At 43.6% G+C, this 144,179-nt stretch overlaps 1 protein-coding gene across 5 annotated transcripts; it reads left to right on the top strand.

Annotated features, from left to right (window-relative positions):
- The first annotated feature begins 30,740 nt into the window (after positions 1 to 30,740).
- TSC22D2 (TSC22 domain family member 2) lies at positions 30,741 to 99,645 on the top strand. Of its 5 annotated transcripts, none has more exons than XR_008891068.1 (4): positions 30,741 to 32,783; positions 55,148 to 55,216; positions 69,078 to 69,238; positions 93,295 to 93,347. XR_008891068.1 is itself a non-coding variant. In XM_056564760.1 (4 exons), the coding sequence occupies exons 1-4, from the start codon at positions 31,201 to 31,203 to the stop codon at positions 97,411 to 97,413; spliced, it is 1,971 nt and encodes a 656-aa protein (XP_056420735.1). In that variant the 5' UTR covers positions 30,741 to 31,200; the 3' UTR covers positions 97,414 to 99,645. The 5 variants fall into 5 exon arrangements, 3 of the variants coding, with proteins under 3 accessions (XP_056420735.1, XP_056420737.1, XP_056420736.1); XM_056564760.1 differs by lacking the exon at positions 69,078 to 69,238 and adding an exon at positions 97,147 to 99,645 and having other exon boundaries at positions 93,295 to 93,346; XR_008891069.1 differs by lacking the exon at positions 55,148 to 55,216.
- Positions 99,646 to 144,179: the final 44,534 nt, after the last annotated feature.

Here is a 144,179-nt window from a genome sequence, read left to right as displayed (position 1 = left end):
CTTTGAAAGGACCAAGATAGCGTGGACCCAGTTTGTAACTGGGGACACGAAAGCGGACATATTTAGCGGAGAGCCATACCTTGTCTCCGGGAGCAAAAATGGGGGGAGCTCTTCTTTTCTTATCGGCAAACTTTTTCATGCGAGATGAAGCCTGTAAAAGAGAATCTTGGGTCTCTTTCCATATGGTGGAAAGATCACGAGTCACTTCATCTACAGCGGGCAAACCAGAGGGCAAGGGAGTAGGGAGGGGGGGAAGAGGGTGACGGCCGTACACCACGAAAAATGGGGATTTGGAGGAAGATTCAGAGACTCTAAAGTTATACGAGAATTCGGCCCATGGTAGAAGATCTGCCCAATCATCCTGGCGGGAGGAAACAAAATGTCGTAAATAATCACCCAAGACCTGGTTAATTCTTTCTACTTGTCCATTGGATTGAGGATGATATGCAGAAGAAAAGTTTAATTTAATCTTGAGTTGTTTACAGAGAGCCCTCCAGAATTTTGACACAAATTGGACGCCTCTATCCGAGACTATCTGTGTGGGCAACCCGTGAAGACGAAAAATGTGTGCAAAAAATTGTTTAGCCAACTGAGGCGCAGAAGGAAGACCAGGAAGAGGGATGAAATGTGCCATCTTGGAGAATCGATCAACGACCACCCAAACAACAGTGTTGCCACGGGATGGGGGTAGGTCTGTAATAAAATCCATACCAATCAGAGACCAAGGCTGTTCGGGGACAGGCAGAGGATGAAGAAAACCAGCGGGCTTCTGGCGAGGAGTCTTATCCCGGGCACAGACAGTGCAGGCTCGCACAAAGTCCACGACATCCGTCTCCAGAGTCGGCCACCAATAGAAGCGAGAGATGAGTTGCACAGATTTCTTGATGCCCGCATGGCCTGCGAGATGGGAGGAGTGACCCCATTTGAGGATTCCGAGGCGTTGGCGTGGAGTGACGAAGGTCTTCCCTGGAGGAGTTTGCCTGATGGAGGCTGGAGAAGTGGAAATCAGGCAGTCAGGAGGAATGATGTGTTGCGGAGAGAGTTCAACTTCCGAGGCATCCGAGGAACGAGAGAGAGCATCGGCCCTAATGTTCTTATCGGCAGGCCGAAAGTGAATTTCAAAATTAAATCGGGCAAAGAACAGAGACCACCTGGCCTGGCGAGGATTCAGCCGTTGGGCAGACTGGAGATAGGAGAGGTTCTTGTGATCGGTGTAAATAATAACTGGAAATTTTGATCCCTCCAGCAGATGCCTCCATTCCTCAAGTGCTAATTTAATGGCTAGAAGCTCTCGATCCCCGATGGAGTAGTTCCTCTCCGCCGGAGAGAAGGTCCTAGAAAAAAAACCACAAGTAACAGCATGCCCGGAAGAATTTTTTTGTAGAAGGACCGCTCCAGCTCCTACAGAGGAGGCATCAACCTCCAATAGGAAGGGTTTAGATGGGTCAGGTCTGGAGAGCACAGGAGCCGAAGAAAAGGCAGACTTGAGCCGTTTAAAGGCGTCTTCCGCTTGAGGAGGCCAAGACTTGGGATTGGCATTTTTTTTGGTTAAAGCCACGATAGGGGCCACAACGGTAGAAAAATGTGGAATAAATTGCCTGTAATAATTGGCGAACCCCAAAAAACGTTGGATAGCACGGAGTCCGGAGGGGCGTGGCCAATCTAAGACGGCAGAGAGTTTGTCTGGATCCATTTGTAGTCCTTGGCCAGAGACCAAGTATCCTAGGAAAGGAAGAGATTGGCATTCAAACAGACATTTCTCTATCTTGGCATAAAGTTGATTGTCACGAAGTCTCTGAAGAACCATACGGACATGCTGGCGGTGTTCTTCTAGATTGGCAGAAAAAATCAGGATATCGTCCAGATATACAACAACACAGGAGTATAAGAGATCACGAAAAATTTCATTAACAAAGTCTTGGAAGACGGCAGGGGCGTTGCACAGGCCAAAGGGCATGACCAGATACTCAAAGTGTCCATCTCTAGTGTTAAATGCCGTTTTCCATTCATCCCCCTCTCTGATGCGGATGAGATTATAAGCACCTCTTAAGTCCAGTTTGGTAAAGATGTGGGCACCTTGGAGGCGATCAAAGAGTTCAGAGATGAGGGGTAGGGGGTAGCGGTTCTTTACCGTGATTTTATTAAGACCGCGGTAGTCAATGCAAGGACGTAGAGAGCCATCTTTTTTGGACACAAAGAAAAATCCGGCTCCGGCAGGAGAGGAGGATTTACGGATAAAGCCTTTTTTTAAATTTTCCTGGATGTACTCCGACATAGCAAGAGTCTCTGGGACGGACAGAGGATAGATTCTGCCCCGGGGTGGAGTAGTGCCCGGGAGGAGGTCAATAGGACAATCATAAGGCCTGTGAGGAGGTAGAGTCTCAGCTTGTTTTTTGCAAAAAACATCCGCAAAGTCCATATAGGCCTTAGGGAGACCGGTTACAGGGGGAACCACAGAGTCACGGCAAGGGGTACTGGGAACCGGTTTTAGGCAGTCCTTGAAACAAGAGGGCCCCCAACTCTTGATCTCCCCAGTGGACCAATCCAGGGTTGGGGAATGGAGTTGAAGCCAGGGTAGTCCAAGGAGGATTTCGGAAGTGCAATTGGGGAGGACCAAAAATTCAATCCTCTCGTGATGAGGTCCGATGCACATTAGAAGGGGCTCCGTGCGGAGACGTATGGTACAGTCCAATCTTTCATTGTTTACACAATTGATGTAGAGGGGTCTGGCGAGACTGGTCACTGGGATGTTGAACCTGTTGACGAGAGAGGCCAAAATAAAATTTCCTGCAGATCCGGAATCCAAGAAGGCCATAGTAGAGAAGGAGGAGGCAGAGGCAGATATCCGCACAGGCACAGTAAGACGTGGAGAAGCAGAGTAGACATCAAGGACTGTCTCACCTTTGAGTCAGCGTACGTCTTTCCAGGCGGGGAGGACGGATAGGACAATCCTTCAGGAAGTGTTCGGTACTGGCACAGTACAGGCAGAGATTCTCCATGCGGCGTCGTGTCCTCTCTTGAAGTGTCAGGCGAGACCGGTCGACCTGCATAGCCTCCACGGCGGGAGGCACAGGAACGGATTGCAGGGGACCAGAGGAGAGAGGAGCCGGGGAGAAAAAACGCCTTGTGCGAACAAAGTCCATATCCTGGCGGAGCTCCTGACGCCTTTCGGAAAAACGCATGTCAATGCGAGTGGCAAGATGGATGAGTTCATGTAGGTTAGCAGGGATTTCTCGTGCGGCCAGAACATCTTTAATGTTGCTGGATAGGCCTTTTTTAAAGGTCGCGCAGAGGGCCTCATTATTCCAGGATAATTCTGAAGCAAGAGTACGGAATTGTACGGCGTACTCGCCAACGGAAGAATTACCCTGGACCAGGTTCAACAGGGCAGTCTCAGCAGAAGAGGCTCGGGCAGGTTCCTCAAAGACACTTCGAATTTCCGAGAAGAAGGAGTGTATAGAGGCAGTGACGGGGTCATTGCGGTCCCAGAGCGGTGTGGCCCATGACAGAGCTTTTCCAGACAAAAGGCTGACTACGAAAGCCACCTTAGACCTTTCAGTAGGAAACTGGTCCGACATCATCTCCAAGTGCAGGGAACATTGGGAAAGAAAGCCACGGCAGAATTTAGAGTCCCCATCAAATTTATCCGGCAAGGATAGTCGTAGACCAGAAGCTGCCACTCGCTGCGGAGGAGGTGCAGGAGCTGGCGGAGGAGATGATTGCTGAAGCTGTGGTAGTAGCTGCTGTAGCATCACGGTCAGTTGAGACAGCTGTTGGCCTTGTTGCGCTATCTGTTGTGACTGCTGGGCGACCACCGTGGTGAGGTCGGCGACAACTGGCAGAGGAACTTCAGCGGGATCCATGGCCGGATCTACTGTCACGATGCCGGCTGGCAGGTAGTGGATCCTCTGTGCCAGAGAGGGATTGGCGTGGACCGTGCTAGTGGATCGGTTCTAAGTCACTACTGGTTTTCACCAGAGCCCGCCGCAAAGCGGGATGGTCTTGCTGCGGCGGTAGTGACCAGGTCGTATCCACTAGCAACGGCTCAACCTCTCTGGCTGCTGAAGATAGGCGCGGTACAAGGGAGTAGACAGAAGCAAGGTCGGACGTAGCAGAAGGTCGGGGCAGGCAGCAAGGATCGTAGTCAGGGGCAACGGCAGGAGGTCTGGAACACAGGCTAGGAACACACAAGGAAACGCTTTCACTGGCACAATGGCAACAAGATCCGTCGAGGGAGTGAAGGGGAAGTGAGGTACAAATAGGGAGTGCACAGGTGAACACACTAATTGGAACCACTGCGCCAATCAGCGGCGCAGTGGCCCTTTAAATCGCAGAGACCCGGCGCGCGCGCGCCCTAGGGAGCGGGGCCGCGCGCGCCGGGACAGGACAGACGGAGAGCGAGTCAGGTACGGGAGCCGGGATGCGCATCGCGAGCGGGCGCTACCCGCATCGCGAATCGCATCCCGGCTGGAGACGGTATCGCAGCGCACCGGGTCAGTGGAGCAGCCCGGAGCGCTGCGGTAGCGAGAGAGAAGCGAGCGCTCCGGGGAGGAGCGGGGACCCGGAGCGCTCGGCGTAACACATACTAACTATGTAACTATGTGTTATATAAGAAAAACAATAAAGATTATATAAGCTAAAAAAAAAATCTCTGAAATCTTGTAGGAAGTCTTCAGTGAAAAGTAGAAGATGTTTTCACTGCAAACCAGGATCAACTTTATATTAATGCTTAAAGGGGTACTCCCCTGGAAAACATTTTTTTTTATCAATTGATGCCAGAAAGTTGGTAATGTATTGTTTAAAAAAAAATCAACAAATTATTGCAAAGTGTGTGAAAAGTTGTGTTAAGCAAAACTGCAATCAATACTTTTTTCTTTTAAGTCAAAATGCTAAAAAGCTGTATATCAAGACAGCAACGAAATTAATGAGCATCCACTAAACTGAGGAGTCAGCAGGACTGGATAAATAGATGAAACCCTTCCTTTTAACTATTAGAAGCACAATAGTCAATCAACGTAGATGCCCAATGATAATGTAATTTGCTTGTCAACCTCCGTAACCCCTTAAGGACTCAGCATTTTATATGGAATTTTTTTCACATTTTTTGTACCTGTTTTTTTTTGCTAGCATTGCATGACATGAAACACTACACACAGAGCATTGTTTGGAAGAAAACAAAGTGACCAAAGTGAAAAAACACCTCTGTTTCAATTTTCCTTTTGGCTCAAGCTTTGGCCATGTTTTACTGATGAAAAAAGCATGTTCTTAAAATATCATAACATTTTTATTTGCAAATTTGCACTGGAAAATACAGGGGAATACAGTGCAAGGCAAGTGAATGAGTAAGAGTGTGGATTTCTTTGTGCACTGGGGCACAGTCATGCTGGAACAGAAAAGAGCATTCTACAAAATGTTCCCACAGACCTGGAAGCCTACAATTTTCCACAGTGTATTAGTATGTTGGAGCATTAAGATTTCCCTTCAGGGAAACGGGGAAAAAATTAAAATAAACCAAAATGAATCATAGGGAACTGGTGCCCAGAAGTGAACTGCTTATTAAATATGGGGCACCTCTAGAGCCTTGTAATGCAGCAAAATTATATGTCACTCTAATGAGTATATATCCATTGAAGAACTTATCCATAATTCCTGAAAGTGTGGGGAATTTAGATTTTTAGATTGTAGATACATAACTTTACAAGAAATTAATCTAATGTACCCAGTGGATACTCAAACACTGAATATGACTCAGTCGTAGGTCGCATTTAGACGCCAGTAATATAGATGAGTCCCTGTCACATCCGAGTACAGATCAGTGCAAACCTATATCTAGCCCAAACTACTGTCCCTACCTACTTGGACAATACGCCCTAACTGGGTGATGGTTCCTATGATGGTATAAGTGTAGGGGTATTAATAGGTGTTAAACAGTCCAGGTCAGTAACAGTAGTAGCAGTCAGCAGACAAAGAATTAACAGGAACATCCAAATAGTCAGAACCAAGGGGGGCAGTGAAGTACAAAATTTGAGACAAAACTAAGTCAGGACAGGCAAGGGTCAAACTTAAAGAGTAGAGAAGTACAAAGTCTGCAGACAGAAGCAAAGTCAGGTAACAGACAAAAGGTCAGGTTAAAGGAGGTCAGAACAAATACGGGAAAATAGTGACTGGTTATACCTCAATCACAGGCATAGTACTGAGATGGAGATCTGAAGAGTGCTGGCATCGCAGCTAATTTGCCCAGTGCTCTCACCTTCTGATAGACCAGCCAGCACTTCATTTACTGACAAACAGCCCTGCAGTTTTCAAGGCCATTTTCAAGTTCACAAGGGAAGCTGTTGGGGTGCGCCGAGAAGAGGACAGAACCGTTGCTGGAGCTGGGCAAGGTAGGTATGTAACAGTCCCAGCCTGGTGGTGGCTCTAATGACCCTAAATGATAACATCATAGGTCACCTTAATGCTTATAGTTCCGGTGACCTCCGGTTGGGCTAGATCTTGCATCTGTAATACTGATATAAATATGTATTCGTATTATGGACTTGCCGCCTTAGGCTAGGTTCACATGTAGTTGCAGTGTAAATGCAATTATTGTCCACACATTTTTACTGGTAAAACACTTTTTTACAGGTGAAACACACTTTGGAATAATTTGTTGAGTTTTTTTTTGTTGTTTTTGGTTTTTTTCTAAACAACCAATAACCACATTGCAAATCCATAGCAGATTACTGTATAAACTCTGGAACAGCACACTACCACTTTATAATTTCCTTGCTTCCTTATTGAACACAGCCACTCTGCTTGATGTACCACAAAAATTGAACTTAGCTTTTGGATACATGGGTGTCCTCCAGACCCACTGCTTTCCCACAATGCTGTAATACATGCCCCTTCGTTTCATTTTGACAGGTCTCATTATATATATATATATATATATATATATATATATATATATATATATATATATGGCTTCGCGGTTAACAAATGCCTAAATGACTTATTTCTTAAAGGGGTATTCCGGTGAAAAAAAAATTTTTTCATATCAACTTGCTCCAGAAAGTTAAACAGATTTGTAAATTACTTCTATTAAAAAATCTTTAATCCTACCGGTACTTATCAGCTTCTGAAGTTGAGTTGCTCTTTTCTGTCTGACAACAGTGCTCTCTGCTGACACCTCTGTCTGTCTCAGGAACTGTTCAGAGCAGGAGAGGTTTGCTATGGGGATTTGCTCCTACTCTGGACAGTTCCTTAGACAGACAGAGGTGTCAGCAAAAAGGAACAACTCAACTTCAGCAGCTGATAAGTACTGGTAGGTTTAAGATTTTTTTTTAATAGAAGTCATTTACAAATCTGTTTAACTTTCTGGAGCCAGTTGATATGAAAAAAAAATTGTTTTTCACCGGGAAACCCCTTTTAAAGGAGTACTCTGGTGCAGAGTATTCCTGCTCCGTCCTGTCCGGGCTGCAAAAAAAATGAAAGTAAACCATCTCTTACCTTCCTGGGTTCCCGCAGAGCACCACTACACCTGATCGGTCCTCCGGTCCATCTTCTTCATACTTCCGTGGGAACGAAGCGTCACATGGCGCTCAGCCTATTATGGGCCGAGGCTGAACATCGCGGCGGCCGACGATAGGCTGAGCGCCACGTGATGCTTCGTTACACACGGAAGTATGAAGAGGATGGACCGGAGGACCGATCAGCTGTAGTGCCCACGGGAACCCAGGAAGGTGAGAGATGGTTCATTTTCTTTTTTTTTTTTTTGCAGCCCGGGCAGGATGGAGCAGGAATACTCTGCACCAGAGTACACTGATGTTTGCAGAAAGTTGAGACATTTTGAAAAGGTATTGGTATTAAGTCACATCCTTTATAATTTTACAGTGCACAGCTTTATTGATAGTTCTGGATGCTATTGGAGCTCCCTCCGAAAGCACATATAATAAAATTGGAAACCGTCAACAAGCTTGGCCTACTTTTAGATTACTCAGCGTGAACACTGTACACAGTACCTCTGCATATATATTGAGTTAGCAGGTAAACTGGCTGTTTTTATTTCTGAAGAATTGCAGCTCTGGATTATCTTGCATGGGACCAGTGCAAGATAAGTAATGGATTTTTTTTTTTGTTTTTTGTTTTTTTTTACTTTTCTGACTAAGTGTAGAGCAGTGTTTCCTAACCATTAAGGCTGCAGCTGTTGCAACACTATATCTACCAGTGTGCCCGGACAGCCTTTGGCTGTCCGGGCACACTGGTAGTTGTAGTCTTGCAACAGCTGGAGGTACACTGGTTGGGAACCACTGTTGCGCAGCATTATTTTAATAACAAAGCACAGTGTTTTCTATCACATTTCAGTACCATTCTGTTATAATATTGTCCTTTTTATCCATCTGTACTGCAGTAAATGTGTTAAAATAATGATGATTTCCCGAGCCTCCCTTACGGTCATCCTTGTAGATTGTATGCAAGAGACCTTGAAAAGAATAATGCAAAACATTTGTAGTTTGTTTGCTCAACAGCTGTGATATTCTTCATAGTTCTCACAAGTCCCTCTATAGCAGGGGTCCTCAAACTTTTTAAACGGGGGGCCAGTTCACGGTCCCTCAGACCGTTGGAGGGCCGGACTATAGATAACAAAACATGAATAAATTCCTATGCACACTTATATATCTTATTAGTGGACTACCACTTTAAGTACACAGCACAGTTACCCCCACATTAGGTTGGCAGTATAGATCCCCCACATTAGGTTGTAGTTCCCCCACATTAGGGTTGGCAGTACAGTTCCCCCACATTAGGGTTGGCAGTACAGTTCCCCCACATTAGGGTTGGCAGTACAGTTCCCCCACATTAGGGTTGGCAGTACAGTTCCCCCACATTAGGGTTGGCAGTACAATTTCCCCACATTAGGTGCAGTACAATTCCCCCACATTAGGTACAGTACAATTCCCCCATATTAGGTACAGTACAATTCCCCCACATTAGGTGCAGTACAATGCCCCCACATTAGGTGCAGTATACTTCCCCCATATTAGGTTGGCAGTATAGTTCCCCCAAATTAGTTAGTAGTTCCCCTACATTAGTTTGTAGTCCCCCCCCCCCACAAAAGGTGCAGTATAGTTCACCCACATTAGGTTGTAGTTCCCCCCCCCCCACATTAGGTGGAGTATAGTTCACCCACATTAGGTTGTAGTTCCCCCACATTAGGTGCAGTATAGTTCCCCCACATTAGGTGCAATATAGTCCCCCACATTAGGTGCAGTATAGTCCCCCATATTAGGCTGGCAGTATAGTTCCCCCACATTAGGTGCAATATAGTCCCCCACATTAGGCTGGCAGTATAGTTCCCCCACATTAGGTGCAATATAGTCCCCCACATTAGGCTGGCAGTACAGTTCCCCCACATTAGGTGCAATATAGTCCCCCACATTAGGCTGGCAGTATAGTCCCCCACATTAGATGCAGTATAGTTCCCCCACATTAGGTGCAATATAGTCCCCCACATTAGGCTGGCAGTATAGTTCCCCCACCTTAGGCTGGCAGTATAGTCCCCCAAATTACGTTGGCAGTATAGTTCCCCCACATTAGGTGCAGTATGTTCGCCCACATTAGGTGCGTACAGTCCCCCACATTAGGCTGGCAGTATGTTCCCCCATATTAGGTGCAGTATAGTCCCCCACATTAGGCTGGCAGCATGTTCCCCCACATTAGGCTGGCAGTATAGTCCCCCAAATTACGTTGGCAGTATGTTCCCCCACAGGCATACAGCCTCCAGCCATACAGTATGGCTGGAGGCTGTATGCCTGTGTACTGCCCCATTTCAATGTTCCGACCACTGCTCCGGCCATAGCAGGACTGGAGGATCGGTGGTCAGAACACCGAAGGGACACACCACTGGTAAACACTTACCTACTATGAGCGCGCGCGTCCTTGCTTCTTCGCTTCTTCTCCACTGCTCCGCGCTCGGTTGCCATGGGCGCACGCATAGGACGTCAGTGACGTCGCTGCATGCGCCTGCTCCCGGCGGTCCCCGCGTTTTTAAAGTAAACGCGAGCCGCAGGGACTTCACAGAGCATTTTTCGGAAGACAGGGATGTCCTAAGGCAAAAACACCCGGCGGGCCTGGTAAATGTGCTTCGCGTTCCGCATGTGGCCCGCGGGCCGTAGTTTGAGGACCCCTGCTCTATAGCTTCTACCCTAAATGCCAAGTCTTTTCTATATGATAGAATGTAAGGTATGGAAATCTAAGAGCACAGAATGACTTCATTCACAGGCTGCTGTAATGCAGTAGAGGGTACAGGATAGGGTTTACTATATTGTCTTTTTGTGACATCATCTGAGAACATTTGCTATATGCTAATGTGCCGAATAAGTCACAAATCTCTATATTTGGAAACTCTTATCTTTTTCAAGCCTTCCTATGGCTCCTTAGTTATGTTTTCAAATAATCCCAAGGATGTCAATGTGTCACTCACACTTGGCACTAAAACCATAACATTGTCAGATGACACCAGGTTTAGAATCATAGCACTGGCGTTTGCCATCTATCATGATCATATAACAGGCAACTGTTTTGCTTGGCTGCTTTACTTGCAGCTGATTTCAAAGGGTTAATATAATACTCATTTACGTTATGTTATCTTTGATAGACATATTGGGGGAGATTTATCAAAACCTGTCCAGAGGAAAAGTTGCTGATCAATCAGATTGCTTCTTTCATTTTTTGCAAAGGCCGCTGAAAAATGAAAGAAGAGATCTGATTGGTTGCTATAGGCAACTCAGCAACTCAGGTTTTGATAAATCTCCCAAATTTTGTTCTTCAAATGAGACCTGTGTTTTTTAAAACCGACCTATCAGGAGTATTGACTCCTGATAGGTCGGTTTAAATAAATACAGTACTTTTATCCCCTGTGAAATAGTTATGCTGAACCACTTTTTCTTAGGATCCGGCATGGTGTGATTCCTACTGGAAATACTTGAATAAATTGACAATAATAACAGCCAGTTGTCAGTGTATTAATTAATTTACAAGAAGAATAAATAGGAACAAAAAAATTCAAATTACAAAAATTGTTACTTTTAGCAAGATGCAAGTATTTACTAATTGGACATGAAATGAGAGCTATAAGACTAACTTAATATCACTTAAAATAGTCTCATAGAGGTCCCTCAAGTTACAATATTAATTGGGTACAGTTGGAAAACCATTGTGTGTTAAGACCAGAAATATATAGAAAACACCAAATGACATCCAAAATAGGAAAAAGTGAGGATTTAATAAAAAATTAAAATAAAAAAACAACAACAGTAGATGCTGCTGGAAGCTGTAAATCATTGTCTATGTAGAGGGCAGGAGTAGAGGGCAGTCCTGTAGGGAGGCGCTACCAGACAGACAGCCAGGGGTGGATCCAGAGTCTAGTCTCGGGAGGGGCATCATCACAATATTTGGTGTTGGCTGACAGAAAATAAGGTGTTGCTTAACAAACTTTCAGGTACGTAATGCCGCAAGGTAGGTAGTGTCCCCAAGGTAGGTAGTACATCATGTAGGTAATGCCCCATGTAGGTAGTGGCCCCTGGTAGGTCATGTTGCCCAGGTTGGTATTCATCCCCCAGATAGCTGTCCCCTGCATGAAAACCCCCATATCAGCTATGTAGATAGTAGGTAGTCCCCCTATTAGCTTCTTAGTCCCAAAATTAACTAGGAAGATATGTAGTAGATAGTCCCTCACATTAGCTAGGCCGCAGAAGTCCCCCACATTGGGTTATGCAGCAGATGCTCCCCCACAATTGGTTAGGCAGCAGATGTTCCCTCACAATTAGGTTAGGCGGCAGATGTTCCCCCACAGTTAGGTTAGGCAGATGTTCCCCCACAATTAAGTTAGGTGGCAGATGTTCCCCCACAATAGGTTGGGCGGCAGATGTTCCCCTACAATTGGTTAGACGGCAGATGTTCCCCCACAATTGGTTAGGCATAGATGTTCCCCCACAATTGGTTAGGCGGTAGATGTTTCCCCACAATTAGGTTAGGCAGATATTTCCCCAAAATTAGTTTAGGTGGCAGCTGTTCCCCCACAATAGGTTAGGCAGCAGATGTTCCCCCACAACAATTGGTTAGGCGGCAGATGTTCCACCACAATTGGTTAGACGTAGGTGTCCCCCTACCCCCCCCCCCCCCCACCACCATAATTGGTTAGATGGCAGATGTTCCCCCATAATCGGTTAGGCAGCAGATGCTCCCCCACAATTGGTTAGATGTTTCCCCACAATTAAGTTAGGCAGATGTTCCCCACAATAGGTTAGGCGGCAGATGTTCCCCCACAATTGATTAGGAGGCAGATGTTCCCGCACAATTTGTTAGCCGTAGATGTCCCCCACAATTGGTTAGGTGGCAGATCTTCCCCCATAATAGGTTAGGAAGCAGATGTTCCCCCACAATTGGTTAGACATCAGATGTTTCCCCACAATTAGGTTAGGCAGGTGTTCCCCCACAATTAGGTTAGGTGGCAGATGTTCCCCCACAATAGGTTAGGTGGCAGATGTTCCCACAATTGGTTAGGTGCAGATGTTATCCCACAATTGGTTAGGCATAGATGTTCCCCCACAATTGGTTAGGCAACAGATGTTCCCCCACAATTGGTTAGGCGGTAGATGCTTCACCACAATTGGTTAGGCGGCAGATTTCCCCCCACAATTGGTTAGGCGGCAGATGTTCCCCCACAATTGGTTAGGTGGCAGATGTTCCACCACAATTGGTTAGGCGGCAGATTTTCCCCCACAATTGGTTAGGCGGCAGATGTTTCCCCACAATTGGGTTAAGCAGCCGATGTTCCCCCACAACTGGGTTAGGCGGCAGATGTTCCCCCACAATTGGGTTAGGCAGCAGATGTTTCCCCACAATTGGGTTAGGCAGCAGATGTTCCCCCACAATTAGGTAGGAAGCAGTAAACATCCCTGCCCGATCAACATACTTACTTTCTGCAGCTCTTCTTTTTTCTTCCCCGTCAGCTCTGTTCAGGTCTCTTCTTTCCTCTTCCTCTGTGCTCCAGTGATGACGTTACTTGTGCGTCGGAGCACAGAGGAAGTTTCGGCCTCTGGTAAGTGATTGACAGGGTGAGTCAACCACTCACCGGAGATATGCAGAAGACCGCTGGTTAAACAGCGGTCTTCTGCTTCTGTGCTGTGGCTGCAGGGAGTCTGGCTAATGATTAGCCAGACTCCCTTGATAAAGTCAGTGTAGCCTGATGAAACGTCGTGGGACAGATGGCTAGCACTTCATTTTTAACAGCAGCCGTAAATGCGAGCTTAAACAAAATGTGCACGTCCACAGCAAATTGCTAATGACTACAGAGTTACTCAATACTCATTTGGACGTACACAGTAATCCACTTGAGCATAGGCTATGTTTTTAAACCGCACTTTACACAATTTTTTGTATTCATATAATTTTAGTGAACGAAATAAAGCATTAAAGTTTTTATTAAAAGGGGGATTTCTAGTTTTAGGGTTAACCCCTTTTGTGGGGGGGACCCCTAAAAGTTGTTGTTAATACAATTGCCCTGGAATCTTTGGGGGTATTTGTTGTTTAGTAGTTTAATAATGTTTAAGTATCTGACTAAGGGTACGTTCACACATACAGGATCCTGCGCAGATTTTATGCGCAGGATTTGTAACTGCTGATTAGAAGCTGTGCCCAGTAATTTAATCCTGCGCATCAAATCTGCGTATGTGTGAACGTGCCCTAACAGTAAAAAAAATGTAGGCAATACATTCATTAAAGGTTTTACAGGCAAATCTAAAAGTTAGGTATATGCGTCCCCATGCAGTTAAATAATAAAAGCAGGCATACTTACCTTCACCACTCCCCTGCAGCTCCCATTGTCTGATCTTTCGGTCTCGCTCCTGATGGCATCCTCCTGCCGTTCAGCCAATCACTGGTATTTGCCCTGAAAACCCCTTTAACAGTGAACAATAGCTTCAGCCGACCACTGGCAGGCAGTCATTGTCTGGAAAGTTGGCCATCTTTGAAATGTGTTTCCGATTGTAGAACAAAGATCTTTCATTCAGAAAAATTGTTTGTCTAAGAATGTTCCCAGAAAGATCACTCATTCTTCAGTGTCAATGAATATGTAGGTCGCTTTGAATATGGACTAAATGTATATAGCTGCATTGGCAAAATGTCTTTTCCCAGACCGTCATTTGTTCACCAGTTGTTATCCCATCAAATTATCCCAAAAGTATAGTTTACTAGTGGGGCCTGTGAAATGGAAAACACTGTTCTCTTGTATTTATACAGTCAATTTGTAATATGGGCATGCTTTAGTTACATAAAAATGAATTTGGAAATTTTCCAGCCTCCAGTTTACAGAAGGAAAATTGAAAGAAAAAAGAAAAAAGGAACAAGAAATGAAGCAATTGGAAGCCTCCAAAAAGTGGTATGAGCTGTTCACTGGAGCTTAGCGTGAATTGTTAACATTCTGGGTCAGTTACAGCTTTAGAAATGAAATCAAAACTGGGCATTTTACTTGTACATTTGTGCTGAAATAGAAAAATTATTTTATCACAGAAACCCTCCTTGTTTGCATTGAAATTCTTTACATTTAATACTGATATTGTCAGCCCTATTTATTATGCCAGGGTAGAGAAGGATTAGCTAGTTGAATTTACTTCATCCATTTGGGCCCTCTTCCTTGGGTCCAATGATCCTGAGGAAGAGGACTGCAATGCCTTCAAAATGTGTCATTCTTGTATGCATATACTAGTTACAGTAATTCCTTCAAGTTACGATACTGTTTCAAAAAAACTATTTAGTTCTCTATCCAGACATCTCAGCAAATGTTGTTCTGAAGCATCGCTGCTCTGCAGGCTTCATATATATTTTGCCGTTCTCTCACAGTTGGTGGACACAGGACAAAGCTAAGCTAGGTTTTTAGGAAAGAAGATTTGAGCAGCCGGGAAGGGGAGAGGAAAAAAGTTTCATAACAGGAGAAAGGAGCATTTTTGTCTACTAAGATATATTATAAAGTTTCTTATTTTCGCTTGTTCTATTGATCCGTGCAAGGATTGTTTTAATGACAGTGCCTATTTAAATTTTTAATTTTATATTTAAGAGTTTCATTCGGTCCCATTGCCATAGGTGTATAAAGTCCAGCACCTAGCAATACAGTCTGCTATTGAAAACATTTGTGAAAGAATGGGTCATTCTCTGGCAGTCTGATAAACTGATGGGTTTGGTGAATGCCAGAAGAACGCAACCTGTCTGCATTCTGCCAACTGCACAGCTTGGTAGAGGGGGGGGGGGGATAATGCTATGGGGCTGTTTTCTGGGATTGGCCTAGGTCACTTAGTTCCAATGAAGGGTAATCTTAAAGGGGTACTCCGGTGAAAACCTTTTTTCTTTTAAATCAACTGGTGCCAGAAAGTTAAACATATTTGTAAATTACTTCTATTAAAAAATCTTAATCCTTCCAGTACTTATTAGCTTCTGAATGCTACAGAGGAAATTCCTTTCTTTTTGGAACACTGATGACATCACGAGCACAGTGCTCTCTGCTGACATCTCTGTCCATTTTAGCAAGCGTGCATAGCAGATGTATGCTAAGGGCAGCATGGTGGCTCAGTGGTTTGCACTGCTGCCTTGCAGTGCTGGGGCCTTGGGTTCAAATCCCACTAAGGACAACAATAAATAAAAAGTTATTATTATTATAATGACGTCAGCAAAAAGCACTGTGCTCGTAATGTCATCAGAGAGAATTCCAAAAAGAAAAGAATTTCCTCTGTAGTATTCAGCAGCTAATAAGTACAGGAACGATTAAGATTTTAATAGAAGTAATTTACAAATCTGTTTAACTTTCTGGCACCAGTTGATTTAAAAGAAGCTTTTCACCAGAGTACCCCTTTAAAGGGGTTATCCACAATAAGGTGATTTTAGTACTTACCTGCCAGACAGTAATGGACATGCTTAGGAAGGATCCTTGTTTTTCTTGGAGCTAAAAGGCTATGTTCTGCGTCAACAATAACGCTGGTTATTTCCTGTTGGAGTCAGCTTCTTCGAACTACATGTCTCATAATCCTTGTTTGTAAGTGTGAGGTCATTTTTCTTCTTCTCACATATCAGCCACCCCACCCATTGAAACACACCTGTGCTTCTGCCAATGCAATAGTCCATTGTTTTCTAATCAAGGTGCCTATAGCTGTTGCAAACCTACAGTTCACTGCAGAATGATCTATCTTCCAACCAGTGGTCACTCCACCCATTGAAGCAAAGACAGGCTCCCTCTGAACACCTGACTAGTGATGTAATATTTCGGACCGCACTACAACCTGGGAAAACCTAATATGACAGTCATTTTGTATGCTGTTAATAATAAACATTGGGCCAAAAATCACAGATGAATTGCGAGATCACCATAAAAAACAAGTACAGACACTATATTATACCGCTTTAATGATTTAGCATATCAAGACATTTTGTACAATTGTAAACTTCCACTTTGCTAGAATAGTTTGGGTTCTGACCTTTTCTGTTCCAGTATGAAAATGTGCCCCAATGGACAAAGCAAGGCCTCTAAAGGTGTAGTTGAGTGAGTTTATTGTGCAAGAACTTGATTGGCCCGCATAGAGCCCTGACCTCAATCAGGCTGTCTCGTCCAACATTTATGTCTTATCTCACAAATGCTCTTGTGTATGACAAAGAATTCCAACAGACTGTATACCATATAAATTCCATATGTATATTAATCTGTAGAGGATGAACACTGTAGTGATTTGCCAATAACAACCATTCACAGCTCAGCTTTCCTATCTTAATAAACTCTGGTAAAATGAAGGCTGATCTGTAATTGGTTGCTATGGGCAAATCACTTCAGTTTTTGCCTCCATGGTATTTATCAGCAGTGTTGGGGCTCTATTCTCAAGGGTTATACCAGCTTATCAAATTGTTATTTCAATAAGGACTTAAAGGGGTTACCTGCCCCTAGACATCTTATCCCCTATCCAAAGGATAGGGGATAAGATGTCAGATCGCCGGGGTCCCGCCGGTGGGGACCCCCGGGATCTCGGCTGCGGCACCGCGCTATCATTACTGCACAGAGCAGACTCGCTCCATGCGTAATGACCAGCGATACAGGGGCCGGAGCATCTTGATGTCATGGCTCCGTCCCTTGAGACTTCACGGCCCACCCCCTCAATGCAAGTCTATGGGAGGGGGTGGCCGCCACGCCCCCTCCCATAGACTTGTATTGAGGGGACGGGTCGTTACGTTATGAGGGGGCAGAGCCGTGACGTAACGATGCTCCGGCCCCTGTATTGTCCGTCATTACGCACGGAGCGAGTCTGCTCTGTGAAGTAATGATAGCGGGGTGCCGCAGCCGAGATCCCGGGGGTCCCCAGCAGCGGGACCCTGGCGATCTGACATCTTATCCCTTATGCTTTGGATAGGGGATAAGATGTCTAAGGGCGGAGTACCCCTTTAAAGGGGTATTCTATTGAAAAAACTTTTTTTTTTCATATCAACTGGCTCCAGAAAGTGAAACAGATTTTTAAATGACTTCTATTTAAAAAAAAATCTTAATCCTCCCAGTACTTATCAGCTGCTAAAGTTGAGTTGTTCTTTTCTGTCTGACAACAGTGCTCTCTGCTGACACCTCTGTCTGTCTCAGGAACTGTCCAGAGTAGGAGCAAATCCCCATAGCAAACCTCTCCTGCTCTTTTCCTGAGACAAACAGAGGTGTCAACAGAGAGCACTGTTGTCAGAAAGAAAAGAACAACTCAACTTCAGTAGCTGATAAGTACTGGTAGGATTAGGATTTTTTTAATAGAAGTAATTCACACATCTGTTTAACTTTCTGTAGCCAGTTGATATGAAAAAAATTGTTGTTGTTTTTTTTTCCATGAGATATGCACCAATTCCTGATATTTTTATATGTTGTATATGAATCTCAAACATTTCATTTCATGGTGCAAAACTTTGGATTTTGCTCATGCATATAAAATATAACTATACACTCTCTGAATTAGAATTTGTTCACATTTATCAATGTGCTTTTATTAAATCTTTAAAAAGAGCTGTAAAATTACAGAACCACTGGCTCCATTCCATGCAACATTAGCTTCAAAATGATCAGTGACTGTAACAAACCTAATAGTCACAATCATATCTTTATCTTGCAAAAGCTCTTTGTCTGCCTTTTTATTCCTGTAACTATAAAAAAGCACCTATTGTTTTCTGTGAAAAAGAAAAAAAAAGAGTAAACCTATGCTTTCATTGTGAGCATGCTAAAAATCCAGCACTTGCTCCACAAGATTTTCTTACATCAAAAAGTCTACCAACCTCCCAACGTATTTCTGTCAATAGTATTAGTGCCGTCTTCAGGGGAGAAATGTTTGGTAAGTGGGAGTTTACCACATGCAACAGAACTACCCAGATAAATAGGTCTAAGTGACCCAAAAAAAAAAACAACAGTTCATATATTTACAATATCAATGTATATCAAGAATTGATCATGATATGATTGGTGTTTAACTCATTTAACATGAATAAAGACCAAGAGTTCCAGTCAGTCCTATAGTCAAGGAGGTAAGAAATAAAGGGGGAAAAAAGGGGAACGCACCCCTAGTGAAGTAGAGTAAAACAATGGTATAAAAGAAAATGGTGTGAATCTCACTCACCATGTAATGTTGCACTCAGAGCACATCACTTTTATTCGCATATAGAGTGGGCCTTTGGGTCCTGCAGCTCACAATCCCTCCGAACACTCCCTGGAGTCATCGGTAGTATTAGTTGCAAATAGGAAAAAGGATTTTTTCTTGCAGCGCTGGACCAAGTTGAGTTTAAAAAGACCAGGTTTATGAAGGGTATAATCGTGTAGCGTTTATTACAAGCACATCAACGCGTTTCCGGCCCAGAGTGGGCCCATCATCATGTTGCATACAATGCGGTATCTATTGCTACTGAATTTTTAATTGGATTCACGTTTGTTTTTGTTTAGTTTTTTTGTTTTTTGTTTTTTGCTAGAAACACCATAAAGTTACATTTTATGGCACTTCCTTTTAAAATAATTTTAATACCTTGAAAAATTGTTTGAAAAATTGGCACTTGATAGTCTTGACCATTTCATGTGTTATTTACAAGTGAATAATTCTGGGGAAAAAAACACAGGGACCTAACTTTACAAATAAATAATTTATTCCAATGCAAATCCCTACTGTGTGTGTAAGACTGCGGTTGTTATTATAGTGCATTAAAGGGGTACTCCGCCCCTAGACATCTTATCCCCTATCCAAAGGATAGGAAATAAGATGTCAGCGGCGGGACCCCCGGGATCTCGGCTGCAGCACCCACCTGTTGCATCTTCCGGCAGCGCTGGAGGCTCTCATCTTAACGGCTCCCGAGCACGGTGACGTGAGATTGTGATGTCACGACTCCACCCGCGTGTGACATCATGCCCCGCCCCTCAATGCAAGTCTATGGGATGGGGCATGACAGGGAGTACCCCTTTAATGCACTATAAGGTCCTGTGCGGGCAGGGACCTAAAAATGTAGCCGACAATAATAAAAATGTAGTGTGTGTATGTTTTTCACTTTTTTTCTTTATTTTTAAATTTTTTTTAGTTAGTACTACTACTCCCAGCATGGAACACACTGTTCCATGATGGGAGTAGTAGTACCTGTACTAATTGACAGGTCACCCATTGCAATCCTCCTGTATAATTTATAGATGTGGCCAGCCACTCTTCTATGGTCCCCCTATTCATATTTCCCGCAGAGAGCTGTGATTGGCCAGATGGTTCCAGCCAATCACATCTCTCTGTGGGAAATAGGAATATATGTATATATACGTCAGTGCAGGGGACAATAGAAGAGCGCCACATCTATACATTATACATGAGGATCACAGTGGGTGTCAGGAGTGACATCCACTGTGATCTTTCCTTAACTGCAGGTACTACTTCTCCCAACATGGAGCACACTCTGCTCCATGCTGGGAACTATAGTACCTGCATTCATCGACAGATAGCAACAGGTGTCAGAAGTTACACTCACTGCAATTTGTCTATTAATGCAGGTACTACAGCTCCCACCATGGAGCAGAGTGTGCTCCATGTTGGGAGTAGTAGTACCTGCAGGTAAGAACAGATCACAGCGGGTATCACTACTGACATCCGCTCCGATCATCCTGTCTATTTCAGAGATGGAGCGGCTTTCCCCTGCGCTCGCATCTCTGCACTATACTCCGGCCAGTGATATGAAGAGAACATCACTCATTCATATTTCCCTCTGAGAGCTGTGCAACCATCCGGCCAATCCCCACCCTGGGCGGAAAATATTAATGAGTGATGTTCTATTCACATCACTGGCCGGAGTATAATGCAGAGATGTGAGCGCTGTATAGAGCCGTTCCGCATCTCTGCTATATTATGGACGATCGCATTGGGTGTCACGACTGACACCCGGGGCGATATGTCTGTTCCATGCTGGGAGTAGTAGTACTACCTAAAAAATATAAAAAATAGAGAAAAAAAAGTGAAACACACACTTTATTAAAAATTAATTAAAATTTTGTTATAAAATATATAAATTTCGTTAAATACATCTTTTTCCATCACAACTGCATCCTTTCATTTTTTTTGGTACACAACAAATTTTGGGTACCGAAAAAAACTGCCAAGGTGCAACTTCCACACAAATGAAAAAACGACAGAAAAAGCGGCAGAAATAATGCCAAGACGCAGGAAATTGCACTGGAGTTTTTTCAGGCGTTTTTTTTTTTTCAAACCAAAAAACACAGGACAAAAAACAAAGCAGAAACTTAGCCTTAGATGTATAAAGTTCATGAGGATCACATTGTATTATTTAACCAATGGCTCATGAGGCACACGTGGCTCCAGGCCTCCCTGCAGGCAACTGTAGATACTGTTTTGCACTAGTGCGATAAGGAAGGTGATAGCAATGACTAGACCTTGGAAATTGGGTCAAAATCATAGATCACCAACATTCTAAAAATATTTCCCTTAGCGATACTGTGCTGAATGTGCCATGTGATGTGCGGGAAATGACTTATATAAGTAATCCGAATGTTAGCACATGTTTTGCCATAATTATAAAGATTTTCTGACTGAAAGAATTTCACTGTGCCAAAATCTACTGTGGGTTCTTACTACACGGTTATTAAGTCTTCTAATTGAGTATTATGCTGTAATTATACAATGATATATTATTAAATCAAATACTTCTGAGGTAATTAAATGTTTTATGGGAATTGGCATCCAGTCTGGATATGTTGATACAAAAATGATCCACCTTTCAGTTAGAATAGGTCTACTTAAAAAAACTAGAATAATAAAAATCTTGCATAGACATGGCGGGGGTGCCCTAAACTTTCCCTGTTTTGGGATGTGGAGGGAGATTTATCAAAACGTGTGGAGAGGCAAAATTGATCAGTTGCCCACAGCAACCAATCAGATCACTTCTTTCATTCTTCAGAGGTGTTGTTAAGAATGTAAAAAGCAATGTGGTTGGTTGCTATGGGCAACTGGTCAACTTTACCTTTCCACAGGTTTTGATAAATCTCCCTGTGGTGCTTAACCTCTTAAGGACCAAGGACGTATGAGTACGTCCTTGGTCCCGCTCCCGTGATCTAACGCGGGGTCCCACGGTGACCCCGCATCATATCACGTCGGGCCCGGCGTCATAGTGAAGCCGGGCCCCTGCCGCTAATAGCGCGCGGCACTGATCGCGGTGCCGCGCGCTATTAACCCTTTAGCCGCACGCTCAAAGCTGAGCCACGCGGTTAAAAGTGAAAGTAAAAAGTGCCGGTTAGCTCAATGGGCTGTTTGGGATAGCCGCGGCGAAATCGCAAACAGCTTACAGGACAGCCGGAGGGTCCCTACCTGCCTCCTCGCTGTCCGATCGCCGAATGACTGCTCAGTGCCTGAGATCCAGGCATCAGCAGTCAAGCGGCAGAATCATCGATCACTGGTTTCCTATGAGAAACAAGTGATCAATGTGAAAGATCAGTGTGTGCAGTGTTATAGGTCCCTATGGGAGCTATAACACTGCAAAAAACAAGTGGGAAAAAAAAGTTAATAAAGATCATTTAACCCCTCCCCTATTAAAAGTTTGAATCACCCCCCTTTTCCCATTAAAAAAAAAAAACCACAGTGTAAATAAAAATAAACATATGTGGTATCGCCGGGTGCGGAAATGTCCGAATTATAAAAATATATCGTTAATTAAACCACACGGTCAATGGCGTGCGCGCAAAAAAATTCCAAAGTCCAAAATAGTGCATCAATAAGTGCGATCAATAAGTCCTATCAAAGCAAAAATGGTACCGTTAAAAATTTCAGATCACGGCGCAAAAAATGAGCCCTCATACCACCCCATACACGGAAAAATAAAAAAGTTATAGGGGTCAGAAAATGACAATTTTAAACGTATTAATTTTCCTGCATGAAGTTATGATTTTTTCCAGAAGTACAACAAAATGAAACCTATAAAAATAGGGTATCATTTTAATCGTATGAACCTACAGAATAAAGATAAGGTGTCATTTTTACCGAAAAATGTACTACATAGAAAGGGAAGCCCCCAAAATTTACAAAACGTTGTTTTTTTTTAATTTTGTCTCCCAATGATTTTTTTTCCCATTTCACCGTAGATTTTTGGGCAAAATGAGTGACGTCATTACAAAGTAGAATTGGTGGCGCAAAAAATAAGCCATCATATGGATTTTTAGGTACAAAATTGAAAGAGTGAAATGATTTTTTAAAGGCAAGGAGCAAAAAACGAAAGTGCAAACACGGAAAAAAAAACCCGGTCCTTAAGGGGTTAAAGTTATGTTGGATATTTTGGGGATCTCAATTCCTCCTACACCTATAGCTGCCTTTCTCTACATGCTCTCTATGGCCCAATCACATTAGAAGCATTCGCTGGCCAAGCATCTCCTCCAAGCTGGAGGACTGGTTTGCTGAGGTTTCACATATTCAGTGCATGAAGGACCTGTTGACGTGGTTCGGTATGGCGTCCCTGACTGGACTTTTGCTTCTCTCAGATTTATCGGACTTTATCATGCCCTTCTATGGGTCAGGTGTAATAGCAATGATGCCCCTTCCCCTCTCTCAGGCACCTTGCGGTTTGCCTTGGGCCACCTGTTTGTTGTTTTCAGCTCTCTAGCCTCTCGTTGTGATGGGGCTTCCTCACTCTCTCCCTTCTGTGTTTGTCCTTTTCTTCCCTTCCCCCCCTCCTGTTTATATGCACATAGTATTGGCTTGGCCTTTTGCTTCTCTAGGTATTTTATGCTTTTATATAGTGAGTTGGCCTTAGCTTTTTCAACTTTGTAGCTCCATTGCTCTATGTTTGGCCTCCTTCCTCTTTGTTTCCCCTTTCCCTTTGTCATTCCATTGCATTATTCTTATTTCCTGGTTATACTATGTTTGAGCAATGTATGGACACCATTGAAGAGCATTTATTGTGTTATTCTTGCTTTGACTCATGGTGCACCAAACATTTTCTCCACAGGTCTGAAGTGACGGCCTACTCAACTAATCACCAGCTACAGCAGTGTCCTGCCTCAGTTGTGATAGGCTAAGCGGGTAACCTCTGCTGAAATTAGTATGTTTCAGAAGTTGGGGGCCAGAGTGATCAACGGAGGAGTGTCGGGCCCAGTTCTGAAGATCCCCAGATGACCCCTCGCAATCAGACACTTATCCCCTATCCTGTGGGCACCTTATACTATATGGGGGCAAAGTGTGGGGGCCCTATATTATATGGGGGGCTTAATACTACGTAGGGGAAGAACTCAGCCTCATACTATATAGGGCACAGTGTGGGGGGCTTAATAATACATTGGGTCTTATACTATAAGGGTGTACAGTCTGGGGAGCCTAATACTACAGTCATGGACGTAAATGTTTCTCACAGAAAAGGATTGCAGTACAGTTTTGCTATACACATGTTTATTCCCTTTGTGTGTATTGGAACAAAACCAAAAAAGGGAGGGGAAAAAAGCAAATTGGACATAATGTCACACCAAACTCCAAAGATGTGGAAGTGACAAAGAAAACCCTTGGAATATGGCGCTGCAGACTCTTATGGATGAATGAGGCGGATGCAGGAAGTAGTTTGAAGTAGTCCTCAGCAGGACCGTTTATTAAACAAAAATAATAAAAGACAGGATTAGGCGTTTTGGAGAAGCCCTCCCTTCCTCTCATGAGGAAGGGAGGGCTCCTCCCAAAGCGCCTAATCCTGTCTTTTATTATTTTTATTTAATAATCGGTCCTGCTGAGGACTACTTCACACTACCTCTGGCATACGCCTCATTCATCCATAAGAGTCTGCAGCGCAATATTACAAGGGTTTTCTTAGTCACTTCCGCATACCTCTCCAGGACGACTGTTGTCTTCTCCAGCAACCCATTGACTGAGCAGCGACTCGCACCATTTGTACCGCGATATTCTCTGGAGTGATATGCGCATTGAGATCTTTTCTAAGGTCAGCGGCCACCTATAAGCTCTTTGGGGCTGCCCCCCACCAATCTTCTGCTCGTTAAGGGTATTACACTATACAATATAAAAATCACACCTGACAGCAGATAAAAAGGAAAGAAGTTCACTTACTCTTTGCATTGTGTGTCTGTGTGTGCCACACTAAGCGTGGAGAACAGAAAGAGGAGAAGAGAACTTGAGAACCAAAATTGTTGCAAAATATCATCAATCTCAAGATTACAAGTCCATCTCCAGAGATCTAGATTTGCCTTTGTCCACAGTGAGCAACATTATCAAGAAGTTTGCAACCCATGGCACTGTAGCTAATCTCCCTGGGCATGGACCGAAGAGAATAATTTATGAAAGGTGTCAACGCAGGATAGTCTGGATGGTGGATAAGCAGCCCCAAACAAGTTCCAAAGATATTCAAGCTGTCCTGCAGGCTCAGGGAGCATCAGTGTCAGCACGAACTATCAGTCGACATTTAAATGAAATGAAACGCTACGGCAGGAGACCCAGGAGGATCCCACTGCTGACACAGAGACATAGAAAAGCAAGACTACATTTTGGCAAAATGAACTTGAGTTAGCCAAAATCCTTCTGGGAAAATGTCTTGTGGATAGATGAGACATAGATAGAGCTTTTTGGTAAAGCACATCATTCAACTGTTTACCGAAAACAGAATGAGGCCTACAAAGAAAAGAACACAGTACCTACAGTGAAATATGATGGAGGTACAATGATGTTTTGGGGTTGTTTTGCTGCCTCTGGCACTCGGTGCCTTGAATGTGGGCAAGGCATCATGAAATCTGTCACGGCTCCACTGCCTTGTGACGTCATGCCCCCTCAATGCAAGCTTATGGGAGGGGTGTGAGGGCCGCCACGCCTCCTACCATAGGCTTGCATTGAGGGGGCGGAGCATGATGTCACAAGGGGCCGAGTCGTGACGTCACAATACTCCGGCCCCTGTATCGTGAGTCATCAGACACAAAGCAATCTTCTCTCCGTGCAGCTAATGACAAGTGGGTGCTGCAGGACAGATTGCGGGGGTCCCCAGCGGCGGGACCCCCGCGATCAGACATCTTATCCCCTATCCTTTGGATAGGGGATAAGATCTCTAGGGCGGAGTACACCTTTAAGGACACAGCCCATTTTGGCCTCGAGGACGCAGCCAATTTTCATTTTTGGATTTTGTTTTTTTTCCTCCTCACATTTTAAAATCCCTAACTCTTTGTATTTTTCACCTACAGACACCTATTAGGGCTAGTTTTATGCGCGACCAATAGTACTTTGTAATAAAATTGTTTACAAAATCCACAGAGAGGCCAAAATGAAATTATTTGTGGCACGAAATTGTAAAAAGCAACTTTGCTAATTTTGGTTGGGTTTCAATCCTATAATACCGCTGCTGCTGTGCAGCCAGGAGGGAACCTGCCATCATCATGTGGCTACTCTGACAACCACTCCATTTCAAGGACCGTGCCATTGGGTCTGAGTGAGTGGTCCTTATCAGACCTTATATCTAATTGTAGCTGGCAGCCATTATTGACCAGCTGTATCATTTTTGGTTATTACTTCCTATATCCCCTGATGAACCCCGTATTGCTCCACTGTATCTGTTTTGGAGGGGGGAAACGCATCAGGATTATTTACTTCTTCCTAGTGTTTAATTGCACAGTTTGCATATTGTAGGATAATACTGTTGCGACAGGTGATGGTATTGGAGCCCCATTTATTTGTTTGAGCACTTCATCCATCTTACCTATACCTGATTTCATTTGTATTTGTTATTGGAGGACTACTTATCTTATCACTACTTATTATTAAAGGTTAAGTTTTAACTGAGCTAACTATTCTACTTGTGTGGACCATTTCAATTCTATGCAGTGTATATTAAGGTTGAAATTACATGTTATATTTGTAGATCAATACGTATACAAATGAAGCTTAAGGGTCTATTCACATGTACAGTATTCTTCGCAGATTTGATGCGCAGGATTTCAAGCTTTGTTCAGTCATTCAGTTTACATTGAAATCTGCAGAATAAAATCCCGCGCATCAAATCTGCATAGAATACTGGACATGTGAATAGACCATAATGTGGATAAATGTAAGTTTATGCACTTGGGCAATTAGGTAAAACTACCGAAAAGGTCTTGAGGGTACTAGTGGACAGTACGCTCATCTTTAGTGATCAGTGCCAGGCAGCTGCTGCCAAGGCTAATAAAGTCATGGGATGTATCAGGCGGGGGATGTGACAAGGACATAGTTTTACCACTGTAAAAAAAATCAATAGTCAGACCACATATAGGCCCTCATTTACTATTGCAAACCCGACATGTTTTGGCGGGTTGTGCGCCAGATTCTGTCGCATTGCGCCAGAAATTCTGTCTGCGCCAGAATTGAAAAAACCCCGACTAACTCTCCATTTTGCTAAGAAAACCCGAAAAGGGGGCGTGCCACCAGGGAAAGGGGGCATGGTCTCCAAAAAGGGGCGTGTTCTCGAAATTTTCACAAAAAAACAACATATTTACTAAGGCTTCAACATAAAATGTGGTGGATTTGAGCAGAGGAAAACCAGACAGATCAGAGCAGGTGTAAAAAAAAGCAAAGTGTAGGGAAAGTGGAAAATGTAGGGAAACCTTAGTAAATACTGTGGAAAATAAATTGTAGGGAATTAAAACCCACAAAGAAACCTACACTCCACTCTTAGTAAATAAGGGCCATAGAGTATTGTATCCAAATTTGGGCACCTGTATGTAAGAAGGACATGGCAGAAGTTGAGAGGGTGCAGAAGAGAGCAACAAAGAGGATTACAGGACCAAGACAGGTTGGGGTTATTTAGTTTGGAGAAAAGACATCTAAGGGGCGATCTGATCACAATGTACAAATATATGAATGGACAGAACAGAGATGTTGCTAGTGATCTTTTTATACCTAGGCCGGGAACCATGACAAGGGGGCATCCTCTACGTAGAGGAAAGAAGGTTTCACCACAATCACAGACAGAGATTCTTTACTGTAAGAGCAGTGAGACTATGGAACTCTTTGCCCCATGATGTTGTGATGTCTGACTCAATAAACAAGTTCATGGAGGGGCCTGGATATTTTTCTGGGAAAATATGATATTGCAGGTTATGAATACTAGATTTATATGGATAGAACCTTAATCCAGGGATTTATTCTGATTGCCATATTGGAGTCAGGATGGGTTTTTTCCTCTGTTAGGCTAAGTTCACATGGCAGAATTTTACGTCATGGGTAGGGAAGGGGTTAAAGAAAAAAATGTAATACATGTAAATAAGCATTCCCCCAAAAATTTTAAATTACCCTCCTTTCCCATTGTTCAAACAAAAAAATTCACAGAACAATAAATATGTGGTATCGCTACATGCGCTTATCAGTACGTCATGGGTCAAGTGAGGGGAATATGGCACGGGCCTGCAGGTCAGAAGCTGACATCTGCCGGTAATAATGGGGCTGGCTCCAATGTCCACCATTCAAATGGTTAAATGCCGGTGCATTGCAGTGGATTGCTATTTGCCACAGAATGTAATGTGTGACTCAGCACTTTTCTCGGCTTGAGCGCTCCGCCTCCATTACATTCTATAGGCTGACACTCGCACACCAGCCCCCAACCATTGGTTACTGCGGGGGCTGGGGGGGGGGGGGGTGGTGGTGCAAGTGTCACGTGACATATTTAATAGTCACCGCATCGCTCCTCACTGCAGTCTCACTTGGGTTATCACAGGGAGAGAGGATTTCCTCTCCCTGTGATAACCCGATATGTCACGTGACACTCGCACCCCCCCCCCCCCAGTAACCAATGGTTGGGGGCTGATGTGCGAGTGTCAGCCTATAGAATGTAATGGAGGCGGAGCGCTCAAGCCGAGAAAAGTGCTGAGTCACACATTACATTCTATGGCAAATTGAAATCCACTGCAATGCACCGATATTCCTTGCTGTCTAGGGGACCCATCTGCAGCTCCTCGATGTAATCACGGACTGCAGATGGGTTACTGGGGAAGAACGGGGACTAACCCATCCTTCCCAGTGCTCCCTGGATTGGCAGGTGCTTAAAGGGGTACTCCGGCGCATAAGATGCCTGATCGCGGGGATCCCGCCGCTGGAGACCACTGTGATCTTCCACGCCACACCCCATTAGAATTAGCCCCCGGAGCGAGCTTGCTCCGGGTCTGATTACTGGCGATCACAGGGACGGAGCATAGTGACGTCACGCTCCGCCCCCTCAATACAAGACTATGGGAGGGGGCGTGACAGCTGTCACGCCCCCTCCATAGGCTTGCGTTGAGGGGGCGGAGCGTGACGTCACACGGGGGCGGAGCCGTGACATCACTATGCTCCGTCCCCGTGATCTACAGCAATCAGACCCGGAGCGTTCTTATAGAACTCCGGATGTAGCGCCGGAGGCTCCTGACGTCAGTCTACTACATTGTTGTTACAGATATCCATAACGTGGGTGTAACCATAACTTCATCGCTTTTCCTGCTTCTTTTATAACTTATAAAATACATTTATCCAGCGGTCAGGCACACTTCGATAGGCGTAACTTGGGGTTAGCAAATCCATGCCGCCGCCACGCCTATCCTCTCCTTTCAGTGCTAGGACCGCTGTGTAGTAAGACGTATGTGCCCCTCCTTTCCTCTAATACTGCACCTGCGCAGTGAGTGCATAAGCAGCTGGAGCGAGCAATGCTGGGCGGTGGGGCGCGCATGTCAGGAGAGGTGGATGCGCTGTGTCTTACTACACAGAGATCCCAGCGCTGAAAGGAGTAGTTAAGCGTGGTTTGCAAACCCCAAGCCACGCCTATCCGACTGAGCCTGACCGCTGGATAAATGTACTTTATAAGTTATAAAAGAAGGAGGGAAAGCGATAAAGGTATGGTCACACTCACGTTATGGATATCTGTAACAACATTGTAGTAGTCTGGGGGGCTAAAAACTCATGACAGCTGCGCTTTAAAAAATGTTCTTAAAAAAATCCCATCCCCCCCCCCCCCCCCCCCAATTTCCCATTTTTCAAATAAAACACTGTAATAAAATTAATAATAATAACGGCGTAAACGCAAAAAAAAGTTCCCAACGTTAAATTGCTGATTTTGCTGAGGCTGCCTGTTTTCCTGGAGTGCCTATCCAATGGCATGGAGGCAGGTAGAGACTTTCAGTCCGTCATCCCACAATTACCATATGGCGATCACCCTCCCCCTTTGAACCTACTAGAAATGTATACTTTGAGGAATCTATGGGGTTAATGCCAGGCATTCTCTCCGTGTCACATGACCGAGACGGTCTCATAATGGAAGCCTACGGGACAGTGTCGCTCACATAGAGAGATCAGGGAGAGAAGCACGTGACCATGCGCTTCTCTCCTTGCCCATTTATGTAATAGGAACACCGTTTTGCCTAGGACTGTGTTCCCCAACCAGTGTGCCTCCAGCTGTTGTAAAGCTACAAATCCCAGCATGCCCGGACACCCATAGGCTGCATGGGCATGCTGGGTGTTGTAGTTTTGCAGCAGCTGGAGAGCCACAGTTTGGAGTACCCTAATGCAGTGTTTCCCAACCGGGGTGCCTCCAGCTGTTGCAAAACTACAACTTCCAGCATGCCCGGACAGCCTTCGGCTGTCCGGGCATGCTGGGAGTTGTAGTTTTGCAACAGCTGGAGGCACCCCGGTTGGGAAACACTGCCCTAGTGTAATACACTGTAGGCGGTGCAGCAGTACACTGGGTTAGTCACTCACAGCTGACACTACTTTCTGGGCAGTTTTCACCCTCGGGCATTAGGATGCGGGTAGAGTAATCACATGACGTCACATGAATGCGTCACTTCGCCGCCACTTGTCGCAGTCACTTTCTATGAGTATGGTATGACGCATACTTAAACAGAGGTGACAATTCCCACTTATCAATGGCAGGTTACTAAGGCAACCAGCTACACCTGGCACCTCCATGCCAACCCTCACTACAACATGAGCCGTCAAGGAGTTAAAAGTTAGCTGACAGAAGCCGCACACAGACAAAGCAGCAGAAAGCTGGGCCGTACCACCAGCACCGCCCCCTCCCGAGGGGAATGGTTTCTTCCGCCTCTCAGCCCCCCCACCTCCCGATGACGTAACAGAGGCCCAACCAATGGCACGGATTTATGAATGACTGTGCACAGTGCCCCTGGCGGCCATCTTGTGTACGGTGATGACAGCGGTTTGAATTTGAGTGGTGTGTGAGGCAGCGGTGAGGGGGCGGGGCTTTGGCTGAGGTCAGCTCGAGGAGGGGGCGTGGCCTCCGGAGCCACCGTCACTAACAGACATTTCTCCCTTGTAGTTCGGAGCCTGCTGATCGTTCCTCACTTCCTCTCAGTGATCCGGGGACAGCGCCACCTCTTATTCCGTGACATGTCCGCCGCCCCGGAGTGCAGGTAGGGGCGAGCGGGGGCGCCGCGGCCTGTCCCCCACCCCTTCCTCATAGACAGAAGCCGGTAGATCCGTCTGTGAGGTGAGCGAGCGGCCTGTACATCCCCGGACTGTGGTGACACAGGAGGCCGGGCCTAGCAGGGCCCTCAGCGTTACCGGCCGAGCCGCCGCAGACATGTGTACGCTGCGCTAGACGGTGACACCGGGACTCTTCACCCTCCCCGCCCCCCTGGACTCTAGCGGGCCCGCCGCTTCCTCCCTCCCTGCCTCCCCGGGGGGACGTGTCTCGGCTCTGCCCCTCATCATGTCTAAGATGCCGGCTAAGAAGAAGAGCTGCTTCCAGATCACCAGTGTGACCACGGCGCAGGCGGCCAGCAGCATTACCGAGGACACCGAGAGCCTGGACGACCCCGACGAGTCCCGTACCGAGGACGTCTCCTCCGAGATCTTCGATGTGTCCCGGGCCACGGACTACGGGCCCGAGGATGTGGTGGAGCGGAGCTGGTCCGAAGAGACGCTCAACAACGTGGGGGACCCCGACACCCCGGCCGCAGTGTCCCCTAACGTGCAGCAGGAGGCGCCGCTTATTCCCGGCGGAAGAAACAGCATCGGCCAGAGCGCTGCCCAGAACCCGAGCACCCAGCAGGCAGCTACACCCACCAGCGTGGCCCCGCTCACCACCTCCCCCGCTACCACCAGCACGGCCGCCTGCAGCTCCCGCTTCCGAGTCATCAAACTAGACCACGGCTCCGGAGAGCCTTACCGGCGGGGCCGCTGGACATGCACCGAGTACTATGACCGGGAATCTGACAGCAGCAGCACGGTGATCACCCGGGCCACGGACTCCCTGCGGCACCATGAGCACACGGGGGAGCGGGACAGCGGCCTGGGGGCCACGGTGGGCTCGGTGCACATAGGGCCCGGGCCGGACTCTCTGGCTGACGCCTCCCTGACTGCTGTGTCACCGCTGCCCCCTCAGCACTTTGCCATCGGGCAGCCTGTAGGAGGCGCTACGTCCCAGGGGGCAGCACAGTATCCTGGTGCCCCGCAGATGATGGGCCAGTCCTATATCCATGCACAGAGTGGGCACAATGGCAAAGCCCCCACGAATGTAGCTGCTCCTGCCCAGGCTGGCATGTCTATGAGTCAGCAGCAGACCAATGCCCAGCAGTTCACTTACTCCCAGGCCCACATGCAGTCTGGGCATATAATGGGCACCCAACATGTATCTGGTCTACAATCCCAAGGATCTAGTCAAATAGCAGCGGCTTCCGGAGCACCATCCAGTCTTCCAGGCCAGCATCTGCAAGCCATGGGTCTACAAGCGAAGCCTGGCGACTCTGTGAGTCAAGGATCAGGACTATCTACTCCCCAAAGCCATCCAGTTCATATGCAACAAGCGGGAGGTGTGACGTCTATTGGTGGGGGGCAACCGAAAGCGACTGCAAGTAGTCAGCTCTCAAACATTCCTGGTGGACACCTTGCTATGACCCCCGGGCTGCACAGTGTGCCTACTTCAGGGGTCTCTGGAATAACGAGTAGTGTGCCGAGTGTGTCGGCTGCCCCCCCTGTTACTATGCCAATCGCTCCTTCGACTTTTGTACAGTCTCCATTGAGTAGCCATACGTCTGTCAGTAGGAGTAACAGCTTGATCCCGACAGCCGGGCTTCCTTCTGTGCAAGGTACAGGCGGTGTACATAGTAGTCTGCCGCAGTCCACCATTAGTCAGATTGAGGACCGGAGAAAGTCGGAACCCCTACCTCAGCCGCCAATCCCCTTGATTTCTGAGAAGTCTTTTGTGAAAGTTCCTCTCACGGACTCTCTATCAAACCCTCTTCATTTACCCGTATTTGGTTTACCTATCCCTGTTGATGGTGAGGATGACAGGTATGGAGCATTTCACATTTCTTACTGCTATACTTGCATTTCTTTCCAGGAACTCTCCTGCATTGTCTGGGGCACCTCTGAGTGACGCTGTCAACCAACAGGTTTCTAAAGTGATGAGAAATGGTTTTACCCCTTCAGCTCCAGCGCAGACTTTGTAGTAGGATAAACGACTCTTGTCCATTCTAGCCGATCTGGTTCGTAGAGGGGACGTTCGTCTTGTACATTGTGTTATGTGGATAATCCATGTAATCTTTTCCTAGTACATAGCTCAGGAAGTGTATGACGGCCTGTGGGTGGCACCTGGCGCTGAGCTGTAGACGGTGTACGTAGTGAAGCAGCTACCGTTACAGGTCTCTAACGTGGCTGAGTTATAGTCGCCTATAATACTCAGTCCTTAACCAGATGCTTGAGTGGAATCACCTAAAATTCCTAGGTGATATGGGAACGTAATCCAATGGGGGGGGGGGGACGGGAATTTACTCTGTAGTAGCTGTAAAGTCTGACATCTGGACTCGCTATTGTTTCCAGCAGGCTGTCATCTTCTCTCTGTAGCAGTGGACTGGCTGAGGAGTGTCTGTATGTAGAACGTCTTGTGCATTAAAGTGGTACTGTCATTTATGATCTCTAGATATAGCTGGGACGAAGTGTGTGGCTGCGAGCTTTACTCCCTGGCTCAGTCTGTGTGACAGCACAAGTCTAGGTCCATTGTAAGTCTTAGACGTCCGTGTCCTGTAATCAGATGGACTGATCGACCTGGGAACTGAATCTAGAGCAGTGTATCGCAACCACTGTGCCTCCAGCTGTTGCAAAACTACAACTCCCAACCAAAGTTTGTATTTTTGCAACAGCTGCAGACACTCTGGTTGAGAAACACTGATCTAGAGATTGGTGGGGATCTTAGTACTAACTAGTACCCTACTCGATCTAAACCAGTGTTTCCCAACCAGGGTGCCTCCAGACATTGCAAAACTACAACTAGGCTGTCCGGGCATGCTGGGAGTTGTAGTTTTGCAACGGCTGGAGGCACCCTGGTTTGGAAACACTGGTCTAAACTTTTGACATTTCCGTGTTAGGCTGCATTCACATCTCGTTTTTGCAATACGGTTGCCGTATCCCGTTTGTGTACAAAAAACATATGTCTCCAAACCGGACCGAAACTTATGCAACCGTATATGCCTCCTCACGTTTTTAAACCGTATACGGTTTGAAAATGGATGTCCGTTTGCATACGTTTTCCTTGAAAAAAAACTGATACGGTTTTATGTTTGTCAACATTTTAAATAGTTATTTTTTTTATTGAATTCCCCCCCCCAAAAAAAAAAATGAACAATATTGTGCAAACCGGATGTAACAGTGAGCACATACGGTTCAATACGGTTACCATAGAACTCTATTTTAAAATAACCGTATACAGGTTGGATACGGTTTTTGACCGGGACGCACAACCGTAGTAGACTACGGTTTGGTGTACCGTTAAAAACCGTATAAACCCGTAAATGATGCAAAACGTACACAACCTGATGCTACGGTTGGCATACGGTTTACAATGAAATGTCTATATATATATATATATATGGTTCGATACGGTTTTTTTCAATGAAATCGGATACGGCAACCGTATTGCAAAAACGAGATGTGAATACAGCCTTACATATATTTTTAAATGACACTCTAAGGCTTGGTTCACACTACCACTATGCTCTGTCCCGTTAGGCTCTTTTTAAAATGTATTTATTGTGCTTAAAGGGGTACTCCGCCCCTAGACATCTTATCCCCTATCCAAAGGATAGGGGATAAGATGTCAGATCGCCGGGGTCCCGCTGCTGCGGCACCCCGCTATCATTACTGCGCAGAGAGAGATCGCTCTGCACGTAATGACGGGCAATACAGGGGCCGGAGCATCGTTACGTCACGGCTCCACTCCTCCTGACGTCACGGCCCGTCAATACAAGTCTATGGGAGGGGGTGTGGCGGTCGTCACGCCTACTGCCATAGACTTGCATTAAGGGGACGGGCCGTGATGTCATGAGGGGCGGAGCCATGACGTCACGCTGCTCTGGCCACTGTATCGCCCGTCATTACGCACAGAGCGAACTCGCTCTGTGCAGTAATGATGGCGGGGTGCCGCAGCGGCGATCCCCGGGGTCCCCAGCAGCGGGACCGTGGCGATCTAACATCTTATCCCCTATCCTTTGGATAGGGGATAAGATGCCAGGGGCGGAGTACCCCTTTAATGGACCCTGAACACATCGGATCCCGATGGCTCCCATTGACTTTGTGTGGGGTCCGTCGGGTGTCCCGATATTTTGGAGGTAGCAGGAGAATAATACCGGACATGCAGTAATTTTTCTCCTGCTACACTCCTGTCATTTTATAATGTAAATTCCGCTAGCGGTGATCAGCGGTAATGTGGAAGAGCACTTACTTTTCATGAAGTGTATATTTAGTGTCAGAAATGAGGGTCAGTTTCATCATTGGCTCTAAATATATGGCCATGTGCATGAGCCCTAAAGGTGTTCTGTCACATTACACATAGTCTCATCCGTCACCACCACATTATAAAGCTGGTGGAGCGGAGCAGATTGACTTATAGATTTGTGGGAAACATTCACTTGTCTGAGGACAGCCCATTGGACTACTAAGCGCAGAATGAGAAGATATCAAAATAAGCAGTTATACTGATGGTTTTACCATAGCTTCACATGAATCTGCCTTGCTCCTGTATAAAAGATGCTGGAAGATCAGACTGGTTACCTATAGAGATCACTATACAGTGCTCCCTCGAGTTACAATATAAATTGGTTCCAGGATGACCATTGTATGTTGAAACCATCGTATCATGAGACCATAACTCTACGGAAACCGGAAAAAGTAAGTAAAGAAAAATAAGTAGATAATTAATAAAGAGAAAACAAGTTCTTTAATGTAAAAGTAATAAAGATCTGCTGGAAGCTGTAGATCACTGTCTGTGTAGAGACAGGAGCTTCTTCAGGGTCCTGTACAGTACACACAATGGGGGAGATTTATCAAAACCCGTCCAGAGGAAAAGTTGCTGAGTTGCCCGTAGCAACCAATCAGATCGCTTCTTTCAATTTTAGAGACCTGTGAAAAATGAAAGAAGCAATCTGATTGGTTGCTATGGGCAACTCATCAACTTTTCCTCTGGACAGGTTTTGATAAATCTCCCCCAATGTCCCAAAAAAGTAAAATGGAGCCAACCTTATCTGGTGTGCAAAGGAGCAGCTAACCGTGGCACAGGTAAAGAGTACAGAACATGTAATACCGCCCTGTACTGTTGGAGGCGCTAACAGACAGCCAGTCATTGCATGTGCTTCAGTAATAATACAGGTGTTTTACCAGTGAAATGTCCATTCTGATTGGTCCGTTCTTCCAACCATTGACACATTTCACAGGTTGGGACTGTCCGTAACATTGTATATTCAGGAAGCTGTCAAGTTGCAATGGTCCAGAAAAGACCATTGTATGGTGAAAATATTGTAACCTGAGGCCATGGTAATTCGAGGGACCACTGTAGCTGATGTAAAGAAAAGGTTGGAGTCCACTTTTAGATTAGAGTGGTGCCCGATGAGGAGTCTAATGCCCTGAACTAGAAGCAGAATAGATCTCGTACTTGTTCTTTAAAGGGGTACTCCACTGGCTAGTGTTTGGAAGTAAATGTTCCGAATGCTGTTTTCGTGCTGCGGGGGTTGGCCATGCCCCTCGTGACATCATGGCCACATCCCCCCCCCAGTGCAAGTCTATGGGAGGGGGCGTGATGGCCTTGATGTCACGAGGGGCGTGGTGGACCCCTGTAATGTGAAAAAAGCATTCGGAACATTTACTTTCCAAACACTGGCCAGTGCCCTTTAAATCATTAGAACAACAGTTCGGCAGGACTTGCTTTGCTGCATTAGCATTATACTTGACTGAAGCTTGCCTTAGTGTTGGTGAGGTCTTGAGCCCTTCAGTAATGGCGGTTCTGTCGGTGTTAGTTTAGCCTGACTGCCCCTCCTTAGGGGGTTCTAGGGGTAACTAGGAAGCTGTCAGTCTGGTAAGTGTGGCGGTGGATGCCACTGTTGGAATAAAATGGCGCATATGGTCGGACACCAGCTTTATTGTCTGGCATAAATCTGTGTTGGGTTCAATGGAATTGAAGCGGCTTCTGAAGCTTTTGTGACTTGGACATTTGTAGTGGTTATATATATCATTTTTTTTTTTTTGTAGTACTCCCCAACAGTGAATTTGTCGTGCATATAAACTCGTCCCTCCCTGTTCAGGCAGATAATTCTCCTTCCAATGTGCTTGACATATGATGGACTAAAATCTGACGTGACCAGTACAGTCCAGTCAGGTCACCTTAGTCCCTGTCTATTCCTTATTCACCATGGCAGCAGAATGATAGTAGATAATATACTGCCAGAGTGCTTCATAAATATAAACTGCTTTGTTTGAATTTGCTTATTAAAATGTCCCCAATAGGACTTTAGCGATGTGGTTTAAGGCTCTATAAGCATCTGACCATAGATGACTCTTGACTAGTGATTGGTGTCCAGTCTTAGTGTCGGTGACAGACCCAGAGCTATCAAACTTTAGTATTCTGTGCGGAATTGTAAAAGTCTTATTGAGGACAATCTAAGAGTGAGACTTTATGTGGGACCCAGATGTAAGTTTTCTTCCCCTATATGGAAGGTGCTTGTAAGTACCAAAGTTATTGCAGTCTTATTGTGGGTAAAGCATCATTTTGTGGCTTTTGATCTGTGGTTTTAGTTTTGCTCTTTACCCTGCCATGTTCTGCAGTAAGGAAACACTGTTCACATGCAGCATAACTGTGTTTTATGACACCTATAGTGCAGCAGAAGAGAAACTAGCAGAAAAGAACTGGACAGCCCAGCATTGTTTTCCATAGAAATGTTCCTAGAAACTCTTTAATAACTACGTCATGTGATCGTTGCAAAGCAGCATATACCATGTCTATTTCATACAGTAGGTGTGTGTCTGTACATGATCCTTTATGGTCTCTTTTATATCAGCATTAGGTGCTCTGGATCATACCTTGCTGAGACATAAGCCAATGTGTGAGGACAATGAATATCTAAGTGGGTGCTTCCATGATATTTGGTAGCTAGACTGTAAGCTCCTCTGGAGCAGGGAATGATGTAGATAAATCTACCATGTAGCTTCTGTAAGAATGTAAGCTATTCATGTTTCATCTGCCTCAGTATAATGATGTACATGATGACCATTTACCAGTCTAACCTTTCTTCAGGTCTATGAATTGATGTGTAATTTTTTTTTCCCTTCAGATTTTAGGCTATGTTCACACTACGGAATGTCCGCACAAACTGTGGGTGGTGGCGTAATATGCCGGCGCTAGGACCGCACAGGAATGCGCTGTCTCATAGCTATGCATTCCATGCAGAATCTGCAGAAAGAATAAATGTGTTAATTCTTTCTGCAAACACGGAAATCAGAATTCCGCCGTGTTTTTTGATCATTTGGTTCAGACCCTCATATCCCTTGTATGAGCCAGGAGAAGCATTCAGCCGAGCACTTCTCTTCATGAAGCATAAGCATCTCTTCTGCAGAAAGACGTAAAAAGTGCTCGCCAATTGCTTCTCCTGATTTGTTCTATTGGTTGGAGGGGTCTTGTCACCCAGACACCAACTAGTCAAACTCTCTGTGACATGTGAAATTTATAATCAGTAAAAATAAAAAATCTGGTTCATTACATTCCATCTTATAGTAAAATTACAAAAAAACTTGGCGTGAAAATCAGCAGACTTCCACTGATTTCAATGGGAATGCCACTGCTCACTTCACATAATAGAAGTTCCATAGTAGAACGTCTGATGAGGAATTGAATTCAGGCAAAGTTCGATCATATTCAATACTCCGGCGCAATCTGCTTGTCAGTGGGATAGCACTTAAGTGATTTCATGTCATTTCTGCTCCATACAGACTATCACAGATACACTCAGGAAATTCAGCAAGAAAATGAATTTTAGGCTTCGTTCACACAGCAGAATTCTCCACTCAGGAATTCTGCTGTAGTAGAGTCCAATTGATTGCAATGGGATTTCTGCTGCACCGTGCTTATGATGGAATTTTGCAGTGGAAGCATCTGCCGCGGAAATCCTGATTTCGGCGTCTACAGAAGCAGTAAACTTGCTCATTGTTTCTGCAGATTCCATTCAGAAATGCATTGCCGTCTATAGAGACCGCACATTTCTAAGCGTTCCTAGTGCCGTCAGGACATGCAAATTTGCGAAAGGTCCATCTGTGTGTCTCAGGCGGGCATTCTGCAAATTTTCTGCTGTGTGAACATACCTTAATTTTCCATCATACAACAGATGCGTGTGATGACAGACAAATCCATTTCACTTTCAAGGTTTGCCTTGTTTTAAAGGAGTTCTGTAGTGAAACATAGGCCATAAGTTACCGATAGGGAGGGGTCCGACCGCTTGGACCTCGCGATCTCCTGAACGTAGCCCCGACAGTCTGCTGTAAGAGAGCATGCCGACCTCCACACGGAGCTGCTGCCGACACTCACCCCTAGAGATACATGGAGGGGGCCTGTCGGCCGTGGCCTTTCTGTGGGGGTTGGAACGGCTGCTTCTGGCAGACTGCCGGGGCCCCGTTCAGGAGATCTATAACTTAGGATAGGGGGTAAGTTATTTTTTCACTACACTACTCCTTTAATGCCAAGAATAGAGCAGCATATTGTTGCTTTTCTTTCTGTCAAAAGTCAAGGAACACTGATGGAAATTGACATTGCTAATGTGAACTGAGCTGAGTGTAGCCTGTGGTTGAGGATGAAGCAGACCTCTGTGAGAGCCCATAGTGAGACACCTCTTAGGTTGCTGGGGCAGTGCTATATTTGGAGCCATCAAGTGCAGTCAGTAGGTTATCGTGATGACAAAAGGACTTGAGATCATTTGGTGGAGGAAGACATCTTCTTATAGAGCACTCTTCTTTGATATTCTGTTGGAAGGGATTCTGGGGGAGACCTGTAGAGCAAGGGTAAAAGACCTGCGTTTTATAGGCAGTTTTGATAAATTTCCTAAAGTTTTACATTTCTTTTCCTGGAATGGCCTTCACAGGGGTCCCTGGAAGTTCTTTCACAGGGGTTTCCACAGCAAATTGTTACCTGTGATTCAAAAAAAAATCTTTCCCACACTCAACACATTTTCACATAAGTTATTAGAGAATTGTGATATGTTAATACTCATATTAGGGTATGCTCACATGAGAATCTGAGCAGAAGCACGGAAATTCCGTCTTATAAACATAGCCAAAGGCTGATGCCATACAAGCTTAATGCTGATGCATTTAAGAACGCTGTGTTAGGGAATGTAATGTCTGAGATGGCGCTTGTCTGCTTGGTCCTACCGCCAATTTCTGAGCCTGCCGCAAGTGGCGGTTCAGCCAGTGAAATGTCCACAGTGTGACTGTACCCTTTATGGCTTCATGCAGATGTCTGAGCATTAGAACAGCGGATCACATTATGATTAGCTTATTGGGATGGGTGGACAGACTAGAAGATTGTCAGTTTAGTTTTATGGTTGTAAGTGCAAGGAGCTTGTTTTAGGCAGTGTATTAAACATGGTTCGCGTGTTTTTCTTGGCCATTTTGGATTGGTTTGGAAATTGTATACCGTATAAGCCGAGTTTTTCAGCACAATTTTTCGTGCTGAAAACACCCCCCTCGGCTTATACTCGAGTGAACTCTCCGCCCTCAGTGGTTTTCCACCTGCGGACCTTACGGTTGTTTCAAAACTACAACTTCCAGCATGCCCGGACAGGGCATGCTGCGAGTTGTAGTTTTGAAACATCTGGAGGTCCGCAGGTGGAAGACCTCATCATCATCATCCAGACCACCCCCTCCCCCCCCTTTAGTTTTGTACTCTCCTCCACGGTGGGAAGGAAGGGTGAGCTGGTCCGGGCCATCTGTGCTGCAGGGACCGTCCAGTGGGGAGGGATAGTCGTTCCGGGCTGTCCGTCTTCACCGGGGGGGCGCCTCTTCTCCGCGCTTCGGGCCCGGAATAGTGACATTGCCTTGACGACGACACACAGGGACGTTCATGCGCAACGTCCCCCCCCGGTGAAGATGGACAGCCCGGAACGACTATCCCTCCCCACCGGACGGTCCCTGCAGCACAGATGGCCCGTACCAGCTCACCCTTCCTTCCCGCCGTGGAGAGGTGAGTACAAAACTAAAGGGGGGGGGGGTCTGGAGGATGACGAAGGCTGCAGTGGTCTTCAACCTGCGGACCTCCCAGATGTTTCAAAACTACAACTCCCAGCAGCCGATGGCTGTCCGGGCATGCTGGAAGTTGTAGTTTTGAAACATCTGGAGGTCCGCAGGTTGAAGACCACGGTCATTGACGTGGTGATGATGAAGGGGAGGGGGGGGGGGTGGGATGATGACAGATGGTGATGATGAAGGGAGGATGATGACAGGGTGATGATGATGAGGTTGTTAATGATGGGGGTCTGGATGATGTATTTCCCACCCTAGGCTTATAGTCGAGTCAATTATTTTTCCTGGGTTTTTGGGGTGAAATTAGGGGCCTCGGCTTATATTCGGGTCGGCTTATTCTCGAGTATATGTGGTAATTGCATTAACTATAGCCACTATTGGGGGAACAAAAAACATTCCAAATTCCAGAATAAGGGTGCGTTCACATGTTAGTAACATGTTTTCTTCTGTGGGAAATTCACTGCTAGTTAGGCTACCACCCATCTGAATGGGTCCGCAGACAGTCCGCAATAATATCGGCTCTGCAGATTGCCAGCGGGACAATTCAGTTGAAAACTTTAGTGGTGCTAGTTACTAGCGTGTGAACTTAACTTTTAAAAGTGATATGTTGGCTTAAATATGCATGTAAAATAAGCAGTTTTTCAAACCATGTAAAAATAGTCCCAGGGTGGACTCCTATAAGTGATTTGTGTTTTTGCTTATTCTAAATTGCAGGTTTTCTGCATTGCTTTCAACTGCATTCTGTGTCTTATCCTGCTTGAAATTCATGTATAATCTATCATCATAGTATGAGCTGCACCGACCCTCAACATGTTTTAAAATGCCGGTCAATTTGAGATCCAAGTGCTGCGTGATTGTAAGGCTATGTATCTACATGCGCTAAGACCACACTGGAATGCACCGTCTCATAGATGGCCATGCATTCAGCGTGGAGTCCACAGAAACAATGGACAGGTTCATTCTTTCTGCGGACACAGAATTTCCGCACCAGAAACACGTGGCACAGAAATTCTGCCCTGTGCACAGCAGAATCCCATTGAATACAATGCGGCTCTGCTGCTGCAGAATCTCTGTGCAAAATTCCAATGCACGATTCTGCACGTGAACATGGCCTAAATGTAGTGATTGAAAATTAGCCGTAAGGGGGTAGGTTTCCATGGTCAGGTTGTTTGTTCATTGTGGTGCTTGCAGCCTGTAAACCTTTTTAATGTAAATGTATAAGTTTGGGAAAGTTTAGTTGACAATTTCTTGTTCTTGTGTGTACAGGACTCTTACTATCTCCTCCTAGAAGCCCTGCTTAAAATCCTATATCCCATTTTCTCCCCATCCATCATATCCTGCTCTCAGATGGAGCAGCAGAAATCATCTGAAATGTTTGCTGTGAAACCAGTAGAGCAGTTTTTCCCAATCAGGGTGCCTCCAGATGTTGCAAAACTACAACTCCCAACATGCCTGGACAGCCTTTCAAAATATCAGCCACTAGGGGGTCATTATCTTTATGAAGACAGACTACTCTGTATTTTCCAGTATAGGAGATCACCATCACACCACTACAGCCTTCAGCTGTTCCTAAACTAAATGATGGGACTTTTGCAACAGCTGGGGGTACAATCTTTGTAAAACTGTTTTTTTAGAGCTGTGTAGCCTCCAGCTCTTGCAAAACTACAGACAAAGGATGTGTGGGCATGCTGGGAGTTGTAGTTTTACAACAGCTAAAGGCAACAATGCTCTAACACAGTGCTTTATAAACACTGCAGCTCCAGCTGTTGCAATGCAAAACTACAACTCCCAGCATGCTTGAACAGCCAAAGCTTTCTCTTACTCCTGAATGACAAAGCTGATCGACATTCAGGAGTCTGTGAAAGCTGAATGACACACATTATGACAGCTATATTGATTAGCATCCAGCTTTACTACTAAAATAGAAAATGTATGCATAAAAACTCCTGTGCAGTGATTTGAAGACTGCCAGGCTACTTCTAAACTCAGATGAGTCATCACAGTGAGGGAGAGAGAGAAGGACACGCCCCCTCCACAAGGCAAAAAGACAAAGCAAGTGAGCAACATATAAATTCTATTTGTTAGACATATATAGGTCCTAGACACATAAAAATATGTACATGATCAGGATTAGGTAATGAATAACATAATTTATTTTTATTCTTTTTGCACTATGACAGGTATGCTTTAATGGGAAGTTTTCTGACAAGGAGCAGTGAATGTCTCGCTTGCTTCTCTTAAGTACATTCTGTTACTATGGTCAGTGGAGCTCAGACCTCTGGGACCTTCACTTGTCATAAGAATGAAGGATTCACATTGATAAATTAGTTTTGTAGCCCATTTTAGTATTTGCTGGTGCAGCTGTGCCTTGTCCCCTTCTGCTGCAGGCCCTTCATTCTTAGGATCGCATATCCTAGCCATCATTTTGAGATAATAATGCCACTTTAAAGGACATCTGTCAGTAGTTTCACGTGCACTATCCTGTCGGTACAGACAGGTAGTGCAGGTGACACTGATGACAACCATACTTACCTGGTCCTGTTTCGTGCTCTGGTTCTCCCGATGGTATCTTCCGTTCCAGGGCCAACTTGAAGCATTGACAGAGCTTCATGACGTCCCTACTGATGTTTGCGAGCAGTGGGACCCAGCAGAGAATTGCCACAAAGCTCTGCCTGTGCTCCAAGTCTGGCCCAGAGCGGAAGATACCAAAGAAGATAGCAGGAGTACTGGAGCACGGAACGGAATCTGGTAAGTATGGTTGTAATGAGTGTCACCTGCACTACCTGTCTGAACCGACAGGTTAGTTCAGGTGACACTGATGGCAGATTTCCTTTAAGTGTTAGGTATAGTGGTATAGTGTTAGGTATATAGTGGTATAGTGTTAGGTATAGTGGTATAGCTGGTATATTCTTCAATAGCAATGTCTTGGTTTGTGCAAGGTTGAAGCCACAAACGACTGGACAACATGTGATGTACATATTCAGATCCTTTAAGTTCTACTGGAAACTTCTGGTTTGTTTGTTCCCATATCATGTTCTTGTAAAGCTGCATTTGAATATAGTGGTTGCATGGAAAGGAGAACATTCCTTGAAAAGTCCTCAGCGTTTGGAACCCAGGTGAAATCTGACAGTGTTGGAATAAGAGCAGAGTACAGATAATTTTCCATAGATAGCTGACCAGTATGAACTGCTCCGGCTGAATTCCAGGAACCCTAATGAATGGATGTGATTGTGAACTCTCTGCTCCGCAGCTCGCCGGCTAAAGAACCCCATTGTGAGCCCCTCGATTTGAGGTGCCTTTAGCCTCATTTGCTTAAATGCGGACTTGTGTGGTGTTCATTGAAGCTGATAAATCGTACATTATCGCAGATGAGCTCCAAAATACTTGTTTCATTTACACTAGCGATCTGACTGTAGGATCTACCGTGTTGTGTGTTTAAGGAAAACAGGACTCTTGGGTGTTATGGCTTAAATCAGGAACATTTTGACCAAACCTAAAAACCTTCAAAGCAAAGTATAATAGGAACTATTGGTGAGATGGCTTTAAAGATTATATGCTGCTGGATAAGCACAACTGACTCATATAGACTATTGAAAATTCAAGGGGTTATCCAGAATTTTTTTTTAATATAAATCAACTGTCTCCAGAAAGTTAGATTTGTAAGTTAGATTTGTAAATTACTTCTATTAAAAAATCTTAATCCTTTCAGTACTTATGAGCTGCTGAAGTTGAGTTGTTATTTTCTGTCTGTGTTCTCTGATGACACCTGTCTCGGGAACTGTCCAGAGTAGAAGCAAATCCCCATAGCAAACCTCTTCTATTCTGTGCAGTTCCCGAGACAAGCAGGGATGTCAGCAGAGAGCACTGTTGCCACTGATAATTATTGAAAGGATTAAGATTTTTTTAATAGAAGTAATTTACAAATCTGTTTAAAGGGGTACTCCGTTGAAAAACTTTTTTTTTTTTAATCAACTGGTGCCAGAAAGTTAAACAGATTTGTAAATTACTTCTATTAAAGGGAACCAATCATCGGATTTTACCCTATATAACGCTTGGCAAAGCGTTATATAGGGTAAAATCTTTATTTTCACCATTCCCGGGGGACGCTCCTGCCCCCAGGGATGGTGAAGATATGAAGTTATAAACTAGTCACCGCCGCCGTAAGTAGTCACCTGGGCGGGGAGCTCTTCTCACCTACTCCCGTTCTTCGGCCGGGAGCAACGCCCCCTCTGCTTGATGGGCCGCGTCATTGTTCCGCTCACTGAACAGACGGAGCAGAGCGATGACGCGGCCCATCAATCAAGCGGAGGGGGCGTCGCTGCCGGCCGAAGAACGGGAGTAGGTGAGAAGAGCTCCCCGCCCAGGTGACTACTTGCGGCGGTGACTAGTTTATAACTTCATATCTTCACCATCCCTGGGGCAAGAGCATCCCCTGGGAATGGTGAAAATAAAGATTTTACCCTATATAACGCTTTGCCAAGCGTTATATAGGGTAAAATCTGATGATTGGTTCCCTTTAAATCTTAATCCTTCCTGTACTTTTTAGCTGCTGAATACTACAGCGAAAATTTTCTCATTGAAACACAATGCTGTCTACTGACATCATGAGCACAGTGCTCTCTGCTGACATCTCTGTCCATTTTATGAACTGTCCAGAACAGCATATGTTTGCTATGGGGATTTCCTTTTACTCTGGACAGTTCCTAAAATGGACAGAGATGTCAGCAGAGAGCACTGTGCTCGTGATGTCAGCAGACAGCTCTTTGTTTCAAACGGAAAAGAATTTCCACTGTAGTATTCAGCAGCTAATTAGTGCAAGAAGGATTAAGATTTTTTAATAGAAGTAATTTACAAATCTTTTTAACTTTCTGGCACCAGTTGATTTAAAAAAAAAATAAAAAAAATTTCACCGGAGTACCCCTTTAACTTTCTGGAGCCAGTTGATATAAAGAAAAAGAAAACTCCTGGAATACCCCTTTTTAAAATGGGTTGTATAGAATTGGCAGAAAATGCCTGTGGGTGTTTTATTTATTTATTTTTATCCAGAAATATAGGCACATCTTTCCAAATATGAATGCAGTTCAACTCTATTATAGAAGTGTGCCCCCCCCCCCCAGATAACACTCATTGCCTATCTGCTGATGGGTTATGAGGGTCTGAAGGCTGGGACCCTTACTACTTGTGATCAGTTGACAGGTCCCTACAGGCAGCCGCCCAATGATCACTCCTCACATGTCCTGTAGATTAGGTCATAATTGTTGATAGGAATAAACCCTTTAACCTGAAGTTGCGGAGCTGCAATACCAAATGCAGTTGATGATCTGCTGGAATGCTGTGTTTTTGAAGAAAACTCTATTGGCATTCCTGCTTATGGCTGCAAAAAAAGGATGTTTCCATTATAGAGATGTGAAGCAGCACAGTTGTGGTGGTTGTACGTAGTGGTTCTGGGGCACGGCGATATGCTTTGTGACTGGTGATGACATTTTATCACTGGCTGGTAACTCTGGGGTTAATTGTTATGGTGTGCAGTTCCCATAAGGAGCAGTCGTGATGCAGGTAATCCATAAAATGAGCTGTACGCTCCTGATCCTGTCTGGCTTATGCCTACACATGGGCTATAGCAGTGTTTCCCAACCAGGGTGCCTCCAGCTGTTGCAAAACGACAACTCCCAGCATGCCCGGACAGCCTTCGGCTGTCCGGGCATGCTGGGAGTTGTCGTTTTGCAACAGCTGGAGGCACCCTGGTTGGGAAACACTGGGTTTATAGAATGGCTGTTCTACCAGCAAAGTGATGAGGCTCACATTAGCGACCAGGAGACTGGCAATTGTGCAGTTAACAGAATCCACAAAAATGTGGCTTGGCTGCATCAGTCTGTTTTTTCTCAATTATAATTTGGCAATGTTTCCCCAAAACACTAATAAAGATAACAGAGCCCATGAGTTTATCATAAGTGATCTCACTCCATACGGGGAATAACAAGACGTTACCATTAAGCCCTAAAATGTGCACCTTTCAGAAGCTGTACTTGTTCTCCTGTTGGTTACATGTCAGGGGTAAATGTAGTATTTTTGTGTCATCTGGGCCCTGTTAATAAAGTGCTGCATGGTTTATCTCTAAAGAGGGTTTGAAATGTCTGTCACTGGTTTTATATTGGTCATGGGAAAAGTGCCAACGCTACTTTTGAGGTAGAATCCATGTAGATAAAGCAACAAAGGCACGTACGTGCACTCACTGCTCAGCAGAGACAGCTCGGCTTGAAGGTCCGGTCCTCGGAGGCCGGAAGAAGCACGCATACACGTGTGAAACAGCCGGTGTAGCCTCCGAGCGCCCACTTACCTGCACCGATGCATGTGATCCAGCCTTCTGTAGGCCGGACCTTCAAGCCGAGCTGTCTCCGCTGAGCGGTGAGTGCACGTACGTGCCTTTGTTATATTTATTGATACTCTATCTTCTTCATATGTGCACCCCGCAGGAGACCTGACCGGGGCCACTGAAGTTATCCTACAGGTGCAGTAACACTTTAGAGGGCCCTCTCCGCCTCTGGTATTTTGTAGAATCCATGTGGATTCGGTGTCATGTAGGCTGGACGTTGGTGAGCCTTGTTAAAGGGGTACTCCCAGTGGAAAACTTTTTTTTTTTTTTTTTCATATCAATTGGTGTCAGAAAGTTAAACAGATTTGTAAATTTTCTTCTATTAAAAAAAATGTCCTCATCCTTCCAGTACTTATCAGATGCTGTATACTACAGAATAAGTTGTGTAGTTCTTTTCTGTCTGACCACAGTGCTCTGTGCTGACACCTCTGTCCATGTCAGGAACTGTCCAGAGTAGGAACAAATCCCCATAGCCAACCTCTCCTGCTCTGGACAGTTCCTGACATGGACAGAGGTGTCAGCAGAGAGCACTGTGGTCAGACAGAAAAGAACACAACTTCCTCTGGAGCATTTAGCAGCTGATGAGTACTGGAAGAATTAAGATTTTTTAATAGAAGTCATTTACAGATCTGTTTTAAATTTCTGGCACAGTTGATTTGAAAAAAAAAACATTGTTTTCCATTGGAGTACCCCTTTTAAACAGGGCTAACCTGTGTTTAAAACCCGTGCTGTGTGCTAGGTGAAACGGTGGAGGCCACTTAGCGCTGCATCAGCACTGCGCCCCCTCGTTCTCAGGCTCAATGTTGACCCTCACCCAAAATGTTGACCCTCACCGATTATGAAGTGATGCCATATCCTAGCATCACACCATCACTTATAGATCAGTATACCCCTTTTAATATGTCACTATTAAGAATATCGTAATCTCTCACCTTGTCCAGGAAGCTGAAGTATAAGAGCTGAACCAAATGGTAGGTCACCTTGGTGACATGAGGATGACACGAAATAGTCTTCTCTTTTACAGACCTTTTGTAAGAAGGACAGAACAATGCCTTCTCAGGACAGAATAGGCTGGATACAGGACCGCATAACCAATGTACGAAGCAAAGACTTCACAAAGACATCACTGTATAATAGTAGAAATGTCACTTGTGTTCTCACTATCTTTTAAAATGTGATGTATTAGACATATTTATAGAAAGTGTCCAGTAGTGATGAATCAGTAGGTAAAACCTTCTCCTACACCAGCATTTAAACAATCATACTGTATTTTAAAGGGGTACTCCGGTGGAAATTTATTATAATTTTTTTTTTCTAAATCAACTGGTGCCAGAAAGTTACAGATTTGTAAATGACTTCTATTTAAAAATCTTAATCCTTCCAGTACGTAGCAGCTGCTGTATGATGCAGACAAAGTTGTGTTTCTTTCTGGAATTCTTTTTTGTATATTTTTTATTTTTTTTTTAAACAAAAGGATGGAAAAGCGCAACAGCAAAAATAGCACGAGGTTAACTGGGTACACCTGTACCCGCAGGTGTGGAGAAAAAATAAATAGTAACAGAATACCAGTCCTTTAACCCCTTAAAGACTAGGCGTTTTTCCTTTTTTTGCTCTTTAGTTTTTTCCTCCTTACTTTTTAAGTCATAACCCTTTCAATTTTGCACCAAAAAATCCATATGATGGCTTATTTTTTGGGCCACCAATTCTACTTTGTAATGACTTCAGTCATTTTACCCAAAAAGCGACAGCGAAATGAAAAAGATTGTGCGACAAAATTGAGGAAAAAAGACATTTTGTAACTTTTGGGAGCTTCCGTTTCTACGCAGTAAATTTTTCGTTAAAAGTGACACCTTATCTTTATTTTGTAGGTCCATATGATTAAAATGATACCCTTTTTATATAGGTTTGATATTGTCATACTTCTGGAAAAAATCATAACTACATGCAGGAAAATGTATACGTTTAAAATTGTCATCTTCTGACCCCTATAACTTTATTTTTTATTTTTCAGCGTACGGGGCTGTATGAGCACTCATTTTTTTGCGCTGTGATCTGTAGTTTTTAGCGTTACCATTTTTGTATTGATCGGACTTATTGATCGCTTTTTATAAAAAAAAATTTTTTCATGATATAAAGTGACCAAAATACGCTATTTTGGACTTTGGAATTTTTTTGCACGTACGCCATTGACCGTGCAGTTTAATTAACAATTTTTTTTTTTATAAATCGGACAATTCCGCACCCGGCGATACCACATATGTTTTTATTTACACAGAAGGGGTTAAATGATCTTTATTCACTTTTTTTTTTTTTTTTTTTTGCAATGTTATAGCTCCCATATGGGGCTAAAACACTGCACAGACTGATCTTTTACATTGATCAATGGTTTCTCATAGGAAACAATTGATCAATGATTCTGCCGCTTGACTGCTCATGCCTGGATCTCAGGCACTGAGCAGTCATTTGGACGATCGGACAGAGAGGAGAAAGGTAGGGGACCCTCCTGCTGTCCTACAGCAGTTCGGGTCCCGAACAGCCCCCTGAGCTAACCGGCAGCGTTTTACTTTCACTCTAGACGTGGCGATCAACTTTGAATACCGCGTCTAAATGGTTAATAGCGCGCAGGACCGTGATTAGTGCCGTGGTCTATTAGCCACGAATCCCAGCCGTTGTTAGATGCTGGACCCGACCCCCTATGACGCTGTGGCCCCGCGTTGTAGAACGGGAGCTGACTCACGGCTTACAGGTACGACCTAAGTCCTTAAGGAGTTAAATACTCCATAAAAAAAAATGGACGTACAATGGTTACTAGGTGAAAATAGTATTTAATACATAAAAGAATCACCTATAAGCATTCGAATATCAAGTGGTACAATCAATAAAAATGTCAAGTACATTAAGGATAAAATGACCCAAGCATGAATAAACAGGAATAAATTCCGGTTGGTATAAAAGATGGATACTGCAATGCAAAGGTAAGCTGGAGAGTAATGGGTTAAATTGGATAGCCAGTCCAAATAACGTTAAAGTCTGTGGCAGTCTATCATAGAGAGAAAATGATCTCATACATGCCAGTGTAAAATCTCTCACCACCGTGCCAGTTAGTGTAGATGGCACATAATAGCGCTCACAGCTGGGAAGTCCCGATCACCAGTTGCGCTGTAGTTGCGGTGGCTGCCCGCACTGAATGTCGCCGGCCCCAATCAAGCCTCAGTGCAGACTGCAGCTGATCTCTCCTATATCCCGCTCTGCACAGAGCGTGTACAACATGGCATCTGACATCACGGGTGTGCTGCACAGTCCGTAGCTGAGTTAATCAAATTTCTGTTTGAAAACGGTGAGGTGCGATCAAAGTAACAGAATGCAATGTGAATTCATCCTAGTTTGCAACAAGGATGGCAGTCCTGTGCAAATAGCAGTCCAAAATGCAAATAGGAGACAATATGTCAGCCTCTGAGAATGAGTTAGAACGCATTTGTCCACACCCCGAAATGTGTTTGGATTTATTTGATGTTTTTGTTTTATTTCTATGTTTTTAAGCCTGCTTATATGGAGCATTTAATCATACAAAGCTGGACTGCTATTTGCACAGGACTGCCATCCTTGTTGCAAAATAGGAGCGAGGATACATTGGAGTGAATTCACATTGCATTCTGTTACTTTGATCACCTCACCGCTTTTAACCAGCGCTATGATTAACTACATGGTTAACACCTATGACGTCGACGCCATTCCAATCCCTCCATTGCTGTACACGCTCTGTGCCGAGTGGAATATAGGAGAGATCAGCTGCGGTCCGCACTGGGGCTTGATTAGGGACGGCGACATTCAGTGCGGGCAGCCACCTCAACTACAGCGCAACTGGTGATCGGGACTTCCCAGCTGTGAGCGCTATTATGTGCCATCTACACTAACTGGCATGGTGGTGAGAGATTTTACACTGGCATGTATGAGATCATTTTCTCTCTATGATAGACTGCCACAGACTTTAACATTATTTAGGACTGGCTATCCAATTTAACCAATTACTCTCCAGCTTACCTTTGCATTGCAGTATCCATCTTTTATACCAATAGGATGTATTCATGTTTGGGTAATTTTATCCTTAATGTACATGACATTTTGTCTTTATTGTATCACATGATATTCGAATGCTTATAGGTGATTCATTTATATGTGTTTATTAAATATTTAATACTATTTTCACCTAATACCCATTGTACATCCAGTTTTTGGTGGGAATTCCTTTGTCTGACAACAGTGCTCTCTGCTGACACCTCTGTCCCGATCAGGAACTGTTCAGAGCAGGAGAGGTTTGCTATGGGGATTTGCTGACAACTCTGTCCATGAGTACAAGCAGAGAGCACTGCTGTCAGACTGAAAATAATTCCAGAAAGAAAAACTACCTGTAGACCATTCAGCAGATAAGTACTGGAAGGATTAAAGGGATACGCCACCCCTAGACATCTTATCCCCTATCCAAAGGATAGGGGATAAGATGTCTGATCGCGGGGGTCCTGCTGCTGGGGACCCCCGCAATATATCATGCGGCACCCACCTGTTTCTGCTCCGGAAGCGCTGGAGGGTCTGGGAGGGGGTGTGGCCTCACTGCAGGTCTCTGCCCCTCCCTCAGTATGCTGTCTGCTCACATCTCCCCTAGCATTAGAAAACTACAACTCCCAGCTTGTCATCACTGACAGTAGCGGGACACAAGCTGACAGGGGGAGGATTTTTCCCTCCAGCTGTGAGCCCTGCGCTCACAGCTGTCAATCAAGGAAGTCTGTCCATGACAGAGGTGATGACTCATGGACACAGCAGGACTAGTATGTGTCCAAGCAGGCAGGCGGGCAGTTTGACTGGATTTTTCAGTATGAAATACTGAACATTTTCTAATGAAAAAAATTGCAAAACCTATTGAATTTGCATGCTTTGCAACATATCATAAGTTTTTGTATCTGACAGTCCCCATTTAACTTGTTTAATGCATTGGTGACAAATACATATTGTGGACTTTACAAAGTATTGAATGCTGTTAATGCATTGAACTAACTATTCATCTAGGTGTTACCTTTTAACCTTAGATGTCTAATAATGTCACATAGAACAGAGGTATTCAATCGCTCGTCATGAACACTTTCTTGCAGTGTACGGGCTGCAGTTTATACTGAAGTTTATAGTTATCAATGTAGTCAAGATCTTGTGGAGTTACTCTTCTTTAAAGGGGTATTTCTACCTTAGAAAGTGATAATGTATTACTGATCATATATGGTCAGTGGGATCTGACTGTTGGGACCCCTACTGATCATATATTAAGGGGCCATATGTCGTCACTTCTGTTTTTCTCTACACAACAACTCCACTAAATTCACTCTACAGGTAAAAAATGCTGAAGACCTCTCAGACCTAGGGGCTGTCTTTGCCGGTCAGGTTGTGGCATATCCTTCTCTAAGATAGTCTTCTAAAATGTGGTGCTTACCAGTGTATTTCCATGGCTAGCACTGTATGCTGTGTGTATTAGTTATGTAGGTGTATGAGAGCAGTAGAGCCCTGGGGCAGTAGCCTGGTCTCGCCCTTCAGTCATTTCAGTTTGGGGGAAGGGCTTGTGATGGATTTAGTAGCTGGTGAATAGTTGACATTTATGACTTATTAGTTATGTTCGTCAGAGGAAACCTTTACCACTGACTGTACAAAGTATATAGTTCACCCCTTCAAAAGAGGAACCATCAATGTGCAAACCTATAAGCACTTACGGGAAAAGCGATGCTGCAGCTTTCTTGCTGACACAAATTTAGCATTTTGCTCACTATTTTAAGCCTGAGTTTCACTTACAAATGTCTCTGTGACTGGTATTCATCTTTAGACTGTAGATCAGGGGGTTATACTAATAACCATTACCTTCAGATGAATTAGTGTTAGGGTAGGTTCACACCACGGTTTGTCCCTACGGTTTTCTGTCAGTTTTTTATTTATTCATAACTGTATTCCTCAAAACCAGACCAAACTCTATGCAACCGTGTGCTTAAAAAGAACTCGTATATGGTTTGAAAATTGTGCCCGGTTGCATGCGGTTTCATATGGTTTTTAACAATTACATCAAATCCGGTTCGAAGATTTGTGTTCTTTTTTAAATAAAGTTTCAGTTGTTCTACTTAGAATACTTTAGAATCGAAATGCGCATGTGCAAAGTTAAAAACCGTATAGGGAAAACCGGATTGAACCGTAGAGACATACTATGGATCGACAGATTATCGGTTTGGACGATATTGCCGGGCGATATTCACGATTTTGGACGTTATCAGTATCGGCAATTACCTTGCCGATAATGCCCCGCCCCCCCACAACGCCAGCCCGCACCACCCTGGCCAGAGACTGCCGCTGCCCCATTGCCTCCGCCATCCCTGGTTTTATAATTACCTGTTCCCGGGTCCACGCTACTTTTGGCTCCTGCAGCGTCCTGTGTTGCGCTGCACAAAGACGAGTGACGTCCTCAACGCGACGTCACCGTCAGTGCGCACAGTGACAGCTCAGGACGCCGCCGGAACCAGAAATAACACGGACCCCTGGCCCTGGGAACAAGTAATTTATAAAACTGGGGATGGGGGAGGCAATGGGGCAGCGGCGGTGGTTGGGCTAAGGACTGGCAGGGGGAGAGAAGCGGGCGGCGGCAGCGGTCTCTGGCACCGCAAAAGCCGCTGCAGTTCATTGATTTAAAGCGCCCGCTTTAAATCAATGATCTGCAGCGGCGTCGCCGGGGAGGGGGGATAAATAGTCGATAATTAGCCGGTAAATTATACCGGAATATCGGTATAAGTTATCGGCTATCGGCCTTAACCTCCCAAGATTATCGGTATCTGCCCTAAAAAATCAATATTGGTCGATCCCGAACACATACAGTTCACTACGGTTCTCATTGACTTCCATGTTAGTAAAACCGTATACGGTTAAGATACGGTTTTTCACCCGGACAAAAAACCGTGGTAGAACATGGTTTAGAGTACGTGGAGGGGGGGGAGCATATTATGAACAAACTGCACGCAACCGGATGCATTAGGTTGCATACGGTTTCCAATGCATGTCTATGGAAACTGTTTCCGATACGGTTCAAATATGAAACCGTACACGGAAGCTTTGGGGACAAACTTATGAAATGCATCTCCAGACTACTATTATAAAGACCTGGAGGCAGGTTAGAGCAGTGTTTCCCAACCAGGGAGCCTCCAGCGGTTGCAAAACTACAACTCCCAGCAGGCCCGGACAGCCAACGGCTGTCCGGGCATGCTAGGAGTTGTAGTTTTATAACCGCTGGAGGCTCCCTGGTTGGGAAACACTGGGTTAGAGTTTGGGGATCTGCCTGCTGAGACCTACATTGATGGCTAGATCCAAAGGGTGACTGTTGTGTAGAGGGTCCTGCCTGACTCCTGGTGGCTACGGACCGTAGATATGAATTAGTCTACAGCCAAATGTCACCTTTACCACATGAAGCTGAAGTTGGTGGAACTCCTTATTAACACTTTATAAACTGGAACACCTCAAATTTTATTTTTTTTTTTTTTTATTGGGTGTCATGCTTTTCAGAGGTATGCTTGTAGCCTTCTCAGACTTGGTTCTTATTGTCTCTATGGGCGTTTGATGTTTCAACATTCTGTAATAATTTTAATATTTTTTCCTTTTCTTCATCACCTGTAGCGCAAACGTTTTCAACCTCTTTTCATTTGATTCTTGGGTCTCACAGGAATCCTTCCTCTGCTTTCTATGAAGCATTTCACGTGAAGTTCCGTGGGTCACAGAGACTGAGTGATAGGTATGACTACTGTACGGTCACGTGTAGGACTTTGCATGAACAGCTTGCCATAAAGCTTGATTTTTGGATTAACCAATGGGAACGGTGCAATGACAATGATGGAGCTTTCGCAGGCTGGTGGAGTGAAGCTGGTGTCTGCACATTGTAATTCCTATGAATGTGATTGTTAAATAACTGTTCTTCTCTCTAGGTTTTACCTGCTCCCTTCATTGCTCAAATCCAGTTCGTCTTCCGGTTATTATTGACTCTCCTCCTACCCTGTTTTAAGTTTTTGGCGTTCTAGCTCATGGTTGGCACTGTGATGGTGCTCTACCCAACACTCCATTCCTGTGTGTAAGCATATTAAAGGAAAGACTTTCCAAAAAGTAACTTTTTCTTTTAAGAATATGCTCTACAACAGACTTTTTGTTGTGTTTATCCCACCCCATCACCCTCAACAGTCCTCTTGGGGTATTTTAGATTTATTTACCTGAAAAAGCTTTTGGGATGTAATAGGCTCTTTAATGGGTTGGACACTGACTGAGAAACTACCCTCCAATAAGTGGGTTTAGAAAAATATTTTTTTCTTTTACAGGAAACAGACATTTTTGTTTTTTGTTCATTGTAATAACTTTATTTAATAAATGAGCAATTATTATTTCCATTAGAATGTAACGGTATATTCCAAAATATCCAATTAAGATGCATTTTGTCTTCTGCAGAAGCTTCCCCCTTCTCCATAATAAAATTAGGTTACCATATATACTCGAGTATAAGCCTAGTTTTTCAGCACGATTTTTCGTGCTGAAAACGCCCCACTCGGCTTATACTCGAGTGAACTCTCCGCCTGTCAATCCCTTCTCAGTGGTCTTCAACCTGCGGACCTCCAGATGTTGCAAAACTACAGCTCCCAGCATGCCCGGACAGCCATCGGCATGCTGGGATTTGTAGTTTTGAAACATCTGGAGGTCCGCAGGTTGTAGACCACTGCGGCCTTCGTCATCATCCAGATCCCCCTTTAGTTTTCTACTCACCTCCCTTCGGTGGGAAGGAAGGGTGAGCTGGTCTGTGACGTCCCTGCGCATGAAGGTCCCTGTGCATCGTCGTCAAGGCAACATCACTAGTCCGGGACCGGAGCGGAGAAGAGGGCATCCCGGTGAAGATGGACAGCCTGGAACGACTAACCCTCTCCACCGGATGGTCCCTGCCGCAGAGATGGCCCGGACCAGCTCACCCTTCCTTCCCACCGAGGGGAGGTGAGTAGAAAACTAAAGGGGGGTCTGGATGATGATGAAGGTCGCAGTGGTCTTCAACCTGCGGACCTCCAGAGGTTTCAAAACTACAACTCCCAGCATGCCCGGACAGCCATCGGCTGTCCGGGCATGCTGGGAGTTGTAGTTTTGCAACATCTGGAGGTCCGCAGATGCTGAAGACCACTGATGAAGGGATTAACAGGCGGTGATGATGTATTTCCCACCCTAGGCTTATAGTCGAGTCAATAACTTTTCCTGGGTTTTTGGGTTGAAATTAGGGGTCTCGGCTTATATTCGGGTCAGCTTATACTCGAGTATATACGAATATAACCCCCCCCCCCCCCTTTCTGTCACCTAAAAACTGGTGAAAAATAAGACTAATTTTAAACTTCCCCATCTTCCTTCCGCTGTTTTACCTTTCAGTGAACAGTAAGAGCTTAAAGGGGTACTCCATTGGAAAAGTTTTTTGTTTTTTTTTAATCAATTGGTGCCAGAAAGTTAAACAGATTTGTAAATTACTTCTATACAAAAATCTTAATCCTTCCAGTAATTTTCTTTTAGAATTTCCTTTTTGCCTTACCACAGTGCTCTCTGCTGACACCTCTGTCCATATTAGGAACTTTCTGGAGCAGGAGAGGTTTGTTATGGGGATTTGCTCCTCCTCTGGACAATTCCTAAAATGGACAGAGGTGTCAGCTGAGAGCACTGTGGTCAGGCAGAAAGGAAATTAAAAAAGAATCATAACAGCAGCTAAGTACTGGAAGGATTAAGTTTTTTTTTTTTTCTATAGAAGTAATTTACAAATCTTATAAACAGGAAAATTGTGTATCAGTGCTAATGGGGATTTATACCATAGATATAACTTACTTGATTTCTGTGAAACGGGTTCATAAAAATCAGTGTTTCCCAACCAGGGTGCCTCCAGAACTACAACACCCAGCATGCCCGGACAGCCTTTGGCTGTCCGGGCATGCTGGGAGTTGTAGTTTTGCAACATCTGGAGGCACCCTGGTTGGGAAATACTGATATAAAGCAAGTGTAAGTCGGCATTCACTGGAAGAAAAGGATGTATGTCGGGATTTATCTTAACAATATATAATTATAACAATATATAAATCTATAATCATAGACAACGATTGTGTCCGGTAGAAATTATATTACAAGACCACTAGATATGTCTGTACACATAGACAGCTACTGTATCCGATGTAGTTAATACAAAAAGAACACTCTGTATCGACTTAAAATGTGGCTTATGATTAAATTGAAAGTCCCACGTCAGATACAGTTGTTAGTTATTGCGGACAATAATTTTAACCTCATCGGATATACTAACAGTGCGTTACTGCACACGTGCCTCCATGAAGTGAATATGATACAACCAGAACTCCCAAGAGGTTTTTGCGTACCTCCGGGTTCAGCTAGGTTCTTTCCTGGTCCCTCCGAGGGTGCACTGATGTTCCTGTAGTCGGTATAGTCCAAACGCTGGGATGACTACTCCGGCTGGAAGTGTCTCACCGGCTGGCTACCGTGGTCTGGCAATCCTGAGCCGAGGCCTGTAATTTGCTTAGTGACATCACTTACTGCAAAGGCCTAGGGCCAAAAAGGTTGTGGGAACTGACGCGTTTCGGAAAGTCCACTTTCCTTTTTCAAAGATTGTTAGTATTGTGGGCTCAGGGCTACTTATACAAAATTCTGACTATCTATGCAGTACACCTATTTTTGTGTATAATGTCCACATTCTTCTTTATTAGTAAAAAGTACGATTTAGGTCATGTTCCTTGAGTGAAAACGCACCTTCACTAAAGCTTCATGTGAATATGGTCCAATTATAAAGATGTCCCAGATGGTGCAGAAAAGGTGCATAACTTCAAAAGAAAGAGGAAAAAATCCACTTCCCTTCTGCTCGGGACATTGCCGCTATATAGTCCTCCCCCCCCCTCCCTCCCTCTCCAATGTTTTTGGATATAGTCTATCCCGAGAAACTGGGAACCAGAGAATGAGGTGTTATGTTTCTCTAAATAATGTTTAGACATATCCAAAAACATTGGAGAGGGGGGGTCTATATAGCGGCAATGTCCCGAGCAGAAGGGAAGTGGATTTTTAAATTCAATGGTTCCATATGGCCTAAATACAGATTTTGAGTTGTTTGCATTTTTATAATACTAGTAGTACCTTTCAATTTACTATCATACCCTTCAAATTGAAGTTATGTATCCCTTTAGCACTGTTTAGGATATATTCTACTCTTCCTTTTGAAGTTATGCACCTTTTCTGCACCATCTGGGACATCTTTATAATTGAACCATATTCACATGAAGCTTTAGTGAAGGTGCGTTTTCACTCAAGGAACATGACCTAAATCGTACTTTTTACTAATAAAGAAGAATGTGGACATTATACACAAAAATAGGTGTACTGCATAGATAGTCAGAATTTTGTATAAATAGCCCTGAGCCCGCAATACTAACGATCTTTGAGAAAGGAAAGCGGACTTTCCGAAACGCGTCAGATCCCACAACCTTTTTGGCCCTAGGCCTTTGCAGTAAGTGACGTCACTAAGCAAATTACGGGCCTCGGCTCAGGATTGCCAGACCACGGTAGCCAGCCGGTGAGACACTTCCAGCCGGAGTAGTTCTCCCGGCGTTTGGCACCTGGTCGTTCACCCCGGACTATACCGACTACAGGAATATCAGTGCACCCTCGGAGGGACCAGGAAAGAACCTAGCTGAACCCGGAGGTACGCTAAAACCTCTTGGGAGTTCTGGTTGTATCATATTCACTTCATGGAGGCACGTGTGCAGTAACGCACTGTTAGTTATTGCGGACAATAATTTTAACCTCATCGGATATACTAACTGTATCTGACGTGGGACTTTCAATTTAATCATAAGCCACATTTTAAGTCGATACAGAGTGTTCTTTTTGTATTAACTACATCGGATACAGTAGCTGTCTATGTGTACAGACATATCTAGTGGTCTTGTAATATAATTTCTACCGGACACAATATAATTTCTACCGGACACAGAAATCAAATAAGTTATATCTATGGTATACATCCCCATTAGCGCTGATTTCCTGTTTATAATATCTCTAATATTTGGGGTGGAAAATCAGGGACCCACCCAGTGGTATCATAGCTGCTTTTTCCATTATTGCGCCGGTGCTATAAATCCTTCTAAACCTAATTTACAAATCTGTTTAACTTTCTGGCACCAGTTGATAAAAAAAAAAAAACATTTCCAGTGGAGTACCCCTTTAACCTCTTGGGGACGCAGGGCGTATGTATACGCACTGAGCCCGGTGTTTAAAAGCATCACACGGAGTCTGTCCCGGTTGCTATTCATAGCCGGGACCCTGGGCTAACAGGGCGCAGTACCGATTGTTGTGCCGCGCGCTATTAACCCTTCAGACGCGGCGGTCAAAGTTGACCGCCGCGTCTGAAAGTGAAAGTAAACGCTTCCCGGCAGCTCAGTCGGGCTGATCGGGACATTGCGATAAAATCGCGATGTTCTGATCAGCTGGGACGCAGGCGGAGGTCTCCTTACCTGTCTCCGCGGCGTCCGATTGGGGTTTGATTGATCCAAGCCTGAACTACAGGCTTGAGCAATGAAGCCCCCATCTGACTGATCCGTGCAAAAAGCTATGGCTCTGCAGGGATCAGCATAGGAGATCAGTGTGTGCAGTGTTATAGGTCCCTATAAAGTTAAAAAAGTTAACAAAGGTCATTAAACCCCTTCCCTAATAAAAGTTTGAGTCACCCCCTTTTTCCCATAAAAAAAGTGTAAATAAACATATGTGGTATCGCCGCATGCGGAAATGTTCGAACTATAAAAATATATCATTAATTAAATCGCACGATCAATGGTGTACGCGCCAAAAAATTCCAAAGTTCAAAATAGAGTATTTTTGGTCACTTTTTATATCCTGAAAAATGAATAAAAAGCGATCAAAAAGTCCGATCAATACCGATAAAAACTTCAGAACACGGCGCAAAAAATGAGCCCTCATACCGGCCCGTATGTTGAAAAATTAAAAAAAAAGTTATAGGGGTTAGAAGATGAGAATTTTTAACATAGAAATTTTCCTGCATGTAGTTATGATTTTTTCCGAAGTACGACAATATCCAACCTATATAAGTAGGGTATCATTTTAACCGTATGAACCTACAGAATAAAGAGAAGGTGTCATTTTTACCGAAAAATGCACTGCGTAGAAACGGAAGCCCCCAAAATTAAAAAAATGTCATATTTTCTTCAATTTTGTTGCACAATGAATTTTTTTTTTCTGTTTCACCGTGGATTTTTGGGTAAAATGACTAATGTCACTGCAAAGTAGAATTGGTGGTGCAAAAAATAAGCCATAATATGGAATTTTATGTGCAAAATTGAAAGTGTTATGATTTTTAGAAGGTGATGAGGAAAAAATGGAAATGCAAAAACAGAAAAAACGCTGAGTTCTTAAGGTGCCTAAGGGGTTAACGCCTTTTAATCTTATTTACTTGTGTTTCCCAGACATTTATCCAGGGTAGTTTATTTGCAAACAAATTCCTAACTATAAACAAGGTACCAATAAACAAAAGTATCACAGATAACACATTTTCTGGGGGTTTATTGCTATAAGATCTTCCAATACTAGTACTTGAAAATCCAGGTTTAAATTGCCATGCAGCCTACTATATTTATTTTTTTGGCTCTAGGGCAGTCCCATAACATATCCACTTATCTATGGGATGACCTCCTGGGCAAGCAGAGGATGTCCTAAACCCAAATTTGGTCAAGTTCCTAGGTGTGTAATAACATTCTGGCAGTGTTTCCCAACCAGAGGGCCTCCAGCTGTTGCAACACTACCAACTCCCAGCATGCCCGGACAGCCAAAGGCATGCTGGGAGTTGGTAGTGTTGACTATCTTAAATTTAATAATAAGCTTGTGGTCCTCATTCACAGATACTTGGTTTGGGTTATTGAATATAGTCCTTCACTCTTTCTCCAGTGTCCCAAAATAAATGATAAATTCAATTTTTGGAGATTTTAGAGATTTGTAAATCAGCCTTTTTGTGCTTCCTTTCTCCTGCCAGTGTTGAAAAAAAATAAAAGGTCAACAAATTTTAAACCGAGGTTTTAAACCGAAAATGCGTGCCTTAACTGAAAATATTGCAGTCTGTGACCACCTTTTTAACCTATATTTGTAAGTAAATGCAGACCCAGCCCAAAATAAGTGATTTTAGTACTTACCTGGCAGACAGTAATGGACATGCTTAGGAAGGCTATGCGCTTGTCTTGAGGCTTTTTCCTGTTGGAAATCCCTATGTCAAACTAAAAGTCCCATGATTCCTTGTTTGTAAGTATGAAGTCACTTTTCTCCCTCCCACACATCAGCTACCCCATCAATTGACTTTCATGCTTTGCTTTGAACAATAGACCAGTATTTTCTGACCAGGGTGCCTCCAGCTGTTGCAAAACTAAAATTCAGAATGATCACCTCCCACACAGCAGTCGCTCCACCCATTGAAGCACACAGGCTCCGTCTGATCACCTGACTAGTTTTGTAATGTCTCGGGCTGCACTGCAACCTGAGACGACACTCATTTTGTATGCTGTTAAAAATAAATCTTTGTGCAAAAATTACAAAGTATTGCAAGACCACCATGAAATACAGGTACAGACACTATATTATGAAATACACAAACTGTACAGCTCATGTAGCATAGTCAAATAAAAAAAAAACCGTGGAATACCCTTTTAACCCCTTTAGTCGTTTTTTCCTCCTCGCCTTCTAATAGGCATAATGCTTTCAATTTTCCACCTCCAGACCCATATGAAGACTTGTTTTTGCGCCACCAAAATGTAAATTTAACCCCTTAACGACAATGGACGGAAATGTACGTCATGGTGACGTGGTACTTAGCGCACCATGACGTACATTTACGCGCCGACATGATCGCGAGCACCGGAGCGGTGCTCGCGTCATGCCCGGCAGGTCCCGGCTGATATCAGCAGCCAGGGACCCGCCGGTAATGGCAGACATCCGCGATTGCCCCCTCAGATGCCATGATCAATACAGATCAGGGCATCTGCGGCATTGCGGTAGTTTGAATGGACGATCGGATCGCCCGCAGCGCTGCCGCGGGGATCCGATCATCCAGCACGGCGGCCAGAGGTCCCCTCCCCTTGCTCCGGCCGTCTCCTGGGGTCTTCTCCTCTGGTCTGAGATCGAGCAGACCAGAGCAGAAGATCACCGATAATACTGAGCTATACATAGCACTGCACAGTATTAGCAATCAACTGATTGCAATGAATAGTCCCCTATGGGGACATAAAAAGTGTAAAATAAATAAATTAAAAATAAAATGTAAAATAAAAAAGTTTAAAAAAAATTTAAACCCCTCCCCCAATAAAAAGTAAAACTTCAGTTTTTCCCCATTTTACCCCCTAAAAAGCGTAAAAAAAAATACACATATTTGGTATCGCCATGTGCGTAAAAGTATGAACTATTAAAATATATTGTTAATCATCCCATACGGTGAACGGCGTAAACGTAAAAAATTTTTTAAAAAGTCCAAAATTGCTGATTTATTAATGAATAAAAAGTAAAACCTAAGCAAAAGTGGTAATGATAAAAACTACAGATCATGGCGCAAAAAAGGAGCCCTCATATCGCCCCATATACGGAAAAATTTGAAAGTTTATAGGTGGTCAAAATAGGGCAATTTCAAACATACTAATTTTGTTAAAATGGTTTGAGATTTTTTTTAAGCGGTACAATTATAGAAAAGCATATAATATGGGTATCGTTTTAATCATATTGACCCACAGAATAAAGAATACATGTCATTTTTACCGGAAAGTATACAGCGTGAAAACAAAACCTTCCAAAATTTGCTAAATTGTGGTTTTCTTTTCAATTTTCCCACATAAATAATATTTGTTTGGTTACGCCGTACATTTTATGGTAAAATAAGTGATGTCATTACAAAGTACAATTGGTGATGCAAAAAACAAGCCCTCATATGGGTCTGTGGATGGAAATATAAGACAGTTATGATTTTTAGAAGGCGAGGAGGAAAAAATGAAAATGCAAAAATAAACTTGGTCTTGTCCTTAAGGCCAAAATGGGCCTGGTCCTTAAGGGGTTAATGACATCACTGGTTTTGTTGTACTACTTAAAAAAAATAGAAAAAAAAATTAAAAAATATTTGGATGAAAATTAGTATGTTTAACCCCTTAAGGACTCAGCCCATTTTGGCCTTAAGGACTCAGACAATTTAATTTTTACGTTTTCATTTTTTCCTCCTCGCCTTCTAAAAATCATAACTCTTTTTTATATTTTCATCCACAGACTAGTATGAGGGCTTGTTTTTTGCGCGACCAGTTGTCCTTTGTAATTACATAACTCATCATATCATAAAATGTATGGCGCAACCAAAAAACACTATTTTTGTGGGGAAATTAAAACGAAAAATGCAATTTTGCTAATTTTGGAAGGTTTCGTTTTCACGCTGTACAATTTATGGTAAAAATGACGTGTGTTCTTTATTCTGAGGGTCAATACGATTAAAATGATACCCATTATTATATACTTTTATATTATTGTTGTGCTTAAAAAAAATCACAAACTTTTTAACCAAATTAGTACATTTATAATCCCTTTATTTTGAGGACCTCTAACTTTTTTATTTTTCCGTATAAGCGGCGGTATGAGGGCTCATTTTTTGCGCCATGATCTGTACTTTTTTTTGATACTACATTTGCATATAAAAAACTTTTAATACATTTTTTATAATTTTTTTTTTAATAAAATGTATTAAAAAAGTAGGAATTTTGGACTTTTTTTTTTTTTTTTCCGTTCACGCCGTTCACCGTACGGGATCATTAACATTTTCTTTTAATAGTTCGGACATTTACGCATGCGGCGATACCAAATATGTCTATAAAAAATGTTTTTTTACGCTTTTTGGGGGTAAAATAGGAAAAAACGGACGTTTTACTTTTCTATTGGGGGAGGGGATTTTTCACTTTTTTTTACTTTAACATTTTTTTACATTTTTTTTTACACTTGAATAGTCCCCATAGGGGACTATTCATAGCAATACCATGATTGCTAATACTGATCTGTTCTATGTATAGGACATAGAACAGATCAGTGTTTTCGGTCATCTTCTGCTCTGGTCTGCTCGATCACAGACCAGAGCAGGAGACGCCGGGAGCCGAACGGAGGAAGGAGAGGGGACCTCTGTGCGGCGTTGTGAATGATCGGATCCCCACAGCAGCGCTGCGGGCGATCCGATCATTCATTCAAATCGTGCACTGCCGCAGATGCCGGGATCTGTATTGATCCCGGCACCTGAGGGGTTAATGTCGGACGCCCGCGAGATCGCGGGCGTCTGCCATTGCCGGCGGGTCCCTGGCTGCGATCAGCAGCCGGGATCAGCCGCGCATGACACGGGCATCGCTCTGATGCCCGCGGTTATGCACAGGACGTAAATGTACGTCCTGGTGCGTTAAGTGCCACCTCACCAGGACGTACATTTACGTCCTGTGTCCTTAAGGGGTTAAAATTATCCTCTTCTGACCCCTATTTTTCTGTATACAGGGCTATATGAGGGCTTCAGTTTTTTTTTTTTTGCACTATGATCTGTAGTTTTTATCGGTACTTTAGGATGGAACTTTTAATCACTTCCTATTTTTTTTAAATATATAAAATTCAGCTATTTAAGGTTACCAAAAATCTGCAATTCTGGACTTTGGTTTCTTTTTACATTTACGCCATGACCGTGTGGTTTAAATAACGTTGTATTTTATTAGTTCAGACCTCTACGCATGGGGATACCAGATATGTATGCTTTCGTTTACATTATTTTTATAAAAAAATTAGAAAAGGAGCGTGATTAAAACTTTTAAGGATGAGGAGGCTTATTCACATTTTATATATATTTTTACATTTTTATAAACGTTTTTATTTTTTTTAATTTTTTTTTTCACTATAAATGACTACTACATGCAATCTTTAAATTTCCAACACACAGCATTGATCGGCGTTATCAGCGCTCCATTAGTACAGGCTGCTGAGGCAGGCAGGGACCCTCTGTCCATCCTTTAAGCTGATCAAGACCTTGTGATCGTGCCACGGTGGTTCCGATCAGCTACCAGAGTTAGACGAAAATGCTTTTTGCCCGTTTTAAATGCGGCAGTCAACTTTGATCGGTTATGTCTAGCAATAGCCGTGGGTCCCAGCTGCTGCATCCAGGACCCACCAGGTATGAAGTGCGTTCAACTCCTGAGTGCGCTTTATACAATTGGAGCAGGAATTCTTAATTGGGTTGATTTTTGTAAATTATTTTTATTGTAAATTAAATGAAATATTACTATTTTCCATTAATGTCATAATGGAAAACTACCTATTGGAATAATAGTAATCTATCCCTCCCCATGATAACACTACTACCGTACTTGTTTGTTACATGTTTGCTGCAGTGAATGGGTAGCAAAATCAGCTGCTTATTTTGCTACCATTGAATTCAATGGGTAGGAAAATACACAGCTGTAAATATATGGCACGTGACCCTACCCTTAAAATGAATACGCGTCTAATAGATTCTGAGATGCAGAACAAAATGCCCCCCCCCCCCAATATTTTGGGTACAGACAAATATCACTATTTCATACATACTCTTTATCCCCAATAGCATTTGATTAATTTATCCACATGTTTTAAACCATGGCTCCTTGTTAAACATGGGAGATGCATTTATAGAGTACAGAATCTGATGGAGGATTATCTTCACTACTATGTAGTCAGCCATAGACAATGGGAGTTTTAACTCCTGCTGGTATCAGATTTAAATGGGCACTGTCACAAACCTTTTTTTTCCTTTTTTTTATATATATGTTGTAGTACTTATGTACTACAACATATCTCTAATATACTTTCATTATTTTTTTATTTTTTTTAATTAAAATAGTTTATTTTATATTTGAAAACCGGCCACTAGGGGGTTTCCCTCTTGGTGGCCGGCTGCAGCCTGCCGTGACGTCACGACTGAATTAGGACCGATGCCGGCTGGGCAATCTGTCCTAATTCAGTCAGCCAATCAGCCTGTGCTCGCTCCCTGCCTGTCAGACAGGCAGGGAGTGAGCTGAGAGCACAGAGGATGCGTGCCCATTGGCTCCCTGGCCCGGCATGCCAGCCCTGTCTCCCGGCAGATGCTGCTGCTGCTGCATCGTGACTGTCCTGCACCCCTGCATTTTGGTAATTGATTTTTGGGGTGGGTAAAGTGGCTTGAGCGTCGGTGATGGGGGGTGAGGGGGGCTTCGTGGGTTGCGCGGGGCGGGGTTTGGGGGTAGCGGCCGTAACAAGATATTGGTTTCAACACAGGGTGCCTCCAGTTGTTTCACCACTACAACTCCCAGCATGTCCTGACAGCCAATAGATGTCAGGGCAAGATGGGAGTTGTAGTGGTGAAACAGCTGGAGGCAAACTGTATAGATGAAGTAAGGGCGGAAGTGTTGCCCCCACCAGTAGGCATCAGTGATGTTGCACCTGCTGGGGGAGTCTGCCTGGTAGTGAGCACACTTCCAGGCAGACAAAAAGGCTTTTTTAATATAGTAAAAAAAAAAAATGTAAAGGCAGGGATGGGGTTAGGGATAGATGGGCAATAGGCAGGGACAGAAAAAAAAGGGGGATGGTGGGAGCTACGCTTTAACCCAAGATAGACTGCTGCTGCAAAAAATTTCAATATTAAACTCAATATCTAAACTGCCTGTGTGGCCTAATATATTTTAAATGGACCCATATTTCCTTCCATATTCCCCTCAAGGGGGAGGAGACAGAATTTACTCCAGTTGATGAAGACCTGATACCTTGCCAAATGTCCCTATCCCTAAAAGATTACGTGAATATGGCTTTGAGGATTCTTTACAAATAAGAATATCATATGTAAAACACTATTTTATTAGCAGCCTCTTCCAGTCCAAACCTCTTAAATTGAATGACATCTCTGATAAAGATGATTATTTAAAAAATGAATAAAAAAATAATTATCGGGAAAGTGGACATCCCTGGCGAGTTCCATGTTTTACCCTCTCATAGTGATTTCTTTAAGCGGTGTATGAACTCTATATAGGAGTTCTCTTTAGGTAAGGGATCAGAAGGCCCCATTCCTCACAGATATAACGTGAGCTTTTCTGTATATAGTAACAGATGGCAATAGCTATAATTCTAGATAGTTTTGTCCATACACATGTACTGTGAGCTTATTGGTGGTTCTCACACATTCAGCAACAGTCCAGTCGACTAGTTGAGGTGTGAACATATTTGGCAGTCTAATACCTATAAACCAGTGTAACCCAACCAGGGTGCCTCTGGCTGTTGCAAAACTACAACTCCCAGCATGCCCGGACAGCCAGAGGCATACAAAGGCATTCATAATGGCATGTGTCATGCAAATGTGGGCCTGCCAGGAATTATTTGCCAGGTATAAATCCTATATTTGTGACATGACACTATATTTTCCTAGGGCTGGGCGGACCAAATGTGTGTATCACGGTAATTTTTAAACTTGGCGCTTCCCCCCCATATTATCAGCCCACATCCCCATCGAGGTAAATACTCACATATATCACCCGCATGAGCTGCCCTCCTCATCCTCCTGTTTGTTGCGGGCGCTGGTACTCTATACTGTGCGGTATCCATATGCCCGGGCTGCAAAAGGTAAACAAAATAAACTTTAACGCACCTACGTCGGACTTACGCTGGGGACGGGAACGTCGGATAGCCGTCAGCCTATCACCGACCGCAGCAGCCAGCTTCTTACATGACAGTGGGCTCAGCCTATCACCGGCCGAGGCAGAACATCGCTGCGTCCGGTGATAGGCTGACAGCTGTGAGTTAAAGTTTTTTTTTTTTTTTTTTTTTTTTTTTGCAGCCAGGGCATAGGGATACCGCACAGTATAGACCAGTGGTCTTCAACCTGCGGACCTCCAGATGTTGCAAAACTACAACTCCCAGCATGCCCGGACAGCCAACGGCTGTCCGGGCATGCTGGGAGTTGTAGTTTTGCAACATCTGAAGGTCCGCAGGTTGAAGACCACTGGTATAGAGTGTCAGCGCCAGCGGCTGCAACAAACAGGACGAGGAGGGCAGCGCATGTGGGTGACATGTGAGTAGTACCCTGATGGGGACAGAGCTGGGCTAATAATTAATTGGGGGGGGGGGCAGAACAGCGCTCGCAGGTCACATAGGATTAGTTCCCCAATGTGGGCACAGCGCAGCGCAGCGCTGGGACGATTGATTCATTCCCGAGGGGGAGGGGCCAAATCGGTATTGCGGTATGCGTTAATATTCATATCGTGCAGCACAGAAATGTCGGTATGATCCGGTATACCGCCCAGCCCTATATTTTCCTATACATCACATACATACCGGACATTGTTTTATGTTAACATCCTCTCCATATATTCCCCACCACCTCCCCTCTAGAGAGTCTTCTGTATGGCACCCAAGCAAAACCATTGACCAATCCAGCTCTTCGCTTCAGAAACACCAGTTCCCAAGTCCTGTGATCCTTGGTACGTGTGGAGGGAGATATATAATCTAATCGTGTACAACTTTTTTTTTTTTTTCTTTAGTCTTTTTAGATCTACAGTATTTCTATTCCTTGGAATTGGATTAGAGCAGTCAAGGGAGCAGGGAATACCGTAAAAGAGGCATAAGTGGGATTAACAGTGTGAACACCGACCGATTTAGAAACTTTTTCTAAGTCCAATACAGAAATAAAGAAATGGAAAAGGTAAGTTTTATTTCCCTTATTGAAGGGCACTGAGTCCGTGACTTAATACAGGAATCAAGGGCGTCCTGGGTTATTGGGTGCTAAGACTTATGTCTGCGGCAGCTATACTTGTGTTAGGGCACGAGCCTTTGGTTTCTGTTTTGTCTGTAAATCATATAAAATTCTGTGACATTTGCATTCCAATAATCTGTGGTGGGCTTGTAACCCCTAAGTGCTTGTGCTCCCCAAGTGTCTTGCCTTGTGTGATCTGTATGTGCTCGTAGTCACAATGCCGTGACTCATTGCCAGTTTTTGTGTACTGTCTTTTTATTCTTCTGCATGACTGCATTGTTAACCTACAAGACAATGTATCGCATATCACAAATGCTTTAGAGATCTGTTGTCATGATCCCAGAATGTGAAACAATTTAAAGTGTTACAATGCCGAATGCTCCCAGCAAGATTATAATGGCTATTCTGTGTGTCTCTTCTGGGAAGTGGTATTTTCAGCCTTGCCATTATGGTTGCTATGTGACTTATCCCTAGAGTTCGGTGAAGGCAAAACCAGTTCATCAACAGGAATGAACAGTTTGGGGCCTATTTATTTAGTGGGTGTATAACAAACATCACAATGTGAAAAAACCCAATCCCAGCTGAGGTGTGTCTGACACATGGTGCTTATGTATATACATACCCAATGGTGTATAGGAGGTATATAATAAGGAATACCCTGGCAATATATGGAGTACAGTGGCGTGAACGTAGTCCCATTAACTCATTTGGGACCAGAAACAACCACTACATAATAGAGGGTACAGCAGCTGACCCTTTCCATAGCCTGTCTGCATCAACAGAAGTCCCAGATAACAACTTTAACTCCTTAGGGCACAAGACATACATGGACACCCTGCACCCGCTTCTGCTGTATGAGGCAAACTGTTCAACCCTTTAGACTCCACGATCAAAATGCCCTACGATCAGAAGGTCCCTACCTGCCTCAATCATAGCCAATCGGCTCTCCATCTCTGCAGGCAGCCTGTAGTAATGGAGCCCGGATAACGCTGATCAATGCTGTGCTATGTCACAGCATTTTTAGTATATTCAACCAAAAGATTGCATGTAATCGTCCCCTGTACGGGGCTAAAAAATAGTCAATAAAGTGCAAAAGAAAAAATAAGTAACTTAAATATGACCCTTCTCTAATAAGGGTTTGGATAAAATGAAGTAAACAAAAATAAACATAAACACGTGTGGTATCACCATGTGCAGAATTGTCCTATTAAAATATAACATGTATAAACAATAAGTGACACAAACCTAGAAACCAAACTGACTTACCTCCAGCACTCGATCGGTGTCCTGCTCTGGTCCCTGGCTGCACTCCTCTTCCTCTGGAGGCCTGGAGTGTCACTCCATCCCATCACTGGCTGATGTCCTGCCTTAGACAGTAACCAGGACCTCGGAGGCACCGCTGGAGGTAAGTAAAAGTTTAAATGGGCAGAGTTGTGAAAAATCCTCCTGCTGGATAACCCCTTCAGTGACGACAGCTATTTATTTATTTCATGGTGGTATTCTTAGAGCCATAACTTAAATTATCCTGTAATATGGCCGTCTGAGCACTTTCTAAGGTACATGTTACTAGAGCTGGGCAGTGTTGGTACATACAGCTAGAGGAGACTGGCACGTTTTCAGAGTGTCCAGGCCCTCGGCAGAGCGAATCTGAATCCATACTGCTTTATAACATCAGCGGGCTAGAAGACTGCGGCAGGAGCTTGGCTGTCATAAACAGCAGGAATATTGCCTCACCTACCAGGATCGGAGAACTCGGATTCCAGCAGTTTAAGATGCTGTGAGTAACAGTGACTGCAGCATCTAAAGGGTTTGACAGTGGTAGCCCCCCCCCCCCCCTTTAGCCTTGGGAACCTTGCAGTGGGATTGGTGGTGCCAATAGTTTGCATGACAGCTGGTGGCCTATCAAAGGCCCCCAGATCTGACATCAATGTTGGCTTAGTAGGTTGTCCCTAAGGCATGAACTAATAGGTTGCCTGTCAGATTAGCACCAAGGGCTTTCATGCTTTGGTATACTATGTATTCCAACACTATACTAGCGATCAAATGACTATTGCTCCAAGTCCCTAAGAGCGCTGATCTTGTGTATCTCCAGCTCTCCCATAGAGATGCATGGAGGGGGCTTGTTCACTATTCATGCGTGATTACAGCTGGGGACGCTGCCATGCATGAGAATGTGGGGGGGGTCCCCTGGGATAAGACACTTCCCAATCCATTGGATAGGGGATACATTTTACTACATTGAACTACAATTTATAAAATTTACCAGAAATAAGAACTTTACTCTGAGTCAATGTATGTGTGTGTATGTATGTATATATATGTGTGTGTGTGTGTGTGTATATGTGTAAAATATATATATATATATATATATATATATATATATATATATATATATATATATATATATATATTATAGTGTGTGTGGTTTTTTTTATTTATTTTTTTACAATTTTCGTGTCATACTGGGACGTGACCATGCATTCACGCTGTGTACACTACTCTTTCTACATGTTGTGTACACTGAACTTACTACAGTATATTAGTGTATTATATATGTGACTGTTTTACTGCCAGGCATCTTACTCGGTCCAGCCTGAAGTAAAACACCACAGGTTGTTCTTTGCTAATAGGTTCCCCTATATTTTATTCCTCACTATACATGAATTTCATTTTGGGCTGATAATGCCATCTAGTGGACAGAAGACAGCATAGCAGCTTAATTTAAAAGAATAAATGTTCTGTTCTAATGGGAACTGGTAGTAAAGAATAGGAAATCCTTATACAGTCTGCAGCATTCACTGAAATTCGCACAGGTATAAATGTAAGTGAATCTGTGTTTGTTCACTGTATCATCTTTATATAGGACAGTTATTCCATAGCTAAATACACACTTATTAGTAGAACGCTGGATTATGCTGTGTTATAGTAAATGGTTTGTAGCCAGATTCAATATCCTCTACTCACCAATATCCTTATAAACCTGTTAATTACCAATGTTCGATCTGCCATGTGTAACATGTAAGATATTCTGGGCTTTTATAGCCTCACAAACTATACTCGTGGAATTAATGACTGGTTCTTTGTGTGCGCTGTTCAGATGGAGAGAGGATTTATCAAGGTGCTGGACACAAAGAGGAGACTGTAATGGAACTGATTCAATTCTGCAATTCCAGCTTGTCTTAAAGGATGTATCAATATCTATAACGGGGCTTAACTAAAATGTTTTGAATCTAGGAGCTTGGATTTTGACTCCTATGACTTAACCCCCCCCCCCCCCCCCCCATGGAGCTATGTGAGGTACATTGTTATGCATATTATTGATTTGTTATCAGCGCTCAGATGGTATAGCCTGCCAGGCTGTATCAATTACTGAGGCACATCAAAATAGGACTGAATGTATGTTATAGCCAGGAAAGGGCTGACAAAACCCTGGGCTCAAGGACAAAATTCTTCTTCGCCATGGTGACCTGGCACCTAGGATTTATCGAGCCCTGATGTAGAATATACATTGGTAGCAAAATGAACTTAGCAACAGTAAACATTGACTTTTTTGCATGCACCACCTAATACAGCATCTTAGTCTATGTGGTCAGTGATCCAGTTTTCATTTTAGCCGCATCAATGGTCCAATATTTATATCAGAGCCTGATCTGTTCTACAGACATGGTTTGTATGTGTAGTATTAGTCAGTGCTATAGTACACCGGAAATTACTAGTACAGTAGCATGGTATATATTCAACCAGGAAAATGTATTTTATTAGTCATATGGCTGTAATCTGTGAGTATTTACAGTGCTTAGATAAAGCCTATGATCACATACACTACTTACATCCACCACTCAAAGGAGAGTCACTCTCAGCCGAATGGGCGCAGAGCTCAGATCAGTTTTGTCCTTCTTTCAATACATGGATCCCTTTGATAAAATGTATGGTATGTCTAAATGTTGTGAAGCCAAAGTGACCAATAATACAGTTTAATTTGTTCTATAGGGTATCTCTGGACATTTATGGCCTGTTAAGACATACTTAAGGGTGCTCTACGTTGAAGTGAATCTGCAAGGGTCATGTAGTGATTAAATCTTCTATGCAGATCAGGTTATTAGGGACATCAAAAGGCACAGAGGAGAACATGACATGAACATACAGTGGGGCAAAAAAACTATTTAGTCAGCCACCAACTGGGCAAGTTCTCCCACTTAAAAAGATGAGGCCTGTAATTTTCATCATAGGTATACCTCAAACAGAATGAGAAAAAAATCCATAAAATCACTCTGATTTTTAAAGAATTTATTTGCAAATTATGGTGTAAAGTATTTGTCACCTACAAACAAGCAAGATTTCTGGCTCTCACAGACCTGTAACTACTTCAAGAGTCTCCTCTGACCTCCACACTTTACCTGTAATAATGGCATTTGTTTGAACTTATCAGTATACAAGACACCTGAGACACCTCAAACAGTCACACTCCAAACTCCACTATGGCCAAGACCAAAGAGCTGCCGAAGGACACCAGAAACAAAATTATAGACCTGCACCAGGCTGGGAAGACAATCTGCAAAAGGCAAACAACTTGGTGTGAAGAAATCAACTGTGGGAGCAATTATTAGAAAATGGAAAACGTACAAGACCACTGATCTCTATCGCTCTGGGGCTCCACACAAGATCTCACCCTGTGGTGTCAAAATGATCACAAGAACGGTGAGCAAAAATCCCAAAACACGGGGGGGCCTAGTGAATGACTGGCACCAAAGTAATAAAGGCTACCATCAGTAACACACTACGCTGCCAGGGACTCAAATCATGCAGTGCCAGATGTACTGGCTTAAGCAGGGGGATACATGTCCGGGCCCATCTGAAGTTTGCAAGAGAGCATTTGGATAATCCACAGGGGTGTGGGAAATTAATTTAAAAAACTACTTGTCCACGGGACTAAAATGGAGCAAACTCTACTTGTCCCTCATGACGATCCACTTGTCCGGGCCAATTTTCACTTTTACACTCTTGTTTTTTCCTCCTCGCCCTATAATAGCCATAAATACCTACTATAATGATACCTTTTTAATTTTTCAATTACATATTCTCTGAAACAAAAATAAAAAAATATTTATAATCAGTGAAGTTAAATTTAAATAGTAAAAGATAATTTTGCTAATTTGGTGGTCTTCTATTCCACGCAATTTACCTTGTGGTTGAGCGAACATGTTGTTTTGATACTTTAGGACGGTCTGATTACAGCAATACCAGATTTGTATAGTTTCCATCATGTTTTACTAATTTAAAAAAAAAAATCAGAACTTTGTCCACCTGTAGGTTTAAAAAAAAATTTTTTTTTGCATACCAGGCTGTATGAGGGCTCATTTTTGGCGCCATAATCTGTTTTTTCTATCGGTACCATTTTGGTATTGATCTGACTTTTTAATCGCTTTTTGACTTTTTTATAATGTCCCAGAAAAAAAATTTGCAATTCTGTGGTTTGGAATATTTTTTACATTTACGTCATTTACCGTATGGGTTACATCATGTTATATTTTAATAGTTCGTACAATTACGCACGCACAAACTTTTACATTTTTTTTTTTTTTTTATTTTTTTTTTTTTTTTTTACACTTAGACTTTTAGCAGGAATCATTAGATTCCTCATACAGATCAATAGAATTCTATTAAACTCCATTGATAGAGCCTGCCTGGACTAGGCTCTATCAATGACAGAGCCACGGGACACCAGGGAACAGAGGTAAGCCCTCCGGCTACCTCCATAGTGGATCGCCCCCAACTGCCGGGGGCTGCAGAGTATGGAGCGGGCACGAGTCGGGAGCCCACTCCATACAGACTGCTGAGCGCCGCCACTCTTGGCAAGTCTGGCCCTGATTGCCTGAAGCCGAGCTAAGTGATATTTACTGCTGCCCTTCCTAGTGGTTGCCAAACTGCAACTCCCAGCATGCCCAGACAGCCAAAGGCTGGAGGGTCACAGTTTGGAGACCACTATTACAGTGGTGCCCAAACGGTGGCCCTCCAGATGTTGCCAAACTACAACTCTCAGCATGCCTAGACTGCCCAGGCATGCTGGGAGTTGAGTTCTGTAACATCTGTCCCTTCAGATTTTGCAGTTTTCATTTAAATTTTGAAAATTGCTGCTATACTTTGAAGCCCTCAAATTTTTTCTAAAAGTAAAAATATGTCCATTTTATAATGCCAACATAAAGTAGACATATTGTATTTGTGAATCAATATAACATTTATTTGGAATATCAATTTTCCTTACAAGCAGAGAGCTTCAAAGTTAGAAAAATGCTAAATTTTCATGAAATTTGGGGATTTTTCACCAAGAAAGGATGCAAGCAACAACGAAAATTTCCCACCAAAATAAAGTAGAATGTGTCACGAAAAAAACTCTCAGAATCAGAATAATCGGTAAAAGCATCCCAGAGTTATTAATGCTTAAAGTGACAGTGGTCAGAATTGCGAAAAAGGCTCAGTCCTTAAGGGGTTAATTGGGACAGTCCACAAATCTGACACTATTGCGGACTGTCTGTGGACCCATTCATATCAATGGTAGCGTAACTCACAGCAGGTTTCCCGCTAGTAATAGCATGTGAACACACCCTAAAGTGGATGAAGACTATTTCAGCCACTCAGTAGAACATCGAAAAGGGGGGTTTCTTGTTTGTATTTTAAGCTGCTGTTTTCGTCTAGAAAAAAGTCGGATAAATGTAAAAATGTTGGCCGATATTCACAAGCATGTTCTCAGAACTTTCCCGGAACGGTTCCTCCTTTTCCTGGTGTCATTGATCCTATAGGCCGGATGTAGTCGTGTGTGTGACTATTTCTGTAAAGCAATTCTGATAAACAATGATTTGTTCTATGCTTGATCCACCATCAACCACCTTCTGTCTGTGTATGGCCACCTTTTAACTTAGCTTGTAGTTTACAGATACAGTGTCGATAAAGTTCCTCTTATATTTTTTTTTCCCTTTTTTGTTTCTAAATATTTTTTGAGAAGTACTTTCAGATTAGATCTCTTGTGCAGCATCTAATGTTCTTCAAAGGCCGACATGATAAGAAAGTGAACAGTTACCTAATTGGCCCTTGTGTTAGAAAGATGACTGCACATATTTACTGGAATTTTAGGGTTCTTTTACCTAATCCTGACAAGGTTGTATCTGCAGGTGTTAAAGTATTAATATTGAACACTGAAAAAATAAATACTGCCAACATCTTCATTTTTAGGCCGCATTCACGTGACATTTTGGGCTCCTTTACCAGAATACTGTCAATAAGTCCAACTTTTATCTTGTTTTACGACTTTATTTTTGGGACACAAGCAAAGTCTAGCACACTTTAGTGTTTCTCTTATATGACACATGGTTGTAAAAAGTGGTCATACTCCGTTGCAAATGGATTACTTTTCTGTTTCTTTGCAATGCTATACATTGCAATACCTTCTTTGACATTATCCTCTCATATACTGGTGAGACCTGAAAGGTTATGTGAATGGGACCTTATCTGGACTATCCTGTCTGCAGAATAAGAAATGATCATAGAACTATCTACAATGTTTGAGACCTATAAAAACACCTACTTTTTTAAATAGGATTGTTAAAGGGGTTTTCTAGTGATGGGATAGGCCATCAAGATCTGATCAGAAGTGAATGCGAGCTCCGATCACTGGGTAGTGCTGCAGTCCTGCTCAACAGTTGATTGGAGGGGGTGGCGTGTCTCAGCTCCCTGCTGATCAGATTAGGATAGACCTTCAGTATATTTTCACTGGAAATTCCTGAGCGAGATTAGAAAAAAGTCTCCAGTTCCTTTGTTGCACCATTCCTGCTCAAGGTTTGCATCTTGAGTTTTGTGATCAACCCCATTCACTTGAATAAGGGCTGAGATGCAGTAAGTCACAACCTTTAACTGAACCATTTTAAATGGCTTATTCAGGCATTTAAAATTTGATGGCCTTTCCTCAGGGCAAGCCATAAATATTAGATCAATGTGGGTAAAACTCACAGCAAACCCCCACCGATCAGCTGTTTAAACTGGCAGAGCCCTCCTGTGATGGTGACAGCACCTTTAAACATTTTCCATCACGTATCCTTACATCACAGTTCTATTAGTAGAGGTGGTGCAAGATAACTGTAGCATTGCCCAGAAGACCAGCACTGGTAAACATTGACCTGGTGGGCACCTCAGGATTTTCATTCAGCTAATTGGTGAGGCTGACCCCTGCGGTCAAAACTAGATTGTGATTGTGTGTGTGTGTATGTATGTATGTGTGTGTGTGTGTATATATATATATATATATGTATATATATATGTATGTATATATATATATATATATATATATATATATATATATATATATATATATAAATAATATGTGTGTGTATATATATGGCGGAAGGGATTCCTGAACGATCCCGAACTTACTAGACCACAAGCTGTTTCTAAGAGTGTAGTCTGTAAGTTCCATATGACAGTTGCCTGTAAAAGAGCTTGCAGTCTCTAAATAGATACAGTGCAAGGCCTAAAAATTGGGAACTTCCTGCAGCCTTGAGTGTTCCCTACTTTAGGACAGTGGTCTCAAACTGTGGCCCTACAGATGTTGCAATAATTCAACTCCCAGCATGCCCGGACAGCCAACGGCTGTCTGGACATGCTGGGAGTTGAAGTTTTGCAACATCTGGAGGGCCGCAGTTTAAGACCACTGCTTTAGGGCATTGTTTTAACCAACATGTTGTTGCACAACTACAACTGCCATCTTACCCTGACAGCTTTTGGCTTAGGAGCAGGTTGAGGTCACAAGTTGGGGAACACTACCATTATGGAGTGATTCTGATGCATTCCGTTTCCAACAGTCGGCCTACATTTTTATTAACTTGTCAGTTCTGTCTACTTTAAATAAAATGCGGTAGAATCCAGTCTGTGTGTAATTCATGCACATAAGCATGTGCTTTAAAGTAGACTTTCTGGATTTGGTGATCTTTTAAATGTAACCTGAGAACTGGTTTTGGACTGGGACCAGACAACTAACGAGATGAAGTCATTTATCTTGCTAAACTAAGTAAACTCCTGGATGGCAGTATGATTGGATGAGTCAATACAAATGTACAGGTTGGGGGTTAGACAAATCAGGCTTTCTAGGTCAGCTCTATTGTTGAGTGAAGGAAAATGACTCATACAATTGTTCTTAAATCTTGTGACACATACAAATATTGTCTCAGTCTCAGATTAGGATATCAACCTTGATATACAGGACCTTAAAGGGGTACTCTGGTGGACACCATATTTTTTTCTCATCAGCTGGTGACAGAAAGTTAAACAGATTTGTACGTTACTTCTATTTAAAAATCTTAATCCTTCCAGTACTTATCTGCTGCTGTATGCGCCAGAGGAAGTTATTTTTCTTTTTGAATTTCTTTTGTCTGACCACAGTGCTCTCTGCTGACACCTCTGTCCATGTCAGGAACTGTCCAGAGCAGGAGCAAATCCCCATAGCAAACCTCTCCTGCTCTGGACAGTTCCTGACATGGACAGAGGTGTCAGTAGAGAGCACTGTGGTCAGACAGAAAGGAAATTCAAAAAGAAAAGAACTTCCTCTGATAGGTATTGGAAGGATTAGAAGGATTTTTAATAGAAGTCATTTACAAATCAGTTTAAAGAGGCACTTTCATTATGAAAAGCTTTTCATATTTTGTAGTACTACTGATAAGATGACTTTTTTTAAATATACATTTATAAAAAAAAAAAGTCAATTTTACAAAAAAAAAATGAAAATAGCCACCACTAGGGGTCATCTGTCTTTATGCAGAGAGACTACTCTGTATTTTGCAGCATAATGGATACTGGCCGTAAAGTGTGTTGGTATCCAGTATAGTGAATTACTATTGCACCACTACAGCCTTCAGCTGTTCCCAAACTACAACTCCCGTGATGGGAGTTGTAGTTTTACAACAACTGGGGGTAAAATCTTTGTAAAACTGTTTTAGAGCTGTGTATTCTCCAGCTGTGTGCCTTCAGCTCTTGCAAAACTACAGTCAAAGGATGTGTGGGCATGCTGGGAGTTGTAGTTTTGCAACAGCTAAAGGCAACACTGCTCTAACGGTGCTTTATAAACACTGCAGCTCCAGCTGTTGCAAAACTACAACTCCCAGCATGCTTGAACAGCCAAATCCTTCTCTGACTCCTGAATGACAAAGATGCTAATCGGACATTCAGGAGTCTGTGAAAGGTGAATGACACATAGTGACAGCTATGTTGATTAGCATCCAGTTTTTATTAGGAACAGATAGAAAATAACTACTGTGCAGTTATTTGCAGACTGCCAGGCTGCTCCCAGACTCAGAGCAGATGAGTTATCAGAGTGAGGGAGAGAGATGGACATGCCCCCTCCAGAAGACAAGAAGAAAAAGCAAGTGAGCAAAATAGAAATGCAATTTGTTAGGGATATATAGGTCCTAGACACACAAACTATTTGTGCATGATCAGGATTAGGTACTGAGTAACATATCACTTTTTTATTTTATTTTTTTCAGATGGTAGTTGATTAAAAAATTCCACTGGAGTACCCATTTAAAGAGATACTCTAAAGTCAGGTGGGAAAAAAAACTACTGCATATGCATATTGCATTGCTTGCCTATCTGCCCCAGTTCTGTAACCACCAAAAATCCATGTGTTTTGTGCATCTGTGGGTCACTTCCTATGTCAGACAATTACTGTGGTTCCTGTTCAGTACTACAATTCCCAGACTGCAATGGTTTCCCTCATTTCTTCGTCACAGCCCTCCTATCCTGCCTACTCTTCTCCCACAGGGCTCTTGCCAGTTCCCCAGAGCTTCTACAGATCATTGCTCTACACAGCAGACTATCTCTCCACACAGCAACTCTGCAAAAAGCTGCTGTATTCATTCGTGGCATTGATCAGCACAGGGCAGAATGGTATAAACAAGCAATTTTACTCTCCTTTTTCCAATAAAGGTATATGTGTATATAACAGATAGTGGTCAGAGGTGACATCACTTAGGGGCAGGGCTAGATCTCAGTGCAGTATCTCAGAAGAGGTTGAGGAGTTGGGCAGCTGCTGAGACAACACCACAATGAAAGGACTACACAACTTCCTGCCGGGTGAATCACGTGATAGCATTTTGAACCAAAAACAAGTCATGATAATGCTATATTAGTAAGTTATATGGAGTGATAGTTTTGTTTGAAAAAATGTTTTAAAAAAATTATACCAGAACAGTCCTTTTAAAGAGGTTAAATGAAAACTTTTTTTTCTTTGTATCCATTATACACGGGCTGCCTGAATAAAAATAATTTTACCTTCTGCTGCACCCCGGCTGGTGCCAATATTGTCATCCACGTTCTTCTGTTTTTTTGTGCCAGACATTTCACACTGTTCGGCTAGTCGCTGGCAGCAGGGGTGTCCTGCTTCAACCGGTGATATGCTAAGTGGCAATGGCATGTAACAGGCCTGGGCGGGGTTGTCTTCCTGGTGCCGGGGCCAGTTACTTGCCACTGCCACTCAGCCTATCACCTGCCCAGTTGGGACATCGCTGCTGTTGGCAATAAGCTAAGCCGCAGTTTGACTAGTCGGGTCCAACCAAAATCCGGAAGATGACCAGGGCTGGAGAACGGAATGGCAATAAAAGTGGCATCAGGGGAGCCTCAGAAGGTAAGTTAAAGTTTATTTTATTCCAGCAGACCGGGCATAATGGATTAAAAAAAATTCTCTGGAGTTCTCCTTCAATAAAATAGTATAGACATCTGCTGTCACTTCATCTACATTCTCTTCTCCTGGATCTAGTCATCGGCTCATTGTGACCACTCGGCTGGATAAATATTCAACCTCCCACCTTCACTTTGATATCTTTGTAGAAGGTTTTGACTGGTTCTAGGATTACATGAGTACAGTCTGATCATTTTGTTAGCTGGCTGCGTCCTCGCAGGGTAATAGTTGGTAAAGTGTTTTCTGAGCACTGTTTACATGACTGTGTACTTAAGGTGATTACGGAAGAGACTTGGTCAGGTAAGGTGTAATCTGATCATCTGCTTTTATGATTATCCACTGATAACAGCAGAACTTCTGGTTGTGTAGCACAGCTTATATTGTAGGGTTGGGGGCATGCAGTATATGCTGTTCTGCAACTGCACCATTCCAGTCTAAGGGGGATAATCTATTCCAGGAGCCAGGTAGACAATGCCTCTTAAAGTTGCCCTTATATTTTTTTTCGATACTTTTAGGGCTCAATCTAGCAGGTTGGCTCTTGTTTGGGAAGCCTTTACACTGCACAATCCTTGAGCATGTAGGGCAGCATGGCTAACCACTGGATCGTTCATGTGCCCCTTTTAATCTCATCATTGTTGGCCCTTCATCCCCTGTTTACATGAGGAAATTTGTGCGGCCAACAATTATTTATGCAGTTGCATACACGATATGACTAGTTGGCAAACAAGCGTTCACTGGTTAATCGACAGTCCTTTTAACATTAGGCGATGATCGTTCCTGCGAATTGTAATTCAGCCAGTAATCAGCCAATGTAAAGAGCAGTTTTCAGTTTATTTTTAATTTTTGTTTTTATTATATATACGTTTTTATTTCAGTTCTGTACTGTTAAGACATCTGCTTGCAGTGAGTACATAGAAACATTAGAGGGGTTTTCTGGGACTTTGCAAATTAGGTAGGTATGTTGCTCCAGTATCCTGATGTCCTCCTATAGGTAGTAGGCAGCTTCCGCCTGCAGCCAGAAGGGGCCAGGAGCTTCTCTGTGACATAATTGTGCACTTCTCCTGGCCTCTAGTGACAGCATAATGCCTGTGACATAGAAGAGGTCAAAGTTTAGGACACCTGCTGCAAGCCCCAGGTGTCCTAGTACGTGTAGTCACCATCTTGCCCACCAGACTGCCACAGCACCTGGCATTCTTGATCTAGGGTTTCTAACAAATAGCTAATGTGTATGATCTTATTTTGGCTAGGTTCCCACACAGGTTTTTTTTCTGGCAGTTTTTGGATATCTGCCACTGCAGTTTTTGAGCCAAAGCCTGAAGTGTATTCAAAAGGAATAGGACATATAAAGGAAGGACTTACACTTCTCCTTCTTACTGGATCCACTTCTGACTTTGACTCAAATATGGAACGGTGGCCCTTTTCCTTAGTTTTTTTGTGTCTAGTTTTCAGCAATTCTTTTCTGTTTCATAGATTATGGAAAACTATATTTATTTGCATTCCAGTCATTGTAATGGGCTTAATATTGTGGAGAAATCAGCAGTAAGTTTTAGACTTTCTTCCAGTGTTGAATGGCGTCAGAGCTCTGGATTATTATCCTCGGGTATATAATTTTTCAAAAACCGAATCAGCTTATCTGCTTGGTAATCACATTTTAGCAATGTTTGTTGCGTTTTCAGTAGCTAAACTCGTGTCTGGTCTATTACGTCCATTACATCAACTAAACCTAATGAAATTAGGATCACCAGATTTGGGGTTTAGAACACAAGGAGTCTTAAGTGAGGAAGGTTCGTAAACCCTGCTGTCCCCACCCCTCTGTTTACATGGATCATTTATCAGGAGGAATGAATGGCAGGTAGTTCCACACCCATTGCTGATAAAGCTCTGCTCCTCAGTCTTGGTGACACACAAGTCTCTTGCACAAGTCTACTCAACTCTGTACGTGCAGAGGAAAAGGTTGGCAAGCATCGCATCTCGTCACTCTGGTGATTTCCCTATTTGAAGCATTAAAGTGCGTTAAATGTGGAAGAAAACATGGCATGTAGACATTCCTACAAGTGCTCCTCTTTTCCACACGCTCCTTCACGTATGCGCATCTATTGGTGAGTTTCAGATCCTTTTCTTTACTATGTTTCTGTTTTACTTGCATTTATTACTCAATTTAAGAGAAGCTCTTCTGAGTGTTGTAAGCAGAAGCTGTAAAAATTTAATAAGTTAATTGTTTGCAATATAAGGTTTATTTTAGATGTCAGGTTTGACACAAATTCCCCAAAATCTGTGTCCACTACAGTGAAAGTCTGTGGTCCATCAGGTAATATGGGATTTCTGCATACTGGGGAAAATTTAATTGCAGATTCTTGACCATGCCACAAAAAATAGTATCTAAAATAGTATCTATTTCCATGGAAATGCAGAGGATTAGCCCTATTGAATGACAGTGCGTATTGAGGCAAAAAAACTGTAAGACTTAGGGGTCTGCCACGGGTCTTCTAGGAAAGTAAATGTCTGATTTGTGTGGGGTTTTAGAATGTATGTCGGGCTTCTTCCACACTTCCGTTAGTACATGGCAGTGTGATGGCCGTAGGGAGAGACGGGCAGAATAGCAGGAGAAAAATTACTGCTTGTACAGTCTTTTTCTCCCGCTATTCATAATGGCACCCTGCGGCCCCCATAATCCTAAATGGGAGCCGCCCGGACACGTTTTTGCCTGTTAGTCCCAATCATGAGAACGGACGGTAAAATCAGGAAAAAAAAAGTCTTTGACGGCTGTTCTTGACGCGGAGCAAATGGGGCCTTATGTATATAATGGAGCTTGAGGTTATAGCTGTTTGTTATTAATGATGTGTATTTGCAGGCAGTATATGTATAGTAGGGATTTACTGTATGTCTTTTATACATCAAAAAGCACTTCATACTTTGCTCTCATTTGCTCATATGACCCACACTTTTTATTTACTAACAATCTGTAGACCAGTATTTTCCAATCTGTTGCTCTCTAGCTGTTGCAAAACTACAGTTCCCATAATGCCCTGACAGCTTTTCACTCTTGGGGAATGTTAAAAGTTGTAGTTTGGGAACAGTTAGGTAGCCTCAGGTTGGGGAACACTGCTTTAGTATAGGATCTCCAATGCTGCATCCACACACCTCATCTATGAAGACCCAGCAGGTGAACAGTACCGAGCCGAGATCTTCTTCGTGGTCACGTTGGTGCAGAGAGAGAAGATTACTAACTGGGGGCACAAGTTTTTTTTTAATAAACTTTATTTAAAGTAAGGGCTTGTCCACATCATCACTGCAGGGAGCTCTGTCACGAAAAGACAGTTTAGTGGAAAAACAAAAAAAACTGCATATCTGATATTATTCTTTCAACTCCCTTAAAAGAACACCCAACGGGCTCTATTTAATGGGATCCGACGGCGACCGTTGTGCAAGGGGTCCATTCAGCTCCTTTGGTGCCGAACGTGATATGAACATAACCTTACTTTACAAAAAGCAGATGTATAAGTAATGGAAATGTCTACGCTGCATCAACATGAGGAAGGAAAAGGTCCAAAATATCTGGCCACTGACTTTCCCACTTTCTAGACCTAAATAGAAAGTAAAAATCCCAAATAAAGGTTGTGTGTGAGGATATAGCTGTCTCTGTGAAGGCTTTGTGTAGCGAGATTCTCTTTCTTACAGGTGTGTAGTGTCTTTTGTTTTGGTTATGTAATGAGGCTATTACCTCCCACGCTTTTAGATGTGACTGCCTTGATTCAGTAGTGAGTCTTAGTAGGACAAGACAGGAGGAGCGCATAGTAATGAGGGTGGTTTGTCTCATCAGGTTAGGGTCCAGCTAAATATAGTGTGTGGCTCTGCTGTGTCATTGTAATTACGGTTTTAACACGTTTGGATACAACTGGAAGAAGGTAGTTTGCTACTTAGCTTGAGAAGGTTATGTAGGAATAGAATACATACATAATTGCCTGCGGAAAATCTGCAGCAGATTTTGTTGCTACCTAATGACTTCAATCTACCACTACTATTGCAGATAGGCCACGGTTCTCAGACAGCAAGAATTATCTGATAAATAATAAATCTAAATCAGATGGGACATAACAGAAGTATAAATCAAGTGTTAAACGTAACATTTATTATATGTAATATAAAATATAGTCCTCAAGCACGAAAAAATGTGTGCGAAGCAGAAAGGACAAAAGAGCGATACTTAAGTCATTGATATATTGATGAAAGTGGGCTGAAGTGCTGTGCAAATATGGCCACAGCACAAAAGATTCTACCCACACAGTGGAGACCAAGTATCCTTTACAAATTCCTGCAAATGAAACGCAACTATTAATCCAGATCTGTCGCATATTTCCAAATGCGTTTTTCCCCTTTACTTAATAAAGGCAATATTTGGGTTCATCAGGGGACTGCAGGATCGCACCATCCTGTAAGTAAAGGTGAAATGTGTTGGGACAGAGGTGACAGATCTTGTTCTAGTTGTTTCAATTGGAGGAATTTGTCAATTCTACTTGGTCTCCACTTTGTGGGTAAAATGTTTCTTGTACCGTGGCCATATTTGTTCTGCCCTTCAGCCCACCGTCATCAATTTAGTAATGACCTAAGTATTGCTGTCTTGTGATTTTCTTGTTTGTACATTATTTATGCTTGAGGACTATTTAGTACATACAATGAACATTAGAGCCAAAACACTTACACTTTGGACCCATAAAAGTCAGTGGATAGCAAAATCTGCTGCTGGTACATATGTGTGAGCAAACCCTTTCAGGTACATTTTTGAGAATTTTTTATGTAAAAAATACACTTTTTAATGGGCTACCTTCTAAAACGTTATTGTAGTCTCGATCACATCAGCACATGGACAAATGTTTTCTTTGGATGATATCCCATCCATCCATCACCTGGCCCAGGTCAGGAAGTGTTATTCCCCAATGTACAGCAATTGTGTGCCGTACTAGGTTTCTAAACTACTGTCCTGACAAAGGATTTAATATACGTGGTGCTTAGTTTTAGGACAGTATGGACTCTAAGCTGATATATTTTGCCTACATTGAGTGCTTTGTGCTCCTGACTTTAGTTGCTTATAGATGTCTACACTGGACACAATTGTATCTAACCCTCAGCTGTGAGCACTATTGGGGTATGTTCACACTTAGGAACTTCAGCAAAGAAAGTTTCTGTAAAATCTGCTTTCTGCTCCCTGGAAAATGGAGTAGAAATTACCTTCTTTTCCGGCATATAAGACAACCCTCAACTTTTACAGTTAAAATATAGAGTTTGGGATATACTCTCCATATAAGACTACTACCCCTCTACCGCGATACGGTACCTTACCATTGTTACCCCCACATTAGGTTGTCAGCATAGTTCCCCCACATTAGGATGTCAGCATAGTTCCCCCACATTAGGATGTCAGCATAGTTCCCCCACATTAGGATGTCAGCATAGTTCCCCCACATTAGGATGTCAGCATAGTTCCCCCACATTAGAATGTCAGCATAGTTCCCCCACATTAGGATGTCAGCATAGTTCCCCCACATTAGGATGTCAGCATAGTTCCCCCACATTAGGATGTCAGCATAGTTCCCCCACATTAGGATGTCAGCATAGTTCCCCCACATTAGGATGTCAGCATAGTTCCCCCACATTAGGATGTCAGCATAGTTCCCCCACATTAGGTTGTCAGCATAGTTCCCCCACATTAGGTTGTCAGCATAGTTTGCCCACATTAGAATGTCAGCATAGTTCCCCCACATTAGGTTGTAGTTCCCCCACATTAGGTTGTCAGCATAGTTCCCCCACATTAGGTTGTCAGCATAGTTCCCCCACATTAGGTTGTCAGCATAGTTCCCCCACATTAGGTTGTCAGCATAGTTTGCCCACATTAGGTTGTCACCATAGTTCACCCCACATTAGGTTGTAGTTCCCCCACATTAGGTTGGCAGTATAGTATGGACTCCACAAACATACAGCCCTCAGCCATATACAGTGTATGGCTGGAGGCTGTATGTCTGTGTACTGCCCCACTTCAGTGCTCCGACCACCGCTCCTCCGGTCAGGGGTCACAATCTACTGCTTTGACCGGTGGTTGTTGCACCGAAGATGACGTGCTGGTAACTTACTATGCCCGCACATCCTCGCTGCTCCACTCTGCTGTTGCTATGGGCGCATGCACGAGACATCAGTGACGTCCCTGCGTGCGCTACCTCCCGGCGACCCCTGCATTTATAAAGTTAACGTGGGGCCCCAGAAAGGTAACCGGGACATGCTTTCGGGACACAGGGATGTGATGGGGGAAGTTATTTTCGGCCGGGACACCTGGGGTATGGATAATCCATACCCCGGGCTTCCCGGCCAACTGCAGCACCCGGCATATAGGACGACCCCCAACTTTTGAGAACATTTTACCGGGTTAAAAAGTTGTCTTATATGCCAGAAAATACAGTATGTGGAAACTTTGCTTATTTGCAGCAGAAATAAGCACCAAGATGAAGTCCCATTGCCTAATGGATTTTTACTGTTAGATTCTGTGGAGTCTGAACACAGCAGCTCAAAACCCCTTAGTCAATGGCAGTGTCCTACAAATACAATCTGTGTGGAACTTCCTCAATGTAAACCTATATCCTTTGGGCTGTATTTTTTCAGCCTGTGGAACAAGAATATTTCCCTTCATTTGACAACATTATTAGGATACACTATTTACGTGGTCGGTGAAGGATCAGCCTCTGGACCCTCAAGAATAAGTCAGGAGCCACTTTGGGTTTTTCTGTGGCGCGGCACTGCCCTTTATGTATTAAACTGCAACAACTGGTTCCATTGAGAAGCCTTGTAGATGACATTTCCTAGAAAATTTCCTGGTTCCTGAGGCTAGATGTACATCTGTGTATTGGGGGCTCGATTAGAGAGCCTGGACAGAATAGAAAAAAATGACGAAAACATGAGAACCCATTAAAGGGGTACTCCACCCCCAGGCATCTTCGCCCCTATCCAAAGGATAGGGGACAAGATGTCAAATTGCGGGGGTTCCACAGCTTGACATCACAACCACGCCCCCTCTCGCCACGCCACCTCCCATAGACTTGCCTTGAGGGGGCGTGGTGTGATGTCACAAGGGAGCGTGGTTGTGACGTCATGACCCCCGCTTCCTGCTCCAAGCGTTCTGAACAAAATATTCCAAATGATGGGACAGCGGAGTACCCCTTTTAAAAGGTTCTTATGATGAAGCAACAAAATATTGGCAGAAATGTGAAAGTAGCCGGTGTTCTATTGTTCATAGAGGTTATTTCCTCGTCCCTACAAAGTAACCCAGAAAAAAACGTGACAGAGCAGAGAAACCACTATAGATTTAAGGAGGTTTCTCTGAATCACTATAACTGGTTAATAAGTAACCGGCTTCACCTTACTGCATTCTATAGATGCATGCTAAAGATATATGCAAGTGGAATTTTCCATATGGGTCACACACGGAATATTTTCTTCGAGCTTTAATGTTCAAGGCGTCTTTGCATATGCATGGTCTTGGAGACCACCTCTTACGTAAGTCTCCCGTCAGCTCTAAATATTTTCTTCCTGTAGTAGATTGTTACATTACTAATGCTGGTTGTGACTTATGTGAAACCAGATCAAGCTGATTTACTCATTCTGTTTCTAAAAGCCTTGAATTATTTATTTTCTTCAATTTTTTATTTTCTTGATGGTTGTTTTTCCGATGGCTTTAGATGTGGTCATTGTCATTGCATCACTAGACCTTTCTCTTGTGACCTGGAAGTCTTGCATAACTGGTAACACAGAACATATTGTATCTCCTGAGGAGCATATTCTGATAATTCTATTTACCACTTTGTCCTTAAAATGTTATGACAACTGACTGCATTCATATGACCCAACTATGAAAATATTATTGCTTAGCAAAACTCTCGCTTCTGAATGGCAAAGTGAAAAAGCACAGAACTCTCCCTGTGTGTCCTGCTCCTTTTAGGATCAGGGTAGTGGTCTCCATATTGCTTCCAAGTGCTTGTTGTGCATATCGTACAACCTCTATAAAAGGGAATTTTAGATCTAGATCATGAGGAGATTAAAGGGGTACTCTAGTGGAAAACTTTTTTTTAAATCAACTGGTGCCAGAAAGTTAAACAGATTTGTAAATTACTTCTATTAAAAAAAATCTTAATCCTTCCAGTATTTAGTGGAGTACCCCTTTAACCCCTTAAGGACCCAGGTGTACCAGGCATCCCTGTACCGGCGGGGACAGGAAATCATTCAGCAGACACACCATTCACACCGCTGGGGGGGGGGTCAATTCTGACCGGCGAATCGCTGCTTTTCCGGTCTGATCCGGTCTCTGGTGACCCAATCATCTGGAAAATATGGATGATTGGAGAAAGCCCCGATCAACCTAAAGGATAGGAGTGTGAGGTGGCAGGGGTGCCACCTCCTCCTATCCCCTGCAATTGGTCGGTCAGGACTGACCAACTAATGGCAGGTGGGGGTGGGGTTAAAGTTGAAATCCCTGCTCTGCCTGCCACCGGAAGTCCGGGCATAGAGAGCGCGCGCGTGCGGGGGGGGTTTGGGGGGGGGGGGGGGGTTTGGGGGATGGCAGCAGGGGCCATAATGTGCAGGGACTGGTGGCAGAGGCAGCTGTGAAGGTTAGCGGTAAGTGATCTTCACTGCTGCCTTCAACCAGTGTGCCTTCAGCTGTTGCATAACTACAACCCCCAGCATGCACTGACAGCCAAGTTGTAGTTTTGCTACAGCTGCAGGGTACATTCATATGGGCGGGGGTTTACAGAGAGTTTCTTGCTGCAAGTTTGAGAAGGAGCTAATTTTCTGCTGCAGCTCAAACTCCTAGCAGAAGACTCGCTGTAAACCCCCGCCCATGTAATATAGTAGTAGGGTACATCTACACCCCCCCCCCCCACCCCCATATATAGTAGTAGGGCACAAAGACCCCCAAAATTTGTAACGCAATTGTACGGAAATACCCCATATGTGGGCGATAAATGCCCTGAGGGTGCACAACAAGGCTCAGGAGTGAGGGCGCCATGTACATTTTAGGTGATTTGCACAGGGGTGGCTGATTGTTACAGCGGTTCTGACATAAACGCAAAAAAAACCACCCATATGTGACCCCATTTTGGAAACTACACCCCTCATGGAACGTAACAAAGGGGGTATAGCGAGCCTTAACACCACAAAGGTGTTTGAAGAATTTTCGTTAAAGTTGGACGTTGAAAAAATGAAGAAAAAAATGTTCACAAAAATGCTGGTGTTATCCCAAATTTTTCATTTTCACAAGGGGTAATAGCAAAAAAGCCCCCAAACTTTGTAACCCCATTTCTGTTGAGTATATAAATACCCCATATGTGGATGTAAAGTGCTCTTCGGGCGCATCTACAGGGCTCAGAAGAGAAGGAGCGACATTAGGCTTTTGGAGAGAATCTGTCCGGAATTGAGGGCCATGTGCGTTTACAAAGCCCCCATGGTGCCAGAACAGTGGACCCCCCCCACATGTGACCCCATTTTGGAAACTACACCCCTCACGGAATGTAATAAGGGGTGCAGTGAGCATTTAACCCCCGCTGGTGTCTAACAGATTTATTTGAACAGTGGTACATGAAAATAAAAAAATAAAAATTATTTGTACAGCCCACTGTTCCAAAGATTTGTCAAACACCAGTGAGGGGTGTGGTTTCCAAAATAGGGTCACGTGGGGGGGGGGGTCCACTGTTCTGGCACCATGGGGGGCTCTGTAAATGCACATGGCCCCCGACTTCCATTCCAAAAAAATTCTCTCTCCAGAAGCCCAATGGTGCTCCTTCTCTTTGGAGCATTTATAGTTCGCCCGCAGAGCACTTTACATCCACATAGGGGGTATTTCCATACCCAGAAATGGGGTTAAAAATTTTGGGAGGCTTTTCTCCTATTGCCTGTTGAGAAAATGAAAAATTTGGGGTAACACCAGCAATTTAGTGAAAAAAATCAAATTTTAAATTTTCATGGAAATTTGTCAAACACCTGTGGGGTGTTAAGGCTCATTGGACCCCTTGTTACGTGCCTTGAGGGGTGTAGTTTCCAAAATGGTGTGCCAAGTGTGTATTTTTTTTTTTTTCTTCCACCCCCCACCCCAATGCAGGAACCCTGCATTTGTTTAGAACACCGGATGCTGCAGGAGATCACGGGAGGGCCCAGCAGAAGGACCCCCACGATCAGACACCTTATCCCCTTTCCCTTGGCTAGGGGATAAGATGTCTTACATTGGAATGCCCCTTTAATGGTCCATTATGACTGTAGGCGTATAGATAAGGCAGACATTATGTACAGGGTTTGCTCAAAGTGAAATATTAACTGGTTAGTACCTGTTAACCTCACATTTTTCATGCACACGTGGTGGGAAAGCTCTCAATGTACATGCTAAGCAAGTCCATAGGGCAGTGTTTTCCAACCAGGGTGCCTCCAGCTGTTGCAAAACTACAACCCCCCCCCCCCAGCATGCCGGGCATACTGGGAGTTGTAGTATTGTGACAGCTGGAGGCACCCTGGTTGGGAAACACTGCCATAGGGTTTAGCCGCCTATTTATTTTTGGCTCTAAACTAATGTATACTGGCCTATCAAAGTATGTGGTACCATAGATGTTTTTCCATAAACATGATCTTGTCAAATCTGTAATAAATAAAAAAAGCATGTGAGACATATGTCAGTTTTTCGTTATCGAGCCAGAGGTCTGGCACACATTGCGTAGCAGATCTTCCCCAATGTATTTGGACTTGTTCAGTTTACTGCACTTCGTATGTCATTTATACCGTGTATAAACCATAAGGATGACAAGTCGAGGAGAATCCCGTGCTGGGCCTTATTTGTTGTACATGTAATTACATCAACATCACTGTCCTAGTAGAGAATGTCCGCATGAAGCTGCTTATTACTGCAAGAGGTGAAATCTTCATGACCGCCACATGTAAATAAGGTGTAACCTGGGAGCCCACCCTCACAAGGGTTGGCAGATACGCTGGATGGCGGCTCCAGTAGTATATACACCAGTCACATCCTGTGTTGTGTGTACTTGGCTGCTTGCACAGAAATGTTTGGGGTTGGGGATATTGGGCAGTATGACTTTACAACACTGTCACAGGAGACAAGAATTCATCAGTTTCAAAAAGCTAAATACATATTAACTTTTTTTATGGTACTGTGGTTTTCTTAAATTGTCTTTACAGGAAGACTTAAAGGGGAACTCCGGTGGAAAACTTTTTAATTAAATGAACTGGTGCCAGAAAGTTAAAGATTTGTAAATTACTTCTATAAAAAAAAAAATCTTAATCCTTCCAGTTCTTATTAGCAGCTGTATGCTACAGAGGAAAATCTTTTATTTTTGATTTTTTTTGTCTTGTCCACAGTGCTCTCTGCTGACACCTCTGTCCGTATCAGGAACTGTCCAGAGCAGCATAGGTATGGGGATATTTTCCTGCTCTGGACAGTTCCTGATATGGGCATCAGGTGTCAGCAGAGAGCACTGTGGACAAGACAAAAGAAATATACTCTAGCATACAGATGCTAATAAGTACTGGAAGGACAAATTATTTTTAATAGAAGTCATTTACAAATCTGTTTAACTTTCTGGCACCAGTTGATTTAGAAAAAAATGTTTTCCACCGAAGTACCCCTTTAAAGTGTTTTGTGTAAATGTTGCTATCTTTTTACTACAAAATGTGAGGGAATCGGTAAAAGTCGTCAGCTCTTTGTATCCCTCTGATCATGGCCTGGATAGTGATCCCGCCCTTACGGTCATTCCTCTTAGATGTTTATCTTTCTACAGTCTGTAGTAAAGACCCACATTATTATTCAGAAGTTTGACAAATGATTTCACAGTAAATAGGTTTCTTCAGTGAAATGTTCTGGTTTGTCGTGCCAGTATAAAAGGTCACTTCAATTTAAATAATATGATGGTTTATGGTATTAGGGGTCCCATGTTCATGATGCTCATCATAGTGGACAGATTGTACAAAGAGCATCTTTCTCTCCTGGCGGTCCTGTCCTGCATAACACGGACACCCCGCTGATTTGCATGAGTGCTGTGTAATGCTTAATTTGCTCTATGGGGGCGCTACAAGAAAATTGTTCTTCCTGCCAGGTTTTCTAACAGATTACAACTGATCAGGAGTGATCACCTGCTGAGACCCTCAGTGATCGGAGACCTTTCATAGACGTATGGATAGTAGAGAACCTCTTTAACTCTTGTTTAGCTTCCTAAACACAGTATTTTATATTTTCTTTCTTTCTCCACAGTTCCACAAGTGCGAATGTCGTAGCCATCGACAACAAGATAGAGCAGGCTATGGTAAGTACATTCATGAAATAGTAATCTTTACTCAAAAGCAACTTGTTTTCTTAAAATCTGCTATGGTTTAGATTTCCTGTAATGTGCAGCTCAAACACTTCAGCAAATGTGAAGGAAGCCATAACATTCCCCCGAATACATTCAAGGGAATCTGTCGGCAGGTTTGCCTGTGCTAACCTGCTGGGATCCTGTAATACGGTCCTTACACTGATCACTATGGTACCTTCATTATGTTTCTCCATTGCAGTTATGCCATTTCTGAAAAATCTTAATAGTAATAAGCAAATAATGGTCTTTGGGGCATCACCATGCCCCAGGTGCACCTCTTTACCCACCCGCTCCTGTATCTACTTTTCCCTATAAATATTCATAGGCCGCCCCTGCAGTCATGTAGTATAATGCCACTTAAACACTTGCGTAGTCACACTGCAAGGCTACTGTGCCAAAGAAGTAACTGCAGAAGTGCGAGGCTTTCCAGCATGATTGTGCTATGTCTCTGTAGGGCGGCCTATCAATATTTATAAGTGGTTGTTCGAGGAGCTGGTGGATGGGCTATAGCACTGCACTTAATGGCAAGGTACTGTCATTATGTTGCTCAGTTTTTGAGAAATTTTATCACCTGATACCTGCAGGTAAGTATGGGCTCCCTGGCTAACAGGTTCCTTTTCAGAACACGCACGTTGGAGTCCATTATGCCTAATGCAGATGTTAAGTTGACAGCCATCTACTTCTATGTATGTCTATGCCCAGCATATGCTACTCCTGTGTCCTTCCATTATTTTTTTAATGCAGAAAATGATGGCACCAAAGGTTGTCATTAATGAAGGGTCAGCCTGTGAAAGCAGTTCTGGTGGTGGTACGTTATCTCCCGGGAAAACCATCGAGCAGGTTCTCAGGGCCTATCTTTAATTTGTATAGGTTGTTTTACCCCTTAGCGACAATTGCCGTAAATGTACGTCATGGTGCGGTGGTACTTAACGCACCAGAACATATATTTACGTCCGCCATGACCGTGAGCACTGGACTGGTGCTCGTGTCATGCGCTGCAGGTCCCGGCTGCTATCAGCCAAGGACCCACCGGTAATGGCGGACATCCGCGATCACGCAGATGTCTGCCATTAACCCCTCAGATGCCGTGATCAATACTGATCACGGCAGTGCGGTACTTTAAATGGATGGTCGGATTGCCCGTAGTGTTGCTGCGGGATCCGATCATCTATAATGCCGGACTGAGGTCCCCTCACCTGTCTCCAGGGGTCTTTTGCTCTGGTCTGATATCGAGCAGACCAGAGCAGAAGATCAGATAACACTAATCAGTGCTATGCCCTATGCATAGCACTGAACAGTATTAGCACTCAAATGATTGCTATAAATAGATCCCTATGGGGATTATTAAATTTTAAAAATTAAAAAAAGGTGAAAAATCCCCTTCCCCAATAAAAATGTGCATCTTCCGTTTATTACATTTTTTAATGCTTTCTTAGCGCTAAAATGTGAAAAACATTTTTGGTATCGCCGCATGCATAAAAGTCTGAACTACCAAAATATATTGTTAATTGTTCTGTACCGTGAACGGCGTAAACCTAAGAAAAAGAAGACAAGTCCAAAATTTCTGCTTTTTTTGTCACATTTTATTCCCAAAAACTTTTATAAAAAAAAATAATAAAGTAAAATCTAAGCAAACTTGATACCGATAAATACAGATCACGGTGCAAAAAATTAGCCCTTATACTGCCCCGTATACGGAAAAATTGGAAAGTTATAGGTGGTCAAAATAGGGCAATTTCAAACATACTAATTTTGTTAAAATAGTTTTGAGATTTTTTTTAATGCGGTACAATTATTAAAAAGCATATAATATGGGTATCATTTTAATTGTATTGACCCACAGAATAAAGAAAACGTGTCATTTTTACCGTAAAGTGTACAGCGTGAAAAAAATGTCCCAAATTTGCTAAAGTTCAATTTTCCAACATAAATTTTTTTTTTTCGTTGCGCCATACATGTTATTGTAAAATAAGTGATGTCATTACAAAGTAAAATTGGTGACTCTAAAAACAAGCCTTCATATGGGTCTGTGGATGGAAATAGAAGAGTTATGATTTCTAGAAGGCGAGGAGGAAAAAATGAAAATGCAAAGATAAAATTGGCCTGGTCCTTAAAGGGGTACTCCGGTGCTTAGACATCTTATCCCCTATCCAAAGTGATAGCTGTCACACCCCCTCCCGTAGGCTTGCATTGAGGGGCGGAGTGTGACACGCGGCCGGCTGTGTGGTCGCCCGTAATCGGACCCGGAGCGAACACGCTCCGGGGACTGATTACGAACGGGGTGCCGCGTGCAAGATCCCGGGGGTCCCCGGGGATAGGGGATAAGATGTCTAGGCACCGGAGAACCCCTTTAATGGGTTGAAATGACAACCTACGATGTATTGTCCTAAATGGTAAACCATGCCGGTTTTCTCTGTTGGAGATGCACTAAAATGTTTTTTCACACATTGCAAGATCTAATAATTTTAATTTTGTAACCGTACTGTACCTAAATGCACTAGAAAAGAAGCTTGATAAGGCTGGGTCCACACTACGTTTTGTCCCATACGGGAGCGCATACGGCAGGAGGGAGCTAAAACCTCTCGCTCCCGTATGTGACCGTATGCGCTCCCGTATGCCATTCACTTCAATGAGCCGACCGGAGTGAAATGTTCGGTCCGGTCGGCTCATTTTTGCGCCGTATGCGCTTTTACAACCGGACCTAAAACCGTGGTTGACCACAGTTTTAGGTCCGGTTGTAAAAGCGCATACGGCGCAAAAATGAGCCGACCGGACCGAACGTTTCACTCCGGTCGGCTCATTGAAATGAATGGCATACCGGAGCGCATACGGTCACATACGAGAGCGAGAGGTTTTAGCTCCCCCCTGCCGTATGCGCTCCCGTATGGGACAAAACGTAGTGTGGACCCAGCCTAAGACAGATGCTGGTTCTACTGCCTGCCCAACAATGTAAAGGTTAAGCCTGTCTTCAAGTCATATTTTGTTTAACATTCTGAACTTGTTAATGCCATTTGGATAAACCACAAAGTATTCTTTATTCTTGTCACAAACAGTAGATGTTGATGTTTATAGCATTTCAAGAACTACAGACAGCCTATTTTTATAGTTGTGCCTGTCCACCATCTTTCCTTTAGATAGTAGCAGTCGTTATTTATGGCTGCTTTCCTTAATGGAGATCTGCAGTGAAATAAACATATCCCCTATCCACAGGATTGGGGATAAGTGTCTGATCACTGGGGTCCGACTGCTGGTACCCACCGCAATCTCCCAGACTGGGCTCCGGCAGTGCCACGCTGTGCGCCAGCTAATGCGCGTCGTTGACCTCACTAAAGTTGACGAACACGTGGCTGAGCTGTGGCCCCGTGCAGGAGATCGCAGGGGTCCCAGTGTTTGGACCCCCCGCAATTAGACACTCCTGGGGAGAAGTTTATTTCACTTCAGATTTCCTATAACGCCTCACAATGCTTGTCCATAGACTGCCTTTGGTATTCAAGCCGGGCCTTATTTACTTTAAATAGAGCAAAGCTGCAATATCACACACAACAAACTGATAAGTTTTCCCTTTTACCCATGCAGATTCATTTGAATATTTGCTACATGTGGACCAAGCCTAATACAACTATATCAATGCAGTTTTATTTGTTTTGTTTTTTACCCTAAAAATACCAGTACTAAAACACAAGTGCTTTCATTTTACAATTACTCTGCATTTTTTGTAAGGCCATTTTCTAAATTTTTTTTCGTTCTTCTAGGACCTGGTTAAAAGCCATTTGATGTACGCAGTAAGAGAAGAGGTGGAAGTCCTAAAGGAACAAATAAAGGAATTAATAGAGAAAAACTCTACACTTGAACGTGAAAATGCACTGTTAAAATCCCTTTCTAACAGCGATCAGCTGTCTCAACTTTCGACCCAAGTGGTTCTTGGCACCAGTCAACAGGCGCCTCCAGTGACTACAGCTCCTCTCACCGCTCCACAGACCGCACACCCCCCGCAGCAACCGAATGTTTCTTCGGCGTAAAGTGTACAAAAAACTGCTTTCTCGCCTCGTTCAGAATTCTGAAAGCAATCTGTCCTTGTGTGCCACTGCTGTTCTTTCCACTTTAAAAATGAAAAAAAATGAGAAAAAAGAGCAAGTAGCCATGCTTCTTTTGTGTGTTTGGCCTTTTCAGTATTAGACAATCGTACTCCCTGATCTCTCGCTGTGAGAGAGGTGATACCTATTGCTTTGTGTATCAGGGTTTTAACACAATTGGATTGTAAAAAAAATATATAAAAAAAAATGAATCTATATTTACGCGCATCTACATATGCACATACAAAAAATACATACATTCTTTGAATACTGACAATGAATGTGTGCAGGTCACTATCCCCTCTGTAAGGGGTAAAGAGCAGCACTTTATGTTCTAGAAAACGTGAAAAATGCATGTCTTCTAAGAAATAAAGCTCCAATGTTACTAAAGCTGTTCATGGTTCATACTAATGAATAGTTCTGGTATTCGGAAATGCATGAGATGTTATGTCACCCCTGCCTATAACTTGTCTGCCATCAAATGACATAGAGGTCACACTGTCATGGAAAATTAGTGGTAGACATTCCTGCCTGACGCCTACTTTATTATCCGGTCACCCTATTATTTAAGGAGTGTGACACAATTCATCCGGACTCTGCAGCCTTAGGAAGACGTTTCCTATTAGAAGAGTGAGCCTCTAGGGTCCTTGTATATTGGGCTTCTCTCAATCTGCTTCCTACAGCATTTTATGTGACAGAACGGAATTGTATCCTGGATTGCTGTGCATGTTTTACAGGTATCAATGTGTCCTATATTGACACACTTGTTGGCTTAAAGGAACGGCGCGTCATTCACAGGGCTCCTATGTTAGGCATAGCCTATAGATTCACAACCGGTCATCCTTTGTGGACGTCCCCATATGGTGGTTTTCTGTAACATAAACTGCTGCCTGAATTGATAGTTAAGGTCTGATATCCAGCAATGGGTCTTGCTTAGAGCGTTGGTGACTCTCCCAGGGGGCGTTTCTTTTTTGTTTTTTTTTTTTGTTTTTATTTTTTTGTTTAAATATACTCTGAGCCATGTTTTGTCAGTTCTACGTAAGCGAAACTAATCATTGTATTCCTAGTGAGAGCCACCATACTTTAACATTTTTGCCTCTTTTTAGTTTCATTCAAATGTTTGTGTTTTTATTTATTACAGGGCTGCTATTTTCTTAATATGTATGAACAATGTCACAGACACTCTTATTTTATGTTCCTTTATATAGAGAATAAATGTAAATCTATCATAAATAGTAGAGAACAGGATTGCATCCAATAGGGCAATAACTGAGCATACGTATCCAGGCATATATATGTATATCTAACACTAACAGCAATCTTACTTTTTTGGTATTTATTTTACAATATAGAAAAGATCCAGTTTGAATGTAAATTTTGTAAAGAGTAAGTATGAAACCTATTGCACCTGTACAGGAGAGCAACAGTTGTGATACTGAAATAAATGATAGATTAGCTATTTTGATGACGAAAACTTTGTTCATTTCTCTTCTTTCCAAATGTGGGAGGAATATAAAAAAAAATGCCATGATTCCTATGCTTTTTAGAAAACTTATGTGAATTATAATTTTTTAAGGTGGGATAAAAAAAAAAACTGTGAAATTGTTCAACCTACTTTGTAACCAAAGAAGCAAAGCTGTGTAATTTTTTTTTATTTTGTTATGCACATTCTCTGTATTTTTATTCAGTGTTCTATCATTCACATTATTTTCCTTTTAGCATGATCTGCATGACCTATTATCTCTGAACCACTTCCGTACCTCATGTTTTTTGTCCAGCACTCTTATTGTATATGTAATCTGTGAACTGCGTCCAATAAACAGAGCAAACAGCTGGTGTCGGTGGCGATGGGCTAGTGTAACGTGTACACTAGTTGTCAAATAGAAAACGAAAAAAAAAAACCTAAAGTGAGCCATCTTTTGTTCATTTAAAATGGTGTTATGAATTTCATATGCAGAAAAACAAGTTTTGTTACATTGCAGATTTTAATGTATTTAATAAATTCTACATGCAGATTGAGTGCAGTGTACAAAGGAGTATTTAAGTCTACCAAAATACAAATGTGCATTTCCGGAATCTGCAAGCACATCTGTTTGTTTTTAGTCAGACATCTGTCCAATTATTGTAAAGATATCTATTTTAACACCCTTTTATGAAATTATTAAATTGCAGTTTTGTTGAAATATGTGACTCTAGAATATGTTCCAAGTATTCTATTTTTCCTAACTTGTTTTAGTCTGTTTATTTTTTTCATACCTTACTAGCAGCCATTCTTTACTATAGTTCTATGGTTGGCCACTTTATACCTAAAGGGGTATTCTGGGATTTTTTATTTTTTTTAACTAGTATGCCAAGGCAGGTTAAGCTAAAATAATGATGAAAGGAAAAAACCTACCTGACTGCCCTGCCATTCTCATGGAGCTCTTGGTTCGCCTTGCCACACTTTTTGGGGTCAGCACATGAAAGTGTTAACCACACCAGTGGGAAACTAAAGCAGGAAACCATTGCAGCCACTGACTGGCTGAGTGGGCAACATTACATTCCAACCCTAAAAGTGCACAGCAAACCCAGAGGTCTGTGTTATCTGTGGAAGGACAGGAGTAAAGGGTATTATAGTTTTGTTTTTAGCGCCTGGACATAATTGTAAAAAAAATCCAAAGGCTAGGGGATAAGATATATGATCACAGGGGCCCCGCCGCTGGGGACTCCTGCGATCTCTGTGCAGCCCCTGGCATTCCGTGCTGGGTGGGTGCTGCCTTTGAGACAGGGATGTGATGTCACGGCCACACACCCTCTATTCATGTGTATGGAAGGGGGTGTGACTGCCATCACGTCCCCTACCATAAACATGAATGGAGGGGGTGGGGCCATTGTTACATCCTTGTCTCGGAGGCAGCCCCTGGCACAGAATGCGAGGGATAAGATGTATAAAGCTGAAATACCCCCTTAATTCCTTTTATGACTGTATTCACTTGTGTAGTAATTATTGATTTTTTTTATTGCTATGCTTTTCTAATTTTTACAAAAAAAAAAACATGAAATATACAGGAAGTGGGTGTGAATATTTTACATTGAGGGCTATGTATGCATCATATACACCCCCTGTATAATCCCACCCTTTACTTTATATTCACTTCTATTATAACATTCACGCCCATCTGGCAAATTCCCTGAATTATCAGACAAGCTCTAAACCCTCAGGAATGGGCCTATCAAGAAACTGTCAGAAGGTGTGGAATCTGGACAACTTAAGCTGTTTAATGGAAGTAAATCAAAAAGTGCCCTGGAATAATTGGGAATCTGACACTGGTCACCCGCACTAAGCTGAATATACAGGTAGGTAGTGTGTGGTGGCCTTTTTCTAACTCTGTTTACCATGCCAAAATATTAGTCTTCTTGCTAATTTGTAAATTATTATACACAACAAGGCTGCTGATGTATGACTGTGCTCTCTCCTGCCCATTCTGGATGATGTCACCTCCCGGTCCTGCTGTGAGATTGAAGCAGGGATGAATATTCCTAATGGAGGTGGTGACATTGGCCAGAGCAAGCGTTGATCATACTGCAGCAGTCAGTCTCCATTGTGCAGAACAAGGAATTTACACATAAGCGAGGAGACCCACATCTTGAATGGCTGCACCGACAGAGTTAGTGCGGGTGACCCCATTTCTGTCTACCTGTATATTCAGGTTACTGATGGAGACCCTGGTGTCAGATACCCTTTAAGGGTATTTTAAAGGGGTACTCGGCTGGAAAGCATTTTTCTTTTAAATCAACTGGTGCCAGGAAAGTTATCCGAATTTGTAAATTACTTCTATTCAAAAAAAGAACTGAGCCCAGCTGCTGTTATGATCCACAGGAATAGTGAAAGGGAGAGTACAAAAATAGGGGGTTCTTGAGAGCGCTGCTGTGTGCAGAGGTAAATGAAGTCAAACATACGCCAACAGTTACACAGGACTAGCTTTTATTTAAAAAGCAGTCAAATAGATACAGGACAACGTGTTTCAGTGCACACTTGCACCTTCCTCAGGTCAACAAAAATTACTGGAAAACATACAAATAGAATAATTAATGTCTAAACAATTTTTTGGAGAAAAATGTCAAGTGTGTGTGTGTGTGTGTGTGTGTGTGTGTGTGTGTGTGTGTGTGTGTATATATATATATATATATATGAAATAATAAATGAAAAAATGTTTGTAAAAACATGCATCTGTGTAGCAGTATGCTCAGACATCTCAATAGTATACAATCGTATATAGTGGTAACAGGAGCAAGACTTGGGAATGTGACACGAGAAGACGTATGTTTGCTTATGCATATAACAGAAGAAACGGATAGTAGCAATAACCAATGTTACTTTATGAACATGAGTCTGATAATACAAGTCAATATAACGCTACATTTAGCAATGAAAATCACAGTGATAGACGTATATAGTCTTTTGTGGATGATGGTAGAGGGCTGTCATATAAATTTATATATTTCAATATGCATGACCTCAGAGTGCTGCTAAGAGACCGCTGCTGCCTGTTTGCTAGGACATAGCAAAATACAAACAGGCATGGATTGGTGGTCCTCATACATATCTATTTGATTGACTCTACCACATTGGACGGACCACTAAGACTGAGAAAATGTCTCAATGGCCACAGACATAACTGTCAAACAGGCTATTTGAAACTGTGTATCAAGACACCTAATAGAAGACCATAATAAAGACTTCTCGTGCTTGAAGATAACTCCCATTGAGCACATTTCAACAGACAAACAGCCCTAAACAAACGGGAAGCTTATTGGATCCACAAATTAAAATGCCTTGTTCCTGACTGTCTAAACGAATGTATAGAACTATGAATTCAGTCTATATTCTCTCTCCCCTCAATTCCATCCCTTTCCCTGCTCATGACTGTGATCCCCGTTTAGCCATTCGTGGTTATTCATCCCTGTCTTCCCCCCCTGCAATAGAACTCAAACCAGTTCCTCCAGAATATCAGGCATTCATTTTATTCATTTTCAGTTCACATAAGCATCCATCAGCATCTACCTTCCCTCCCACTACACATAGGATCTTCACCTTCTTCACAGCCTCATTCAACCTACATTCACCATTGTGTACCTGGGTCATACCATTCTACCATCTGCACTTCTATTTGTCTACATGTACATTTGCAGGCCCCACATAGGTCCCGTACCCAACTAGTATCAGTTTATTGTCTCATAAACTTCCCATCACTGTTTTATAGTCCCCACCACATCTACTATGGTTGTAGCAGCGACAATAACATTAACAAGCACCAGCCCCGCTTTTCCCACCGCTTCGGCACTCCATCACTGCTATGCGCATGACCGGAAGTGGCATCAGTGCGGAGTCGCACACCACAAGTGGCGGCGCCCATGTAAACAATGGTACGCCGAGACTCGTCATTCACAGCCACTACACAGGAAAACCTGCCAGGACTACAGATTTGTAACTACCAACCTCGCTGTTCCTACCTACATATGCTATGTATTCCCCACTCTGCTTCAACCCCCAGCTATGTCCTAGCAAACGGGCAGCAGCGGTCTCTTAGCAGCACTCTGAGGTCATGCATATTGAAATATATAAATTTATATGACAGCCCTCTACCATCATCCACAAAAGACTATATACGTCTATCACTGTGACTTATATTGCTAAATGTAGCGTTATATTGACTTGTATTATCAGCCTCATGTTCATAAAGTAACATTGGTTATTGCTACTATCCGTTTCTTCTATGTTTTATGCAAACACACGTCTTCTCGTGTCACATTCCCAAGTCTTGCTCCTGTTACCACTACATATGATTGTATACTATTGAGATGTCTTTGAGCATACTGCTACACAGATGCACAGATTGTTTTTAGACATTAATTATTCTATTTGTATATGTGTTTTCCAGTAATTTTTGTGGACCTAAGGAAGGCGCAAGTGTGCTCCGAAACGCATTGTCCTGTATCTATTTGACTCCTTAACTTGGTGTAGGTTTAACTTAATTTACCTCTGCACACAGTAGCGCTCTCAAGAACCCCCTATTTTTTGTACTCTCCATTTCGGCACGAGTTGTACTAGCCTTATTGTACACCCACAAAAGCTCAGTACAACGTTTTGGGTGTTGGTGGTGGGTATTTACAGTGCTCATTTATCTCTTTTAAATGCTACATAAGGGATGGCCCATCTTTTTCTCCCATTTTTACCTTTTTATGATCCACAAGAAGTTCTTTTCTTTTTGAATTTCCTTTCTGTCTGACCACAGTGCTCTCTGCTGACACCTCTGTCCATGTCAGGAACTGTCCAGAGCAGGATAGGTTTGTTATGGGGATTTTCTACTCTGGACAGTTGATAAAATGGACAGAGCTGTCAGCGGAGAGCACTGTGGTCAGACAGAAAGGAAATTCAAAAAGAAAAGAACTTCCTCGAGTATACAGCAGCTGATAAGTAATGGAAGGGTTAAGTCTAACTTTCTGGCACTGGTTGATTTAAAAAAAAATATGTTTTCCAATGGAGTACCCCTCTGGAACATAGGAAAAAACCTAAGTACAATAAACATGAAGTAAATTGGTGACGGGGACCCTGCCCATGAGGGATTTCAATCTACAGACGGAGGAAGGAGACAGCAGGTGAGGAAAGTAGCTATTCATGTAGCAGTGCACTTACAGTAGGGTTATAAGGGGGAAGCTGTGGACAGCCTTTGAAGTAAGTTTATTGGGCAATGGGTAGCCTGTAAGGATATTGGCAGACGTGAGAGGGCGGTTAACCAGGGAGAAGTGCTGAGGAGACATTGAAAGGGCACAAGAGAAATGAGCCAGACAAGGATGTTGCAGTAGTCTGAGTGGGACATATGGTTATGCACTGGCACTTTTGCTGACTCCAGGTTGAAAAACAAGGGGATCTGAGAAATATTTTGAGGTGCACTTTGGACTTATGTACATGGTAGAGAGTGGGTACATGAGGTGCAGTGCTTTACAAAACTGTTTGCTTCTGTATAAAAATCAAAGCCCTAAAGATGTACTGTAGAAACCCAGTGCATAATCCACCAATGTGCACAATTCCATGCAAACTGCAATTTTTCTAAGGGGTCCAAATCAAAGTGTTTAATCCCATGAGACCTGGGTTTGGGTGATAATGGACAGAATACGGAAATTTTTGAATCCTAAAATCCCTAGAAGAACTTAAAGGGGTACTCCATCGTTAAATAATAGGGGATAAGATGCCTGATCGCATGGGGCCTGCCGCTGGGGACCCCCGCAATCTTTCATGCAGAAACCCGCTATCATCAGCCTCAGAAGCGAACATTGCTCCGGGTCTGATGACTCACGATCACGGGGCCGGAGTATCGTGATGGCATGGCTCCGCCCCGTGTGACGTCACACTCCGCCCCCTCAATGCAAGCCTATGGGAGGAGGCGTGGCAGAAATCATGCCCCCTCCCATAGGCTTTCATTGAGGGGGCGGCACCGTGATCGTGAGTCATCAGACCCAGAGCGATGTTCGCTCCAGAGGCTGATGAGAGTGGGGTGCTGCATGAAAGATTGTGGGGGTCCCCAGTGGCAGGACTCACGCAATCAGGCATCTTATCCCCTATCCTTTGGATAGGGGATAAGATGTCTTAGCGCTGGGGTACCCCTTTAACTCCCAGTAAAGCCTTAAATAAAAACAGCCTGATATGTCATAAATTTTTTTTATTTTGGGAGCCTGTGTACAAAATCATTTAAGCATCTGCTCATTTAGGACCAAAACACTTGTCATTTTGTGGTAATAGGGCTTGTTAGCCAAAGCCTCTGATCCTTGTTCATGTATATGGGCCAAAAAGATTTAAAAAAACATGTAATGTCAGCAGACACAGTTGTTTGATGTTGATAATGGCCGGGCCTGCTGTGACCTGACAATCACGGATGTCCATTAATGGTCAATCATTTTTTAGGGGTGAAAAGTCTTCTCAACAGTGGTCTTCAAACTCCTGATCTTCCATGGTATATTGGACAGTCAGGCCCGTATCAGATGAGTATTATAAGGTGGATTTTTGTGTGCGTATTACAGCTGTAAGTCCTGGTCCGATCCTGGGTCTAATGATCCAAACTTATAACATCATAGGGATTGCCAGTGTTTTTCATGCAGGTCTGTAGAGTCAGTTAGGCCAGCACGTGTGGCCTTAAAATGGACGCAAAAATGCATTCATGTTATGTCCGTCTGAAACTGACATAAACCTGTACAGCAAGCGAGCATTCCTGTATTTTCTGGGGGTTTTCTACATAGAAATTCACAGCATGTACAGTAGTAACATAGTGAATATTATTTGCCTGTTATATGCATTTTAAGTCCACAAGATATTAATTTTACTGTTGGGAACAGATTATTTCTATTGGCTTTAATGGAGGGGGAAGTCAAAAGTCGCAATAAATCTGCAGTGTTATGGGATTTCACAATGGGATGGTTTTATTTATTTTACATAATCCACAATAGAAAATCTGCAGCTAAACCAAATTATTACCTGGAGGACCTGGTGTACATTTTCCACTAGGCATTTCGGTGCAGGTTTCTGTCATGTTTTGACAGTACCATTATATTGAGTCTGTGACCTAGTTGATCCCCTTTTTAAGAGGCATGAAGTAGTAACTAGGGGACTGTAATGGAATTGGGATCTCGCAGGAGCCCATATAAAACTTGCAGGAGCGGGTGGTCACAGGAAATACAGCGCAGTCCTGCAAACCTGTGAAATGCCACAGGGGGCTAATGAAAGGGGGGCTATCTCTAAATTAACAGCAAAATGTTTGTGGAAGTGTTTGGTAATGGTAACAAAATCTGTGGGAACAGAATTAAGAAAACAGTCCCGCACAGGGCTCTAGCACTGACAAGCCCAATACAGCAGCATACAGTATACATTTACACATTTGCAGTCATGCATGTCCCTGAGTCTGCTGCTGCTGATTGACAGAATTCTCCCTATTATTGTGCATATGAGATATTAGTGCATTGGGAATACAATGGGTAAAGGGAATGTGTCATCAAAAAATTACCTATTCTTTAAATCGTTTTTTATGCCAACGTTATATTTTGTTTTCTATTTTACCATCAATATTTTTAAAGAATTCTGAAATCTTTTCCATTCTGGCCACCAGGTCGAAAACTAAGCCAAGACTAAGGCTCCTTTCACACTATACTGTTGCTCCGTTTTAAAGACCCGTTACAATGTCCCGTTTTGAAAACCCGTCACAAATAACGTCCGTTAGTCATAACGGACTTTAACGGGTGAGAACGGATAATCAAAAAATCCCATAGACTTGAATGGATTTTTTAACGGATGTTTTTAAGGGTTTTCTAAACAGGGCATTGTAACGGATCTTTAAACGGAGTGTGAAAGGAACCTAACTGTTCTGTACAGATAATTTTACGCATTGCCCTTAGAATTATAGACATGGATACAGTGAAAAGGGATACCTAGAACAGAACTATACACAATTGTTGTTGCTTAAAGATAAGCCTCCCCCTACCTCATGCGAATTGGACAGGTCCAGTTATGTCCATAGGACTTACGAAATACAATTGTAAGACTCACCACAGACGGGAGGTACCCAGGGAGTAGTAGATCCGTAGTTCCACGGTAGTCTGGAATGGGTGATGTCGTGGATCCGTTGGACCTGTGTGGCAGATGACATGGGCCGTGCCAGTGAGCGGAGTCTAAGGTGCCACTGGTTTTCACCAGAGCCTGTCGCAAAGCAGGTTGGACTTGCTGCGGCAGGCGACATCCAGGTCGCTACGCCTGGCACAACTCTACCACACAGGCGGCTGAGGTGAAGCGTGGCACCAAAGGAATAGGCAGGACGTAGTCAGGCTGGCTAGAGGTCAGGGCAGACGGCTTAGGAGCGTAGTCGGTAGGGAAGCGGAAGGTCAATAGGCTGGCAGCTAGAAACACGGTCGGGTCACGGAATACAAAGGTCTGGTACACGGCAAGGAAACACTAAGACTGCTTATCCAGCAAGGGTACTAAACAGGTGCTAAAACCTATAATAATGGTGCAGGTGTTAACACTAACTACGGGTGCACTGGCCCTTTAAATTTCAAAGCTCCGGCGCGCTAGAAGGCAGGGGTGCGCGCTTCGGAGCTGAGAGACAGAGGCCGGGGACGGAGGTGAGCGCCTGGCTGGGACCCGCACACGAGCACATCCCGCGACGCGAATCCCAGCCCCGCCGGGAGCCGACACATGAGGAGAGATGCGCTCACGGCCGGTATGTCCGGCCGGAGCGCTGTTTATTACAACAATCAGGAAATAGAAACAGATTAGAAAAAAAAAAGTTTTGAGTCTAAAAAAATAAAAACTAGGGGACACATTTCCTTTTTGTGAACCTCCCTCTACTGAACTGTCTGTTTTATTAAATGCAAGTATTTACCTAAAATGGACATATCTGGCGATCTTGCAGTTTATCGCTTGTGTACAGAAATACTGGGGGGGGGGGTATCAGAACCTGTCCAGAGGAAAAGTTGCCCATAACAACCAATCAGCGCACTTCTTTAATTTTTAACAAAACCTCTGCAAAATGAATGAAGCCTATGGGCAACTGGGCAACTTTTCCACTGGACAGGTTTTGATAAATCTCCCTCACTGTGTTTACTCCAGTGTTTAGTTTTATATAGTTTTGATTTTGTTTTAGTTATAGTGTTTTTAACAAAAATGGCATTTAGTTTGTCTTATTTTAGTCATCTGAATTTTAAGTTTGTCTAGTTCTAGTCGACTAAATCTACAGTAGACTTAGTCGACTAAAAACTAACACCTTTAGTTAGTCTAATGCAAATTCTATAGAGCTGTTTAAATAAAGGAAACTGATGCTATACTCCTAAAGAAAATGGATATTAACCTGTTATTACTTAAAGGGGTACTCCGCCCCTAGACATCTTATCCACTATCCAAAGGATAGGGGATAAGATGTCAGATCGCCGCGGTGCCACTTCTGGGGATCCCCGGGATCCCCGCTGCAACACCCCGCTATCATTACAGCACAGAGTGAGTTCGCTCTGCACGTAATGACGGGCAATACAGGGGCCGGAGCATCGTTACGTCGCGGCTCTGCCCCTGGTGACGTCACGGCCCGCCCCTTTCAATACAAGTCTATGGGAGGGGGTGCGGCGGTCGTCACGCCCCCTGCCATAGACTTGCATTAAGGGGATGGGCCGTGATGTCACGAGGGGCGGAGCCATGACATCACGCGGCTCTGTCCCCTGTATCGCCCGTCATTACGCACAGAGCGAACTCGCTCTGTGCTGTAATGATAGCGCAGTGCCGCAGCGGGGATCCCCAGCAGCGGCACCGCGGCGATCTGACATCTTATCCCCTATACTTTGGATAGGGGATAAGATGTCTAGGGCCGGAGTACCCCTTTAAGGTATAAAGGTTTTAAAATTAAATATAAACAAAATGATTAGTACTGACAGGTAGAGAGTATTTGAGAAGAAATATTAGCATTTCAGGCCTCTTTCACATTGCCATCAGGCTCCGCTATGTTCCATCGATATAAGCAGAGAAAAAATTGTGCATGCACAATTTTTTTTCTTTCTACCATATACTACCGAATCTCAGCCGGAACCTGTTCAAGTCAATGGGATCCATTGTGAACCAGTGGAGTCCACTGTGCTCTGACCTGTTTTGGGGGCCATTTGGTGCAAAAAAAAAAAGAGCGGGATGGCACACAACAGCAATGTGAACTTAGTGTAGTTTTAGTCAGTTGCCTGAAACATGGATAGATTTTAGTTCCAATATTTTAGTTATATTTAAATGGGCACTGTCAGATACAAAAACTTTTTATATGTTGTCTATCTTGGCAAAACAATAACTTTTCTAATATACTTTATAAGAAAATTGAATTTCTTTTTTAATAGAAATCATGGCTTATAAAAATTATGGCTGTGTCCAAACTGAAGCACAGGCATGGACAAAGTCCAGTAAGTGAGGGTGGGCTAGGACTTTGTGCTCTCTCCTGTCTGATAGTACTCCTCTGTGCTCTCTCTTGTCTGGTAGCTCTCCTCTGTGCTCTCTCCTGTCTGATAGTACTCCTCTGTGCTCTCTCCTGTCTGGTAGCTCTCCTCTGTGCTCTCTCTGCTGCCTGATAGGACTCCTCTGTGCTCTCTCCTGCCTGATAGGACTCCTCTGTGCTCTCTCCTGTCTGATAGGACTCCTCTGTGCTCTCTCCTGTCATATCAGACAGAGGAGAGCCATCCCACCATCACTTACTGGACTTTGTTCATGCCTGTGCTACAGCTTGGACAAAGCCATGATTTTATAAGCCAGGATTTCTATAAAAGGAAATAAAATTTTCTTATGAAGTATATTAGAAAGATGAATGTTTTGCCCAGATGTACAACATATAAAAGTTTTTGACAGTGCCCATTTAAGTTTTAGTCACTGAAAAAAAGGGTTGTTGACTAAACTAATTTAACACTGGTGTATGGCAAGTTTTGGCAACTATTAATTATAATAGAATATATTCAGTAGTACATTTTTTCTATAGCCAAAGATGTCACTTTGTGGTAAATAATAAAGTTACAAATGACAACAAATATCACCTTAATGCAGCCATTTTACAGTACTATCCACATTGGTTAATAAGGTCCATAATGGCTGTATTTTGTTATATGTATTATATGTCCTTAATTTGTACTCACAGCATAGACCGTGAACATAAACAAAGTGCTGCTCCATTTATAGGAGTAAATGGTAAATGTAGAGATAGCCAATTGATCAATATAGTCCTCAGTGTTGCATTTATTCTTATTGCAACACAAACTGCTTAGTTAAAAATGGATGATGGTCTACTCTGTTGATAGTGTTAGTAGTCAATATACAGTGGTCCCTCAACATACAATATTAATTGGTTCCAGGAGGACCATTGTATGTTGAGTCCATAACTCTATGGAAAACTGGTAATTGGTTCCTGAGTCCCCGAAATTTCAGCCCAAAGTAAGATAGCCAGGGATTTAGGTAGTCAGGGGTTTAGGTAGCCAGGGATGTAGTTAGCCAGGGACTTAGGTAGCCAGGATTTAAGTAGCCAGGGGTTTAGGTAACCAGAGGTTTAGGTAGCCAAAGATGTAGATAGCCATGAGTTTAGGTAACCAGGGATGTGGGTACTGTATTACTTTACATACCGGCTTACTTTACATACCGCCTTGGACGTAGTGCAGGGGGTTGACGGGGGGTTTGCATATTGACGAGGGGCGGCGCACTGATGGCCTGAGGTGAGTGCTAGTGCAGCGTAACCCAGCACAAACAGCCCAGAAGATCAAACGGCCAGGCAGCAGTTACTACCACCGGAGAACCGTTCTCCAGGATGACCCTGACACAGATGCATCGTATGTTGATGCTGTCTTCAACATATGATGGGCTCTGAGAGGCCATTGTATGTTAAAACGATTGTATGTCGGAGGACCACTGTATACATAAATATTAAGCTGCTAAATACATTTTGGGACCAAATAGGGGTCTTCCTCAGTAGCTATAATGTGACTTCATCAGATTCCAGTGTAGGTGTTTGGAAAGTAAACAGCAGAAGAAGTGAGCTGACCGCTCTGGAAGTCAAATGAGGCCTGTTGGAAGCTCCAACACTACAAGGAGGATCCACACAGTGAGGAGTATATAGGATGACGAACGGCGGGTTTCAAAACATACATATATACTTATTGGGTACAGTATGGTGCCAGCCAACTGTAAGGTTTATCGGAATAGATTATTATTGAGTATTACTGTAGAATCCTATACATTTGCACACATTTATGGTCTATACCCACAGACTTAAGACAAACTCCTAAAATAAGTCCACATAAAGAAGACCAAAGTGAAGTGTGTTCCTTGTAAGGTAAACGCTTTTTCTAATTAGAAGACACATTTTATGCTGGTCATATGCTATGGAGATTTATCAGTTTCCAGGATACAGTATATGGGGCATGAGTGTATATCTAGATTTTCAATGTGAATGTTGCGTTTGGTTTGATTTCAGTACACACGATCTTCCATTTCCTGTAGCTCCCCTGTCAGGCTCTGTGTTTCATTCAATGCCCGACATTTATCATTGTTTTTAGACTGTTTTTTGTGTCTACACATTTTGGTTTACACATTTCTGCTGATTTTGAGTTGCAATCCACTGATCTTGGCAATACACATGATTTGGAACGGTTTTATGAACTGCACCTTTTTGTGAAAAGGCACAAAAAATGCGCAAAGCCACTAAAAAGTCTCTAAAACTACACCAGCCCAAACTTAGCTTAGCTTTTTGGTGTATGTCAAGAGTGAAATTTCAGAAAATGTGACCCGCACAAAATTTATCAAATGGTCTGCGACACATTACCAGCACACACAAAAAGATGTAGAAAAAGGCTTCACTTACACCTACAATCATAAATGCCGGCCTATGTTTCTATGACAGGCCGGACTTGCACCAATTGTAGAGAGGAGATGCTGGAAGTGGAAGATTATGTGATTATGTGTGCTGGGTAGGATACCACTGGACAATTAGGGAATGTTCTGAGCCCAATATATATCACAATACATCTCTAGCACACAGAGACATTGAGTTTGGGGTCTAATCACCTCCCCTCATTTTCAGCTTCTGACCCTAGGGTTCAGATCACTAATAATAACTGTTCACAAGAAATAAAGTCGCACTCACCCGAGTTTCTTAAAACATCCATAGATTCTTTATTCCAACGTAGTGCAGTAACAAAAAGGAAACAATGTTCCATGGCGGGGAGCGAGAGCAGCACGCTCTCAGACGCGGGGCACACCACTGAAGGCAAAGATCACTCATAACCCTCCTCCCTAATCTAACTTGCAGATGATCTACTCCACAATTGATCCAGTTATCTATCATGAAAATAATGGTTTGTTGCAGCCCTAGCGATTATATTATTTACCACAGAGTGATTTTCATATGTATCCACAGTATTAAGAACTTGAGCCCCAGTATTATTTCTGAATATTTCTCACTTTGGTATAGGTAACGTACTTGCAGTCTCGGTATTTTATCAGTAAGTGTAGACTCGTGAGCCTCTCCAGTGCCTTTTTTATTCTAAAATAATTTTCACAATCAAATTAAGGTGGAAAATGATATTAAGCTCCATTACTTGGCACAGTATCAGCTTTTTTCCCATGACTTGTAATAGTCTGTGTGGGAGTCATATACTTGAGTCCTTCATTTGATAAATGATGAAAGCTGATTTGTTTGAGAGAAACATTGTATTTCCATCATCTATTTAGGAAAATGTATCCTTTATCCACAGGATAGGGAATAAGTGTCTGATCATGGATGGTCCAACTGCTGGGACCCCTTGTGAACTCCTGCCTGGCGCCCTGGCTCCCCCTATGCACAGTACTGTGTAAACCAATGCACAAAGCAGTGGCCGGAGATACATGAGTACAGCGCTTCCACTGTCCCATAGAGATGCATTGAGGGAGTGTGTAGAAGAGAGCCGGAGCGCTGTGCAGGAGATCGTGGGGGTCCCGATGGAAAATGGTAAAATGGAATACAACTTTAAATTCCTATGAAGGGGCAAAAAGGATTTGCAGATAATTATAAACTTCACACCACACAGTTTGTTTCTTTTTCTTATGCTGTTTAGTGTTATTTCTTCATGATAGACATACACAGTCCAAAGGTATCAAAGAGTATATCAAATAGGTTTAAAACCCATTATTACGTTGACCCTGGGTGCACCAACTAGACACGCTTGACACTCCACATTTGCCGGATCCTTTTCACCCACTCTCGGGCATCCTGCAGTAGAGGTTCCTTCCTTGGTTGTCTGTGTTCGACACAGTGTGAGCTTCTGTCTCATTTATGAGAGGAAGGAACTTCTACTGCAGGATGCCCGAGAGTGGGTGAAAAGGATCTGGCAAATGAGGAGTGTCAAGCGTATCTAGTTGGTGCACCCTGGGTCAACTTAATAATGTTTTAAACCTGCCGTATATACTCGAATATAAGCCGAGTTTTTCAGCATGGTTTTTCATGCGGAAAACGACGACCCCCCCCCCCCCCCCCCTCGGCTTATACTTGAGTGATCTCTCCGCCTGTCAATCCCTTCTTCAGTGGTCTTCAACCTGCGGACCTCCAGATGTTGCAAAGCTACAACTCCCAGCATGCCTGGACAGCCATCGGCTGTCCGGGCATGCTGGGAGTTGTAGTTTTGAAACATCTGGAGGTCCGCAGGTTGAAGACCACTGCGGCCTTCGTCATCATCCAGACCCCCTTTTAAGTTTTCTACTCGCCTCCCCTCGGTGGGAAGTTAGGGTGAGCTGGTCCGGCCCATCTATGCTGCAGGAACCGTCCGGTGGGGAGGGTTAGTCATTCTGGGCTGTCCATTTTCACCGGGAGGCCCTCTTCTCCGCTCCGGGCTGGCCCCGGACTAGTGACGTTGCCTTGACGATGACGCACAGGGACATCCGTGCGCAGCAGACGTACCTGCACATGAACGTCCCTGTGCGTCGTTGCCAAGGCAACGTCACTAGTCCGGGGCCGGCCCGGAGCGGAGCGGAGAAGAGGGCCTCCCGGTGAAGATGGACAGCCCAGAATGACTACCCCTTCCCACCGGACGGTCCCTGCAGCATAGATGGCCCGGACCAGCTCACCCTTCCTTCCCACCGAGGGGAGGTGAGTAGAAAACGTAAAGGGGGGGTCTGGATGATGATGAAGGCCGCAGTGGTCTTCAACCTGCGGACCTCCAGATGTTTCAAAACTACAATTCCCAGCATGCCCGGACAGACGATGGCTGTTTAGGCATGCTGGGAGTTGTAGTTTTGCAACATCTGGAGGTCCGCAGGTTGAAGACCACTGATGAAGGGATTGACAGGTGGTGATGATGAATGGGGGGGGGGGAATGATGACAGGCGGTGATGACGGGGGTGAAAATGACGGGGATGTTAATGACGGGGGTCTGGATGATGACATGGGGGGGATGATATATTTCCTACCTTAGGCTCATAGTCGAATCAGTAACTTTTCCTGGGTTTTTGGGATGAAATTAGGGGCCTCTACTTATATTCGGGTCGGCTTATACTCAAGTATATACGGTGTTTGATATATTCTTTGATACCTTTGGACTGTGTATGTCTATGGTGAAGAAATAACACTAAACTGCATAAGAAACAGAAACAAACTGTGTGGTGTGAAGTTTATTATTATTTGCTATACGATATATGTGGAGTGGGAGCCTCCATAACTGTTCACTGTGACACCCGGGTGCAGATCAGGTAATTTATGTATTTTTGGATCAAAAAGGATTTTCAGCACTCAAACAGGTGTCTACTAGAATATTGTAGTGGAATAAAAAAAAAACACTTTGACACATAGGACTGATAAATGAGGATAGTCCTCTAAGTAAACTAAACACGTTTTATGTATTGTTTGTGTTTTTGCTTTTTGTTTATTTTTTTTGTGTATTGGTTTTGTACCGTTAGGCTTTGTTCACACAACTCATTTATTGCAGTCATCAAGAGGCCTTGTTTTATTGAGCAATGTGTTACTACAGCACTGTAGAGGTCACGGCCAGTTACACTAAAAAAAAGGCAGAAACAATATTTTACCAATATATACAGTGCAGAAAAGAAATGCAGGGCACTCACCATAGGCATGTAAAATCTTCTTTATTCCATTTCAAAGAAAGGTGCTTACAGACACAGGGACGGACGGACAAGGGTGGGCCAGTTGAAGCGCTGATCGCGTGAAATGGCACCGTTGCCCGTGGAGTCATCCCCGCACCCTTGTCCGTCCCTGTGTCTGTAAGCAACTTTCTTTGAAATGGAATAAAGAAGATTTTACACGCCCATGGTGAGTGCCCTGCATTTCTTTTCTGCACTGTATATATTGGATAGCGTTATTACTGCAGCAGTGAACACCACCTGGCAGGTGAGCTGTTGGGACTGGTCGGTCTACTTCAAAGGGCAGTGTCAGTCACTAGCAGTGCCGGGTCCCTTTCTTGTATGTAAAAAACTATATTTTACCATTTCTAAATGCTGAATATACAGCGGCACTGACAGCTTTAACTATTTGTCTTGGCGATCTTGTTATCACCGGGTTTCTGGGCATATGCCCCTGCTTATTGGGTCTAGTTAGTGTTCCTCTTCAACTAAGTATTCATACTATCTTCCCCCAAAAACAGGGCCTGGACTATAAGACCTCTTTTCATATACTTTTTTCATAGTTTGTTAGTTTTTTTACTTGAAAAGGGTGTGATTTAATACATGTCGCTATTTCAGAGTGTGATGTTAGGATTTTATTGAAAAATGTAAAGAGAAAAAAAAAAAAAAAACACTCCAAAAAAAAGGAATACATATTTATACATGCCTTTTTCAAGCAGGAAAACAAATCTATGGAGGCCTGTGGGAGCTCTCAGGTATTGCTGCTCTGATTCGATCCTCTTCCTGGTGCCGGGGGTCTGTGTCACAGGTGTCAAGGTGCAGCCAGTGATTGGTTGAGTGACAATGTGACGTATTGAGCCCCAGCCCTAGTCTTCTTCCTGGTGCCAATCACTGGCTGAGGTGGGGCATGGATATGGCCAGCAATTTGCTGAGCTGCACTGTGACGCAGGGGGTTGGTAAAGGTTTATTTTTATAGCAGACAGAGTGAGCATTTTTATTTTTAAAAAATCCTTCTGCCGAACTACCCCTTTAAGCGTTATACAAAATTTCCTGACAAATTGAATGCAAAACTCTAGTCTTTTTGTTTAATTTGCTTTAAAAATCTAACGAACAATAGATTTTACACCAAAATTCTGGTGCACATTCTTTTATTTATTCCTCTATTGAGTCATATGCATTCTTGTGGAATCGTCACTCAATAGTTAAAGTCAATCTGTCGCACTACAAACAGTCACAGTCTACCCCAGGCCTTGCACCTTAGAGCCTTCTAACTAAAATATATCCAGAAAGTCCACCTGCTGAGCTTGGACATGGCCCTTCAGTACTAAGTGACCTTGTTGTTTTGACATATGATTACTATTAATACTGTTATAGATAAGGTTAAATGTTGCAGTGGCGAGGAGGATACAGCTGTTTTTCTCCCATGCTTTCTTCTTCTCCGGATGTAGAAGGAACTAGTAAATGTCTTTTATTAGGAAACTGGCTTAGATCTTCTGAAACACAATAGTTCTTATGTGGCAGTCGTGCCCTGAAGATCACATGACAATTCACATAATGAATGGATGGAACAGGATGCTTAACTACCACATCCTGTTTATTCTGCATCAGCACCCATTGAGTGCCATAGAGAAAATGATTGAGAGATCAGAAGTTTTTATAAACTCAGAGGGGAATAAATAAACAAAATGTGAAATTGGGCCCAAATAGCCATTTTGTGATTTGTAAGTGCTACAAGGTCTAAGTTGAGAATGGATAAGTTCAACTTGGCACCGTATGGCAAAGAACTTTCTTCGGATCTGATAAAAAATAATTGTTGCTCTATATGAAGATGGCCAAGGTTATAATCAAATTGCGAAGACCCTGAAACTGAGCTGCAGCAATGTGGGAAAGATCATACAACGGTTTCACAGGACAGGTTCCACTCAGAACAGGCCTCCCCATGGTTAACTAAAGAAGTTGAGTACACGTGCTCAGCATCATATCCAGAGGTTGCCTTTTGGAAATAGATGTGTAAGTGCTGCTAACAACACTGCAGAGGTTAAAGGGATGGGGGGGATTAGCCTGTCAGTGCTCAGACCATACGCCGCACACTACATCAAATTGGTCTGTCTGGCTGTCATCCCAGAAGGAAGCACAAGAAAGCCTGCAAACAGTTTGCTGAAGACAAGCAGACTAATGACATGGATTACTGGGACCTGTGCACTCATTATACTACATTATACTGTAGAAGAGTGTCATTTCTTCAGTGTTGTCACATGGAAACATATAATGAAATATTAAAAAAGAATGTGAGGGGCGAGATATTGTATGCGTGAATGTATTGAATATATATGTAAGTGATTACAAAACAATACATTTACGAAATGAGACTCTAGTACCCTGTTGGGTGCCTCTGGCCTGGATATAATTTCAGATATATAGAAAAAAGAAGAGAGTGGAGGTACTCAATCTATAAATGTCCGAGAACTCTGCCAAGGTGATATTTTCATAACACCCGCAACGAAAAAGATAGCAAATGGCAGGTTCTCTGCACGGATCCTCAGCCTGGCCCAACTTGATATGTTGTAGTGGAAAGAAAGGTATTCTGGATCCAGCAATTCCGTAAAACATCAACTTTTATAATCCAAAGCATAAAAAAACTTGCAAGATAGCACTCACAACACACCACCTAGCCAGTGATGCACTGCAACATGGACGCGTTTCGAGCGCCTGAAAGATTTTTAATGCTTTGGATTACAAATAAAAGTTGATGTTTTACGGAATTGCCTTTCTCTCCACTACAACTATTCAGTACTGCTTATTTGTAATTTCATTTTATTGCACTTATTTTATTTGTCTTTTAAAGCAGAGGGGATTGCAAGGATCCTGCATCCCCTCCGTTATTGTATTAGAATCTTGTATATGGAATAATAAATCTGTATTGTACCTTGGACATTAGCTTATGATCAATTATCAACCCCAACTATTAACCTCTTTCACCTTAGAACACCCAGATATACAGTTAATATTATTCATGGATATGAACATATGATTAATTATTAACCTTTTTAATTGTTTTATACCTATATTCACAGCTAACATTATCATCTATCCACTTTACATTCACTCCAATTCACGGCTATACATACTTATTAGTCCTTGAGAACCTGCCATTTGCTATAATTTGAGATATGGTTGACATGTCAAAACCAGCACAGAAAAAAGAAACTATAGTGAAAAGATTTTTATCTTTTTCTCTGTCGGTTCCACTTCTGGTCATGGTTAAAAATACAGCGCATGATCCGGACCAAAATACTATTTGTCAACATGGCTTAAAGTGCGACTGTCACTTCCGTGCAAGGTACAGAGATGCAGACACGAGCAGTGAGGCCATTAGAAGATGAGACAGTCTGTTAAAGGGGTATTCCAGGAATTATTTTATATGACTATGCTACAGGGGCTGTAAAGTTAGTGTAGTTCATAATATAGTGTCTGTACCTGTGTGTGAGGGTTTTCTTACAATTCTTAGGTGATTTTCACTCCAATATTTATTTTTCCCAGCATACAAAATGACAGATTTTTCCCAGGTTGCAATGCGGCCGAGACCTGACTCACTAGTCAGCTGATGACAGGGAGCCTGTCTGCTTCAATGGATGGAGCGATCGCTTGGTGGGAGAGAGATCAATCTGCAACTAATGCAACAGCTGTAGGCACCCTGATTGAAAACCACAGGTCTTTTGAATGGATGCAGCTCATTTCTGTTTCAATGGGTGGGGTGGCTGTGTGGGAGGGAGGAAAATGGAATTGTGGGATTTGTAGTCAAAAAAAGAAAAGTCAAACAGGAAATACCAGTTCACAAAAAGCTAGCCACAGTGTTCTGGTAATCTCACAACATAGCCATTTAGCACCAAGACAAGCGCAGATCCTTCCTTAGCATGTCTATTACTGTCGGCCAGGTACCTACTAAAATCACCTTATGGTGGATAACCCCTTTAAGTTATATCCCAGCTGTAATGTAATCCAGCTGTACAGTCAGAGAGGCCGGACACATCGCAGTGGCACACCTCTTCCCCAGTATGGAGCCTTGTATGCCAATTGTGCAGGTCAGGGAGGGGAGGAGGTATGCTGCTGCGACTAGTTCGGCCTCTACTATTATACAGCTTTATTATAATACAGCCACAATATAACATTACAAACATCAGCCATAGTAAGTAATCTCCTAATGCCTGCTAGTGTCTACACCTTCTAACCTTGTATGGAGGTGACAGTTCAGTCAGCTCACTATATACTGTATATGCCATAAAAATTACTTATAAAACAAACATCTTACTCCGGGGGGCGTGGTCTGCATGGCTGAATGAGAGGATGTGCGGACGCTGAGCTCCTGCCATCCTGTGCCCAAATCCTGAATATATCCCTGCCATCCTGCTTGTTCCTGGCTTCTCCCCCTCTTGGTGTGACCCCTGCTGCCTTGGGGCCCCCTGTGGTGCCTTTCTTGGAGGGATCGGTGGAGTTTGGGGAGTGCACTGCGGCCTGTGGGGACCTAGGCCGCAAAGCCTGCGGCCCTCCGTTCCTGCCTCCGCACCGGAATCCCTGCTGCGGCGCTCCTGGAGGAGCGGGACCTCTATTTACCGGACCCGGGGCCTCTCTGCTGCAACTTCTGGTGTCTGGTCCCGCCGGTGGTGGCTGGGGGAGTCACGGATCCGGCCCGCCGGGGATCCTGGAAGGAGTTCTGGCGAGGTCCTCCGCAGCTTCCAGTCCGGGCCTTGACTGGCGGAGAAGGTGATCCTGCGCAGAGGAGCGGCGGCTAGGTCCTTCTAGTCTGCTGTCACTCCGCTGGTCGGGACTGAGCTGGCGGTGTGGGAGGAGCGGTGTCTCTTGGAGAAGAGGCTGCGCTGCCGCTGGAGGTGAGGGGGCTCTTGTTGGAGTCTCTGCTCGGCCATCCTGTGAGTACGGCTCTGTGCAGGGGGAGAGGGACGGACTGCCGTGCTGGGAGAGCGGTGGAGGGAGCCCCTGGACATCTGGGCTGAACACCATATGGGGGGCTTGCTGCTGTATTGAAGGGGGCCATTAGTACTGCCCCCACTGAACTACCACTGAATGTAGGAGGAGCCCCCCTCCGGCCTGCATAATTCACCTGGGCCTGGGAGTCCCCCTGGGTGGTTGGAGGTACTCCCTGACCCCTCTTCTCCTCTACCTTACACCCTTGCTCCTGAAGCCTCTGTGCTCCCCCCCAACCCCTGCTGAAGTGGTGCTGCATTGTGGATTTGTCCTGCTGTAAGGGATCCTGAACTGCACATCATACCATCTTGTGTCTACCTACTATTACATTGACTGTCCATACCTATGGGCCGGAGGAATAAGGAGGGAGCAGGTCCCTCACAGCAGGGGGCCGGTGGGTCCTCCTCATCTAGGAATACATCTAGGAAGTTGCTGCCAAGCTGGAGAGGTTCGCATTAAGACGGCCTTCCCCTAACTCGCCGGTCCGTGAGGTGACCCCCCCCCCTCCTATGATTGATGTGGGAGCCCCCATTGACCCGCTGGAGGATTATGACGCTTTCATGCAGGCTTCCGCTGTGGACTTACATGTGTCACTGCCTAATACCCCTCCTGCTCTGTCTGGTATGATGGATGCTGCCCCGACTATGCCTGCTGCTGAACCCACCCTGGCTGCAGTGTTTGCGGAAATACAAAGATGTAACTCTACCCTCTCTCAACTGACTGCTCAGGTGAGCACTGTGCAATCTGCTATCTCCTTTATGCGTCATGATTTCCAAAAAGTGACGGAGCGCACCTCGGCTTTGGAGGGCCGGATTAGTGATGTGGAGGATACTGTGGTGCCTTTAGTCCGGGACTCTACTAGACACGGTCATGACATTGCTATGCTCAAGGCTATAGCAGACGATCTGGGAAATCGTCTGCGCCGTAATAACGTGCGGATCATTGGTCTGCCTGAGAAGTGTGCGGGCCGTACACCAACGGAGTTCATGGAAACCTGGCTCAAGGAGGTGTTTGGTGCTGATAATCTGACCCCTCTCTTTGCTGTAGAGAGGGCTCATCGAGTCCCCATGAGGCCTTCCCGTCCAGGAGGTCCATCCAGATCTATGCTGGTAAAACTTCTACACTACCGGGACAGGGACTTGGTACTTAAGCTGGCTAGAGAAAAGCAGCCGGTGACAGTGGATAACCATGTAATTTCTTTCTTCCCGGATTTTTCGGCAGAGGTGCAGAAGAAACGCGCCTCATTCATGGACGTTAAAAGGAGACTGTGCTCCCTGGATTTACAATACTCTATGCTGTATCCTGCTAGGCTACGGGTGGCTGCACTGGGTACCACCCACTTCTTTGAGGGAGTGGATGCTGCGGTTCATTGGTTGGACACACGTGAGGCTCAATTGCGCCGGAGAGCCCAGGGAGGCTGACTGGATCCTGCTCCAGACTGAACGTGTGCATTGATATCCTATGTGGAACCAGTGTGGAATAATGTTACTAGCTGTTTTTCTTTTTAGGACTTCCACTATCTGATTGCAGTTATGTGCCGCTGTCTGGGTTATGGGGGGGGGGGGATGTGGGATTTCAAATATCTCTGCTAATTGCATATTAATACTTGTTTTGCTCCTCTGGGGGGGGGGAGGGGGGTCTTCTGAGTTAGGCTATACTGATGTGTGTCCATAAGGGATATGTTCACTACTGTTCTTTTTTTTTTTTTTTGTTTATGCAGGAGTGCTCGTGTGGCATGTTTGCAAATGCTTGATTGGCTGTCTGACTGGTTGCGACGTGCACTCGCCTTGTTCTGCTTATCCTGGTATATTTTCTGGCTGTGTCTGAAGAGTGTTGGTGGCTGGTGTGGGCATGTTTGCTCTCCTGGATGTCGCGTGCCGCGGCGCTTAGTGTTGTTGGGTCAGTGTGTTGAGTCTGGGTGTTGGTGTGTTTTCACCTGTTTTTTGTTTTTGTTTTCCGTCTCTCCCTCCACTGCTATGTGCTCTTCAAGACTGCTCCCTATATGTGTACTCCTGAACCCGATGTGCAGGTTTGTTGCTTTTGGGGCTGGTATATGTTCATTGATGCATGATGGCGATTTTTTATTTGATAGGATGGAATGTTAGGGGGCTGGGTGATGTGTCCAAACGTTATGCTGTTTTTAATGCGGTGAGACACTATCATCCCGCTATATTATGTCTTACTGAAACCCACCTTACGGGGGCCACCACAGGGGTTCTTCATAGAGCCTGGGTTGGTCACTCGTTTCATTCTACTTATTCCAATCATGCTAGAGGGGTCAGTATATATATCTATTCCGTTTAGTGTACTCTCCTCTAGCATTGACCCGGAAGGTAGATATATCTGTCTACTAGGCATGGTGTCTCACCGTATGTTTATACTTGTAGGACTGTATATCCCTCCCCCGTATAGTGGAGATGTTGTGCATCGAGTGTTATCTATAATTTCAGGTTTTCCAGTAGCCCCTGTTCTTATATGTGGAGACTTTAACCAGGTCCTGGATGCTTCTGTAGATCGGTATTGGGGCCCCCGACCCCGCCCTCGCTCTAAGTCGACTGGACTTGCTAACATACTATCTGAGGTTGATCTTTTTGATCTGTGGCGCTGTCGCAATCCCACCACCCTGCAATACTCTTGTTACTCGGCCACGCACGGGACCCTTTCTAGAATTGATTTGGCAATAGGAGATGGGGATATGGCTAGAATGGTTAGACGCATAGAATACTTGGCTAGAGGCTTCTCTGATCACTCCCCTCTTAGGTTGCAGCTTGATCTCGCGGATGGTGCTGGTGGGGTGCGCCCGCTGTGGAGACTGAACCCGTTCTGGCTACAAGTAGTGACCACGGCTGAAATCACCTGTGCTGCACTTAGAGAATATTTTGCTTTAAATGTGGGTTCGGCTTCGGTCTCCGCAGTATGGAACTCCCTTATGGCGTATTTGCGAGGCCTATTCATACGTGATATCAGTATACATAAATCGTTTACAAGGGATAGGGGCGAGAGGCTAAGATTGACGGTGGTTGAAGCTGAGAATGCATATGTCTCGGCTCCCTCCCCGGTGGCTGAGGAGACCTGGTTGAGGGCACAGGGATACTATAAAGCGTACTTGGAAGAGTCAGCTGAACATAAACGCTTTTTTGTTAAGCAACATTATTTTGAATGTGGTGAAAGTACTGGTAAACTGTTGGCTTCCATTTCCAGGGCACAGCAAGGCATATCGTTTATCAGTTGTTTGCGGGACAGGGAGGGACGTGAGATCACTGATGATAGAGGGATTTTAGACATGATGTTGGCCTTCTATCAGGATGCATATTCCTCTAGGGCCTCATGTTCTGAGACAGCCCTGAGGGAGTATGTACGTAGGGCTAGGTTGCCTTCCCTTACTCTGGAGCAGCGGAGTGAGCTGGACTCGCCTGTCTCTCTAGAGGAATTGGAACGAGCTCTAAATTATGCCAATAATGAGAAAGCCCCGGGCCCTGATGCCCCCCCCCCCCCCCCCCCCCCCAGTGAGGTCTATGAAAAAATTCTCGGGTGTCCTGCTACCAAAACTGTTGCGGGTGGTGGAGTCAGCGGTTTTAGAGGGTTCTTTGCCTTGCTCCATGATGGAAGCCATCATTGTACTTATTCCAAAACCTGGAAAGGACTCTCAGTGTGCGGGTTCATATAGACCAATATCACTCTTATGTGCTGATGTGAAGCTGCTGGCTCAGGTGCTCGCTAACAGGTTGGCTGGGGTCATACTTTCTCTGATCAATGGTGATCAGACTGGATTTATGCCCGGTAAATCTACTGTTGATAATATCAGGAGGGTGTATCTAAATTTACAGATGTCTCAGGATGGTACGGGAGCTCGCTCGGTTTTCTCCTTGGACGCTGCTAAAGCATTCAATAGTGTAGAATGGGAATACCTGTGGAGTGTGATGAGTGCTATGGGGTTTGGGGATAGATTCCTTTCTTATGTTAAGCTTCTTTACCAGAGCCCGGTTGCCTGCCTCAGAGTCAATGGTCAGCTTTCACCATCGTTTGCTCTGCAGAGGGGTACAAGACAGGGATGCCCCCTGTCGCCCTTGCTTTTTGCCATAGCTATTGAGCCCCTAGCTTGCCTGTTGAGAATGTCACCAGATATCATAGGGTTTCGGTATGGGACTGTGGAGGAGAGGGTGGCACTCTATGCCGATGACATGTTATTATTTCTGGGAGATAGGGCCCATTCGCTAACCCCAGTTATGTCTCGTATTGCAGAATTTGGTTCCTTTTCGGGTTTGCTTATCAACTGGGACAAGTCCGTTCTGATGCCTCTGGACCCCTTGCCAGATATCCCTCAAATTGCTGTCTCCAAGATACAAGTGGCCTCTAGCTTTAAGTACCTGGGGATATATATTACTCCCTCAGTACATGATTTCGTCCCTCGTAATCTAATCCCCCTTCTAGATAAGAGCTCCCAAAAAATATCTATCTGGTGCAAGCTCCCAATCTCAGTGGTTGGCCGTACAAATCTAGCTAAAATGGTCCTTATGCCGCAACTGTTGTACATTTTGCAGAACTCTCCGGTGTGGATTGCGATGGCCCACTTTCAAAGGATTCAGCGACTTTTCCGACATTTAGTGTGGGGGGGTGGGACTGCCAGAATTAAATTGGAGACGTTACAGAGGAGTAAATCATCAGGGGAACTAGCACTACAGAATCCATGGCTGTACCATATTGCGTCGCAGCTACATCAGGTGAGGGGGTGGGCATCTCTTTCCACATTGGGTCGTACGGGTCGACTGTTTATGACTAAGCATGGGGGTAGAATACCGCTACACATTCTGGAGATTGGGGCTCTCACCAGACCTCCTGACTCTTCTCCCACAACTCGATTACTTTGTAAACTATGGGGCCACACGAAAAAACTGCTAGGCATAACAAGTTATCTTAAGTTCACACCGCTGTGGCGTAACCCTGGTTTGCCTGTCTTTAATTCGTATGCTGAGGCTGAGATCTGGGAGAGGACGAGACTCTGTGAATTGGGTCAATTGGTTGATCAGGGGGTGGTTAGGTCTTTTGAGCACTTACAAGCAGACTTTGCCCTACCTCACTCCTCTTTTTACCGTTACTTGCAGATCCGCCACGCCTATGAAGCGCAGAATAGGTTGGGACTGTTAACTGTACAGACTAATCCTGTACTAGAGTCTCTTGTCACTAAGAGAGAGTCAGCCGGTGTGATTTCTTGGCTTTATGGGGAATTACTTAGTTTTTATCACGAGGGCTTCCCTCTGACGGTCCGTTCTAAATGGGAGGGGGACTTGGGGGGCTGACTGACGAGGAATGGAGCGTTGTACTGGCGCTTACCCCCTTTTTGTCTGTGTCGGAATCTAACCGGCTATCCCAGCTTTTCTTTCTACATAGGGTGTACAAGACTCCACTGTTTCTAAACAAGATAGGTGTAAGGTCTGACTCTGCCTGTCCACGTTGTGGTGAGTTAGGGGCACACCTGGTTCATATGATGTGGACGTGCCCCTGCCTAGCTGTGTATTGGACTGGGGTACTACAACTCATTAAGACGGTCTATGGAGTGACTATACCTAGGGCCCCCAAGGAATGCTTGCTGTGACTGATAGGCTGCAGTCGAGAGCCCTCTATGGTGTAAGTTGGGATTCTGAAAGTCTTATACCAGGCCAGGAAGCTGATTGCACAATTCTGGATCAGATCCTCCCCTCCGGGGGTGGCTGATCTTATAACTAGGGTGACTCATGTAGTGAAATTGGAAAAAGGTATATACATTAAGTGCAAGGTGGAGCGGAAGTTTGAGGGTATTTGGGGAACCTGGGTGCAGAGATTTGACCCCCCCTTAGGGCGCCTCTTATTAGTAGGATGTTTCTAAATGTGTGGCTGCGTGCGGTCTGGTTGACAAGTGAGATGCTGAAGTGGCAGATTCTACGTGTGCTTGCCCTCCTGGGAGGTATGGATGTGGAAGGATGTGTGTCCTGTTGGACGGAAATTGGAGGGACATTTATAAAGGGGTCTGGTGGAATGTGCTCATCTGTTCATTTATGTCAATGTGGTACTTAAGTTGGAGCTTGTTTATGACTTATCTATGTTATGGACGGAGGAGCTTTTGTGGGGGTGAGTTGAGAAGGATCTGTTCTGTGTGGGGGGGGGGGGGGTGTTGGGTGATGCCTGTTATTGTTAAACTGTGAAAAAACTTAATAAAAACTATCTGATTTAAAAAAAAAAAAAACATCTTACTCCAATAATGCAGCATTCTGAACCTCTTTTTCAGACCACTGTATGTGTAAGTAATAGCTGCTCTTACCTTGGTCAGGCAAAGCACTTCCCAAGGTAATATATAATATTTCTATTTGTCAGACCCTATATATCTTTTTATCTTTCTGAATTCCATGTTATTTCTTTTACAGACGGTTAAATGATGTGGCCCCATAGGAGGAAGGCACCATATATCTTTATGGGAATTATCTTTACAATGTACAGTTTTTTATATTTACTGGATGGCTTCTTCACAATTCTTTGAATGCCTGTCTTATAGTGTCTTCAAAGGATTCTCCATTCTTTTAGTCTCCGGTAAAGCAGTTTTACAGAGGATATGCTGGACATTATATGTTGTATACAGTGACCCCCCGAGCTACGATCATTTCAACATATGATGCTTTTGTATGTCGGGGCCATCGCATAAACAGCTATCCGGCAGCGCAGACTGCTTCAGCTACCACCGGATAGCCGTTTACGGTGCCCCGTGTGGTCCGCTGACGATCACTTACCTGTCCTCGGGGCTCCGGCGCGTCCTCTTCGGGATCCCCTGCATAGTCGGCGCTCTCCATCGTCATCACGTCGCTGCGCACGCCGTCCTGTCATCCAATAGGAGCAGCGTGCGTAGCGACGTGATGACAGCGACAAAGATCGAGGATGCCGGGGAAGCAGAGGCCTTGCCGGAGCGTCGGGGACACCCGGGGATGCGGTGACAGCGATGGAAGGCGACATCCAGGGCAGCAGTGACAAGCGGTGACGGTCCGGAGCGGCGGGGACAGGTGAGTACAACTTCCTCTAACAGTGGTCTACAACCTGCGGCCCTCCAGATGTTGCAAAACTACAACTCACAGCATGCCGGGTGTTGTAGTTTTGCAACATCTGGAGGTCCGCAGGTTGTAGACCACTGTCCTATACTTTCCATTGCACGGATCCCTCAACATACGATGGTTTCAACAAACGATGGTTCATTTGGAACGGATTACCATGGTATGTTGAGGGACCACTGTATTCATGTACAATCACCCTAATGACCCTATGGAGGGAAACCGCTCTTCTATCCGTCCTGATTTAGGGTTTTGATAACAGAATTACAGTGAAGCTAATGTATATGGTATTCCATGTATAGTTGTAATCTTTGAGCTCAGAGAGGGCTGTCTACGTGCAGTATGAGCCTTATGGGGGAGGTTACAAGTGTTTACAGGACACTTAGCAGAACTCTGTTGACTCAGAGTAAAGAATAGGTACAAGAGGAGACTGTGGCCATTGTCTTGAATATTTTGCTTTTATTGCAGGTCAGAGATTCTCTGGGATTATCAAAGAAGGCACTGGTCCTTTAAATTCCCAACAGTGTAGCCAGGGGCGGACACAGACAGCAGAGGGCCCCTGTGCAAAGAATATGCCTGGGCCCCCCAGGTAATATGTTTGCTAGGTAAGCGGGTAGTACGTTTGCAAGTAGTACATTTGCTAGTTAGGTAGGTAGAACATTTTCTAAGTAGGTAGACAAGTAGTAAATTTGCAAGATATTTAGGCAGTTAGTAAGTTCAGTTGGTAGTAAGGCAGGTAAAAGGTTTGGTGCTAGGTAGGTAGGCAGGTATAAGTTTGGTTGGTAGGTGGGTAGCCACGTAACTTTTGGTAGGTAGGCCCTTAGTCCAGTGTTTTCCAAATAGGCTTTGGCTGTTTGGGCATGCTGGGAGTTGTAGTTTTGCAACAGCTGGAGGCACCCAGGTTGGGAAACAATGGACTAAGGACCTACCTACCAAACCTGAGTGCCTCCTACTGTTGCAGAACTAAAACTCCCAGCATGCCTGGACAGCTAAAGACTGTCCGAGGAATGCTAGGAGTTGTAGTTTTGCAACAGCTGGAGGAGCCCAGGTTGGAAAATACTGACTAAGTAGGTGTTTTCAAAACAGTGTCTCTCCAGGTGGTCCAAAACTACAACTCCCAGCATTCCCGGACAGTCTAGTGAATAGTGAGTACAGCTCTGGAGTATAATACAGGATATAAATCAGTACATAAGTAATGTAAAGTGACCCTACATTCACCGCAATAGTGACATCTTGTACAATGTGTGGCACCCATTGTGCAAAATCTAACTATTGGAATAAATGAAGGCTCACTTTACATTACTTATGGTGGAAGCAGCAGGTCACTCACCTCGTCTCCTAAAGAAACTTTTAGATTCGACTGTTGTGATGCTCCTCAGGTTCTGTTATATGAATGGCGGCTCTGGAGTATAATACAGGATACAACTCAGGATCAGTACAGGATAAGTAATGTAATGTATGTACACAGTGACCCCACCAGCAGAATAGTGAGTACAGCTCTGGAGTATAATACAGGATACAACTCAGGATCAGTACAGGATAAGTAATGTAATGTATGTACACAGTGACCCCACCAGCAGAATAGTGAGTACAGGTCTGGAGTATAATACAGGATATAACACAGGATCAGTACAGGATAACTAATGTAATGTATGTACACAGTGACCTCACCAGCAGAATAGTGAGTGCAGCTCTGGAGTATAATACAGGATATAACACAGGATCAGTACAGGATAACTAATGTAATGTATGTACACAGTGACCTCACCAGCAGAATAGTGAGTACAGCTCTGGAGTATAATACAGGATATAACTCAGGATCAGTACAGGATAAGTAATGTAATGTATGTACACAGTGACCTCACCAACAGCATAGTGAGTACTGCTCAGGAGTATAATATAGGATATAACTCAGGATCAGTACAGGATAAGTAATGTAATGTATGTATACAGTGACCTCACCAGCAGAATAGTGAGTACAGCTCTGGAGTATAATACAGGATATAAGTCAGGATCAGTACAGGATAAGTAATGTAATGTATGTATACAGTAACCTCACCAGCAGAATAGTGAGTACAGCTCTGGAATATAATACAGGATATAACGATTATAATTACTAGGTTCACACTGAAAAATCTCCAGACAGCAATGCATTTCTGAGCGGATCTGCAAAAAGATCTGCACGGTCCTAGCGCCACCCAAAGGGATCGCTTCTGGAGATTCATCAATGTGAACCAAGCCTTATACATGTGAGAAGGGGATTATACATGTGAGCAGGAGATTATTATAATCCTCCACTCACATATATGTAACATCTCCCCCTCACATGTATAATCTAATAATTTCCTCCTCACATTTATAATCGCAAAATCAGATTATACATGTGAGGAGGGGATTATACATGTCAGGAGGGGATTATACATGTCAGGAGGGGATTATACACATTAAAGGATTATTATAATCCTCCCCTCACATATATTTATCATATCTCCCTCACATGTATAATCTGATAATCCCCTCTCATGATAATCCCCTCACATATATAATATCATAATCAGATTATATGTGAGGGGATTATACATGTGAGGAGGGGATTATTATAATCCTCCGCTCACATATATGTATTATCTCCCCCTTACATGTATAATCTGATAATCCCCTCCTCACATTTATAGTCCCCTCACAAGTATAATCTCCTAATAAAATTATATGTGAGGGGGTTATCAGACTATACATGTGAGGGGGAGATGATACATACATGTGAGGGGAGGATTATAATAATCATTATTATCCTCCACTCACATGCATAATTTCTTCTCCCCCCCCCCCCCCCTCCCCACACACACAATCGCAACCCTGCACCACCCCCCTCCAATCCTCACCCCCCCCCCCCCTGTCAAACAACCCCCTACCCCTCAACTCACATGTAATCCAGATGATATACCAGTCCATCTGGCGGTGAGTGACGCTGCAGCATGGAGGCCATGTGGGGGCTGTAAATCACTGATCGAGAGGAACGGAGGACTCCTCTCTGCTCCGCTCCTCTCATCTCTATGATGCCCGCCGTTACGTCGCACGTCACGTCAGCGGGCGTGACTATTTCCCAGACAGCCACAGCGGTCCTGGGATAGTGGCTGCCTGTGAAAGATTGACAGGGGAGGCGGCTGCGGCAATAAGTTAAAAAAAAAAAGGTAGCGGGCGGCAGCAATGAATTAGAAAAAGGCCCCCTCCCTCCCGAAAAAGGTAGCGGGCGGCGGCGGTGGTGGGCCCACTACCTCCCTTAGTCTAAGGGACTAAGCCTGTCATGTCCAGGGCCCCCCGTGGGGCAAAAGGGGCTAGCTGCTTTTGGGCCCCCAGGAATGAGAGGGCCCGGGGCAGCTGCCCCTTTTGCCCAGCGTTAAAGATGGGCCTGGCCCCAGCGGTCAGTGAGTGACTGTCACTCACTGACTCGCTAACAGTTTCAGTTCCGGATGGGCCCCCCTGGGCTCCTGGGCCCCTGTGCAGCTGAACAGGCTGCACATATGGTATGTCCGCCCCTGAGTGTAGCATTGGAGGGGGGTGAGGATTAAGTGACATGTTTAGCCAGGTTTCAGCTTGTGCTTTTGCGCTTGTTACCATATTTGATAGTTTTTGTGCCTATTTGTTAGTAAAAGAATATGGGAACCACTTGAGGAAGACAGCAAAGTAGCATGTTACCATTATTTTTCATTGTTTCATTCTGTATAGTTGTTAATATATATTTTTTCTTTTTTTACCAGTCATTCTGGCACAAAGAACTGAAAAATGTGACAGGTGAGAAAAGAGAGGTAAAAAAAAAATAGCCTTAAAGGAGGTACTCTGCCCCTGGACATTTTATCCCCTATCCAAAGGATAGTGGACAAGATGTCTGATTGCTGGGGACCCCTAAAATCTCCCTGCTGCACCCGGCATCCGTTTAGAGCGTCGGGTGGAGCGCCAGAGGCTCGTGAAGTCACGGCCGTGCCCCGTTTGTGACATCATGGCCACGCCCCCTGAATGCAAGTCTATAGAGGGGGCAAGATGGCCGTCACACCCCCTCCCATAGACTTGCATTGAGGGGGCATGGCCATGATGTCACGACCCTCCGCCCCGCATCCCCAGTCATCTGGCACAGAGCGGTAGACATATATCAAAATACAAGTCTTGAAGTAATAAATGATTAATTCTCTGTTGCCTACAAAATATGTAGGAAATAGAAAAAAAAATATTTTGGAATAAAGAATGCTAATTCAAATCTACAATGGCCCTCATTTACTATTGCAAACTCGACAAATTTTGTCGGGTTTTGCACCAGATTCAGGCACATTGGGGCAGAAATTCTGTATGTGCCGGAATTTGCGCCAGAATCGAAAAACCCCCGACTAACTCTCCATTTTGCATAGAAAACCCGGGAAAAGGGGCATGGCCGTCTGGAAAAGGGGGCGTGGTCACTGAAATGGGGCGTGTTCCCGACATTTTCACAAAAACCCGACATATTTACTAAGGTTTTCACAGAAAATGTGGTGGATTTCAGCTGAGGAAAACCAGACAGATCAGAGCATGTGTAAAGAAAGCAAATTGTAGGGAAAGTGGAAAATGTAGGGAAGCCTTAGTAAATACCGTGGAAAAATAAATTTTAGGGAATTAAAATCCACAAAGAAACCTACACTCCACTCTTAGTAAATAAGGGCCATTGTGTATGAAAATCTTAAGAATCCTACAATTTATTATTCATTGACTCAAATCAGGAGAAAACACAACCATACAGTTTGCTTACTATTAATAATGTATTTCCACAATAAGATTCTCATAAAAGTAGTTCTTAAAGAGGACTCATGTCCGCTCCTGTTCTGTTTACGTGAATAATTGTATTCCCTATAAAATAACAATTCTGGAGCATCTTGTCTTATAGCTTTGTATTGTGCTGTTCCTCTGCTATTCCTTTAAGCAATGTATGACTAAATAGCCAACTGGGTGTTTCCAGTTTGAGGTGTGTCTTTACATTGTCTGAAATGATCCAATAAAGCTGACGTTGCCAGACACTGTTGGCACATGCCCCTAACTGGTAACGCCCAGTTGACTATTTAGTCATACTTTTCTAGATAAATGACTTAAAACAGAGCTATGAGTCAGAGAGGTCATCTGACAGTGTGGGGCATTATTACTCAGGAGGCATTATATGTGGCAATGTTGTTTTCAGTGACACAGTGTTGGAATGTGCTAAAAAAGCGAGGACAAAAAAAAAAAAGGTAGAAAGCTCTGAAGAGATGAGTTGTGGTTGGGAGACATTTTCTTGAAGATCTGGACTGGATGGAGAGAAGAGAGAGGAAGACTCCAATCTGAGTAGACATCACCCGTGAGTTACTGGATGTCTCAGTCATGTAGTCAATCATATGGTCTTCTGACTATAGACCTTTAGTAGCAGCCGTACTAATATTGCAGTTTGTCCCTTTTACTTCAATAGCCACTATGGCAATGTATGTAAGCAATGAAAAGTCTGCAGGGCCTACATGAGCATTGTGGCCTCTTTAGTCAGTTTATCAGTGGGTATTCTGGTTCTAGACTTGACTTGGGAAGGCGATAAATCCATGGTCTAGATCAGGAGAGGGTTGCTATCGGAATTTCCACTTTTTCTGGACAGTTCCTAACATGGACAGAGGTGGCAGCAGAAATCACTGTGTCTGACTGGAAAGAATACATGACTTCCTCCTCTGCACTGGCAGTGTGATGCGCTTCAAGGGAGCTGGAAAGAATAGCGGGAGACAAAAATACTGCTTGCGCCGTCTTTTTCTCCCGCTACTCCCACTACAACATAACGGTCCCTGATGGACCCCATTATAGTAAATGGGATCCATCAGGACCCATTATTGCCGTTGTGCCCCGTCCCAATAACGTCCGTTAAAAGGCTGGGGAAAAAAAGAGCCTAACGGCCGTTTAGTGTTAGGCTACACCGGCAGTGTGAAGGTAGCCTGAGTGTGCTAAGAGAAGCATATCATAAAGATATATTATAAAAATGAAACACACCATCAGCTTTAGGTCTGTTTGTAGTAAATGAAGCAGTGTTAGCAATAAACTATCATTTTTCAATGGGAAGCATTCTCTTGGCCTAGTTTATTGGGGATATTCTGCTGGTACTACAGTCAGGTCCATAAATATTGGGACATCGACAGAATTCTAAAATTTTTGGCTCTATACACCACCACAATGGATTTGAAATGAAACAAACAAGATTTTGCTTTAACTGCAGAACGTCAGCTTTAATTTGAGGATATTTACATCCAAATCAGGTGAACGGTGTAGGAATTACAACAGTTTGTATATGTGCCTCCCACTTGTTAAGGGACCAAAAGTAATGGGACAGAATAATAATCATAAATCAAACTTTCAATTTTTAACACTTGGTTGCAAATCCTTTGCAGTCAATTACAGCCTGAAGTCTGGAATGCATAGACATCCGCAGACATTGCTGGGTTTCATCCCCGGTGATGCTCTGCCAGGCCTCTACTGCAACTGTCTTCAGTTCCTGCTTGTTCTTTGGGTCATTGTCCATCTGCACTGTGAAGCGCCGTCCAATGAGTTCTGAAGTATTTTGCTGAATATGAGTAGATAATATTGCCCGAAACACTTCAGAATTCATCCTGCTGTTTTTGTCAGCAGTCACATCATCAAAAAATACAAGAGAATCAGTTCCATTGGCAGTCGTACATGCCCACTATGCCATGACACTACCACCCCCATGCTTCACTGATGAGATGGTATGCTTAGGATCATGTTCCTTTCCTTCTCCATACTCTTCTCTTTCCATCACTCTGGTACAAGTTGATCTTGGTCTCATCTGTCCAGAGGATGTTGTTCCAGAACTGTGAAAGCTTTTTTAGATGTCGTTTGGCAAACTCTAATCTGGCCTTCCTGATTTTGAGGTTCACCAATGGTTTCCATCTTGTGGTGAACCCTCTGTATTCACTCTGGTGAAGTCTTCTCTTGATTATTGATTCTGACACACATACACCTACCTCCTGGAGAGTGTTCTTGATCTGGCCAACTGTTGTGAAGGGTTTTCTTCACCGGGGAAATAATTCTTCTGTCATCCTCAACAGTTGTTTTCATTGGTCTTCCGGGTCTTTTGATGTTGCTGAGCTCACCGGTGCGTTCCTTCTTTTTAAGAATGTTCCAAACAGTTGTTTTGCCCACACCTAATGTTTTGGCTATCTCTCTGATGGGTTTGTTTTGGTTTTTTTTCAGCCTAATGATGGCTTGCTTCACTGATAGTGACAGCTCTTTGGATCTCATCTTGAGAGTTGATAGGAACATATTCCAAATGCAAATAGCAAACTTGAAATTAACTCTGGACCTTTTATCTGCTCAATGTAATTGGGATATTGAGGGAATAACACACACCTGGACATGGAACAGCTGAGAAGCCAATTGACCCATTACTTTTAGTCCCTTAACAAGTGGAATGCACATATTCAAACTGTTGTAATTCCTACACCGTTTACCTGATTTGGATGTAAATACCCTCAAATTAAAGCTGACAGTCTGGAGTTAAAGCACATCTTGTTCGTTTCATTTCAAATCCATTGTGGTGGTGTATAGAGCCAACAATGTTAGAATTGTGTCGATGTCCCAATATTTATGGTCCTGACTGTATTTATTAGAGGTACTTTGTTATCTATTGTTTATGGAGGGCACTCTTCTGGCACTGTTTATGAAGGGCACTCTTCTGGCACTGTTTTTGGAGGCACATTATTTGTCGTTGAGGGGATAAGGCCTGTAACTGTATGTGTTGTTTATGGAGAAATAGTGGTCCTAAAACAAAAGATAGGTATGCTACAATGGGGGAGGTTTTTCAAAACCTGTGAAGAGGAAAAGTTGGACAGTTGCCCATAGCAACCAACCAGATTGCTTCTTTCATTCTTAACAGAGCCTCTAAAAAATATGCAATCTGATTGGTTGCTATGGGCAAGTGGTCAACTTTTCCTCTCCACAGGTTTTGATAAATCTCCCCCATTGTCCTTATAAACCCTCAACCCCTTAACGACGCAACCCTCAGATGCTGTGATCAATACAGATCACTGCGGCAGTGCGGTCACTAAAATGGATGATCGGATCGCCTGCAGCACTGCTGATCAGTATTATCGGCTATCTGCTCTGGTCTGCTCAATCTCAGACTAGAGCCGAAGGTGCCAGGAGACGACGGACTAAGGCAGGTGAGGGGACCTCCGTCCGTCTCCCGGCGTCTTCTGCTCTATTCTGAGATCTAGCAGACCAGAGCAGTAGATAGCCGATAATACTAATCAGTGCTGTGCCCTATGCATAGCACTGAACAGTATTCGCAATCAAATGATTGCTATAAATAGATCCCTATGGGGATTATTAAATTGTAAAAATTTGAAAAATCCACTCCCCCAATAAAAATGTAAATTGTCCCTTTTTCCCCATTTTACCCCCAAAAAGTATATAAAAATAAAAAAAATTATAAACATATTTGCTATCGCCGCGAGTGTAAATATCCGAACTATTAAAATATAATGTTAATGATCCCGTACAGGGAACAGCGTGAACATTAAAAAAAAATTCAAAACTGATGCTTTTTTTTTTATAACATTTTATAAAAAAATATTGATTAAAAATGTATTAAAAGTTTAACATATGCAAATGTTATCATATGCATTATGTTAAATGGTATCAATAAAAAGTACAGATCATGGTGCAAAAAATTAGCCCCATATCGCTACTTATACGGAAAAATAAAAAAGTTGTAGGTCGTCAAAATAGAGGGATTTTAAACATACTAATTTGGTTAAAAAGTTTATGATTTTTTTAAAGTGGTACAATATTAGAAAAGTATGTAATTATGGGTATCAGTTTAATCATACTGACCCAAAGAATAAAGAAAACAGGTCTATTTTACCATAAAGTGTACAGCGTGAATACGAAACCTTCCAAATTTTGCTAAATTGCGGTTTTCTTATCAATTTCCCCAAACAAATAGTATTTTTTTTGGTTGCGCCATACATTTTATGGCAAAATGAGTGATATCATTACAAAGGACAACTTATCACACAAAAAACAAGCCCTCATACTAGTCTGTGGATGGAAATATAAAAAAAAGAGTTATGACGAGGAGGAAAAAATGAAAACGTAAAAATAAAATTGTCCTTAAGGGGTTAAAGTATACCTCTCATTAGCAAAAACTTTTACTATAATGTAGATAATACTATTATATGTATATTTGTAATATACATTGATTAAAATATGTGTATATTTTTGGGTGAAAAAATGCTGTCCCTGCAGCTATTGTCTGTGTGTCTCTATGAGGAGTCCAAATACAGGAAGTGAGGGCTCTGTGCAGGGTCCTGGCTTGTCATTCATCCTGCTGTGTGACCGGAGAGCTTGTCACAGAGCCCCGCTTGTCCTCAGTGTACAGAGCCCTGCTTCTCCTCAGTGTACAGAGCCCTGCTTCTCTTCAGTGTACAGAGCCCTGCTTGTCCTCAGTGTACAGAACCCTGCTTGTCCTCAGTGCACAGAGCCTCGCTTGTCCTCAGTGTACAGAGCCCTGCTTGTCCTCAGTGTACAAAACCCTGCTTGTCCTCAGTGTACAGAGCCCTGCTTGTCCTCAGTGTACAGAACACTGCTTGTCCTCAGTGCAGTGGCGTTGCGACCCGGGTGCGGGGGGTGCGGCCCGCACCGGGTGACACCAACCTAATGGGGTTACACCAAGACGCTCCGCAGCACCCACCCCCTCCCCAGCTACACAGACACCCCCCCATCTGTGCCCGACCGGCCTCCCATCCGTCAGCACCCCCCCCCCCTCCCTGCGCTGTGTGTGCGGTGCGCCCGTCCGTCAGCAACCCCCCTCTTTCACCTTCACTGTGCGCTCGTCCATCATCACACGCCCCCTCACCTTCACCAGCACTGTGCCCGGCCTCCGCTCCCACATCTGCGCCGGCCTGACGTCACACCGCATGGCCGCGCAGGAGGACATCAGTTACGTCACTCGCACGGCGCCCAGTGAGAAGGAGCGCTGCGCTGGATGGGTGAGTGTGTATGTCTGTCTCTCTGTCTGTCTGTCTCTATCTATGCTTGTGTGTGTGAGACTGTGTGTGTGTGACTGTGTGTATGTGACTGTGTGTGTTTGTGTGACTCTCTGAGTGTGTGTGTGACTCTGTGTGTGTGTGACTCTGTGTGTGTGTGTCTGTCTGTGAGTGTGTGTGTGTTTGTCTCTCTGTGTTGTATGTGTTTTTTTTTTTGTGTGTGTAGGGGGGGGGGGGGGGGGTATAACCAGCGATCTATTGTGGGGAGACTTTGACCCATTGTGGGGAACCTGCAAGGGAACCTGCGGCCTAATGTGGGAAAACTACTACCAAATGTGCAGAGTCTATGCTACCTTAATGTGGAGAGTCTACCAAATGTGGGGAGTCTATGCTACCTTATGTGGGGAATCTGTGCTACCGAATGTGGGGAATCTGTGCTACCTAATGTGGGGAAATTGCTACCTAATGTGGGGAATCTGTGCTACCTAATGTGGGGAAATTGCTACCTAATGTGGGGTAACTGGTACCTACCTAATGTGGGGGAACTGGTACCAAATGTGGGGAATCTATGTTGCCTAATATGGGGAATAGATGCTACCTAATGTGGGGAAACTGCGACCTATCTAATGTGGGGGAACTGCTGCCTACCTAATGCTCCCCCCCTGGCAGTAGCACCCTCATCATCCACCAGCAACACCCCCCCCCCCAGCAGCACCTCCATCAGCAGATCCTGATGGTGGATGATGGAGGTGCTCCTGCCAGGAGGATGATCCTGCCGATGGATGATGGGGGTGATACTGCCAGGGGGGATGGCCAGTAGCACCCTCATCATCCTCCAGCAACACCCCCCCAGTAGTAGCACCCCCATCATCCACTAGCAACACCACCAATACCCCCCTCCCGTGGTAATAGTATCAGCTAACGGATGTTGAGGGGTGTTACTGCGGTTGTGGTATTATATTCAGAGGGTGCACTGTATGGCAACGTTAAATTCAGAGGGCGCAGTTTGTGGTAGTATTATATTCAGAGGGCGCAGTTTGTGGTAGTATTATTACAGATGAGCGAACTTATAGTAAATTCGATTCGTCACGAACTTCTCGGCTCGGCAGTTGATGACTTATCCTGCGTAAATTAGTTAAGCCTTCAGGTGCTCCGGTGGGCTGAAAAAGGTGGATACATTCCTAGGAAAGAGTCTCCTAGGACTGTATCCACCTTTTCCAGCCCACAGGAGCACCTGAAAGTTGAACTAATTTATGCAGGAAAAGTTATCAACTGCTGAGCAGAGAAGTTTGTGACGAGTTGAATTTACTGTAGTTTGCTCATCTCTAAGTATTATATTCAGAGGGCGCAGTGGGTGGTAGTATTATATTCAGAGGGTACAGTATGTGGCGGTATTATATTCAGGGGTACAGTATGTGGCAGATTTATATTCAGGGGTACAGTATGTGGCAGATTTATATTCAGGGGTACAGTATGTGGCAGATTTATATTCAGAGGGTACAGTATGTGGCAGATTTATATTCAGAGGGTACAGTATGTGGCAGATTTATATTCAGAGGGTGCAGTTTGTGGTAGTATTATATTCAGAGGGCGCAGTTTGTGGTAGTATTATATTCAGAGGGTACAGTATGTGGTAGTATTATATTCAGTGGATACGGTGTGGGGCGGTATTATATTCAGGGGTACAGTATGTGGCAGATTTATATTCAGGGATACAGTATGTGGCAGATTTATATTCAGAGTGTACAGTATGTGTTGGTATTATATTCAGAATGTACAGTGTGTGGTAGTATTATATTCAGTGGGTATGATGTATGGAAGGTTTGTAATCAAAGAGTGTAGTGTATAGTAGTATTATATTTAGAGGATACAGTGTCTGTCAGGTTTATAATAATAATTGTTTTCATATAGAGGATGAAAATGCGCTGACATAGTGAGGAGACTTCTGGGTGTCACATTCTACAGACAGAAGTTTTAGCTGGAACAAGTCCTGGCGGTATGTACCATCTGAATTAGATAAGGGAAGACTATAGAGAAGACGTCACCTGTAGTCACTGATATCATTGTGTATTCTCCTCACTATAGAGAAGACGTTACCTGTAGTCACTGATATCATTGTGTATTCTCCTCACTATAGAGAAGACGTCACCTGTAGTCACTGATATCATTGTACATTCTCCTCACTATAGAGAAGACGTGACCTGTAGTCACTGATATCATTGTGTATTCTCCTCACTATAGAGAAGACGTTACCTGTAGTCACTGATATCATTGTGTATTCTCCTCACTATAGAGAAGACGTCACCTGTAATCACTGATATCATTGTGTATTCTCCTCACTATAGAGAAGATGTCACCTGTAGTCACTGATATCATTGTGTATTCTCCTCCCTATAGAGAAGACGTCACCTGTAGTCCCTGATATCATTGTGTATTCTCCTCCCTATAGAGAAGACGTCACCTGTAGTCACTGATACCATTGTACATTCTCCTCTCTATGTCCTATCAGAGCTGTAGTCACTTGTCAGTTCTACAGTTAGGTCAGTGAAACTACAACTCCCAGCATAACCTCACCACTGCTCAAAGGGGTACTCTACTGGAAAACATTTTTTTTAATCAGCTGGTGCTACAAAGTTAAACAGATTTGTAAATTACTTCTATTTAAAAATCTTAATCCTTCCAGTACTTATTAGCTGCTGTATAAGCGATTCACAGGAAGTTATTTTCTTTTTTAATTTATTTTCTGTCTGACCACAGTGCTCTGTGCTGACACCTCTGTCCATGTCAAGAACTGTCCATAGTAGGAGCAAATCCCCATAGCAAACCTATCCTGCTCTGGACAGTTCCTGACATGGACAGAGGTGTCAGCAAATAGCACTGTGGTCAGACTGGAAAGAACTACACAACTTCCTGTGGAGCATACACCAGCTTATAAGTACTGTAAGTATTAAGATTTTAAATAGAAGTAATTTAAAAATCTGTTTAACTTTCTGGCACCAGTTGATATAAAAGTAAATGTTTTCCAGTGGAGTACCCCTTTAAGTAATTCTGGAAGCTGTATATTTCAATGGTGAAAACTTCTTTAACACTTTCCTATTCTGTGGCAACTGGTATATCTGATTATTATACTGGAATTTCTCACAATGCGCTACAACAGTGGTGTCTGTCACAACAGGCTAAAAACTTACTGGGGGGAGGGGGTAGGTATGGGGGTGACACCATTTTCTACCGCACCGGGTGACACCAACCCTAGCAACGCCACTGCCTCAGTGTACAGAGCCCCGCTTGTCCTCAGTGTACAGAGCCCCGCTTGTCCTCAGTGTACAGATCCCTGCTTGTCCTCAGTGTACAGAGCCCTGCTTGTCCTCAGTGTACAGAGCCCTGCTTGTCCTCAGTGCACAGAGCCCTGCTTGTTCTCAGTGCACAGAGCCCCGCTTGTCCTCAGTGTACAGAGCCCCTCTTGTCCTCAGTGTACAGAGCCCTGCTTGTCCTCAGTGTGCAGAGCCCTGCTTGTCCTCAGTGTACAGAGCCCTGCTTGTCCTCAGTGTACAGAGCCCTGCTTGTCCTCAGTGTACAGAGCCCTGCTTGTCCTCAGTGCACAGAGCCCTACTTGTTCTCAGTGCACAGAGCCCTGCTTGTCCTCAGTGTACAGAGCCCCGCTTGTCCTCAGTGTACAGAGCCCTGCTTGTCCTCAGTGTGCAGAGCCCTGCTTGTCCTCAGTGTGCAGAGCCCGTCTTGTGCTCAGTGTACATAGCCCTGCTTGTCCTCAGTGTACAGAGCCCTGCTTGTCCTCACTGCACAGAGCCCCACTTGTCCTCAGTGTACAGAGCCCCGCTTGTCCTCAGTGTACAGGGCCCCGCTTGTCCTCAGTGTACAGAGCCCTGCTTGTCCTCGGTGTTCAGAACCCTGCTTGTCCTCGGTGTACAGAGCCCTGCTTGTCCTCAGTATACAGAGCCCTGCTTGTCGTCAGTGTACAGAGCCCCGCTTGTCCTCAGTATACAGAGCCCCGCTTGTCCTCAGTGTACAGAGCCCCGCTTGTCTGCCCACACTTCCTATATTTGGGCTTCTCACACATTTTTAAGCAATGTATATTACAAATATACATATAATGGTATTAACAGCCTGATAATAAAAAAAATGTTAACAACAGTAAGAAATGCAACATTACACTTATAGTTAGGTCCTGACTGACCCAGTAGAGGTTAATAATACCACACCATCTCCCTGGCATGGTATTGAAGCCCAATATCAACCATTTAATTTAGCGTTATACAACTCATCTTAAACTTACAATGTAGCAGGTATCTTATGGTGAATTTTTTCTATGTACAACATATAACTTTTTACTAATAATATAGCATCTTTGTTTGCAATGATGCACAAAATTTGTTCTTGGTCCAGATACAGATCAGCGGTGAAAAAGTAAGTGTAAGTAAGTGTAACAGATCACATTACCTATAAACCATTTACATCACAAACATCCATTCCCTTTAGGATTTTGCATGGAAAAAAATGAAACACTCAACACTGCCACCAAGTGTCTAATAAAGTTTTTCACATCAATTAAATTGTTTGCTCTCCTGACTGTCCACACAGTGGCGCTGTTACCTTACATTCTGCATCATAATATTCTGAAGTTGTGTGGGGAAAAATACAAATTTGAAACCTTTATTTAAATATTAAGTATATAAGGTACCAAAAGAGAAATAGTTGTAAAAATCCCAACTGACAGTATTATGTGCGAAGAAGCTAATTTTACTCTGTGTTTAATAAGGTTAGCCTTATAGTAATAGTCTAATATCCAATATATTTCTTATAAACTATTACCATTAGAGGCCACATGGTGGTAGTATAACACGAGTTGTGTTAACAGCATTTAAAATTAGGGCTAAAGATATATATATGCTATACAGATTACGATTACTGTCTGTGAGGGCCTGAAATGCTCAAACAAAGTGCTACGCAAAAACGTGCCCAGTTCTGGGCTATAAGACTCTTCTTTGCCTTGTAAGCATACCTTAGATAGCATACTATTATTAGTATTACCAAAGTATAACCAACTACACGCAGGAACACTTGCTGCTACTGAGACTTCAGACAGAAGTAGGATTTGGGTTTTAGACAGAAGAGCACAGCTGCCCAACGTGTTTCATCAGAACCATAGGCCTTGACAACGTCTTTGTTTTTTGTTTTATTGCTTTGTTGGACATGAAGAAGAAAGGATTCTGCCTTGTCCCATCCTAACTTGTATATGAATAAATATTTTGATTATTGCACCTAATGTACTGTCCTATACTTATTGGGTGAAGCGCTGTTAGCCCTAGCCAGTTTTTAGGGGAAATCCCTTCCAAGAACACACAAACTTTTTGTACACTTCTACATCCTCCACCGCTCCACAGCGGATCCGATACCGACAGGCTGCTCCCACGTACAATACGACATTGAGTGTCTTTCACAGTGTGGTGCCTGTCAGCACAACATGCAAAGATGAGCATACCTTTTGCCCCACATTCTATATTACACCCACCAAGGGTATCAGCTTTATAGAGCGCCATCTGTTTTCTTTATCTTATTTAACAGATTATGACTTAAATAGGCACTGTCAGATTTTAAAACTTTTTATATTTTGTACATGTTGACAAAACATTAACCTTCCTAATATACTTCATAAAAATTGTATCTCCTTTGTATAGCTTAAAGATCATGGCTTATAAAAAAAAAAAAAAAAGAGGACTAGGGGGTCCCCATACTGTCCAGAACATAATCCTGTCTGGCTGCAGCATCATCTTTGTCCTAGCTGAAGCATGGGCTGGGAGAAAGTCCTGTGTAAGGGTGGGATTAGCATTCCTCTGTGCTCACTCCTGTCCTATCACACTGCGGCATGAAAACAGAGAGGAGGGGTTACAGAGCAGACTCAGGGAGAAAGATGAGTCATGCAGAGTGAGGGCAAGAGATAGACATGCCCCCTCTAGAGCACAGGATGAAAAACCAAGTGAGCAACAGAAAGTTCTTTTTAAGAGAAATATAGGTGCTAGACACATAAATATTTTTGTGGGATATGATAGGTACTCTTTAAGAGTTCCCTTATGAATAGTTATGATCATAAATTCCACTTTTTATGTGCAAAGAGCTTTAACTTGTTTGTATAAGAGCTCCAATTTTGTTCAGTGTCCTATCTCTGTGCTGTCTTGTACGTATGTACGTATGCACACGCAGCACTTATATCATAGAGATCTCTGTGTCCCTACTGCACCTTTGTGCTACCGTTTGTCCACAGAGGCAAAATCAGTGTTTGTTCTTTCACACAGATTATAAAACAAAATCAAACAAGCACAAAGAAGTATATGATGTTTATGGTCATGGCTTCCCATGAGAGAGATGTACTTACCCAACCTATAACCTATAAGCTGTCTGAGGTGTGCCATAACTGTGCATATTGAGGGCACGCCTATTGAGAGCATACCCCATAGTAAATATTATGAAAAAGGGGGAGGGCTGGGTGGGAAAAATGCAACACCCACCCTGAGGTAGCGCTATGAGGGGGTTTATATAATGATCAGCCCCTCCCACAAATACAGCTCTTTGGGTTTATACATGTGGTCATGGCTTCCCATGAGAGAGACGTACTTACCCAACCTATAACCTATAAGCCGTCTGAGGTGTGCCATAACCACGCGTATTGAGGGCACGCCTATAGAGGGCAAAAGACAAGCCAAAATAAGTAAATCATATAAATGTATTAAGAGTTACAAAACTAACAACTTAAAGACATCAGACATTTCTTTCTCTGAATTTGGAATATACCGAACGTAACAAGATGATTTCCACCTACCCAACCTCTTAATGACATGTGCGGGCACCTTGTCTTTGGAGGCAGCCGATGCGGCCCCTATTCGGAAAGAATGCCCCGAAAAACTATGTGCCTCTAAACCTAGCATAGACAACAAAGAATGGACTGAACTTATAAAAGAACTAGTGGTGTGCGGACCCATACCT

Source organism: Hyla sarda, chromosome 3 (genome assembly GCF_029499605.1).
Source record: "Hyla sarda isolate aHylSar1 chromosome 3, aHylSar1.hap1, whole genome shotgun sequence".
NCBI classification, from domain to species: domain Eukaryota; kingdom Metazoa; phylum Chordata; class Amphibia; order Anura; family Hylidae; genus Hyla; species Hyla sarda.
The sequence above is the reverse complement of the archived record's forward strand: the minus strand, read 5'-3'. Positions and strand labels throughout refer to the sequence as shown.

Coding starts and splice junctions, on each gene's coding strand:
- TSC22D2 (XM_056564760.1), top strand. CDS start 31,201: ATGTCTAAGATGCCGGCTAAGAAGAAGAGCTGCTTCCAGATCACCAGT. Junction 32,784..55,147: donor GTTGATGGTGAGGATGACAG/GTATGGAGCATT, acceptor TGGGTCTCACAG/GAATCCTTCCTCTGCTTTCT. Junction 55,217..93,294: donor TCACAGAGACTGAGTGATAG/GTATGACTACTG, acceptor CTTTCTCCACAG/TTCCACAAGTGCGAATGTCG.